The sequence below is a fragment of the Pseudoliparis swirei genome, chromosome 11, assembly GCF_029220125.1.
Source record: "Pseudoliparis swirei isolate HS2019 ecotype Mariana Trench chromosome 11, NWPU_hadal_v1, whole genome shotgun sequence".
NCBI classification, from domain to species: Eukaryota; Metazoa; Chordata; class Actinopteri; order Perciformes; family Liparidae; genus Pseudoliparis; species Pseudoliparis swirei.
In genome coordinates, this window is record NC_079398.1 from 7,977,516 (window position 1) to 8,120,861 (window position 143,346).

A 143,346-nucleotide genomic window follows, 5' to 3' on the forward strand; every position below is an offset into this window, starting at 1 on the left:
AATCATCAGAGTACTTCTGCAGATGGCATGACTCCGTGTTGTACTGGAAGTCACTGGTGTACAGGGTGAAGAGGAAGGAGACAGAACAGTTCCTGTGGGGCTCAACATCACTGACCACCGTTCCAGACAGCACACGCCCATTCTGACAAACTGTGGTCTGCCTGTGAGGTAGTCAGTGATCCAGGAGATGGTGGACGCCCACACCGCCACCGCAGCTTCTCACTCAGCAGCAGTGGCTGGATGGTGTTAAATGCACTGGAGAAGTCAAAGAAAGTGACTCTCACAGAGACACCGGTTCCATCCAGGTGCGACTGAGCTCGTTGCAGCAGGTAGATGATGGCGTCGTCCACTCCCACATGAGGCTGGTAAGCAAATTGCAGAGGGTCCAGCGACGATTTCACCTGCGGCCGGAGGTGGGCCAAGACCAGCCTCTCCAGCACCTTCATCACATGGGAGGTGAGGGCGACAGGTCGGTAGTCGTTGAGGCCAGATGGTGTTGACTTCTTGGGGACAGGGACCAGGCACGACGTCTTCCACAGCACCGGGACTTCCCCAGCCTCAGGCTGAGGTTGAAGAGGCGCTGCAGGACACCAGACAGCTGGGTGGCGCAGGTCTTTAGGACCCTGGGGCTGATGCCATCAGGACCTTCAGCTCTGCGCTGGTGTAGTTTCTCCAGCTGTCTTCTCACCTGGTCAGTCGTCACAGAGAGAGGGGAGGTGGAGGAGCCCATTGTTATTGAGGGCTCGGTGGATGTGCAGCTCAGCAGGGGGACAGAGGGGAGGAGGTGTTTGGGAGGTGTGATGTGGAGGAGACGGGAGGGCTGTGAACTCAACCTATCGAAAAGACAGTTCAGCTCGTTGGCCCTCTCCAGGAGCCCCTGGCTGTCTCCTCCCACCTTGAAGCCAGTTATCTGCTTCATGCCAGACCACACCTCCCTTGTGTTGTTCAGCTGGAGTTTGGCCTCCAGCTTCCTCCTGTAGGAGTCCTTGCCTCCTGAGCTTCACCTTTAGGTTGCGCTGGGCTCTCTCAGCTCATCCCTGTCTCCAGACCTGAAAGCAGCTTTCTTCATGTTAAGAAGCGCCTTCAGGTCCCTGGTGATCCAGGGCTTGTTGTTGGGGAAGCAGCGCACAGTCCGTGATGGGATGGTGGTGTGTTCACAGAACTTGATGTATTCCGTGATGCAGTCGGTCATACTGTTGATGTCCTCCCGGTGCGGTCCACACAACACATCCCAGTCCGTTGACTCGAAGCAGTCCTGTAGATCGTCGTTAGCCTCCAGAGACCACCTCCTCACAGTCCTGGTGGTCACCGCCAGCCACTTCACCAGAGGAACATACCTGGGTGTCAGCCGGACCAGGTCATGATCAGACCTGCCGAGGGGAAGGGCAGTGGCGCTGTATGCGTCCTTAGTATTAGCATACAGCAAGTCCAGAGTTTTATTGTTCCTTGTTGGGCAGTCTATGTATTGATGGAAGGTTGGCAGAGCTTTATCCAGTGTGGTGTGGTTAAAGTCACCAGTGATAGCCATGAATGCTCCAGGCTGATGATTCAGCAGAGCAGACACAGTGGAGTGGATGGTGTCCACAGCTTCCTCAGCGTCAGCTGATGGCGGCACGCACACGACAACCACAATGGCGGACGTGAACTCTCTCGGCAAATAGTACGGGCGCATCCCCACGGCCAACAGTTCAATGTTCGGGCTACAGAAGCGCTCCTTCACGCACACATGGTCCGGGTGGCACCACCGTTCATTCACATAAACAGCGATCCCGCCCCCCCTCTTCTTACCGCTCTGTGTAGCGTCTCTGTCAGCCCGAACAGTCCTGAAGCCGGGCAAAGACGCGCTGTGATCCGGATAGTCCGCGTGCAGCCACGTCTCAGTGAAGCACAAGAGACTGCTCTCACGGAAGATCCTCTCGGACATTACCAGCGCGCCGAGCTCATCCGTCTTATTCGCCAAAGACCTCACGTTCCCCGTTATGATCGACGGTACCGAGGGTTTGTATCTCCTCGTTTTAGCCCTCCGCTTGACACCCGATCTGCAACCGCGAGCCCTTCTCCGTAGCTCCAGCGGGATCACAGGTCTTTCTCCAGGCGGAAGCTTCGGCCTGCACAGCGCGATCAGCTGAGCACGCGAGTAGACGACGGTCCCCGTCATTGTTTTGCTGTAGCTCTCCGATACACACGACAAAGTGAACAAAAGCCACAGTAGAATTATCGAAAAAAGTAGTTATGGTCCAGTGTCCGACCGTAACTAAGACAAACGTGAAAGAAAAGAAAAAGAAAAAGAGAGGAAAAGTGCAAAAAAAGACAATAAAATAAAAGCAAAACGCCACTACTGAAACAAGCAGCCGTTGGCACAGCGCCATTTTAGTCATGTAAGCTGCACCGTATTCTCATACAACGGTTCCTACAATATCTTATGAGAAGTTACTAAAAGTGCAGCAACACGTGTCCATTTCCACTCCTGGTGTCACATGTGGAGTGAAGAGCGGCTGAATGAAAGATCCTTTTTTTCCGGTCTTTATTCGTCACTTACATGAAAACCATACAAAGTCATTTCAGGGGATATCTACAAATTATTATTATTTATTTTTTTAAGTCACGAATGCTGGATCAGTAAATTTGGACATTTTATTATTTTATTTTACATGCTCTGCATATTGACAATTAATAATGAAGTAAAAATCATCAAAACAAGTTTAAATAAGGAGGTACAATAGTGTGGTTTAACCTATAAAGTATAATATTACAGCTTTCACACTGGTGCTACTGGGAACAACCGCCAGATTCCTTGTTGGGGGGGAAGGCACGGAGCACAATCATGTTATTTGTCTGGCCTGAAAGGAATAAAGCACATGTTCAAAAGAAATGTCTCACTGCATATATACGGCCACCGCTGCTCCGCCTCTCTGACGTTGAAGGCCACAGCTCCATCCCGTTAGGTGTCCCCTAATCTGGGGAATGAATTCATAAAAGCAGCAGGATGGGGATCTTTCAGATATCCGCTTTTCTTCAGTCTGCTGGTCTGATGCGGAGGGAGCACTCAGCCTCACCCGCTCAATGACAGTTTTGCACTTTTTCTTGCCCCCCCCTCCTCTCGTTCGCAGCTGGGGACTCCGTCTAGGTTTTAGTGCAGCTCGCCTCTTTCAGAGGATGTGTTTTAAAACCTGTTTTAGTTTCGTTAAGCACATTATGGTCAATAATACATCTTCTCTCTGCAAAGGCCAGCAGGGATGGTGTGTGTGTGTGTCTCTGTGTGTGTGTGGGGGGGGGGGGGGTGTGCTAGTGACTATTTTTTTGCTCCATCCCAATGCGCGCAGACCGGCGTCGGAGCTCTGCAGCGAAACAATCGATCGGCGTATTGAGCACCCCTGCATTCAAGCATTAAATAGCCGAGAGGTTTTTTCAGCGTGAGGAATTCGATGTGTGGCGGGAGTGCGTGAGATAAGACCGAAATGCGTGAGTCTCACGCTCAATGCGTGAGACTTGAGAGCCCTGCAACTCCGTTCTTTTTTTATGACTAAATAATTGCTTTGAAGCCAGATTCAATTTTAAAAAATTACATTCAGAAAAGAATTCGTAACTAAAGTCAAGTAAGAGTAGAAAGCGTAAAGAAAAGCTAGACCCACTCTACCTACATCAGGGCCTGTGAAGCTAGACACACTCTACCTGCACCAGGGCCTGTGAAGCTAGACACACTCTACCTGCACCATCAGGGCCTGTGAAGCTAGACACACTCTACCTGCACCATCAGGGCCTGTGAAGCTAGACACACTCTACCTGCACCATCAGGGCCTGTGAAGCTAGACACACTCTACCTGCATCAGGACCTGTGAAGCTAGACACACTCTACCTGCATCAGGCCTGTGAAGCTAGACACACTCTACCTGCACCATGTGAACGGCTCTTCAGCATCGCAGGACTCGTCTTCAGCCCCAGAAGAATGACACGGAAATCTGTCCATTTTGAAAATCAACTTCTTTTGAAGATGAACAATACATTTTTCACTTTAAAGTGATGATTCTGGTTGTTACTTTTGGTTCTGCTTTTTTCTGTGTTAATTGTGTTTTTATATTTTAGTAATTTCATAGTATTCATATATTGCTAAGTTCATCCGAGCTCATACTTCTTGTTCATGGCGGCCACAGCACCCAAACAAATAAACTTTATAATTCTCAAAATTCTGACCCTTTGTTTTTTTTATTAACAGCATTTACTTTTACTTTCAATACTTAAGTACAAAAAAAATCAGATACTTTAATACTTTTACTCAAGTAGTATTCTCATAGGTGACTTTTACTTTTACTTGAGTAATTTTCCAGTCAAGTATCTTTACTTTTACTCAAGTATGACTCTTGGGTACTTTATACACCACTGGTTTGGACCCAAACGTAGCAGGCAGAGTTCTCAAAAAAACACAGTATTTATTATTAATAACTAGCAGGAACAGGGACAAGAACCGGACAGGAACAAAAACGAACAGACAACGAACAAGCAGAAAGACAGAAGCTAAATACACTGGGGAAACGAGACACAGGTGGAGACACAGGTGGAAACAATCAGGGCGTGGCTGGGAACAATCAGGACCGAAACAGACAAGCACAGGGAAGGAAGCGCAGGGAAACAAGAAACGAGACAGGGACTTCAAAACAAAACAGGAAACACTCCAAATCACAACACTGAGGGAAGTCTCTGGACTTCCAACTTTCCTGTAACTGCAGGCAGAATGGGAAAATCTATTTTGATGCAGAATTATCTTTATTCCTAAAGGTGATACTAATACTTGGAGAATTTTTTTGAAAAATAGTATAACAATTTGGTTAAGTTTAAAAAGTTTCAATCCATCTGTGGTAAGAGCTCCTGCAGTCTCAGTACTACACGTGGACTTGCTGTAACAGGTGTGTTGGAAACTCTGGTAAATGATGACTGTGCTGTAAACTTTCTGACAAGCTTAACTCCGGATGCACTGCAGCATTTGAATGAATCCGCCATGCTGGGTTCTCCAAGAGCTGAGTTTGCTTAGAATTATTACCATATATGAATTAAATTATGGTTCGACGAAGCAAGGTGGCAAATAATTGTTTCCTTAAATATCAGCAGTGACGAACGTCTGCGGGTTGAATATTTTGCATTCTTGTCTGCACAAAATTTGCATTCCTTGTTTTACTCATACTTTATTAATATCTTCATAATTGTGCATCAAACACACTGCTACCACAAACAGGACAAACTGTGTACTGAACATGTCACGAATAAATTCCTGGCAAAATTGTATCTGAAGGGATAAGAAACTGCAGGGTTAGGTATTCAAAGTTCAGAAATAAATGAGGAGGGACAAACCTAAATAATTCATTGCTGACTACCTTTTCATTAATCTCTAGAAAGTGCTTCACCTCTGCATGATTTAATAATAGCTCATTTCAAGAAGTAAAAGGAGGGAAGGGAGTCCATACTGCTGAGGCTCGGCGTAATACCAGTCAATTGAATTCAATTCAGTTTATTGTATATAAATATCAATATCACACGGCTGTAGCTCAGTTGGGTAAGGGGGTCGTCCTGCAACCCCAAGGTCGTCGGTTCGATCCAGCCAGGTCCGATGGACCCTCTGAGACGATAAGTCGCAAAGACTCCAGGGAGGAAGCTGAGTTAGTAATGTGTGATGGAGAGATGTAAATGTATCCATAAGTAGAGAGAGAAGAGGAGATAGGTGCTCAGTGTATCCTAAAACGTCCCCCAGCAGCCTATAAGCCTATAGCAGCATGATTGGACCAGGTGAACCTGTGTCAGCCCTAACTATAAGACTATAAAGAAGAGGAAAGTCTTCAGTCTACTCTCAAATGAGGTGACTGTGTCTGCCTCCCAGGCTGAAGGTGGAGCTTGATAACTGAAGGCTCTACTTTTTCAATGAGTACCCTTAACCCTGAGGTACTGGACATAGACAGTTAGGATACGATGAGCCACCAAAAGGCCCTGCTACCTCTAAAAGGCCCTGCTACTGTTGTATATTCTCGTCGTGACACAGCACTTAATAAGAATACTCAGTTTATTCTTAACAAGTACAAGTCAAAAACAGGCTCCTGCAGGAAGCCTGGAAACTTTCAGGAGCCGAATTGAGAAAGTCTGACCTTAATGTCTCCAGCTGTCCGTTATACACAACAGGCAGCAGGCACTCATTGATCCCGGCCATCGTGATCCAATTGAAGACAGGCAGAATCACGTCATATTCTAGAAATGATCTACTAGCCCCCCCCCCCCCTTAAATGCATTCAATATATATGAAACAAAATCCCCTTATGCATTTGTTTATGTCAATTAAAACATTGTTTAAACATCGATTCAGTTAAAACATAAATAGTCTGTAATCTCGATAAAGTAATATTTATATTTTGTATTGTATGTAAGAATAAGATGAATTTCATTTCCCACAAGTTCACAATACACACAGATTCTTTCATCTTCAATCCCTTCTCTGCATAATGCAGTTTATAATGACAACATACCACATTATAGCTGTGAACACATCAACATATTTTTCTAAATTATAATTGTTTTCAAATTATAATATAATTTTTTTTACAAACTAGAAACCCAGACATTGTATTTGATGTGAATGGCTAATGTTAATGCAGCTATTATGAAATTATAGTTCACAGTATTTTCTATGTCCTTAATGCTGCAGAAACCTCCCATAAGCGTTATTCCCGTTGCTATTCCCCCATTAGTCCCACCATGTAAATACATTAAAGTTGCTATTTTTATGGTGCTAGCAAGTGAGCGGTGCTTTTTATTCCACATCACTAGCTCTGAGTGTGGCATATTCATGTGGACACACTGAAGTCAGTTCAGACTACATGGTGTGAACTCACACGCAAAAGCAAGACCCGTGTTGTGATCGGTCACTTATACTCAAGCACTGGTACGGTAAATTATGTGGCACTGCTACTTAAATATAGTTTATTTTCATGTTACTTAATACCACTGTGCTATATTCCATCCTTCTTACTGTATCTGTTAGCTGAAGTTACGAGTGTTCAGATTAGGATTTTCATTAATAATTCACAATTAGCCATTTGGTCTTGTCGGACAATTACAAAAACGTGTTATGCGCTAACTTCTTTCTAACGGCACACCTGATTTTCCAACTTGTAGTCTTCAACCCGAAACAACGCTGCCTCACATGTGACATCACTTGACGCCTCAAGGGACATCACCGTCAGACATATAGCACAAGACTTTATTCAAATGCTTTCATACATGCAATGGAGTGCTGCAGGAATGAGTGGCTAAATGAGACTACACAAAACGTCATCACGCCTACTGGTTCGCTCTCACGACCTTGTTTCATAGAAGTGGTGCTCATTTGTGACGATTACCTCGCTGAACAAAACGTGTGAGTGTCATAAACGTTTGTTTTCCACAAAGCTTATTTTCTACAATAACCCAGAATCCAGTGGGAAAAATCCCATTGGCTCATTGAGGATCGAACCAGTGCGACGCTAACTATTAGGTTGGCTTCCAAAAATACATCATCCCTGCAGAACCCGGTTGTACTCCCCAAGACCTGTCAAGTCTGATGTGTAACATTACGTGTAGTTCCCTTTCAATCTAGCTTGAGCAGCTACAACAGTAAAATATGATATCATAAAGTCATCTGCGGTATAAGTGTGTTTACTTTAATACATGACGTACATTTAAATCCTTAAGATCTCTGAGCTACAGTAATAGTCACTGGCAGTATAACCTAAAAACGAAAACTAATCCTGAAAAGAATCCTGGTCATAAATATGATCAAACATTTTCATGACAATCTTAAGGATTTGAATTTAGAGGATTTAGATTTCAGTACTGTCACTTATGATTACACTTCAGTATTTTACATTGAGATGTTGGTACTTTTACTTTAGTAAATGTCCTGAGTTCTGCTTCCACCATTCATAGCATTACATTTGAAAACATTCTGATTAAATATGAGTGAAAAGAAAGTCACGATGCGCTTTCCTTTATTTACAGTGCATGTTCTTGCATGTTTAAATGGTTTCACGGGCCACGTGCAGCTGATCATGTAGTGAAGAGGACCCGAATCCATCCACAAGATGATGTACACTGCTGTCCAAGAGCAGCTCCACAGGTGTTCCTGGCTTATGAGACGTGTTGAAAACCAAGATATTGAAGGATCCCTGCGTGTGTTTTATTGCTGTCTGTTGCTGGCTCTGGTCCACAGAGCCCTCCTTCCTTGGTCATTATGTTCTCTCTTTGCGGACTGCTAGCTGATCTCCAGCAGATTGGTGTTGATATGGTAGCAGATGTAGGACAAGTACTCATGCTGACAGATTTCTGGGAGGTCACAGCTTGCCTGCTTGGCAGAGGGAGACGGAACAACACAGAAAACACAACTTGAACCAGCTAAAAAACAATCATTGTACTGCAGGAGTGTTCGTCTGTGCCCCATTCTGATCACGTTTTATAACCCAGGCACTTCTATGTTTCGCAACCCGAGGCCCGGGTTGCCTACCAGATCGGAAAAGCAGATGATTCAATTCAGTTCAGTTTATTTTGTATAGCCAATATCACAAATTACAAATCTGCCTCAGAGGGCTTTACAATCTGTACACATACAACACCCCTGACCTTTGACCTCTTGTTGGTCTTGTTGTTGTGCGTCTGCAGTATGAGCTTGCAGTTCAGTAGCCCGCACTTCCACTTTCCGTGGATGAATTTGCGTGTGAAAGGTGTCATTTCAAGTATGCTGGACAGCAGATGGTTGACTGTACTTTACGGAAAATATGAAGGAGCATGACCGTTTCAGAGAAACAGGTGTTTTAGTTCAACTGCTCTTCACCTTGCTGACTCACGACTGCAAAACCAGCTACAGCACCAATCACATGGTCAAGTTTGCAGACGACACAACATTGATAGGTCTCATCACCAAGGATGACAAGACCCTCTACAGGAGGGAGGTCAACCTTCTGACCACGTGGTGCGGAGTCAACAACCTCCTGCTCAACAACAGCAAGACCAAAGAGATCGTTGTTGACTTCCGGAAAGGCCACACCCATCACCCACCACTGACCATCAACGGTGCGGACATTGAGCAGGTCAGCAGCACCAAATTCCTGGGGGTGGAAATCAGTGAGGACCTCTCGTGGACAGCCAACACTACATCGCTGGCAAAGAAAGCACAGAGGCGCCTCTACTTCCTCCGGAAACTGAGGAAAGCAGGGCGCCCCCAACCCATCATGTGCACTTTCTACCGCGGCACCATCGAGAGCATCCTGACCAACTGCATCACTGTGTGGGTCGGAAGCTGCACAGACCACAGCAGGAAAGCCCTGCAGCGCATAGTGAAGGCAGCTGGAAGGATCATGGGTGCCTCACTCCCCCCCCTCCCATCCCTGCAGGACATATACAACACCCGCCTCACCCGCAAAGCGACCTCGATTGTGAGTGACCCCTGCCACCCTCACACGGTCTCTTCAGCCTCCTGCCCTCTGGGAGGAGGTACCGGAGCCTCCGGGCTCACACCGCCAGGCTGTCCAACAGCTTCATCCACCAGGCGGTCAGGAAGCTGAACTCTCTCCCCATCCTCCCACTCCGTCCTCTTTCAGACTCACATGTCTGAATGCTGCTAGCACAATTTATGTTGTCTATATGTTTACATGTTTCTTACTATTTTTGCACTTTATGTTGTCTATGCACTTTATGTTGTCTATATGTTCACAAGTTTTTTACTATTTTTGCACTCTATGTTGTCTATATGTTGCACAATTCACTTTATGTTGGACAGAAGAGAAACGCAATTTCGATCTTCTGTATGTTTGCACATATGGAAAATTGACAAATAAAACTGACTTTGACTTTTGACTTTGACTTTGACTTTCAGCCGAGTGCCTCCATAGTTGCTTTATCACGAAATTGCGGCCTCTTACATGTGTCTTGCTGGCGCTGGCTATTGGGTCCAGGTGGACGAACAGGGAAGCGAGCTCTTGCTTCAGCTTCTTGGAGCGCTTCTGGTCCGTGCGCAGCACTAGAGCCTGATAGCTCACCGGGATGCCATACCTAGCAGGAGACACCCTCATGAGTCGACTCGCAGGGGAACTGAATCGCATGGCATATTCGAGAGGAAACCACTTGCGCTGACCTGAGGATCGATTCCACAAACACCCTCAATGCTTTCAAGTGAATCCAGGCGACAAACACCCCGCTGAAATTCACCTTTAGCCAACGCACAAAGATTCCCTATGGAGGAGGCACTGGCTTTTATAATATACGACAAACGTGCACACAAATTTGAAAAACTCTGCGACGCATGATGTCGGACTCACGTATTGCTCCTTCTTGTGAACACTGCGCCGCCTCATCTCCTGCTCCTTCTGCGCCTCCAGCTCGAAGCTGTACTCGCTCACGGTGAACCTGTATGGATCATTGGCTACATTTTGGTAATTGACACCTACAACACAGCTTTGACTTGATGGGTGTATTTTTCCGGCAATCCGGGCCCCGCTTACTTGCTCTCCCGGGCTTTGGCTTTGAATTCACACACAGCTCTCTTGAACAGTGTGACGGAGAAAACGCCTCCCTCTCCGTCCTCGTACAGCTTCCTGAGGGCAAGGACGGATTAAGAAACCACAGGCCCCTGGACCTGGACGTGTCAAGGGCCCCCCCCCCCCCACCGGCAAAAAATGTTTAAAAAAAAAAAACTAATTTAAATTACAATTTTTTTTTAACATCGCTAACAAAACAGTCCGTATGGAACAACGATACCGGAGCTGAGCAGACAACATAACGCGAATTATATGACCATGACATGAATGACTTAAGCCTAGCATATACCGGCTATGGCGCATCGTGTCATATCATCATATCAATACAAGGTTAATAACAGCGACGTCACGCGCGGAGGCTCAGGCCCAGGGGCCCCCTGAGCTCATGGGCCCCCTGAGCTCACGGGCCCCTGGTGCCGGTAGGCTCGTTGGGTAATCCATCCCTCAGTAGGACTATTGGGGCCCTGTTACTGACATGAATGACTTAAGCCTAGCATATACCGGCATACGGCGCATCGTGTCATATCATCATATTCATATCAATACAATGTTAATAACAGCGACGTCACGCGCGGAGGCTCTGGCTTAGGGGCCCCCTGAGCTCATGGGCCCCCTGAGCTCATGGGCCCCTAAGCTCAGGGCCCCATGAGCTCATGGGCCCCTGGTGCCGGTAGGCTCGTTCGGTAATCCATCCCTCAGTAGGACTATTGGGGCCCTGTTACTGACATGAATGACTTAAGCCTAGCATATACCGGCATACGGCGCATCGTGTCATATCATCATATTCATATCAATACAATGTTAATAACAGCGACGTCACGCGCGGAGGCTCAGGCCCAGGGGCCCCCTGAGCTCATGGGCCCCTGGGCCTGGGCCCGGTAGGCCCGTTGGTTAATCCATCCCTGCCTGAGGGTCGCACAAAATAACGACTGAGGATTAGAGCGCCACGCGACAACATGCAGCAACAGGTCACCCAGGAGTAGAATAAAGTCAACCGTGGGATGTCTACTAGAGTTCTGCTCTGTGATGAAAGACTAGATATTATGCATTGTGAAGCTTAAATAGCATCCCAACAAGCTAATAGCTAGCTAACATACTTGGTCGGCTATTGACATTAGGCCTCGGCCTGCTGTTTATCATGAGGTCAACATTCTTGTTCGTCCAATAACTTGGTTTATGAGCACAAATTAAAACATTAAAAAACTAATGACATTCCCATCGGCTCCAGCTCTGCTTTAGTTCCAATTAGCAAAGTTAGCAGGCTAACACACTAAACTAAGCTAGCGAACATTAGCATCGTGGAATGTTGGCATTCTAACATTAGCGTAGCTGGTCTTATTCTTAAAGGGCCAATGTGTAGCAATTTGGGGGATCTAAAATGGCATATAGAACTATGTTTTCATTAATGTATGACCACCTAAGAATCGTTGTGTTTTCGCAAGCTTAGAATGAGCCCTTTATGTCTCGGTCCGCCATGTTTCCTCGCCATGTTTTTACATCTAGCTCAGAACGGACAAACCCAACAGTTTGAACTGAAGTTGTCTGATTATGGTCATTTAAAGTCTGTGTGAAAAGATGAAACTGGAAATGGAACAAACAACAAAAGGAGTGTGCCGCATAAGTCCATATATAATAGAACAACTGTTTGTTTTGTCATTACGGTCCTAAATTCTTTTTTCCAGAGGCCCTGACACAGACCAGTCTTTCCTCTAAAAACACATCCATTCATTTTCATCCGCTTAATCCAGGGTCGGGTGGCGGGGGCAGCAGACCCAGCAGGCTGACCCATGCTTCCCTCTCACCCGCAACACTTTGCAGCTCATTCCGGAGGATCCCGAGGCGTCCCCAGGCCAGCTGGGAGATATAATCCCTCCAGCGTGTCCTGGGTCTTCCCCGTGGTCTCCTCCCAGTTGGAAGTGCCTGGAAAACCTCTAACGGGAGGCGTCCAGGAGGCATCCATCTCCTGACTTAATCTGTTTCTAAAAGCTGGAGGGTTGCCTTCCCGGAATTTAGGTGTCTTTGTTCTTTTTCTTTTTTTACTTTCAAGAGTGACCATTCATAATTCATCCATGACAAATTGGAGGTTGACATCACTTTTTAGTTCTTGCTCTAATATCGAAGTCAGTCGACAACGCGCTCCATTCTTCTTGTCAGGTACTCAGGTTCTTGAACAATGTCATAAAGCATTGAAATATTTAAAAAGTTTGATTGAACACAAACTTTCCTCTGACCAAATAAGACACAAACCCATCTCTTTTCTTAAAAGTGATCCGAGCTGCACAGACTTTTACTTTTGTCCGGTAATGAAACACCTGTGCGTACTGAGCCTGACCTTTCGGCTGCTGAGAACAGGCACTACTGGGATCGAGTGAAATAGCTTTCGGATGCTGAGACAGGCACTCGGGGCTTTCTGGTGCACTGCTCCTGGAATCAAGTGGAATAGCTTGTCTCACTGCCAAGAGTGACCACAGGCCGCTCACCTGCTGGACCGTGGAACCACAAACTCCGACAAAGACTCATAGGTCCTCTCCCACTGCAGGTATCTCCCTCTGTGACCAAAGAAACACATTTATGAACACACACATACACACACACACACACACACACAGACACATTTGTGCTGTACCATCAAATGGCAGTAGAATAGCCTTTGGTGTGTCACCCACCTGCTCACCAGGACCAGTAGAGTGGTGAGGTACTCTGAGACCACCAGGTCTTTGCTCCTCACGATGTCATTCAGACTGCGGGTTTGAAAACTCCCACTGGAAACACACACATTTCATCAGTTCACCCTTGATACATTAAAGTTTTTTTAAATATATATTGTATTTACATCACTCACTGCAGTGTGTGCTCCAGACTCATTTTAACACTGTTGTAGGCTGCGGCTCGAGATTTTAACTCCGCCTCCATCTGGGACACCTCCTGACCCACGGGACATGGGAACACAAGGGGGACCACGGGGTTACCTCAAAACTGTAACAACTCCTGCTATGTTGAATACATTTAATATCATTTGATGAGTCTGTATATATGCAGCTTAAATGCAGATGCAAAGAGTTGATGATAAATAATTCGTATGAATACGTCACATTACGAAGGCTAAAGATGCTCTAAACTACAGGCCTTTACACGGATGAGCGAAGCCGATCGTTACGGAGCTTTTGCACCTTGAATGAAGGCATCGACCCAACGATTGTGTGGAAAGAAGATATTCAGGAGGCTTTGTGTTCCCAACCAAGACAACAAACTGCTTTACTACCTTTGACTTTGGCAAAGGCTGCGCATAAATCCACTTCTTCCTTAACCTTTCACAATAAAATCCTGAGATATATGCGCTGGAACTATTTCGAGTGGGAACTGGTTTAAGGAAACTCGATAAAAACAGCTCACATTAGCTTTAGGCTGCACAAGAATTCAGCTCAGACAGACTTCCAGATGCATTGCTGCCAGTCTGAATAGTTGTGATGCAACATATTGGCAACAGAGTATTTTTCCATTTTTGTGTTGTTTATTCATCCTGGCCCAGGATTTCCATTTCACTGTGACGTCCACCACTTTCTTTTGTGTCTCCCAACAGTGCGGGAATGCAATGATAAATTGGAGTACGCCTTTAAGATGGTTGTGATTGTGACTCTACTAAATCATAAGGATACACTCATGTCCTCCTCTGTGTTTCACATCCTCACTCCTAGCGAGTCAGGCTACCTTGTTGATGATGTCTGCCAGGCTGGACAGAGGCAGAGCTGTGGGATACTTGGCTTTGTCCCACTGAAACTTGGTTGAGTAGCTCATCAGGTCCACTGAGAAACACACAAAAGAAGTCACAACCTAACCAGAACCCCCCCAAAAAGAATGTGCAACTGTAATCACACAATACCACGCGGTGAAATAAGCAGGGCAAAACACAAAGGGGCAAAAGCACCGCAAGAAGGCACGCTTTATATCAGAGTCTGACGGCAGCACCGCACTCCAGCAGACAAGCAAAAGGGAATACCCCTGATTGACTGGAGGTAAGCTTTCAGGGGCGACGCGACGGCCGACCGACCCCTGCCGCTGTCTGATGGGGGGGAAAGTGATGACACTCGTTAGTCTGTTGAAGAGGTAAGGCAGAACGTATCAGCCTCTGGATGTCTGTCTGTATACACTCACAGACAAAGTAAGTAGCCATCTGGAACCGAAAATGGTTCTTCAGAGTGATGAGTGATAGAAGAACCATTTTTGGTTCCACAAAGAACCTTTCAAACTAGGGTTCTTTAACCATTTCCTTAAAGAGTTCTTCAAAGAACCTATAAAGTTATCTTAAAGAACCTTCAACAAATAGTTCTTTAAGGCACCATTTTTGGTTCCAAATAGAACCTTTCAAACCAGGGTTCTTTAAAGAACCATTTGTTGAAGGTTCTTTAAGATAACTTTATAGGTTCTTTGAAGAACTCTTTAAGGAAATGGTTCTTTAAGGCACCACTTCTGGTTCCACATCGAACCTTTCAAACCAGAGTTATTTAAAGAGCCGTTTCCTAAAGAGTTCTTCAAAGAATAGAAGGGTGCCCCAACGAACCTTCAAATTAGTTCTTCAGTAGGAGATGGTTCTTCACAGAACCACAAAAGCTTTTAAAGAACCATTATTGTTCTGTGTGCAGTAGCTCCTCACATGTAACCCGGTGCTCCTCTGCTCTTCCTTCATGAGCTTCCATGTGTTGCAATGAACACCCTCAGCACGTTGTGTGTGACTCACCTCCATTGGCTAAGGCGTTGTCCTGCCCCTCGTCAGCGGATTGCTCCATCACCTCCCTCATACACTGATGGGTTTTTTTTATCACGCTGACCGGGGCAAATGGGGGAAAGAAGAAAAAAATTGCATTATTACAGAGGTGCCTCGACTATCTTGTCAGTTATTTATTCAGATGCCAGTTAAATCATTTTTTGGTTCCTTTGATGGAAACCTACATGCTGACACTGAGGCCCACAATGAACTATTAATGTCCAGCCAAGGGTTTCTACTTATCCCAGGAATGACCTACAACCGAGGTCTACATTTCAGGACTAAATGTGTCTGGTTTGATCTGCCGAGTCTACATCTTCACGGCTCAAATAGGTTATGACTTCCCCACTTACAGGTGCACTAAGAAGGAATTTAAAATCAGGAGGGAAAGATAACCCCGACCATGAATTAATCATAATGCAGAGAAGCTCAGAGGTACGAGTCTGAATTAAGTATAAAGCTGCACATTAAGCTAAAATTATGCAATGACCACTGAGAAAAAAAGGGGTTTTGTGTCTCTCAATGAATTTATTTATTTAGAAATATATATATATATATATAAATATATATATATATGTTAAATATATACATTTATATATATATATATATATATATTTATTTATTTATTTATTTATATATATATATATATATTGTACCTTTCAGTCAGTGTGTCGAGCTTGGAGAGATCATCTGACACGCTGAACAGACTGTCCAGTATTCCCACCTGGGTTCACAGCGAAGACAGTATACAGTCAGTGTTACTGATGGATGATGTGTCATCATGGATTTGATATAGCGAACATACTGGCTGTAAAGAGTCAGCCTCCACATATCATATTCATTGTTTCTCGGGGCGATCTTATCGGAGCTGGTGCTGAATCTGAGCATTTTCGGAAAAAGAGGGTGAATGCAGGTATCATCAGACAGACAGTGTGCAGAAAAATAAACATGTTTTTTTTCCAACATGAAAGCTTGTAAACTGCTTCTCGTGGAAACCCATAAACACATGCGTGAACCTGCAAAGGCAGCATGATATGTCCCCTTTACGATTCCTGGCAGCCGAGGTGAACATTGATCACGCTGAGTGAAATGGGTAGGATGGAAATTTTGCCTCAAACTGTAAAGAGCAACCTGAGCCGTTATCCCTTCACCAGAGAAGGACACCAAACACCATCATCCTCCTCACACACACTGTACTGCACTGGGATGAACACAGGACTAACACACACACACACACACACACACACACATACCACTCCTGCTGCTCTCACAGCTCAAGGAGAGAGAGCTTTCCCCATCCAGTTTCGGTGTACATATTTGATCTGGAGACAGACGCGCATGCAGCCTCACCTTGAGATCTGGAATGGGAAACTTGAAGCAGGTGGCCAAGTTGGTTTTGGCGAGGATGCGCTTGAGTTTCTCCACACTGGTTAAACTGGTCTTGTCCAGAGGGACAGAGACCAACCATAGGTCTGTCATGGCTCCCAGTTTGGCACAATAGAGGCTGTGACACAAAGCAGACAAACATTCATCATCACAAGCATTTAATTTAGCATCGAGCTGACTGTTGTTGATGTTATCCTCCTTCTGTTTCCATTAGCACATTGCATTGAGCATCCTAGGATAATATTACCAGTTGTCCTTGGTCACGACGAGGCTACTTGAAGTACAATTAAAAAGAAACCACAAAATTTAAATAATAAAGCATTCAAAGTGACGATTCTTACCGTCAGGTCATTTTCACGGCCGTGCTGTGTCGGCCCCACTGTGTCGTGGTATTGGAGAGAGTCTGAGCAGCAGCTCCACCTGAGCCTTACTGAGGGTCAGCCCACTGCCGTCTAGGATCACAAGAAGCTGTTACATCACTCCAGGTGATCTGGGTACACGTTACCAGAAGTGGTTGTCCGTCACTTTGCAACTGGGCTATCACTCTTCATAACAAAATAATAATATGATGTTTTTTTAAATAAATAAAATATATACACTCCCGTTCAAAAGTTTGGGGTCACTAAGAAATGTCTTTATTTTTCAAAGAAAAGCACTGTTTTTTCAATAAAGATAACATTAATCAAAAATACACACTATACATTGTTAATGTGGTAAATGACTATTCTAGGTGGAAACGTCTGGTTTCTAATGAAATATCTCCATAGGTGTATATAGGCCCATTTCCATCAACTATCACTCCAGTGTTCTAATGGTACATTGTGTTTGCTAATCGCCTTAGAAGACTAATATCTGATTAGAAAACCCTTGTGCAATTATGTTAGCACAGCTGAAAACAGTTCTGGTGATATAAGCTCTACAACTTGCCTTCCTTTGAGCTTGAAGTTTGAAGAACAAAATTAATACTTCAAATATTAATCATTATTTCTAACCTTGTCAATGTCTTGACGATATTTTCTATTCAATTTTCAATTCATTTGATAAATAAAAGTGAGTTTTCATGGAAGACATGAAATTGTCTGGATGACCCCAAACTTTTGAACGGTAGTGTATATATATATATATTTAAACATGGAACTGTCATGCGTGAATGAAAAAAGCCATCATCAATGGAGATCTGATATTACGATTCACAATGGCAACAGCTAAATATAAGGCAGAGCCTCCATTTTTAATGATAAAAATAATGATGATTTAAAAAATTAATAAAGGCTATGTACTGTATGTGTGCACTTTTAATAAAATATAGAGCGGGGCAGGAAAAGTGATAATAAGTTTTCACGAATAAAGTTGTTTTCAGTGTCTCCATTAATGCAAATTTACATTCCCTCAATCGATGACTAAGACAGTCTTACCGTGTGTTAGGCTTTGGGCTACATTACATTTTCAATATATTTTTTCATCATAGGGGCTGACTGAAGATGATATATAGTTTAAGATTACAAATATGTATAGATCATATGGGTAACAGTTCCTAATCTCAATTGTGTTGAGGTGAATGATGTAAAGGCTGAAATACATTGGATTTTAAATTGGCCCGACAGCTACTTCAACAAATGTAGAAATGTAGTGAATTCAATCAATCTATTATAAATATATATTTATAAATATATGTATAGATATACTGTATATATTTCAGCACATACGTATGAGTTCCCCCCTCTTCTCAGTAAAAATTACAGAGGCCCTAAAAGGATAGACTGCATATGTGTATAAATAAATCTATTTACTAATACAAAATTTAATAAATAAAAATAAAAACAAAATGTACGAACATATTTATATTTTAATATATATACCTGTATATATATATCAGTGGTGGGCCGTCAGGGCCAGCAAGGCCTTCTCTGCTGGCCTAAACATCATCAGAATATTTATTTTTATTTTTATAAATGTTCCCACAAATATGTATTCAATTATTCCCCAGAATAAGAGTTATACCAGACATGGGCAAACTACGGCCCGCGGGCCACATCCGGCCCGTTAGGCTTTTTAATCCGGCCCGCCGAACTTGTCCAAATCGCGACTTTGTTTACTTCCGGTGTGCGTTGGCGCGGAAAGAACTCGTCACACGAAATCCTTCACTGTGATTTGTCAATCCGTTTGTCTGTCAACATTTTGCGAAAAAAACAACCAATGAACACTCAGTAAATCACAAAGGACCCGCCCACCACACAGGTGAGGGATTTTGGCGAGCAGTGCGGAGCCTCCGGAGGAGGAGAAGCTGCAGAGCCACAAGGAGGAACACGCAGCCAGAAGAGGTCCACTTGGACCGGGTAAGAGTCTTTACTAAACGTTACGTATCACGGTGTCCGTCCCGGTGTCCGTCACGTGCGCGCGGTGCTGACTAGTCTTGTATTTTACAGAGAGGATTCACCAGCGCCTACAGCTCCACCTGCAGCTCCACCTGCAGCTCCACCTGCCCGGCCAGCAGAGAGGTCTCGTGACACGATGACATGATGTTATTATCGTGAAGCCATATTGTAAATAGTCTGTCAATAGTTGAGTTCTGTTTTCTATTTCTCAACATGTATATAATGTATAATTATTTTTTTAAATGTACAATACATATTTATTTTAAAAAAAATGTAATGGGCATTTTTTATTTGCACACACCCCATGAAGCTTTATCTGCAATATGAAGTAATTTCTCAGTCCCATCTTTATCATTTTGGTGAATGTGTGACAGACCACATCATTTTTACTCAAAAAACGGTAATACAAAATTTGGTTTTCCTCATTTATTCAATTCAGTTTATTTGTAGAGCCCAATTTCACAAATTATAAATTTGTCTCTGAGTGCTTTACAATCTGTACATATTGACATCCCTGACCTTTGACCTTTGACCTCATCGGATCCGGAAAAACTCCCAAATAACCTTTCAGGGGGGAAAAGGGAAGAACCCTTCAGGAGAGAACAGAGGAGGATCCCTCTCCAGGATGGACAGGTGCAATTACATGTGTCTAGCATTGTATTCAGATATTTCACTGCTTTTGTGAACCTATGACCTTTGGTAAACCAATTTCAAACACCAAAACAGTTCGTCCACATGAGGAAAGGTGTGTTTTCAGAAGAGATATGAATAATTTTTAAAAATCGAACTTCAATTGTCAGCTTTAGGGTAATATTTTCTCGAGTAAAGCGCCATCAGTCTGTTTGTGACGGGTTCATACACATGCTGACCAGATGACGCCGCACATCGCCCTCAATTTAAAGACCCCTTTCTAGTTTCTGCTGCAGGCAGGATATTTAATTCAGTCTATCTCTCAGGACAATCCGTCCATTATTTTGCGGGGTTTAAAACAATTAGAAATTATTGAGCTTGAGTATTTCGTTGGGTAATAATTTGTTTTGAATGTTGAAAGTGATTCCATTGATCTCTTTCCAGTAAATGTTGATTACTTTAACTTTGCACCTTAAATTGGAATGTATAAAAAACAGACGCAATCTCCAGGTTTAATAAATTACATTGCGTGTCCAAATGCTCCTGGCCCGGCCCCTCTGTCACATTTTAGAACCGATTGTGGCCCGCGAGTCAAAAAGTTTTCCCACCCCTGAGTTATACTCTTCATTTCATAGCTTTCCTCTTGGTTGCACTGCTTCCAGCCCCAGGTTGAGATTTGGAGGGCTGGTCTTTATGTTAGATCTTTTATCCAATCATATTCAGCCATCGTGTGTTGCCAGGGGGCTAAAATCTGCCCTTAGGCCTTCAGAATCAACATTGCGGGCGCTGGTAGCTTAAAGTGAATGGGAATGAAAATGTTGTGTCAACCAATCAGCTTTAGAGTTGGCTCCTGTGCCGGTTCCGGGGCCAGCTAGCAGGCGTAGTGCGTGCACTTCTTTTGATTGGATTACCAATATTGAGAGGCGGGGCCTATGGGCAGGTATATGGAGAACCTCAGAACTAGGAAACTGAATTTGATAAACGAATTAATTTGCGTACTACTAAGCTATTTTTTCAACCCACAATGGCGGAAGGAGGAGAAGATATCGATTTGGTCGAGGATATAATTATAACGCCATTCTCAAGACGAACTTTAAGACCGACGCCGACGCTACAAAGCCCGTCACAGGCGGGGAAGGGGTTCGTTCGCCACTTTCAAAGTTCCAACTACGAGCGCTACCAACGGCTCACAGGCTCCGAGAAGCTCTGCACAGTGTGTGGGCGAGTGAACAGCGGAATATGCTACATGTTTCAGACATTGACCGGGTGCAAGAGGCTTTTAAAAGAGTTTGAGCGGTACTCCAACCACAAAAGACCCGACTGCAAAAGAATAGACCTGCAACCCATTTGTAAACAAACCCACCCGGTGAATCGAGCCCGTCCGAGCTAGAAGAGAATTTGGGACATTTCACACAACAACTCTGCCGGTGTTCTAATGACAGCGACCAGAACTCGGTTAGGAGCAGCGGACCAAACACACGTCTGTGTCGCCGTCTCCATTAGCGGCTCGTTGCAGGTAAACAAGCGCACGGCTCACACTAATTCGGCGTAATGATGAGTTGTAGTTTTGGCACTTTATGCCCTTAGTATAATTGTATGACGTCATATTTATTACGTCATTTATATTGCCGGTCCGTGAAAATAATTTCTGACACGGAATCGGTCCGTGGCTCAAAAAAGGTTGGGGACCGCTGGTTTATGGCATACTTTATGCTTTGGAATTAGCATTGTATGTTTAAATACTAAATGTTCTCACTTTTTCATGTATACACTGAGATTTCACAAATTGTTTGATCATGAAAACTTGGTTTAAAGTCATGGAAAAGTCATAGAAATCCATTGGTCGTATGACAAAATGATTTGACTTTTTTTTTTTATGTGTTAATTTGCGAAACATTATGTGCAATTCGTGGCACAATTCCAACTGAATCAGTTATTTGTCTCTCACCATTGATAATTTTTTTAATAGTTGTCCAACAGAATGGGAGGGTCTATTTGAATAGTGATGCAACACTTAGCTTGAGCAAAAAGTTTATTAACAGTCAGTTACTACAAATCTGAACTGAAAACAGTGATTCGAAGCAGGAAAGTGATTTTCACCAAAGTTGCATTTAGGTTGATTTTTGTAAAAAATGTTGGACTGTTTGTAGAGTGAGATGGCAGCTGGGAGGATCTGGATCCGTCTCTAACTGAAAGTGCTCGACCGGGAGGACCCTGTTCTCCACCACCATACACCTAATGGTTCCAGGATGGTTCCCAGTTATGAGGTGCCCTTGTCATTTCATAATTTCCTTTTTGATATGTGATATCTCGAATGTTTCATTGATCTCTTCAGGCCAACAGTACCTGACAATACTCTGAGCCGGACCTGTTTGTTGCAAAGTAAAAACACAAATGTACCTTTGTAGTTATTTTCAATAGGGTTCTTTATTTTGTTATCGTCGGTGCCTCTTCAGTGTTGGTAAGTTCTCTATGATCATTTTGAAATAAGCACCCGCAGTGTTATACAAATGATAATAATTAATTAAATTCCCCCCTTATGTTACAGGCATGTTTTGTTCCCTTGCACCTACATCTGTCTATAATGATGCATAAATTACTTTATGTTCTGGTACGCGATCAGTAAAGATAACAATTGTTTATGAGTATATTTGAATAAAATTGGGAACAATCATACTGCACGTTGCTGGCCGTTTCTCCATTTCATTTATATCAACAGTATAATAATGAACAGTAATAACAATAAGGCCTTTGAGTCAAATGGAAATCAAAAAGGGAGAATATTTATATATAAAGTGTTCTACATTGTCAGATATCAACGATCAGAAAAATGATACAATCTAAAGAGACATATTGAGAAGGTTTGTTGAACATGTATATAATTGTGCTACTCAGTAAATAAACAGGAACAATACTGTACATACAGGAATTTATGCGACAATGACATTTGAAAGCTTTTAGATGATTATTTCTCGTTCAGCCTGAAGCGTCAGCAGATGATGCAAACAGCGGATGACAGCTTCCTGTGTGAGGAGCTTCCAGATGGAAACAAACTACGTCCTCTGTGCTGGTGGGGACGGGACCCTCCTCGTCCTCCTGGCTGGCGGGTGGTGTCGGGGTGGGGGGGCAGCTAGGACCTTATTCACTGGGTCTTGGACTCTCTGGGGTGCTGAGAGGGGTTCAGAGGTCTGCTGGGGGTCTGGGCATCGGGATGGTTGACGCTTCCCCAAGAGTGAGACAAAAGCCCAGTGGAGTCCTGCCTGTGAGACACAAACACAAGAGATGAATACTTTTGAACTCAACGACACATTGTTGTGTTGAATCTGGCCTCCATTGATGGAATCGTACTACTTCTGTAGTCTTGGAGAGGGATTACTTACTCAGCCCACTGAAAGAAAGACCACCGCCGCTGTCCATCTGGTGCTGTGGTCCTCCATCCTCCTCATCTGGTCATCTGGTCCTCCATCCTCCTCATCTAGTCATCTGGTCCTTAACCTGGGTAAAAGAGACTTGGAGACTTTTCTTAACGTTAGTAGTTTTTATCACACATCTGTCTGCTTCAGCCAACTTCACCTAACTCTAAAAATAACCAGAGGGAGTCAAATGAACGCCGGGAACATATCTGATTTATTGCAGAGAATACAAACAGCTCATACTGCAGTCGCACAGAGACCCGACAGCCCGGCACCCCAAACTCTCGCAACACCCCACACAAAAGCCCCAGAGGAACCCAGGAGAAAGCCTTGTCCAAGTCCACAAAACACATGTAGACTGGTTGGGCAAACTCCCAGGACCCCTCCAGCAGTCTTGCGAGGGTAAAGAGCTGGTCCACTGTTTCACAACCGGGACGGTTTTGGTTTTTTGGGTCCCCCTGCTACCGCCTTGTCAGCTTAAGCGTATGATGGGAGACCCCGACTATGCACTGACCAACGCTTGTCACTTGCGATGCCCCTGACGTTAGATCTTCGACCCTGGTAAGAGTTCCTAAATTGAAAGGGAGTCGGGATTTATTAGTAAGGGCCACTATTGAGTATAAAAGAATTTTAAGAAGGAGAGGCTGTGGTCCCAGCTGAGTCCGGCCCCCGAGCCCGAGGTGGTTGAAGTTCGTGTTACGGTTTTTAAAGAATTAAAACCTATGTAGTTCGTTAGGAAGCGACTGAAGGTCTGTGGTAAAGTGGAATGGTGTGAGCAAGCAGGAAGCAGAGCTGTAAGGGGGGATGTGGATACACCAAGAACCCTTACTCACCTGGATAGGCGAGTCTGCAAACCTACCCGTCACTCCATTAGTTGGGAGCGTCGGGAGGTGGGAGGAGTTTTAATTTTAATTCTAAAGTAATTTAAGCGTTAATTTTATTTATTTTGATTCCTAGTTTTATTGGAGGTCTGTGTTATTATTAAGTTGTAATTATTATAATACTTGCAGGTTTTTTTGAAGGTAAGTTTTTAATTAAACCTAATGTGACATTGTATTAATTGTATTGGTGACATGGTTTTCAGGTAAGTTACTGGTAGTGGATCTCAAGTTCGAGCGTCGTTGCCTTCATAGTTAGAGGTCAAAGGTCAATTTGTGGACCCATTATTCATTCAAACATCATAGGTCTGTCAAGTTGTTCCAATTCTAAAGTCCCCATATAGCCAACCACGGTCCAGATGCCCGGATGGGACTTGCTCCACTTTACCGAATGCAGAATGCATTTCCCACCAGCATCAGGGAACAATGGCGGAGGAGGCAATACACAACTGGAAATGTAAACTTTGAAATGGTATTTTCTTGAGGTGAGATGTGAGTTGTTTAGGCATCACATCTGGTCGGGTTGTCAAGATGAAGCCTCCATAAAAATGGATCTGAGGTGATGATGTCGTCAGGTGAGCTGCTGTTCTAATTGCAGGATGACCGTACTGCATCCTCCCGTGCTGGGACTCCAAAGTACACATCTGGGGCGGAGCTTCTTCAGGATGATCCGCACCAAAACCTCTCCTACAGGATGAAACCTATTGCCAACCCCGGCACACGCGAGGGAAGGCTGCCAAAGTGGGAGGAGTCACATCTGAGCCCGGATGTAACTTGCTCCGCCCACTTTAACAGTGATGCATCCTAAATGACTTGTCCGTACTTGGGATAGACAAATATCCCAGAATGCTGCCTCCTTAAAATTGTGCTGGGACAATTTGGTGGCGTGATGTTAAAAATGCTTCACAGGGAAGAGCCCGAGTAAACTCAAGAGCAGCTGATGTGATGATGTCATCAAGTGAGCTGCTGTTCTAAAGGCAGAATGACCGCACTGCGTCCTCCTGACCATGGGACTCCAAAGTGCACAACGGGGACGGAGCTTCTTCAGGATTGACCGCACCAAAACCTGTGCTGCAGGATGAAACCTATTCCCAACCCCGCCAGACGCGAGGGAAGGCTGTCTGGGGCTTTATCAGTCCTGCCAGACATGAAGGTTTAAGATCCTGCAGCAAGCAGTCGGCCTCAATCCTCGTCGCTGTCCTCGTCCGTCCGCCAGTATCTTCGGAAGGTAGCAACGTCCCCGAAGTCCTCTTCTCTGGTCCTCTTGGTGGAGGGTCCCGCGCCGTCCTCTTCCCTGGTCCTCTTCACGGAGGAGCCGAGGCCGGAGGTGGAGGGGGCGGAGTCCTCTTCTGGCCGGGGGAAGAAGGGGGGCGGCGCACCAAGGAAGGGGATGGGAGGAAGGAAGGGCTGGTCGTCTTCTTCGTCCTCCCTCTCGGACATGGAGCCGTAGCCGGAGTCCTCGCTGTCCGAGATGGCCTCCTCTCCCTCGTCGTCATCAAATGGGACCTGGGGACGCCACCAACCGCGACCCCAACCACCGCGACCCCAACCACCCTCAGGCATGGCCTGACCCACAAATGCAATAACAGCCTCACCTCGATTACCTTCGTCGTCTGAGGCGATCCGGATGACGTCCAGCGCAGGCAGCGGCATGATGTCGTTCAGAGCAGCTAAGAGGGAAAGGTTCAAACCGTCAGGATTTTTCGTCACAGTAAATAAATATTTCTGTGTTACATTTAGCAATATATATTATTATTAGAAATAATAGAAAATAAAAAAACCACAGCGTATCCTAACAACGACAGACCACATAAGAGTGCTTAAGAGCCTTTTATACATTCAACAGTTATATCCAACATAGTGCAGCTCTGTTTAAACAGATGAGGGAATGAGAATCAAGTAATGCTGCTTCCATGTGACACTTCATGTTAAACTTTAATACATTTTGTAAATATTAAAAACATATGTTTCACAAAGATGGACATGTTGACTATATAATAAAGATGTATTATTTTTGGAAATCTTAATAATAATAATAATTATCGTTATTGATAATGTCAGCAGCATTTGCATATGCCCCAAACAACAAAGTGGGGTTCATAATGAATTAGTTAATTTAATCATTATTAATTCATAAAGTTTGGGGGCCTTTCACAGCTTTTGGTGGTCAATTAAGCGACAGTTGAGCTCTCGGCAAAGACATTTATTCAGGACGTCGGTGTTTGTGAATAAAAAGATGAATAAAACAATCTCCGGTTGTCTTAACTGTAACTGTTTTAATGTGTTGTACGGCAACCTCGAGTGCCTTGAAAGGCGCCTTATAAATACAATGTGTATTATTAATTATTATAATAAATGGTTCGCGATAAACGGCGTGAACGTATTTAATATACATTAAACCACGCGCGTCATGACGCACAGTGAAACATGGCGACACAGGAACCTCTTTGGTTTATAACTCATTATTCTCCCGTTCACGAGGTGCTGGAGGCAGCGCGCTCTGCGCTCCCATCAGTTAACGCTACTTAACAGATCCCTCTCTTGTCCCCCGAAAGCAAAGCACCGCAACAACGAGCACAGTGCATTTCAATGTTAAATGTCAAAGAAATCACTTTAATATGCTAAAGTAAAGGAGCAGATGTGTAGACAGTAAGTCCCGTTTCAACGGGAACAACAGAGCAACTCAGGGTCACGTGCATGCAGGTCACGTGACCGCGGAGGCCCCAGCGCTTCACATCGAACAAAATAAATGCACTTTGCACATTTTACTTGAAAATTCTATAAAAACGTTCGAGGCGCCATCTTTTTTCTGTAATTGCAAAGTTAAACTTCGACGTTTTGATGCCTTAAATCCACAATCATAGGGGTTTCGATGCCCTACACTAATTGTCAACACACTCCGCACATCTTCAGCAATTTTCAAGACAGTCTGCAACTCAAATATCTTTTTACAAGACGAATCATCGACTGAGGCTCACTTTTCACAAAACATCGTTTTCCCCTCATTGCCAGACAACATTTTAAACCTTAAAACTCAAACAGTTTCACTGATTTCTAAACTAAGAACACTTTTATGGATTTAAGGGGACACATTAATAATATAAATGCTAAATTAAATGTAAAATGGGTCTTACCGTCACAGTTATAGTCCAAATCAAAGCCCAGTCCGTTCAGCAGGGGCTCGTCCTCGGCTCTCGGTCGTCGGAGGGCCTCTTTCAGGGTCTCAGGGTCTCTCGTAGTCCGGATCTGGTGTGTTCGGTTCGCCAACAAGTTTTGTATCCAGCAAAAAGTCTCAAGAAGTGCAAAAGCCTCAGAGTATCCTTCACAGGTTTGGGTTCACAGGAGAGTCCACGGGGGTTCAGCTCATGTCAAAGTCCAAAGTGCAAAGGGAAGAATCAGAACGTCCGCGCCCTTTTTATAGCCTCGGTCCGGTTTCCATGGCATTGACGTTAGTGCACGTGCGTGCGATTGAGCAATACAGAGAGAGATATTAATGATTTCCCCCATATTTTTCATATATTATATATTTGATTCAAACGAGAAGTATTAATATTATTATTATTATTATATTATTATTTCTCAGTGATCTATTGCTGTTCAGTATACAGCTGTATGCGCTGTAAAGCCAAACTGGATGCTAATTATATTTGATCATATATTATTATCTCAGTATTTTTTTAAAGGGACCATGAGTTAAAATATAATTTAATTTGTTGCACATACTTCTTCTTGATGATTGGCAGATGTATGATAAATACAAGTGTATTGTCTTCCGACTAAACTACTTAATTTATTTGACAGATACACTTTTACCCTCTCAACTTCTTGAAACTTTTAGAGAGGTAAAATGATTAATGTCCTTTAAAAAAAAAAAGTCTGAAGTCCAATATTGTTCTTCTTTTTTAAAAATAAATTATAAATGTGTATCTGCCTTTTACAATAGCAGCACGGGATCGTGGGGGATCCCCAAAGCGACTCGGGATTCCTCAATAGGTAACGTCTCTATGAACGGGCCTGTGGGCAATATCGTGTTAACTCATTCAGAAAGTAAATACAAGTTGAGCTGCCTTTATTTGTTTGCATAGTAATTGTCTTAGATTGTATTCGTCATGTTTTCATTAAGTTACGTATTAGTGTGATATGTGTTTCTTAGCCAGGAATGAATGTGTTCAGTACAGCTAACCTAGCTAACACGAACGTGACTCCGTCTTTCTAGAACCGAGCATGCGCAGTTGCCCACAGGAGATGACGAACTATTCTATGTCCCTTGTGTATAAAGGTATGTTACAGTGTGTTATTAGTGAGTTAGTTGTTCATTATTACTCTGTTACTTCATTTTTGTTGTAAATATGAATAATTAATTAGTTAAGAGAGACAGTTTCTGTTCCTTCTCATTTATTTTATTCACATGTAAAACCACTATACGTTCACTTTTTCACTAGATCACTGTTTAGTATATCATTTTATTTTACTGTATTGAAATGGGTAATTCTTCCAGAGCGACTCGGGATTCCTGAATAGAACCGAGCATGCGCAGTTGCCCGCAGGAGATGACAAACTATTCTGTGTCCCTTGTGTTTAAATACAGAATAAACTGACGTTACTACAAGCCTGCCCAGCTCCATGAGATGCATTGACCAGGAGACATGGGGTTACACTTTGACACACTCAAAACAAAGTTCCTTTTTTAATGTAGGGCTGTAATGCAGCCACAGTTACTGACTGTACCACTTTGCCTGAAACCGTAACTTATTGTGCTGAAGTTGCTGTACTCGGATGAATTTTGGATCAGGCTGGTACGGTTCACCCCTCATGTCCAGGACACTGCTTCACTCACGTCATGACGTCACTGTCACTCAAACTGACTGTTCCCGAAAAAGAAAAGAAAACGTAGCCTTATCTGCACATAAATGTTTTAACGTACCGGTAATAATAATTCACTTGAAACAGGTAGACAATGTCTACACTGTCAGCCATGGTAATACACCTCAACACAGACCTCACCTGAAGCCCTGATGGTCCAGCTGCTGCTACTCAACCTGCACTACATCTGCACTGTTTTCTGAATGCTTTTCAAAATAATGCCTTAATGAATACATGTAGACCGTATATGAGTAGTATATGTATTTATTTTGAAAGCAATTTAGAATACTTACATAATAGGTTGTAAGATCCGGTAGATACACCTCCTGCTGCAGGGCTTATCTATTTTTATCAGCTCTCCTTCAAAGGGTAAGGACCCCCGTTTACATTGACACCTCTGAACACAACTATTACCTGATAACCAGTGCAGTGTTGCCTAATTTTTGGGGTCACTGAGTAGCAGTGTTTGAAACCCTTTACAAAACATGAGGAGGGCAGAGTCCTCTGCTCTGTTGCTAAGAGCCAATATTGAGTCTCTCCCTCTGGAGAGCAATAGGTGAGCTTACTGGCTCTGGGCAACACGGCAGTCTTTTATATGACAAGCAAGGACAGGCTTTATTGAGACAGGCTTGAGTCCTCGAGTGCAGAATGGATTCAATCTGTTCTGTATTTGGATCCTTAATTAACTGGGATGTCAAAAGTCTGCTGTTCTTCACTGTAGTTTTCATCCTCACTGCAGATTATATCAAGAACCGTCGGCCGGGAAGCTTCCCCCCGGGGCCCCGGGCCTTTCCTATCGTGGGCAACTTATTCACTCTGGATTACACCAGGACCCATGAGAGTATGACACAGGTAACAGATGTAAAGAAAATATAAAAGATCGAACAGGGACTGTTTGTGTTATCTGTCATGTTAAGCATCATGCTCTCCCTCCTCTCACAATTCCACTCACAGTTAGCAGAGAGATACGGAGATGTGTACAGCCTTCGAATGGGCCAGCTGTGGTTCGTGGTGTTGATCCGGTTTGAGGTTCTGAGGGAAGCTCTGGTGGATCAGGGAGACAGCCTGGCAGACCGACCAGACCTCCCACTGCTGCAGGAGATATCCCAGGGACTGGGTGAGCAGACCTCACACACACATGACAGTAATACACAAATAGAGGTTTATTGTTCCTGCTAAGAATTTAAATGTTGTCAAATCTTCATGATATTTGGGATCAACATCTCCACCAATGTGATTGTTGTAGAATCGATTAGAACATTTCTCTTTCACATAAAAGTTCACACTTTTTTGTTTTTGCAATCACAAATAAAAAGACCAACACTTAATGTGTAAAAAAATAACATTCATTCATTTTCCAGATTTCTATATAGTATCCTTTTTCCACTATCAGGTGGACAAAAGGTAACATGTTTAAGGTATGAGATATATGCACGATAAAAACAAGTAGGCTAAATTCATCCAATACAAATGTAGCTTAGTTGGGCTTCGGAACCAGAGATGAGCCGGTTCAAGTCCTGAGTACGAGTTGCTCGGGGCGCTGTGAAAAAATACATTTACCAGAGGGGACAAATAATTCACTTTTTATTATTGTTACTATTATTATTACTATTTAATATTTCTGGAAAAGAATATCCCTTATATATTTCCTCAATTTTAAATAACATTTTGTCCACGATCAGGTGTACTTTTCAGTAATGGAAATCTATGGAAGCAGAAGAGGCGTTTTGCAATTTCAACCCTCAAACATTTTGGGTTTGGCAAGAAGTCACTTGAACCCAACATCTTGGAGGAATTTTCATATTGTGCAAAAGAGTTTAAGAGCCATATGTATGTATATATATGTGTGTGTGTATATATATACGTATATGTATATATATACTTGTATGTATATATATAGATATACACATATATATATATATATGTGTATATATATGTGTGTGTATATATATACACACACATATATATAAATATATATGTATATATTTATATGTATGTATATATATATGAGTGTGTATATATATGTGTGTATATATATATGTATATACAGGACTGTCTCAGAAAATTAGAATATTGTGATGAAGTTCTTTATTTTCTGTAATGCAATTAAAAAAACAAAAATGTCATGCATTCTGGATTCATTACAAATCAACTGAAATATTGCAAGCCTTTTATTCTGATTTATTGCTGATTATGGCTTACAGCTTAAGAAAACTCAAATATCCTATCTCTAAATATTAGAATATCATGAAAAAGTATACTAGTAGGGTATTAAACAAATCACTTGAATTGTCTAATTAACTCGAAACACCTGCAAGGGTTTCCTGAGCCTTGACAAACACTCAGCTGTTATAAATCTTTTTTTACTTGGTCTGAGGAAATATTAAAATTTTATGAGATAGGATTTTAGAGTTTTCTTAAGCTGTAAGCCATAATCAGCAATATTAAAAGAATAAAAGGCTTGCAATATTTCAGTTGATTTGTAATGAATCCAGAATGCATGACATTTTTGTTTTTTTAATTGCATTACAGAAAATAAAGAACTTTATCACAATATTCTAATTTTCTGAGACAGTCCTGTATATATATGTGTGTATATATATGTATATGTGTATGTGTGTATATATGTATATATGTATATATATGTGTGTATATATTTATATATATGTGTGTATACATTTATATATATACATGTATATATATATGTGTATATATATATGTGTGTGTGTATATATATTAGATAGATCTATATATATATATATATATACAGGACTGTCTCAGAAAATTAGAATATTGTGATAAAGTTCTTTATTTTCTGTAATGCAATTAAAAAAACAAAAATGTCATGCATTCTGGATTCATTACAAATCAACTGAAATATTGCAAGCCTTTTATTCTTTTAATATTTAATATTTTTTAATTGCATTACAGAAAATAAAGAACTTTATCACAATATTCTAATTTTCTGAGACAGTCCTGTATAAAGAGTCTCGTGATGCTCGATAACGTGTGATTGTTTCATTCAGTCAAACTTTGGAGGATATCACTTATTAGTGAATGTAGAAAGCGTGAAACACTATTTTCAGAAAGTGACAATGAAAATATTAAACCACGTTTATGCCAAAAAAGTAGCCGGACACTGCAGGGAATCGAACCCCATCCCAGTAAACCAGGAGTACCATTACCAGTGCCTTTGTTCTTTTGGAGGCTTGTGGGTTATTTTAATTTCTAGTTAACTAGGATAAAACTAAAATAAATAAGTAAAATAAATAAATATATTAAATGAAATGAATAAATAAATAAAATAATTTTAAAAAAGTAAAGTAAATAAATGAATATAATAAATTAATTAAATAAGTAAAATAAATATAATAAATTAAATAAATGAATTAAATTAAATGAATAGGCGAAAGCCCGGCCACCAGATGCTCGCCGACGAGCTCCCCTCCTGGGTCTGGCTCCGGGAGGGTGCCCCGGTTTCCCTTGTCCGGGCGAGGTAGCTGAAGCTCGTGTGCTGCTATTCATCAGGGTTTTTGAACCGCTCTTAGTCTGGACTCTCACCCGAGACCTGTTTGCCTTGGGAGACCCCCGGACAACATAGCTCCCGGGATCACTGAGCCTCTCAAACTCCTCCACCACGTTAAGGTGGCGATTCACGGAGGAGATATAAATATAATCAATTAAATGAATTAATTAAATAAATAGATCTTCTCGGTTTTCTGTTGATAAAAGTTGAGTCTCCTGGTCGTTGGTGTTCTTCAAGGCAGATCTCAGTTTCTCATTCTCAACAGTGAGCCGATTACCGACACTTCAGGGTATCGAACCCCATCCCAGTAAACCAGGAGTACCATTACCAGTGCCATTTTTCTTTTGGAGGCCCCCCCCCCATCCCTCCTTCATGACTTTGTATCTGTATTTTTCCAAACGACTGAATGTTCTGTATACACCGTTCTGAATACCCTAACTTCTTGGAAGTGGTATTATTCTTCATTCCTGTGTTTGCAAAATCAATACAAAATCATAAAGTAAATAAAACAAAATAAAACAAAACAAAACAACAAAAAAAGAAATAAAAGTTTGAATCCTCTCAGAATCCTCGGCCTTGAGGTCGAGCGGCCTTGAGGTCGAGCGGCCTTTGTTTCACCGTCTCGTTCAGAGCTGTTATGTCTCCAGCTGGTCTTTGTTGTTGACCTGTCCGTGTGGAGCTCCGTTTGGAGGGAAGTCTTTTCTTTAGTCACAGACGATTATTTTCCAATCGCTCGAGATTCAAAGTGTTCTCAAACTTGATCTTGTTGTTAGCCACCATCTCGGTCGTAGCTCTGACCGAGACCTTTAGCCCCGCAAAGGGCTTTCTCCAGCGGCTCAGTTCTCCATGCGTGGGTCTTCTGAGCGTCTTCACTGGTTGTAACGTTCCTATGATGGATGATGCAGGGTTTCTACGCGAAAAGCTGCATTTCTCGGATTAAATGTTTTTCTTGATCAACGGAATGCTCCGTATTTATAAAACGAATCTTGGTGTTTTCCACCTTTTCCTGCGGATCGATCTTCAGGGTTTCATCAAACTTGATCTTGTTGTTATCCATAATCTCGGTCAGATCCCTGACCGAGCCTGTTGCCCCGCAAAGGGCTTGTTGAGTGGCTGAGTTGTCCACGTCCACGCATGGATCAATTCAGCCCACTCTTTGATGGTAACAACCTTCTGGTTGATTATGCAGGGGTTCTGCTCAAATGATTTGGGCAGCTGCATACCTCCAGTATGACTTTTCTTGATCAACGGAAGCCTCCGTATTTATCAATTCGATCTTGATGTTTCTCCCTCGATCTTCAGGGTTTTATAAATCTTGATCTCATCCATCGTCTCGGTCGTAGCTCTGACCGAGACCTTTAGCCCCGCAAAGGGCTTTCTCCAGTGGCTCAGTTCTCCGTGCGTGGGTCTTCTGAGCGTCTTCACTGGTGGTAACGTTCTCTTGATGGATGATGCAGGGTTTCTACGCGAAAGGCTGCATTTCTCCAATGACTGTTGTTTGTTGATACATGTCTTCTGGAGCTAACAAGTTGATCTTGTCTGAGTGCACTTTGTTTCTCTGTGCGCTTTGGTTCTCTGTGCACTTTGGTTCTCTGTGTGTTGTGCCGAAATACTCAATAATGCTCGAAGAAACTGAAATAGTTGTCTCCTATATATTGGCATCCGTGACAACACTGATTAAAGCCCCCCCCCCCCACACCCATCCCTCCTTCATGACTTTGTATCTGTATTTTTACAAACACCTGAATGTTCTGTATACACCGTTCTGTATACCCCAACTTCTTGGAAGTGGTATTATTCTTCATTCCTGTGTTTGCAAAAATCAATACAAAATCATAAAGTAAATTTAAAAAAACAAATTAAAAAAAACAAAAAGAAATACAAGTTTGAATCCTCTCAGAATCCTCGGCCTTGAGGTCGAGCGGCCTTGAGGTCGAGCGGCCTTTGTTTCACCGTCTCGTTCAGAGCTGTTATGTCTCCAGCTGGTCTTTGTTGTTGACCTGTCCGTGTGGAGCTCCGTTTGGAGGGAAGTCTTTTCTTTAGTCACAGACGATTATTTTCCAATCGCTCGAGATTCAAAGTGTTCTCAAACTTGATCTTGTTGTTAGCCACCATCTCGGTCGTAGCTCTGACCGAGACCTTTAGCCCCGCAAAGGGCTTTCTCCAGCGGCTCAGTTCTCCATGCGTGGGTCTTCTGAGCGTCTTCACTGGTTGTAACGTTCCTATGATGGATGATGCAGGGTTTCTACGCGAAAAGCTGCATTTCTCGGATTAAATGTTTTTCTTGATCAACGGAATGCTCCGTATTTATAAAACGAATCTTGGTGTTTTCCACCTTTTCCTGCGGATCGATCTTCAGGGTTTCATCAAATTTGATCTTGTTGTTATCCATAATCTCGGTCAGATCCCTGACCGAGCCTGTTGCCCCGCAAAGGACTTGTTGAGTGGCTGAGTTGTCCACGTCCACGCATGGATCAATTCAGCCCACTCTTTGATGGTAACAACCTTCTGGTTGATTATGCAGGGGTTCTGCTCAAATGATTTGGGCAGCTGCATACCTCCAGTATGACTTTTCTTGATCAACGGAAGCCTCCGTATTTATCAATTCGATCTTGATGTTTCTCCCTCGATCTTCAGGGTTTTATAAATCTTGATCTCATCCATCGTCTCGGTCGTAGCTCTGACCGAGACCTTTAGCCCCGCAAAGGGCTTTCTCCAGTGGCTCAGTTCTCCGTGCGTGGGTCTTCTGAGCGTCTTCACTGGTGGTAACGTTCTCTTGATGGATGATGCAGGGTTTCTACGCGAAAGGCTGCATTTCTCCAATGACTGTTGTTTGTTGATACATGTCTTCTGTAGCTAACAAGTTGATCTTGTCTGAGTGCACTTTGGTTCTCTGTGCGCTTTGGTTCTCTGTGCGCTTTGGTTCTCTATGTGTGTTGTGCCGAAATACTCAATAATGCTCGAAGAAACTGAAATAGTTGTCTCCTATATATTGGCATCCGTGACAACACTGATTAAAGCCCCCCCCCCCACCCATCCCTCCTTCATGACTTTGTATCTGTATTTTTCCAAACGCCTGAATGTTCTGTATACACCGTTCTGTATACCCCAACTTCTTGGAAGTGGTATTATTCTTCATTCCTGTGTTTGCAAAAATCAATACAAAATCATAAAGTAAATTAAAAAAATTAAAAAAAACAAAACAAAAAGAAATAAAAGTTTGAATCCTCTCAGCGCCTTAAGCTGCGTTTACTCCTGAGAGTTTTAGCGGCTTATCTCCATGGCTTTACCCGCGTATGACTTTAAACACCGTAAAGTCTTTTCTTTGACATCGGTACTAAATTCTCAACGATCCCATCTCACATTAACTCTGAATCCTCTCAGCGCCGTATGCTGCGTTTACTTGCCTGAGTTTACCCGCTTGAGCTTTTATGGCTTTTCGCGGTTTCACGTGACTCGCTTACACACCCACACAACCTGCCATCGGCAGGGCGACGCCTCCTGGCCTTCACGACACCGTTAGCTAGACACCTCGTACTTTTGAAGTGGAAACACGTTCTCCCGCCGACACATAACAGTTGGTTTCAAGAGATCCTAAATCATATAAAACTTTTAAAGATCCGATTTGGACCACCGTTTCCAGCGCCACTTTTTCATAACGCTGATCGGCTTTCCCAACTCTGCTTCTTCACCTGCAGCTGATTCTCCATCGTCTGCGCTGTCCTCCTCCTTCCCCACCCTGCAGTGGTGGTCTAGGAGGCTGGAAAGGATAAAGAGTTGTTTGTGGTGAGAAAGATTGAATTTTGGTTCTGTTAAATGATCTTCTGGCTGCAGAGATAGAGCCAGAGAAGGAGAGAAGACGTTGATAGGCCAGCATTCGTCTGCCGGAGACGCCTTCAGACGCCTTATTAACCAGGTGAGCCCCTTTGTTTTTAAGGGCAACCTAGCCAAGACATGCAGCAACATAGTTCTATTGTCGCTTGTGTCTTCTCTCTTTTGTCCATTATTGTGGCCTGTGTCTCTTGTGTCTCTTACTGTCTCTTATTGTCTCTTGTGTCTCTTGTTGTCTCTTGTGTCTCTTGTGGCTCCTGTTGTCTCTAGCCTTTTGTCTTTCGTTGATGTTTGTGGAATGGGTTCATCTTTTGGTACCATTTTTTCCCCCGCGGGCGGTTGGAGATCTCGGGCTGCTGGAGGATCTCTGTGGCCTGAAGAAGGGAGGTATCCTCCTGCTCCAACGGGAGCTTGTTGTTTTCCTCAGCCTCCTTCTCTCGTCTGATATCTTCAAACATGATGTTCTGTTCCTCGATGGTAGCGGTCTTCTGGTCCAGGTCCAGGCGTGCTCCCTCTAGCTCCAGTAGCTTCTGATTCATCGTCTGAGTCAGAGCTGCTATGGCCTCCAGCTGGTCGTTGTTGTTGGCCTCGGCTGTCTGGAGATCTTTTTGGAGGGAGTTCCTGCCGCTCTCCAGGTCCTGGGTTGCTACCTGTGTCTCAAGGATCAACACATGGTGTTCTTCAGTCATATCAGAGATGGTCCTTTCATAGATCTGGTTTTGGACCTCGGCTCTTTTCAGCTCTTCTTGGAGGGAGTCCTTCTCCTCCTCCAACACCAGATTGGTGCTTTCTGCGGCCTCTAAGTTGAGCGGATGTTGTTTCACCATCTCACTAAGAGCTGCTATGGTCTCCAGCAGCTCTTTGTTGTTGACCTGGGCCCCGTGGAGATCTTGGCGGAGGTTGTTCCTCTCCTTCTCCAGGTCCTGGGCCGCAGCCTGTACCTCACGGAGCTGAACAGAAGAATCCTCGGTCATATATGCGATGGTCCTTGCATATTTGACCTTGGCTTCTTTCAGCTCTGTTTTGAGGGCGATGTTCTCCTGCTCCAAAACCAGCTGGGTGTTGTCCGGTGCCTTTTGATCGAGAGGCACTCGGTTCACTGCCACATTGAGAGAAGCGTTGGTCTCCATCAGGTCTTTGATGGTAACCTGGGCAGTGTGGAGCTCACCTTGAAGGGAAGCAACTCTCTGCTTCCACTTCCACAGGTCTTTCTTGAGCTTCTCTGTTTTCTGCTGGTAGATTTTGAGAGTCTCCTGGTCCTTGGCTGCCTCTTGATTGAGCGGATGTTGTTGTACCTTCTCATTCAGAGCAGCTATGGACTCCAGCTGCTCTTTGATCTTGAGCTGGGCCGTGTGGAGCTCACTTTGGAGGGAAGTGTTCTGCTCCTCCAACGCCAGCTGGGCTTTGATCTGGTGTTGGGCCGTGTGGAGCTCACTTTGGAGGGAAGTGTTCTGCTCCTCCAACGCCAGCTGGGCTTTGAGCTGGTGTTGGGCTGTGTGGAGCTCCCTTTGGAGGGAAGTGTTCTGCTCCTCCAACGCCAGCTGGGCTTTGATCTGGTGTTGGGCTGTGTGGAGCTCACTTTGGAGGGAAGTGTTCTGCTCCTCCAATGCCAGCTGGGCTTTGATCTGGTGTTGGGCTGTGTGGAGCTCCCTTTGGAGGGAAGTGTTCTGCTCCTCCAACGCCAGCTGGGCTTTGATCTGGTGTTGGGCTGTGTGGAGCTCTCTTTCCAGGGAAGTCTTTTCTTGAGTCACAGCAGTAACTATCTGCTTCCAACTGCAAAGGGATTCAGCCAGTGAGTTGGCTTCATCCTGCTGCTCTTTGATCTTGAGCTGGGCCGTGTGGAGCTCACTTTGGAGGGAAGTCTTCTGCTTCTCCAACGCCAGCTGGTCTTTGATCTTGTGTTGGGCCGTGTGGAGCGCAGTTTGGAGGGAAGTCTTTTCTTGAGTCACAGCAGTAACTCTCTGCTTCCACCTGCAAAGGGATTCAGCCAGTGCGTTGGCTTCATCCTGCTGGTCTTTGATCTTGAGCTGGGCCGTGTGGAGCTCACTTTGGAGGGAAGTCTTCTGCTCCAACACCACCTGGGTGTTGTCCGGTGCCTTTACATCGAGAGCCATCCAGTTAACTGCCACATTGAGAGAAGCGTTGGTCGCCAGCAGGTCTTTGATCTTGAGCTGGGCTGTGTGGAGCTCAGTTTTGAGGAAGGTGTTCTTCTCCTCCAACACCACCTGGGTGTTGTCCGGTGCCTTTTGATCGAGAGGCACCCGGTTAACTGCCACATCGAGAGAAGCGTTGGTCGCCAGCAGGTCTTTGATGTTAACCTGGGCTGCGTGGAGATCTCTTCGGAGGGTGATCCTCTCATTCTCCAGGTCCTTTGTCGCATCCTGTACCTCCAGGATCCAATCAGTAGACTGCTGAGTCATATCAGCGATGATCTTGGCATATCTTCTGTGCTGGAGCTTGGCTTCTTTCAACTCAGTTTTGAGGAAGGTGTTCTCCTCCTCCAACACCACCTGGGTGTTGGCCGGTGCCTTTCGACCGAGAGGCACCCGGGTCAAAGCCGAATTGAAAGAAGCAATGGTCTCCAGCTGATCTTGGATGTTATCCTTGGCTGTGTGGAGCTCAGTTTTGAGGAAGGTGTTCTTCTCCTCCAACACCACCTGGGTGTTGTCCGTTGCCTTTAGACCGAGAGGCATCCGGTTCACTGTCTCCTTGAGAGAAGCAATGGTCTCCAGGTGTTCTTTGATGTTAACCTGGGCCGTGGAGATCTTGGCGGAGGTTGTTCCTCTCCTTCTCCAGGTCCTGGGCCGCAGCCTGTACCTCTGGAGCTGAACAGAAGAATCCTCGGTCATATATGCGATGGTCCTTGCATATTTACGGTGTTTGACCTTGGCTTCTTTCAGCTGTGTTTTGAGGGCAGTGTTCTCCTCCTCCAACACCACCTGGGTGTTGTCCGGTGCCTTTAGATCGAGAGGCATCGGGTTCACTGTCTCCTTGAGAGAAGCGTTGGTCTCCAGCAGGTCTTTGATGTTAACCTGGGCTGTGTGGAGCTCACTTTGAAGGGAAGTCTTTTCATCATTCACAGCCGTAACTCTCTGCTTCCACTTCCAAAGGTCTTTCTTCAGCTTTTCTGTTTTCTGATGATAAATGTTGAGAGTCTCCTGGTCGCTGGTGTTCTTCAGGGCTGGTGTTTTTCTCAATTTTTCATTTTCAACAGTTAGCCGTTTTATTTCTAACCGCTCGAGGTTCAGAATTTTATCAAACGTGATCTTGTTGTTCTCCATCAACTCGGTCAGAACGGTGACCGAGGCCTTTGCCCCGCAAAGGTCTTTCTCGAGTGTCTCAGATCTCCAGGCCTGGATCTTCTGAGCGTCCTCGCTGATGTTAACTTTCTGATCATGGATTATGCAGTTCTGCGCGAAGCCCTCCGGCAGCTGCATTTCTCCAATCAGGTGGTCTTCTTGATAAACCGAACCTGCCGTATTTATCAAGTTGATCCTGATGTTTTCAAACTTGTCCTTTTCCTCGATATTCAGGGTGTTATCCATCTTGATCCCGTTGTTATCCATCTCGGTCAGAGCCCTGACCGAGGCCTTTGCCCTGCAAAGGTCTTTCCTGAGTGGCTTTGTTCTCCAGGCCTGGATCACCTCAGCCAACTCTTCTTTGGTAACAACCGTCGATGTTTCCAACCTTTTCCTCCTGCCCGATCTTCAGGGTTTGATCCAACGTGGTCTTGTTCTTATCCATCAACTCGGTCAGAGCCCTGACCGAGGCCTTTGCCCCGCAAAGGTCTTTCTCGAGTGGCTCAGATCTCCAGGCCTGGATCTTCTGAGCGTCCTCGCTGATGTTAACCTTATCATCACGGATTATGCAGTTCTGCGCGAAAGCCTCCGGCAGCTGCATTTCTCCGGTGATCGTTGTTTGTTGATGCATGTCCTCCATAGCTATCAATCTGATCGTATTGTGCGGTTTGCTTCTCTCTTTGTGGTTTGCTTCTCTCTGTGTGCGGCTTACTTCTCTCTGGGTGCGCTGTGCTTCTCCTCTAACTCTCAAAGAAACTGAAACGGTTCTCTCCTACTTATACACTTCAGTGATGTCACAGATCAAAGGCAGCACAGGCAGAATGATGTCATCATGATGATGTCACTATATTATGTTGAGCATGAAAGGCAATGCTGATGGGTTCTATCTCCATGACAACAGATTCTATGCAAATTTTTTCCTTCTTCTTTAATGGCGGTTGGCAAACAACTGTTTGGTGCTTTAGCGCCACCAACTGGTATGTAATTGCATTATTTATTTTATTAAAAATATATATATTAAATTTTTCTTAAGTTTGACCAAATATGGCGAAACCACATAAATGAAAGTGAAAGTTTCAAAGGAGTGAAGAGGAAGTTTGTCCGTTTGACTTGCAATGAAACTGTTGCCGTGATGAACAATTATAATATATATATATATTAGGGATGCTCCGATCTGATCGGCGCCGATCCATATCGGCCGATATTCCCCATATCGGTTTCGATCGGCGTTCTCAAAACGGCCGATCAAACTTGGCCGATCAGATGACATAGAATCTGCGAGAACTATCAGAGACGTTTCAATGGCGGCGCATAGCAACGGAGAAAATGAGCCCGGAGAGGGCCGACAGAGAGCAGAGGGGATCATATCACTGACCGAGCGGCGTCCCTTTCCCGCCGAAATGCGGTCAGCTCAGCCGACACTCGGATCTCCGTGGTCAGCTCAGCCGACACTCGGATCTCCGTGGTCAACTCAGCCGACAAATAATTTCTGTGCCCCGATAGACTGATGTTCACAGGACATGCATTTGATCGGGAGCGCGCGAGGGTTTTGATAAAGTTAACGGAAGGATTCACGTGACACAACATCCGGTTTCCCAAAGTTAGCGGAAAGAAACACGTGAAAAAACATCCGTTTTTCAAAATAAGATGTCGACAAATCATACACTAAGAAATAAAAGTAAACAATTAACTGATTTAGTATCTTTATAGATCGTTTCTGAGATTTAAATTATGCTAAAATTAAATTTTTACTGTACCAAGGAAGAGTTTATAAAAAATAAAGGTCAGACTTTTGTATGTTAAAAAAAGCACATTTCTGATTATTTGAAGTCCTGTATATAGATTTCCACAAGAGTTCCAGGAAATGACTGATGCAGATGTGTTCCATACAAATCTGAGATCCCCGACACTGGCAATCAAACAATTTTAATGTACTAAATTTAAATGTGTATTTAATGTATTTTAATTCTAAATACTTAAAATACATAACCAATGTTGTTGAGAAGAATTCATTTCATAAATAATGCTACACATAAATAGAATGCTTCAATCGACACTGTCGATTCGACAGTGATCGGTGATCGGTATTATTGGATCGGCAGATACTGATTTCAGTGATCGGCACCAAAAAACCTGATCGGAGCATCTCTATTTTTAATGCTTTGTCATGCCGTATGATTCTTCGTGGGGAATCTGTTTTATACATCCGTATAAACTTACCTATTAGTCAATAAAAATGTAAATATATCTCAAATGTGATGCCACTGGAGGTCTCAATCCAGCATTCCTTGATATATTTGAGTGAAAAGAAGTAAAATCACACGTACACGCGTTGAGTTACCGTCCAATTGTATTTATTCCACAGAACAGACAATGGGAGGGAGGGAAGGGCGGGCGGAGGTCAGAGGTCGGCCCAATAACATACAGAACCTACTGTCTGAAACATGGCGTTGTTATTACACACAAGGTGCTTTTCATGCCACCAATGAAAGGAAAACATTATCTGACCAATTTTAAAAAATTTTAAAAAAAACAGCCAGCCATCTGTATTCTGGTGCTCAAAATTAATAACAGTTTAGCATTTAGGAGTTTATTGTAACTTACTTAATGGTTTAATAACACTTCATGTTTTGGAAGTTGTAAACAGTTACACATATATGACTATCGCCCATCCTATGAAACATGTAGAAATGCTTAAAAACAAAAAACATAAAAGTTGTAATCATATGTGAATAAATCATGACCATTATAAAGCATTTAATAACTGTTTATGTACATTTACAGGCAGGTTTAATATGGTTTATAAATGTATTTTGAAGGCATATATGATAACTATGTATTGATTATTTTTAGTGCTGTGAAAAATAACGCGTTAACTCAGTTAATTCAATTACAGGTTTAACTAGTTTTTTTTTTTAACGCATGCGCAGAATGAGCTTCCAATCCGTCTGTTGTTGGTCGTCGGGACGAAAAAAAAGTCACTTGCAAAATGAGCTTCCAATACACCACTTCAATCTGAACTCTGTCCGCTCTCATGCAGACGGTCTGTTCATCGGTAATGATCCTTCCGCAGGTTCACCTACGGAAACCTTGTTACGACTTTTACTTCCTGAAGATCAGGGGTCTCAACACGTCGATCGCGACCTGCCAGTCGATCGCGGCGTAGTGTCGGTAGATCGCATGACATTAAAAAGATTGGCCCGCCCCCTGACATGTTCTCTAGAGCAAATCTTTGTTCTTTTATTAAACTAAACGTCTGTTGTTGATCGTATCTCCACAGCAGCATGTCACTTCTGTCTCTTCGCGTTGCGTTAACACTTATCGATCTCCGTGTCGCGCGCCACAGAGCTCCGTGCGCGCGCATCAGGACCGAGCAAAAAAAAGTCACTTGTAAATCTGTCCACCTGTCCAGGCCGGTGAGGTTTCAGCTTTGCAGCGGTGTCCCCGCCGTCCCTTTCATCACGGCCCAGTTCATGAAGAAAACCCACACAGTCAGTTTGCCTCAGCAGCTGCTAGAGGAAGACTAGAGGCCTTTAGATTGTATCATGGTGGAGTTAATGGTTGACAAACAAGAGAAACATGTTCTGTTTAACCCTCCTGTTACCTTTACATTTACTACCATATTTTACCCCAGCAATTAAAACCTCCAGAAAATTATTAGAATTAATATTGCTTCCCAAGTTTAAGTGTGAGGTACTTTATGTTTGTTTGTTGACTACCTAAATAGCCCTTTAAATAAATAAAAAAGTTGATATTTCTTATATGTTTGACACAGTGAAAAACAGCCTGGGGTCAAATTGACCCCAAAGAACACCGACATTAAACATTGAATGGGGTCAAATTGACCCGAAAGGTAACAGGAGGGTTAAACATTCTGTTTAGGATGAAGATGTATTAATGTTCCATATGGAAGAAAACTGCTAAATAACTGCTGAGTTGCAGCACCATTGTATAGAAGAATGTATAAATGTATATATCCGTCTTTTGTCATAAATCTCTATGTTCTCACAAAATATACCGAGAATATCGGTAATATGTGATTAATCATGATTAATCCACAAAAACCTGTGATTAACCCGATTAAAAATTTTAATCGTTTCACAGCCCTAATTATTTTCCAATTATGGATGCTTTATACTGCAGGGAGTTTAAGTTGTATTAAATAAACAGTTTACTTATAATTTGTTACAACTACATTATAAATAATGTGTTTAATAAACAGTTATTAAGTGTTTATGATATAAATGCTGAGTAACAGGGTTCAAATTGAAATACATTAAGATTTGAGAACGTCAAATCTAAAACCGTAGATATCTAAAATATATCTGAATTATTGCCACCATATATTTTTATACTTTATTATACTGTATGTATGTCACAGACCTAAAGTTATATAATGTTTGTCTTATTTCAGCTGTGCTGGAAAATATGATGTGTGGATTTATAAATAGATATACATCTTTGTACAACTTATTAATAAGGCACGCATTATACATTAACTACAGGTTGTGAGTCATGGCTTTATTAATGGTTGGCAAATACCTTTTTGTTGGGGTTCATCCTCATCTTCTAATATTCAGGCATGAGAATCCCTCACCTTTCGGCGAAATTCGCCGTTTTGAAACCAAAATAGGTGACTTACGTGAATCGTGTAGAACCGAAGTGTTTTTGTTTTGGGGTAGGGGGGGGGGGTGTCAATTGGCCGGCCGGCGTTTATGAGATTGGAGTGGGACACGGAGAAAATGTGGAGTGGTGCTCTTCGCAATAAAACATCTTTGATGGGACGTGTCGCGTCTCGGCCAATCAGCGTCAAGATGTCTTCAGCGTTTGGTGGTTTAGGTTAGCTTGAATGTTAGTCCGCTACATCTGCTGCTGTCACGCTGCACGGTGGAGCGATACTAACAAAGTACCCGTACGTTAAGAGCGATGTGATTTAGCATATTTTTAGTATCGATACTTCATTAAAAGAGCGCGGGATCAGAGCGCACGCGCTGCTCCGTGTCAAGCTGTCTGCGCACACAAGTGGCGGAATTTTCGGCTTTAAAAATAAAAATAAAAAAAGATGCCAGAAGTGAAATGTTTAAGTTCAGTCTGTAAAGTTCTGTAACTCTACAGCTGCTCATCCTGATGAACTGTATCCTCTGGTCAGAGACTAACGGCCTCATAGTGTATAATCAATGCTATGATGGCTCCATGTAGTTTCATTAATATATTGTAGGCTAATACTAATTTTACTGCCATTTGTTAAGTGTTGAAAAAGTTGGTAAAAAGTGAACCATAGGCCTACAGATATTTTATTTATTACTATTATATATAAATATACCAGTGTCTTATTTATGGTATACTGTTTTTATGGTATTGTATCATGATATTTATGGCAGGTATGGAGAAGATCGTGACAACCAGCTAGAGGCAGAACAGACTCGAGGAACAGACTCAAGGAACAGACTCGTGGCTCAGCAGAGCACAAGACTTGAAGACTTGTTCACGCCAAAAAAAAAGGAAGTTGGTTCATGAATGACCATATTATACACAATATTACTATTATTATAGTATTATAGCGCCCGATCACTGACTTGGTGTCAGAATGGAGGACCTACAGATTATTATACAACGTCCGACATCGATGTTCGTGGAAGCCCCCCAGCGCGCCTATCCTTCTCACCTTTTTCACCCCTGACCCGTTTTCATGCCTGCATAAAGGTAAGAAGTACATTCACAGCTACACATACACAATGATACACAATGACAAATACACACATTACTGAAATCTTTTGTTTAATTGTGGAGGTAAGGCCTTCGATTCACACCTCATCCTCAACAACGCGATCTCCAACATCATCTGCTCCGTGGTTTTTGGGCATCGCTTTGAATAAGGTGATGAGAAGTTCAGGGAACTGATCTCGTGGTTTCGCAAATTAATTGAACTCGAAGCCTCCATCTGAGCACAGGTACGGCCATTTAAATCTTAACGCTGATTGATTGTAACATCGAATATTTCTCCGAAATACGGTTTCAATCTCTATTGTTCCGATCTGCTCTACTCTGCAGCTTTACAACGCCTTCCCTCTGCTGATGAGACGCTTGCCAGGGCCTCATCAGACAATCCATCACATCTGGGACAGTGTGAAGGACTTCGTAAGAGTAGAGGTCAAGAAGCACAAACAGAACTGGGATCCCTCCGACAATAGAGACTATATGGACTGCTACCTGAGTGAGATGGTAATCAGCACAAGACGCCATATCTGTTTGTTTTGTATCTACATCACAACGATCAGCTGTTAAAGAAAAGCCAAGGCCACTCCAACAACATAAACTCCTTTGAATCGAATAAAGCAAAGCTGTTACAATATTTTCAAAGGACAAGTTCCAGCATAAATTCAAAAAAATTTTTTTAATGAATAGGTCCACATTGTTTTGGGGGGGAAATTCCAGCACAGTAGACCTAGTCATCGGTGATTATAACCCCGACTGCGTTAGCTGTGACATGCAGTACATTATTATTATTTTTTAATACATTTCAATACATGTATTTGTATTTATTCTCAGAGTAAGGGGCAGGCTGACGAATCCTTTGATGAGGAAAACCTGGTTGTGTGTGTCTTGGATCTGTTCTTCGCTGGATCTGAGACCATATCCACCACCCTGCGCTGGGCCTTCCTCTACATGGTAAAGCACCCCGAGATCCAGGGTAAGAGCCCCGACCGGATCCGTGAATCCCTTCGTTATCATTCAATAATGTGCGAATGTGCGATATTTAAACACACTTGGCATCAGTGACAATTAGGTGCACAATGTGACTGCTCTGATTCCCAAGGTTACAATTAGTGCGCAACAATTTGAGAACTTCTCATTTATGACTAATTCTGTGCAACAAACCTCTTCCTGTAAAACAAACCATTCTGTTCATTAATGTGGAAGTTCTGCGTCTGTCACCCCCGTTTCGCAGCAAAGGTCCAGGCGGAGATAGACGAAGTGATTGGAACGTCCAGACAGCCGTCCATGGAAGATCGCGCCGACCTGCCCAACACGGAGGCAGTCATACACGAGATCCAGAGGATGGCCAACATCGGTCCTCTCAGCCTGCCTCATGCTACCACCCGGGAAATCCATCTGGGAGGCTCCACGATCCCTAAGGTCAGTTGTCATCATGCAATGTATATGTATTCTACACAACCGTGTTGCATCTTTCTGAGTTGTCTTTACAACTCCCATCGCCAGGGAGTGACAGTAATCCCCAATCTGAACTCGGTACTGTTCGACAAGAATGAGTGGGAGACGCCCGACACCTTTAACCCCGGACACTTCCTGAACCAGGAGGGCAAGTTCGTGAAGCGAGCTGCGTTCCTCCCGTTCTCTGCTGGTGAGGAGCAACATGTTGTCTTCTTGATGTCTTCACTTGTATATAGTGGAGTTTGTCCCAGCATGCATTGGGACCCTACGGTGATCCTCACATAGTGGGGGGGGGGGGTCAGCCCTCTCACGATCAAGCAGAGGCCAGAGGCCAGGGATCATAACCACTTCCTTCTTGTGGTACATGTCGGTCTCTGACCGTTTCATTTCTCATGGAAGGAACCGGACATGTTCAAGCCAGGCTGATAAATGTTGTTGGGGGGTTTGAAGAGATGGTAATCTTTTTTTTCTCACGTAAAGTAATTTTGAGTCATGTTAGAATGAGGAACGGGAAGTGTGTATCAACTCTTCACGGTTACCAGAACAGCTAATGTAAAAAATAAAATAAAAAGCCTTATGAGAATGACTGCTACTGTTGCCTGATAGTAGTTTCATCCCTGGGCCCTAAACAGAGTCTCCAGTTTGTTTCAGTTTGGTTTTCCTGTCTCAGGTAAGCGGGTGTGTCTCGGGGAGAATCTGGCCAGGATGGAGCTCTTCCTCTTCTTCACCTCTTTAATGCAGCACTTCATCATCTCCATGCCTGCTGGGGCGAAGCCTGTGATGGACTATTGCTTTGGCATCACTCTGGCACCACTTCCATATGAAGTCTGCCTCACCTCCCGCTAAGAGTAGCTCTCAAATAAAAACAAAACTGATATTTGGCTTTAAAATAAATCGGTTTTAAGGCTAGATTAGTATAGCCTGGCTCAATTGTTTAATATTGTTGTAAATCACTTTTTATTTACAAATGTGACAGACATTTTTTTTCTTTTTCTGTTTCTGTCTGTCTGAAATGTGTGATATAAGTAAACAAAATAAGATGTGAACTGGACCAAGAGGATATGAATTATGAATAATGTAGAAACCCAGATGCATTTAAGGCAACTGCAGTCTAATGTAAACCAAATGTATAAAACACACACACACACACACACACACACACACACAAAATAAACTGGATATCTTAAATTGTTAGTTTCGGAGGTACAAGTATTTCACAAGCGACAAAGTCCGTTCCAGGAAACAGCCAATCACAGCGCAGCCCTGAACCCGGCCGGTCACCGCGGAGCGGCGCACACAGCTGCAGTCTCGCGATGGATCGACTGAGCGCGGTGTCCTCCGCGTGGCTGTGGCTGGACGGCCGCAGCCTGCTCCTCTTCGCTCTGGTCCTGCTGCTGACCGCAGAGTATCTGAGGGCCCGCCGGCCCCGCAGCTTCCCCCCGGGGCCCCGGGCTTTTCCTCTCGTGGGCAACATGTTCTCCCTGGACCCCGGCAAAGTCCATGGAGACATGACGGAGGTAGGACTGAGGGTGCCCATGTGACGTCAGATGGAGGGAAATGCATTACTTTATAAACTAAAACAATAATATAAACTAAAACAATAATGTTCTTGAAAATAGTTTGACACTCAACATGATCATAATATATTAAACTAAATAGGAGCCTTTTAAAACGTTAAAATGATCTCCACTGTGACCAACTATAAGAGTAAAATAATATTGACTAATGCACCAGTAATAATTCTGTAATATATTTCTGCGTCATGAATACTTCTTTAGACACCTTGTGTATATCTTTTCCAATAAAACCTTTACATAAGTAAGATTGCAGGATAAAGCAGGACTTTTACTTGTAAAATACTTTTTATATCACTGTATTACTGTTTTTAAGAATCTAAAAATGTGGGCATTAATCTCAAGAAACAGTCAGAATAAAATAAGTGGGTTGGATACAATTTAATGAGTATTAACCTGTAAAAATGGGTTAATACTATAATAACTATAACGTGTATGAAATATAATTATTTCTTGGAAAAAAACACACTAATATTTACCCTGATACTCGCTTAGTAGCGTTTTTCACAATAAACGAGTTTTCTCTAAAACTAAAACTAGAAATTAAGCAACAGATGTGTTTTATTATGAAATTGTTTGTGTCATTTCCCGCAGCCACATTTATAAAGCTTTATACCACCATCATCTGTTGAGAAGTAGTACTACACCATCACAATTAATTAACAAAACCCCACTGTACTTTAATGGTTTATGGCAGGGGTCCCCAACCCCCGGGCCGCGGCCCGGTACCGGTCCACGGCTTGGTTGGAACCGGGCCGCGGAAAAAAAGTGAATAAAAAAAGTTGTATTTTTTTTTTTATCAGTCGGAAAAATATATTATTTTGAAAAAGGACCGGATACACCCGTGTGTGTCGTGTTCGCTTGAACAATACCACAGTGTGTACGTCTGAGCCGCGTTCAGGAGTCTTAAAGTTCGGGTTTATCGCTGCAAGCGAGTCTCACGCGCCGAACCCTCTGCTGGCGGCACATTTCAGTGACAAAGAATCTTAAAACATATTCAACCTGCTCAATGAATTCTGTCACTTCAGGGAAATGACAACTGTTTTCAAGTTGGCCGATAAAGTCGCTGCTGTTGGACTGCTGGGAATGCCTATTATTTGCAAGTGATCGATTTGGTGTTTGGAGCCACACTGGCTTTGCAAACTTGAGTTGTCTAACCAAGGCAGCAACGAGACACCAAAGTACGGCTCGGCACTTACAAGCATCGGTGCTTTTGAAAACTTTTGTGGACACCCGAGCGGATCTACAGATCAACGAACAAGCGCGCAGGGCAGCGGAGCTGCACAATGAAAAGGTGAAGAACAAGAGGGACATATTGAAAAGACTCATTCATTGTGTCATGTGTTTGGGTAAACAGGAACTTTCATCTTCATCATCACGGTGAAACTGCTTTGGGTGCGACAATGCGCTGTTTAGTGAACACACTGTAAAAAAAAGTTGGACTTAAAGCTCAAAGTTTGTGGACCAGAAATGGATAGAAGAAGAATATTAATATAACTCTGTTGCACTCGAGTATGTTCTTGCCTATTAGTTGAACTGTACTGTATTGTACTCTTCCCCTGCAATTCTCTGAATAAAAATGTCAATTTCAATGTGACGTAACGCCTGGTTATACTGCGTCTCTGTCTAACTGTATAGTGTCTAGAGCCATGGCATCATAATGATAGTAATAAGAGGTGGATTTATTCTGGTGGGACTGTGTAGGACCTCACTGAAGGCCCAGGCCCCAGGCCCACGGCACGCCGCTGATATATATTTATATATATATATATGTTCGTACATTTTATTTTTATTTATTTATATACAAATAAAAATAAAATTTAATTTTGTATTAGAAAATATATTTATTCATACACATATACAATATATCCTATTAGGGCCTCTGTAATTTTAACTGAGAAGAGGAGGGGGGAACTCATGTTCAGGCACTGTGATTTCGACACGGACCCATTTCAGCAAACTCGCCTCCACTTCCTGTTTTTGCTCCGAGGCAACAACGTGGATACGGTGCTGCTGACCCGGCGTGCAGTCTCTGTGTTGCGCGTGACCAGCGCCTCGCTCACTCCCCGCCATGCAGATTTCCAACGTCAACGACGTGAAGATCTACAACTTGAGCCACGGGAAGTCTCTTCCGGAGGTAAGAGGAGCGGCTCATGGTCTCAGAAAGTTAACGTTACTGCTTGCCTTGAGGCGAGCTAGCTCGCTAACGCAGCTAGCCGTGACCCCGGTGGTCCTGACGTTTCGTATTGAAACGTGACCGTCTGTCCAACAACGTGCCGCACACATGCATGAACACCGCGAGCTACACAGTAGGAAGTCCCTGGGGTCTCCTCCGTTCAGCCTTCACTGTGCACCACAGATACAGAGGTGTTACCATAGCTACAGAGGTGTTAATTGACCCCGACTCACATATTCCCAGCGGAGGTCAGAGATGAAAGTACCTCTGTATCTAAACGGTGCTTTACACCCCGTCACCTCTTCTCTCTCACCCCGCAGTGGCTCTCAGATCGGAAGAAGAGACAGTTACAAAAGAAAGATGTCGGTGAGTTGACTGCTCCAATTTCAGCACCTCAGACTGAGGCGATCTTCTTGAAATGAACGTCGTTAATCAGACATTTCTTCTTCTTCTCCCTCCCAGACATCCAGCGCAGGATCGAGCTCATCCAGGACTTCGAGATGCCCACGGTGTGCACCTCCATCAAAGTGTCCCGGGACGGGCAGTTCATCCTGGCAACCGGTGAGAGACGAAGCGCTGCAGCAAAATGTGCCGTTTGTGTGTCGGTTGTAAAACAGGCCACCTTGAACACGCCCTTCATTTCTCAGGCACCTACAAGCCCAGGATCCGCTGCTACGACACCTACCAGCTGTCCCTGAAGTTTGAGCGCTGTCTGGACTCGGAAGGTAAGTCGGTTGGTGTACCTGCTTGTCGGGTCCATCTTGGAACTGAACAGTCTTTTCTCTCTCTCTCTCAAAGTCGTGGCTTTCGACATCCTGTCTGACGACTACTCGAAGGTGAGGCGCTGAGACTTTTCAGATCGAGTTGGAATTGTTTTGTTTGTATGTTCACTTGGGTTCTTTAGATTTCTGAAAAGCACAACCTGGTTATGCTTTTAATGCACTTAATTTACTTTAAAAGTCCCCGTGTCTTTGACTCCTTGGTGTCTTTCAGCTTCGCTTCCACCACACTCGTTTCAAATCTCACCGTGTTGGTTTTCTTGTCGCCGTGTCCGCTCAGTTGGTGTTTCTGCACTCCAACCGCTACGTGGAGTTCCACTCGCAGCACGGACAATACTACAAGACGCGAATTCCCAAGTTCGGCCGGGACTTCTCTTACCACTACCCGTCCTGCGACCTCTATTTTGTGGGCGCGAGGTGAGCGTGTGTGACTGCGTCGAGGTGACCTCGTCGTTCTGCCGTGTTTTCAGGTTCGCTCGTCGGGAGACCGCGTTAATGATTTTCTTTGTGTCGTCAATGTTCAGTTCCGAGGTGTTCAGACTGAATCTGGAACAAGGGCGCTTCCTCAACTCTCTTCAGACGGATGCTGTGTAAGTATTACTATGTGTCGGCTGTTTACGTGCAGCGATGACCCATTGATGGCGGACTCGAGGTTCAGCCAGGTGAACATATTAATGCTGTTGCACCACTTTGAGTCTGTCGCCATTAACTGGTGAGCTCGCCGCTGCCCCCAGTGGATGCTCATGGTGCGTGTCTTCTCTTGACTCCTCAGGGAAAACAATGTGTGTGACATCAACCCCGTCCATCACTTGTTTGCCACAGGAACCTCTGAGGTAAGTGCCACGGCAGGCTGTGTGTGAAATGAGGCGGCAGCAGACAGTGTGTGTGACCGTGTGTGTGACCGTGTGTGTGACGGTGTGTTTGACCGTTCATTGCTAAGTGCTTTCTAGAATATACTACAGCATTTAGAATGATGACCGTTCACTCCCGTCGTCCAAAGTCTGATGATTGAAGTAGCATATATGTATGCATATATATACATGTATATATGTACGAGTATATGCATATACTGTATATATGTAAATGTCTGTATGTATGTGTCTATGTATATATATATATATATTAGGGCTGTGAAACGATTACAATTTTACTTTTTTTCGTCCCGATGTGCGCGCACACGCCGGCATCGGAGCTCTGCGGCGCGAGACGGAGAGCCGAGAAATGTTAACGCGACACGTAGAGACAGAATGACATGCTGCTGGTTAGAGACGATCAACAACAGACGTATTGGAAGCTCATTCTGCGCATGCGTTAAATGCGTTTTAAAAAATAACTAATTAATCCTGTAATTTAATCATAACGTGTTATTTTTCACAGCACTAATATATACATATATATATATATATATATAAACCTCTCATTTGCATCAGTAGCTGCCAACACAAGAAATTCATGCATAAACAAATGTATTAGTCTTAAAAAATAATCCCAGCTAGTCTAGGAACTGTCTAAAGCCGTGACGGCCCCCTTTGTCTGACATGTGTTTGCGTTGGACCACCAGGGCCGAGTCGAATGCTGGGACCCTCGAGTCCGGAACCGAGTGGGCGTGCTGGACTGCGCCCTAAGCAGCCTCTCCGAGGGAGCAGAGTACGTGGCCACATGGCACCTTTTCTTCTGTACACAGACAATAACACTGCAGGCTGCTCGATGGAGGCACGCTTCATACCCCGTCTGACCCCGCCTCGAGCGGCATCTACCGCTGTGTCACAGCTCTCCCTTTGTGTCTCACTTGCGTTGTTTTTCTCGTCGACAGAGTGCAAAGCTTGCCTTCGATTAGTGCTCTGAAGTTCAACGGCTCCCTCGCCATGGCGGTCGGCACCAGCACCGGACAGGTGAGCCCCGAACACATCCCCAAGCAGCAGCTGGGGTCCACGGCTTCTGGACCAGTTTCATAGATTCCTCCTCTGCTTCCCGAGTCGGCTCACAAAGGGTTGGCTGATGTCACTCTGCCACACTTTGTATTCAAAAGTAGCGCAATTCAGTTTTCTTCTTTTTGGTTTCATGGTTTAATGTCAAGGCTCCACCGAAGCTCCCTAAGGCAGGAAATTAATTAACTTGCACTCGGTGTATGTGGCTGTATTTATATATTCATATTGATTTCTCCCATGGCGAGGGAGCCGCTGAACTTCAGGCGCACCCCTTCATCAACATGCAACACATTTAGATTTAGTTTTTCCTTCATCCCCAAAAAAATAGATGATTTTCTAATTTATTTTTAACATGTATACATGAAATCTGGCCTCTGCTTTTAACCCAGTTGCTCCCCGGGTGACCTTGCGGTTGCAGGACGACCACTTTACCCATGAGCCACAGCCACAATTTACAGAAACACCAATGAAAACAGTGAAACGGTCACAAAGGGAAGTCGTGCGCTTTTGACTGCAGACACAAAATAACAATACTGTGGAGTCGAGTCCTTTTTAAAGGTACTTTGATTTGATCAAACTGTGACAGCGTTCTCAAAATCCCCCCCCCCCCCCCCCCCCCGCCTGCAAAATGAAATGGTTTTCATCCTCTGCGTCTGTGTGTCCAAGGTGCTGCTCTATGACCTGCGCTCCAGCCGGCCGATGCTGGTCAAGGATCACTTCTACAGCCTGCCGATCAAGTCGATCAACTTCCACGATCCCCTGGACCTGGTGGTGTCCGCCGACTCCAAGATCATTAAGCTCTGGAACAAAGACACCGTAAGATTCAGTGAACGGCCTTCGCAGGACTCGACCCGTGCCGCACTCCCTCTCACTCCATTTACATCCCTTATTTCTTTCTGTCTGTTGGCCACAGGGCAAGGCCTTCTCCTCCATAGAGCCTCAGACCAACATCAACGACGTCTGCATCTACCCGAACTCAGGTGAGACTTCCCACACAGCATCCTGACGTAGGAGAGAGTTCATTGGTCCAAGTGTCAGACGAAGCAGAAGAAAAAAAGGAGATCCATAGGAAAGTAACTTTAAAAAATATAAAAGGATGAGCAATGACATCTGGTGGTGGGATAGAACCGTCTGTGGCCTCTGGGTGGCGCCACTTTACAGCAACGTTTGACTTTGCTGTGTCTCTGCATGCCGTGGATATTGATTGTGAACTTTCACATAGAAGTTGTCTGTTGAATCAGTTTGTACATCAGTTAGTGACCTGGGTTACCTCGACTTATGTCTGGGATTTATTTGAAGTGAAAGTATTATTCAACAATATCAAAAACATCCTTTTACAAACTCTCGAACACCTCTGGGGCCATGCAAGCCACGTCTCTTTTATGCAACTGTTTAACCACGAGTTGTACAAGAGATCAATAACCTCACGTTTCAGATCAGTCACGGATCAGATCGGCACAGAGAAAAAGGGAATGAATATAACTTCTGGAGATCTCGTATCTAATGTTCCATCATTGATGATTAAAGCAGCCGCTCTTCAAGGATCCGGTCTATTTAAACAATCAAGATTAAATAAAGATTGTATTTTTATTGAGTAAAACAAATCTTGTCATTAGTTTTAATGATGGATTATTATTATAGCTTAGTGTAAATGTGTCATAATTAATATCTATTTATGTTGAAGACATCTTCAAACAACTGGATTCATTTAATTTTCTCACCAACACGACATTTTGACAAGATTACATGTGAACACATCATGAGGTTATAATTTACCGTATATTCATTTTCTCTGAGCAGAGCCTGAACGCATCGTGTAAACGGCCTCTCCTGAGCCCGTAAACACAACTGTCGAACACAGATTGGTTGTTCACAATGTTACATTATCAGAGGAGGAAAAGCCTGAATACTGACATCCAGATAGCAATGTCAGTAAAACACTTTGGACGAGTAGCACGCCTGCACACGCGTGAGATGTCAACGTGGAAGTGTTTTAATGAATATGATTTTACGGGTATTTAGCGGTAGGATAGGCAAATTCAAACCTTTATCAGTCCTTTCCTTTGTTTCAACTATCAGTTTCTTCTTTAAAATGCAACGGGGGCCTTCACATATTCATATACTAGAGCTAAATCCAGTGTCTACCCCAGAGATGAGGACCTTTTTGTTATATCTGCCCTGCTCCCGTCCTCACACTGCGTCTCCTCGTCAGGTATGCTCTTCACGGCCAACGAGGATCCCAAGATGAACACCTTCTACATCCCGGTGAGTGCAGAGCCCTTTACACTTTACTTTGGCAGACGTTCACATCCTGTCCCACTGGGCCTTTAACGGGTTTGGATGTCACGGGGGACTTGTTTGTACAATCCACAGGACACGTGTAGCAGAACATGTGTAGCAGAAAGCAAGCAATAGCTTGTGTACGTGGGCTGTTAGATTTCCCTTCCGTCGATGTGGTTCTCACGAAGCCCCAAAACCACGCGGGAGAACGGTTGAGGTGTAATCGACCGCCCCGTGTCACGCTGGGGCGACCGATCGCACAACCAGCAATCCAGAGGTGAACAGCCCAGCTGCCAGGCAGCGGAAGACGGGAATCGGCGTCCAGCCAGTAAAAAAAGTATTCACAAAAGCGTGCCCAACCAGACGGTAAACAAAGAAACAGCTGGTTGAAGACTGTTTAGACACACTGAACGCTCCCATGAGCAATCCCGTGATTACCAGCCAGAAGTTGGCAACATCAGCCGTGGTAATCGCCTGAATGTTCATGGCGTTATTTATCGAGTGTGTGAAGTGACACCGCCGCATAAACCCGCGCAGTCACAGGACCGCCTGACAGCAGGCTGTTGTTGGTCTAGTGCGCGTGTGTGTGTGTGTGTGTGTGTACAGTCAACCCGACTCGGTGCTTTGTGTAAATTAGTACATTCCAAACGTGACGAACGACGATTGGATGAACTTCTGTCCTGCGTCAGGTCGATTACACGCTCGGGTGGTGGAATACGTGCCGAAAGGCCAGATTCCTTTTGATTGAGACTGTGTGTCTCTCTCTCTCTCTCTCTCTCTCGCTCTCTCCTCCCGACCCCCAATGAAAAGCACACGATTGAAAAGATGCATTGGTGAAAGTGCCGCCCTGGTTGGCTCAGAGCATCAGCGCCGGTGTTGTCTTGATGGGAAAGCAACAAGTTCCCCCAGATGTGTATGTGAAAATGCAGGGCTCTCAAGTGTCACGCATTGAGCGTGAGACTCACGCAGTTCGGTCTTAACTCACGCACTCCCGCCACACATCGTATTTCTCAGACTGAAAAAAACTCTCGGCTATTTAATGCTTGAATGCAGGGGTGCTCAATACGCCGATCGATAGGTCGATCGCGGTCGCTGCAGAGCTCCGACGCCGGTCTGCGCGCATCGGGACGGAGCAAAAAAATAGTCACTAGCACCCCCCCTGTCAACAACTCTTCTCGGCTCGATGCGCGCACAGGTGAGCATCGGGTGCTGATGGAAATGTCACGCTTGCCTGTCTTCAAAACTTGAGAGCCCTGAAAATGTGGTCGTCCAATAAAATACTGTGGATATTAGGGCTGTGTAGAATAGATCCAGGCTTCATTCATAACGGTCGGTCATATTTGAATTCTGAATCGAGATTCTCTTCTCATGATGAAAAAGTAGGAGGGAAAAAAGGGTTTTTTATTGCTTGTCTATTGACTGTGTTGGAACCCAGTAGCTCTCGAGCAGCAATCTAACGGCATCATTAATGACTTTCATATAACCACAATCACACAATCTATTTTGGTGCAAGCACTATTTTAGTAATTTAAGACGAACCCATTTAAACCGATGAATCACTTTCTAAAGTTAGGATTTTGTTCACGGATGGTTTATTTTTCCGGGGCGATGAAGCTTAGATTGTCACTAAAAAAAAGCCTTTCGGGGACAGCGGCCTTGTTCTAGTTGTTGTGTGTGGAACTGATAATCAGTATCTATCAACACCGAAATAGAAGCAAATGGAGAAAATCAAGTTGTGTGTGACCATTTTATTCGATTTTCTGAGAGGCAGCCTGAGTGCAGAGACGGGGTCACATGACCCTCCTGTCTTCAGGAGACTTTGTGTGATGTGGTCTCGGGAAGCAAACGTCTGGGGGCGGGGGGACTTTTTATTTTCGGCAAGACTGCTGCCGTTAGCCCACACAGCTCCCGATATTATCATCTCTCCGCTCGTCAATAACGAAACTAAGGAAGGGCCAGGGCTGCGTTGACTTTGGCCTCGGGGTTGGGCTCATTGGCCACGTGGATTGACTTACTCTGTCAGAGGCCACGGCGTGAGTGGCCCCCGTTAGAAACTCGACAAACGAGATAAAACGGCAGCAGATAAAACCCGTGGTGGATAAGAGGCGTCATTCAGGAGACGGACGCCTTTTTTTACGTCTATCTCGGTACAACAGATGCATGTCGAGCCTGATCCAGTGGGAATGCAGCAGCTTTGTGAGAACCACATTAAGGGAAGGGAAAACAAACAGCCCACACACACTCACACACCATCGCTGGCTTTCTCCTACACATGTCCTCCGATGACCCCTTAACAGGGACTGGGCTGTACGGGATGAGGGACAAAAGACCCCCGGGCCTCGAGTTCAGCGGTTCTTACTGCCCCCAAAAGTGTTTCCTTGGAGAGGCTTAAAGGGGGGACACTTTCCTGGCCGTCGCATGCAGGTTAGCTGTCGGGGAGAAGGCCCTCAATCCAACTCAGTGGACCCATAAAACAACTGCCGTGACTCGGATGACCGCTGGCTTCAACCTGACGGTTTTGCACAGAACGACAGTTGTGGACCGTGTCCCCGGGTCACTCCTCACAGATATCTCTTTACAGCCGGCACGGAGGGGACGAATGATGACCGCTCAACAGTTTCCTTGGTTGGCCGCTGAAAGTGTGGTAGCTGTTTATCAAATTCCACAAAAGCCCCTTTTGTCCATGTCCGGGAATCATCGCGTACCCCTTTAATGTCTTCACTCGAGGCGCTCCGTCGCCGCCGGACACGCTCTGAATATTAAGTGTGGAGCAAATAATGCTGCACAACTTCCAGGCGCCATTGGAGGAAAAAAAAAAGTCCAGCCCATCTTTCTTCTATCGGCAAAAAACCATCTGTAGCCTTCATCAGCAGAAAGCTGAAAACATCAAATAAGGTTACATCTTGTTTCTCGTGATAATAAACATACCAGAGCTACAAGAGGTTGTGGTGACACTCGTCTTTTCAATGCGACTTTAGTCAGCCAATGCCAGCAGGCACTCACTGTCAAGTCTGGCCCCAGATCAAGTGAAGCTTCGTTAGCTGTCAACAAGACTATTAATAGTGCCGGCGGCAAAAAATACCCAAGAATTTATGGTGTTTAAGAATTATCCACCGCTTCAAATCGGGTGTCACGAAAGACGCATTGAAAAGACGAGTGTTGCCGCGGCCAGAGCCAGTCGAGTGCTGCTCCGTCACGTCGGGCTTCACACTGACGTCCCAGGAATGCACAAATACTGCCGGGGCCAAAACACCGAGGAAGGATCGCTCGGAGCGCCTCGTGACATGTTGGTGACGATCTAACGAACCTTTTGCCGTTCGTAACCAGTTCCTGAGAAGCGGTGGCACTGGGCCAGTGAGGGGTTACACGTCAGCACGATGCCACGGCTCTCTGGAAGAGCTCAGTTACTTCTAACTGGACTGAAACATGAGCGCAAACACTGCGTCTATTTTAGGTTTCAGCAAATAGACGACAGGTTTCGTACTTACTCAACAGTCTAAATCTGACCCAGGGATGTGTGTGTTTGTGTGTTGTAGGCCCTGGGCCCGGCACCTCGGTGGTGTTCCTTCCTTGACAACTTGACGGAGGAGCTGGAGGAGAGCCCCGAGAGCACCGTGTACGACGACTACAAGTTTGTGACCCGGAAGGACCTGGAAAATCTGGGTAAGACCCCCGCTGCCTTAATTCCCTCCTTGGGGGGGGGGGGCCCCCACGTGGAAACTAATCTCAAAAGTGAACCAAGCCACCCCCGCTTGGTTTGAAAGCACTGAGGGTCAAAGAGATCCATGTATAAAGAGTTTAACCCAGCCCTGAAGGAAACCCCAAACTATGAATCACTCTGAGCCACTTTGCCCCCTGAGAGGTTTTCACTGGCGGTTAGGCCACCTAACTGGAGCCCGAGAGATTGATTGAGAGGTTTTAGGTAAGAAAAGTTGTGTGTGTGTGTAGGGGTCGAGGGGTCGGGGAGCGTAGACCGGAGAGGTTGAATGAACATTGGAATGCAGGCTCAGCAGAAAAGAGATCAAGTGACGAGGAGCAGCGAGGCGGTTGGCTGCGGTGGAATCAAAGGCGAGGAGGGGACTGGCGGTGTTGACTTACAGAAGCTGTGTAACGTGGCCCCGTTATGTAACACTGGAGGCAGCGTGGGCCCGGCGCGCCAGGGGTCCTGGGAAAGAGCGCCTGCTCAGAGTTCACTGCGCTCTCTTATCTCCAGCCATCCCGCTGGTTTCAGGCTTTGACGCCATAAATACCTCCCGGAACAATCCAATCCTGCAGCCCCCGGCTCCCAGTCACACCTGGCCGTGAGGTTCTCAAGGTCGCACGGTTTCTTAAATTTTTGTATTTATTGCCATTTCGCAACAGCGTTGTCGTCCCCGTTTTTGTTACACAGCGCACACAAAAAGCCCAGCCCAAGGACGGCAGCTGCCACTTGTGTATCTGTTGGCAGGCGGCGGCCGTGGGGGGTTTAGTCTCGTACTGTTGGAGCTCGGGTGCCTTCTCTTCTTCTGTTAAAGTTATCGTGGCACGGACACATTTCCCTAAATCAATATGTCCATTTATGAGCTGTCCTCACCAGTATGGGGGGGCGGGGGGGGGGGGGGGTGATGGCCATTCGATGTCCCAGGAACATGACGCTGTTCACTTGCTCCACCCGAGCTGCATTGTTGGGGACCAGGGGTGTGCCGCCTCACCTTCTTTTCTTTTTCTCTTTTTTCAACAATCGTCTCCCTTTGTTTATTGACTTGAAGCAGTGGGTTGTTCTCTGAGCATTTGAATCTCAGGCTGACACTGTCGTACATTTAATTTCTTCAAATTAGTTCTTGGATAAATCCTGACGACTACGAGTCTACAGCTGTGCTCGCGGTTCTGTGTACTTTAGCAAACCTGTGTTTTGAGCTCAATGATCACATTTGCATTCAGGCTCACTCGAGATTATTTCTTTTAACGTGCCAATTATGTTCTTGTTTAATTCTCTTCTTTTTTTTGTCACTTCAAAATCCAAAGATACTGAATTTAACATTTGAAAAAAGCAGGAAACCGCAAACTCTGAACCACAATTGCCAACCTCAGGGAGGCCCTGGAGGAAAAAGCAAAGGGGAACACACAATTCAGTTAGGAGTCATCATCTGGGAACCATGAAGGACTCACCCGAGTTTTTATATATATATATAATATTTCACCAATCGAGTACAAACTCTGATCTGCTGTCCGTGAAGGCCAGACAGTCCCGTGGGACTCATCCTCTGGGCTCCGTCAACATCAGTGACCAACCGCACGGTTCTGGACATATCAGGGGACTTCCAGAGCCGTAGCGTTCATCCTCTGGGGATCATGAAGGTCATTGCAATCCATTCAATAGTTGTTTACAGACGTCACTCTGGACCAAAATGGTGACGTGGTGCCTCTGCTCGCGATTCTTTTGATATTATTATAATTATTAATATATTTAGCAAAGTCCAGGTTGTGATTTCTGCGTGTTTTGCTCATCCGTGTCAGGTCTGGCTCACCTGGTGGGATCATCTCTCCTGAGAGCCTACATGCACGGCTATTTCATGGACATCCGGCTTTATCACAAGGTAAAATAAATACATATCACCTTTCTGTAAGCACTGTCAAATAATTTGCTGAGTGGTCCTGATTACGATATAACGGACACGAGCTGTTGTGAAAGTGTCTCGAGGAGGGTTTCATTCAGACTTGACAGTCGTTTTTTCGTGTTTGGTTCGCCCTCAGGTCAAAACCATGGCCAATCCTTTCGCATACGACGAGTATCGCAAGGATAAGATCCGCCAGAAGATCGAGGAGTCCAGGACCCAGAGGGTGCCGATCAAGGTGAGCGGAAAACACATCGTTGTTCCTCTCACGTCCCGAAACTGTTTCCCCACATCTTCAGCTTGCACCTATTGAGCTCAGTAGCTCCCCGATACTGTCTGTGAACACGTTGCTGCTCATAGTCCCATGTGATCAGCTTATCCATCGTGTCTTCTCGGCCGAGACAGAAGCTGCCCAAGGTGAACAAGGAGCTGGCCCTCAAGCTGATGGAGCAGGGTGACGAGGAGGCGGAGATGGCTTCTCGGAAAAAGAAGGGCAAGGTGGGAATAACGCACGGATCGACGAATCTCTTCTCAAGGCCAGAGGTGGCTGCTAGCGAGAGAAGAACACCCACCCTAATCACCCTCCCCCCTCTCTCCCCCAACCTTCCCCACGAGCAGGTGCTCCCCAGCGTCCTGGGAGACGACCGCTTCAAGGTGATGTTCGAAAACCCCGACTACCAGGTGGACGAGCAGAGCGAGGAGTTCCGCCTCCTCAACCCCATCGTCTCCAGGGTGGGACAGAAGAGGCAGAAGAAGCTGCGTCTCATGGCCCAGCAGGTCGCCGCGTCCCAGAAGGTAACGTGCACACGGGTGGCAGAGCTCCGCCTCCAGGCAGAGCCCCGCCTCCAGGCAGAGCACGGGAACCAACGGACACCTCTTAGCTGCGCACCGTTGGCTTGCCGCGCTGACCTCATGATTGCCGTGCAAGTCATCTCTTTTACTGCAAAATGTCGGCGGTTAAACGAAAGTGAAACGGAGGACGTTGCGTGTCAGCCGAGGAGTAATCACAGACGTGATGTCATTTACTTTATAGCTCTACGTTTATTTGGTTCACGGGAAATTCAGTGTGCTTCACATAAACACAGACGGGTAGGAGCATTCCATACACAAGATTTAATAGATAATAACATTTTACAAATCATGAAATAGTAATGAAACAGATTCATATAATTGAAGGATAAACATTATCACAAGTAATTAAACCGAATAAGGACGGAGTAAGAACATAGTAGCTCAATCATAGGCGCACAAAGGGAGAAGTTTCACCTTAAAGACGGCTGCATTGGTCTCCCAGCTAAGACGTTGTGTCTGCTCTCCTCCGATGCACAAGCTCCAGTTTGACACCCTGTTTCCTGCAGCCTGACACACTCACCGCTTCCTCATTTTTTAAATCATGAAAGTAGTGTCTCAGAATGCAGTAGAGTGGGTCAAAACGCAACAATTTAATAGAAAATGTCTCTAAAATTTAATTAACATAAGTGTGTTCCAGAAAGGGGTGATGTAACTCAAATAAATGAATACTGGCGCTAAGTGTGGTGTTGGCTTGCAGGACTCGCGCTGTGTCCTCTCGACTCTGCTGAGCAAGGCGCTTCATGGCGCGTACACGACTTAACTTTGGCTTTGTGGCGTCTCCATCCAGGCGGACGACGACGAGGAAGAAGAGCCCGAGGGCCGAGCGAGCTCCGAGGAGGAGAGCTCGGACGACGACAAGAGCTGGGTGGAGGAGGTGAGGGAGCAGCGGAGGCAGATCTGGGAGGAGGGCCGGGACCGCCACCGGCAGAAGAGGAAGGACGACCGCAACACCGACCTGCTGGAGACGGAACCGAGCGGAGGAGGAGAGGAAAACATGGCCGACGGCACGAGGACAAGACGGCCTCAGTATTACCAGATCAAAGCCGGGGAGGAGTTCAGAAGCTTTAACGACATGGCCCGCAAGCAGAGACTCCAGAAGTATGTATCGGATAGAACCGTGGATTAGAGTTACAAACGTAACTCAATAAATAACTAGGAATTATTAAAACAGACAAGTAACTTGTGTGTGTGTGTGTGTGTCCAGGGCTTCTTTGGAGGACCGGCTGAAGTTGGAGGAGCACTCGGGAACCAGCAACGTGGTCGACACGGCAGTCGGCAGCAAGCAGCTGAGCTTCACCCTCAGGAAGGTGAGCACCTTCCTCTCACTCTGTTGTTTGAAGCAGTGAAGTACAAATGACTGGTGAGGAGGTTTAACTTCAGAGATGTTAAAAATAAATAAAGGCTACTTAAAGCCCCACATATATCAGGTTTTTTTTGTCAACAGGGATTTGGACAGTTGTTATATTTTATTAACAGACACACACAAAAAAACTTCAGAAGATCTCCTCAAAGACAACTGACTCCATTCACAAAAAGCCTCTAACCACAGAAACAAACTCTGCTTTGAGTGTTTAAAGAGAGACTGGATTAGTAATAGTAGAGAATCACCTTTTACTGACATGGTGACCTCGAACATGGCGCACCAGATATTAAACAACCATAATGTTATACTTGTCTACTCACCATGGGAAAGGAGTCTCTCACCTAGTTGTCATGGAAACCCACACATCTGCACTAATGTAGGTGTAAATAACCAAAAGCAGCTTTTACACACTGTATACAACAATACTCAATATCTACAATCTGATCAGACTGAAGGCCAATATAACTCCAATATCGTACTCGGAATTATTTAAACATGATCGACTGACTAACCGATTCATAATCTCCATCCAGAACAACAACTTCATACAAATAAAGGAGTTATTTCTGACAAACATACACAGACTGAATGTGCGAGTGTACTTCTTAGGTGGTGGAGATGCACAGTGGGACAATATTTACGAAACCTTTTGTTATTCCGTCCTCATTTGCAGTCGGAGCAGCAAAGGAAGCAGCAGCAGGCGGAAAGGGAACACCACGAGGAGAGGAGGAAGCTGAGGCGCTCGGCCGAACACCTGAGCAGCGAACGCGGGAGAGGACGTGGCGGGAGAGGCGGCGGTGGTGGTTTCGGCGGGAGAGGACGCGGCGGCGGTGGTTTTGGCGGGAGAGGACGCGGCGGCGGTGATTTTGGCAGGAGAGGACGCGGCGACGGCGGTGGCAGAGGACGCGGCGGGAGGGGAGGAGGAGGAGGAGAAGGGAGAGGCCGCTACTAAGATGGGCGGCCTAGTCGAGGACGACACAGTCCTGGGCTCACGGCGAGGCCTTCTGGACCTCGACTTTGAAGCGTCCTGGTTTCTCCGCTCCAGAGACGGACTGGAGATGCTGCACTCGGGGCAGAGACTGATGAACACTCGCTGCTCCTGGGTGGTCTGGGTTTCGCTGCTCTCTGCACATTCAGAGCTCAAGCCTGTGTGCCTATGACGTTTATGCCATTATCCAAAAGTACCGTGATGATTTCTTTTCTTTTTTAATAAGTGGAGACGGCCTCAGGCGGAGTCGGAGTGAAGAGCTGAAAGGACTTGACTTAACCTGCCTCGTCTCGGGCGTCTGGAGTGTGAGCCTACGATTTCAGTTAATGGGAGGGGAGAAAAATGTGTGCTTGTGCAACTAAAAAAGAGTTGGTATTTTCAACGCTCTGTTATTACTGACGATCGTTGACACCACCCAGTACAATTTATTATATTTTTAACAAAACCTTGCTTGTCTCCTTTGTTTTTAATGCCAGAATGTCTCGATGAAACTAGAGCAGCAGCAGCTCACTCCATGTGTCAGAGAAGAAGAGAAAAATGTGAATGAGGAACTTTATTTTTTTTCTATCTTTTTTTCCATCTGTCTTTTTCTTCCCGCCAACAACTGCGGTTCTTGGAAAACGAGGGACTGCCTGAGTGTCCTTCCCATCCCCCAGAGTGCTGATGGTGTGAACCCTGTCTGCTCCACCATTGGTCCATTTCCAAAAAGGGGGGGGGGGGGGGAGTGTCTCAGCCCAACACTGGGCCCCAGGCTCATTTAAACTCATTTGACGTCGCCAAGCTTTTTGCACCACGACCCATCCGTCTGTATTTAGTGACCGCGTGAACAACGCCTAATTGAGGAGAAATCCATTCATTAGCATGTTGGACGACAAATTCTGCAAGAATCCTGAACATGGTCCCAACGCTGTAACCTTTAGAGCAGGGCTGTCAAACTCATCTCCACCGTGGGCCACAGCAGCGTCATGGCCGCCCTCAAAAGGCCGGTCATAACTGAAACACTATAAACTAGAACGGGCACTCGGTAGAGCGCATACCTTCGCATATCACAAGATTGGGCATTGAATTATGAACATTTTGGCATTAGTTGCATACCAATTGGATAAAAATTGACTGCTATTGTAAAAAGAAGATTTTGACCTTTCCATGACCTTGACCTTTGGCCCGATTGATCCCAAAATCGAATCAAATGGTCCCCGGATAATAACCAATCATCCCACCAAATTTCATGCGATTCTGTTTAAAACTTTTTTTGTTATGCGAATAACATGCATACAAATAAATAAATACACAGCGATCAAAACATAACCTTCCGCATTTGCAATGCGAAGGTAACTACTCCCGAACGTTTGATTGTTTATTTGAGTGTAGAAATATTGTACACAAGAACATTTCTCTAATATTATAACATAACTCCATTTAATTTGAAACTATAACAGAAAAAGCACAGGATATTTTTCTTAAATTTCTTTAAGAAAAGGTGACGTGGCCGAATGTCTTTCAAGCCGTCAGGGGCCACATAAAATGGTCGGGTCGGCACCTGGTGGTTTGACACCTGTGCTTTAGTGGAACGCTCCACGGTTTGGACAATGCACTCATTTCACTGTCTTGTTGAGTTCCTCAAGAGGATTGATACCACTCATGTCGGTACGTTACATAGGAAGCCAAAGCTGGCAGCCGCTAAGCTAAGCTAAGCTCCAAGCTAAGCTTAGCTTAGCTTAAAGACTGGAAATGGGGAAAGAGCTAGTCTGGTTCTGCTCAAGAACAACACCACTCGCATACCAGCATCTCTTTAAAGTTCACTGACTCGATCTAAACTGAACAAAACTTTTCTTTCTTTTTTAACCCTTGTGTTGCCTTCGGGTCATTTTGACCCGAATCAATATTACACCCTCCCCCCGCCTTAGGATTAATTTGACCCCATTCAATGTTTAATGTCGGTGTTCTTTCAGTAGTCAACAAACAAACATAAAGTGCCTCACACTTAAACTTGGAAAACAATATTAATTCTAATAATTTTCTGGAGGTTTTAATTGCTGGCGTCAAATTGAACCCAAAGGGTAAAATATGTTAGTAAATATAAAGGTAACAGGAGGGTGAAACATTGAATCGGGTCAAAATGACCCAAAGGCGGGGGGAGGGTGTAATATTGATTCGAGCATGTCGTCCGCTTCACTCTTGCTAACACTTAGACCCAAACCCGTCTCTCCCGGAGTCAACGAGCAATGAACGGCTAGAAGCTCTTCAGACGTGTTCCAGTCTTCGTGCTAAGCTAAAATAGTGCAGTCCAGCTCCATATTTCCCGTACAGATGTAAGATTGGTACCGCCAGATGCTAACTCCCAGCCACAAAAAAACAGTAGGCGGTTTCCTCAAAAAATGGCAAAAACTATTCCTTTAAATTTGGACATGACCTTTTTATTGTCGTGTCACTTGATATACAGCTAACTAGATCAGGATATGGCTGTTTTCATACAAAAAAACATGTAATTGGTGCAAATCCTTTGGAGGATGAACAGTAAGCTTATTATCCAGGTATTGGTGGAGAGATTACCATCAGTTTGATGGTCGATGGCAGAGGCCAGGCGACTAAGCCCCCGGCCTAGCGCCCTGCTTATGGTTTTGATACTGTCCCACTAGAATGAAATAAAAACCATTTAGTTCCTTAATCCGGCTTCCTTTCCTTCTCTTTCACAATGCTGTGGCCTCACCATGGCGACTGGCAACCAGTTCACAGGAAGTGGGTCAACCGAAGCTGACACAACGATTAACAGACCTGCCCATGTGAGAAAGTGTAACTTGATATATTTGACCACGTGTGTGCCAAACCATGACGTAACCGTTGCGTATGCCCCGGTGGTTTGAGACTTCTGTCTCGTGGAATTCATCAAGCCACGTTTTCTTTCACTTGCCTGCAAATCAGAGATTGATTGCACCGGAGACATCGGGCGCATTTGCAACTCACGGTGGGTTTCAGGTTTCAAGAAGCAAACAGCAGGGAGCCTTTAGTTTAATGTGCCTGAATCACACCATGTCTCGTGGTTCCGTCATGATGGTAAATGTTCCCTGTTTTTCTCAGAAAGGAGGTTTTTTGAGGCCGTGTCCCCGTTGGATGATCCACAGAGGACACTGTCAACACGTTTTATTGGTTTATATAATTGGGAGGGCTGCTGTGATGTCACTTCAGAGTAACCAGCACACTGGGGAAATAAGTCCATAAAGTAAAACTAATTAAAACCTCCCCTTTGTCGTTTTCTTCTTTTTATCGTACAAGTTTAATTGTACAAAAATGTCTGAAAACAGTCAACTCAAGCGGCCAGTTGAGGAACTGCAGGTTCTGTTTGGCACGTCCACGTTGCAGCTTGGTGAACATAAGCTGCTAAACTTTAGCATGGTTTAAGTCTACTTTAATTTATAGTTTAATATATTGATTCTTATGTTCTTTTACTCTTATGTTGTGAATTTCCAAGCTTGCTTTTGGTGTTCACAGATGCACATTGTCCGTCAGGCCACGGTAATATGAGTAATTTCAGTTAATGGTCGAACCAGGACGCCTTCTCCTTGGTGTGTGCCAAAGGATCAAAGGAGGAGTGAAATATGCTGACGCGGCCTGCTCAGCGAGCGTCAAGGAGGCACAAAAGACGGCCCAGTGAAAAGAGGATCCGGGGCCATCCAGCTCTGGGAAACTCCTCCTTGAAAGAAGAACCGATGAGTCAGCAGAGAGCCAGAGTAAACAGCTCTCCTCTCATCACTCCAGGAACAGAGCGGGCAAGTGGGGCGGCCGCATGGTCAAAAATGTCATTATACCAACTCTGGCTGAGCAATATACCAATATTCTGTCAATGTTGTAATATCTAGATGTTGGATATATCGTAATATGGTAATACATGTTTTCCAGGCTGTAACGGCTGCAATTGATGGAGTTTTCTGAGTCCACCAAACTGTTCTAGCTTTTGACAATGAGTCAAATTTTTTTGAAGGCTTTTGTGAACATTTTTGTGAAAGACGCAATTTTCAACCCTACAATATTGCGACAGCGTCAATATTATTTGGAGGTATTTGGTCAAAAATTGCGCGATATTAGATTATTCTCCATATTGCCCAGCCCTTATAACAACCTTTTGATATGATATAGACTGTAAATAGGATTAATGTAGGGATTCGATCGATAGATATGCATGTGAGATGATATTAGAATTTGTTTTGTTTCAACCAGGAGCAGAATTTACGAGCTATTCCTGTTGATCTGTTTTCTCCTGAAAAACTGACGTTCTTTGGAACAACTTTGTCTCTACGATTGCAACTCCTGAACCTAAAACCAGCGAAACAGTTCTCGCACATTATCTTTTCTTCTTCTTTCGCCTGTCTGACAGAGCGGGCGTATACAGAACGACACAGAATCAAAACCTGAAAACAAAAAGAAGAGTGAGACGCGACACAACACACAGTGGAAGCTGCACCATATCTCAACGTTATCACCGTGACATGTTTTCTTGAACTCTCAGAGTGTGCAGACCTCCGCCAAGGTCGTCTCCGTAAGCAGATAACAACAACGCACGTGTCCCTGTGATTCGTATACACTCCACAATGTGAGGGCTTCTTCCTCGGCCCAGGCGTCATCATTCCTCCAGGTTCCGTGAGCATCGGGCCGGTCGTTTCTCTGTAAACCGAACAAACTAACAGACCCACAATCCAACATATTGAACCGAAAACATGACCTCGTAGGTGGAGGTGATAAGCAGCTAATATGCTCGTCTACATATGGCGATACAACACCATATGTAATCATTTCTCACTCACAAAAAAAAATTCCCCATTAAAATGCAACGTTATGCAACAAGGAGTCACAAATTCAATTCACATTCAAGTGGAACATGTGATATCCCTCCAGTTTGACAAACTAACAATAAAATAAAACTGGAATATACACTGAGATTATAAAGTCGTGAATTTGCGAGAAAAAACTCGTCACACATTTTTTTAAACCCCCAAAAATGGGGAAACAAGGTGGTAGTGAGCTCAACATATATGAATTCTATTAGTATTTCAGGATCTGAAACCTTGTATTGCCATTTGGTTGTTTTGGTGCGCTAAACAAATAATAGTATGTTAAAACAGGTATATTATTAAAATTGCATGTGTATATTAATAGAGAACATATGTGCAAGGGTGTGTAACAGGGATACATTGTCCACAAGTGGCGGTGGGGGTCCCGGACTTTATTGATGAACCCAACTGAACCCAACTGCAGATGGACCGCAGCCTCCTTTACATTATTACATTTAGCTAACGCTTTTATCCAAAGCGACTTACAATCCTGTTACATTCATACACCGTAGACGCAGAAATTCAAGGTTAAGTGTCTTGCTCAAGGACACATCGACGAGGGCGGGGATTGAACCTCCAACCCCCTGATTGAAAGACGGACCTGCTACACACTGACCCATAGTCATGAGTGGGTCCTGCTGGAGGGACTCCAACAGTGGGTGTATCCAGGGTGAGAGCGCACACATCTCCTCTGTCTTTAGAAGGTTGAGCTCCAGGATGTTTTGTCTGCACCAGGTCACCAGATGGTCCTCCGTAAAGCTTGACGGTCTAGCGACTGGAGCTGTTGGCGTACAGAAATAGAATATATGTCCACTTGTATTGATCCCTGTGGGGATTCTTCTCTGCATTTGACCCATGCTTAGTCATGAAGGAGCAGTGGGCTGCAGTGAAGCGCCCCGGGGAGCACATGGGGTTTCAGTGACTTGCTCAAGGACACTAATGGAGAGAGCGGGAATTGACCTGGGTACCTTGAGGTTACGGGACGACCCTCTCCCCACTGAGCTGCAGCCCACCCTCAACGGGGAGAAGAGCAGAGGGGAGATAATGCCGCCTTTGGGGGAACCGATGCTGATGGTCCGTTTCCCCAACTCCGCATTCTGCTTCCTGTCAGACAGGAAGTCTGTGATCCACTTGGAGATGGAGTCAGGCACGTCCAGCTGGGAGAGGTCTTCTGAGATGATGGTGTTAAGGCAGAGCTGAAGTCTACAAACGGGATCCTGGGATGGGTTCCTGAAGGCATAGACCCCTGTTGAGCTCGGGGGAGGGGGGACCTGGTGGTCTGGAGCTGGTGGATGGGGTCACGGGGGTTGGGTCCTGGACTAGAACTCCTTGAGCTGGTTAGCCAGTCGTTCATGGAGTTGGGGGCGTTAGGCTCGTAGTTAGTGATCTGTCTGAGGCCTCTGTCGACAGAAGCAGAGTCCCTCGCTGAGAGCTGGTTTTCCAGTTTTTCAGAGGACATTTAGCGTCACTCACCACCTCGCATATCTGTATTTTGACTCTTTAAACATAAATGCCTGTTCCCTTTGCAGCCATAGCAATCTGAGTTTAGCTGTGATCCAAGGCCTGTCGTCATTGGAACACAGCTGTCTTCACAGCCTCTCTGTACTCTTCCAGACTGTTGGTAGCAGTCCTGAAAAAACCCGCCTGTACAGTCTAAACACCTGAAGGTCCTGCCTGTCGCTGGTCCATGGCTTTGATTTCCTGAGAACATTGACAGAGCTTCAAGGTGGTGTTGTGGCTAGCAATTCCCGGTCTGGGCGTTCCTTCTGTGTGGAGTTTGCATGTTCTCCCCGTGGCAGCGTGGGCTCCCTCCAGGTTCTCCAGCTTCCTCCCCCAATTGATCTCTGAATTGCCCGTTTGGGTGTGAATGTGAGCATGAATGGTTGTCTGTCTCTGCATGAGCCCTGAGTTGGACTGGAAACCTGTCCAGGGTGTACCCTGCCTTCGCCCAATGTCGGCTGGGATCGGCTCCAGCGCCCCACGACGCTAAAAGAAGGATAAGCGGTTTGGATAATGGAACAAATAAATAAAGAATTCTCTTAAATTTGCTACTTTAATCTTGTAAATTCCCTCCTTCCCTAGATCCAACTGTTTGGCCCTAACACAGCGTTGTGCAAAGCACAGACTGATAAATCCTCAGCATTGCAGGTATTGGATAATTCATCATATTGGACTTATGACACATTTGCTAAATTCAGTTCATCCGGAACGGGGCATTTCTTTTTGTACCAAAATTCAATCGACGACCCGTTCAATAGTTGTTGAAACACTTCACACAAAAAACGAAAATGTCAATTTCACGGTGGCGCTGGAGGAAAAAGCCACAGGGTAACCTAAACCGGAGTCTGTACAAACGTTTGTGGGTCGATCCTTCCGGTAGATGATGTGTCTTGTTTTCCATGAGGCCCGTTGCGTCTCCATGGTGCAGCGCTCCCCTGAGTCTGCCTCCGTGTACCGGAGTGTTCCCAAGGCCGCGACTGTTGGTTGTTTCCTCCGGGTCTCGATGTGTACTATGCGGACACACAGCCCAAGGCTCGGATCATTCCGGAATGTCTCCAGCTGTCTCACGCCATGCCGGTGCTTTCCTCAAGGACACAAAATGGGGACCGGGAAACATTTGGATTTTGTATCTCCTCGTGGCAAACCGACATTCTTCAAGCTTTCTGGAAGTTCTCCGCTGTGTCTGCGTGGTGACAGGATGTTCTTCCCCGTGGAACTGGAATGGCCCGCGTTGTCTGATGGTGTGTGACGTCCCTTTGATGAATCTTGAATACATTTTAAGAGTTTACTAATTGATCAGGTGCTTTAATCAACACCACACTTGAACAGTTTACATTTTAAGCAGTTGGAGTTGTTTAAGCAGTTAGAGTCGCCTTTGTTTGGGCTGCGAAAAGGTGGGCGGGCCTAGAGTTTAGTGGATATCGAGCTAAAGAGGACTGTTTGCTAAACACACACACACATAAACATATTAGTGTTTCCCCTACCATTATAACAGGGTGGCGCCCCGCCACCCTGAAATCTCCGCCTGCCACCCTGTAATTTTCTCTATTGATCGTCTACCTACTATTGAAGGCAAAAACCCTGGGTACCAACCAGGCACGTGCACAGATAGAGACCTAGTGGTGCTCAAGCACCAGCCCTTTTGCCCTGGATGAGAAAAGTGCCTTTTTTGCTGGAGCCCACTTTTTTCATTCATCAGTATTTAAGAATAAAAGTTTCTCTCTGTCATCAACTCCCCCCAAATGTGTTTTGATATCCGACGGGGCATTTATTTGAGTTCTCGTGAGAATTTCGCCCCGACATGCTCCGCGACGCTCACGACCCCAAAATAATTCCTTGAAAAACAATAGGTTCCTCTACGACGAAGTTGTCACAAGGACCCTAATAAAAGTTCCACAATTTCTCTGTGTGTGTGTTTCTTGCTGCCCAGAGAGTGAAGACATGCATGTACAAAATATATTATAAAGAAGAGACATCAGCCCTGTGAATGAACCGACTGGAGGAGCCCAGTCAGCCAGCAGAGACCCACAAGACCAAACCTTCAATTAACTTTTCTTTTTTTTAAAGCTATTGCGGTAACATGCCAGACACAACAGCACGACTTTAAGTACGAGCTATGAAAGTAGGGGGGAAAAAGTGATCCGTACCGTCACCGGAAAGAAAGAGTGAAGAATGTTCCTATACCTCGTCTACTTCCAGTGGTTGGCACCTCATCACAACTCTTTGGTGTGTGCAATCCTTAAAATCTCGTAAGCTTATGTATTACACAACCTTAATTCAGACATCAAACCCCCCAAAAAACTTCCAGATGAGGGAATGCTGACTCCAGGATTCATTCCTGCAGCACTCTATTATATTACTTTCATAACTTGAAAGGCCTGAAAGGATTTTTGTCTGTCGAACATGAGGTAAGACGGTGCCGTAGGGTTTGAATTATTTGATAACATTCAGGAATGTTTGCTTGGTTCTTGCAATTGCCAACAATGCACTTCCTTCCATTCTGTGGACTGCTGGTCTTGGATCAGCAGCTGTGTGGCGCTATATACAGTTTTAACTCTCTACAACTCGGTGGAGTCGATGGCGTCATTGCAGCTTTAAGTCCATGAGACTATCTGTGTGTTACACTGACCGTAGTCAGACGAGTAGAGGAACACTGCGTTGAACAACGGGCCTGGAGCCACAAAGGGAAACACTAAGACTTCCGGGGTCATAAGCAGCTTTGTGGACCAGCAGAAAATGCTCAGGTATGTATATATACATATATAAATATGTGTGTCGACACAGCTGATTTAGGAGCCTATACAAGCATCTTTACCTGTGAGACCTCAGACTTCTGGACCACTTGGATCCTGGCTGAGTCCATTCTTCAATAGGTTTCTCTACAAGATTACAATCGTATCTGCGGCATTAGTTCTACAAGATTGTTAGTCTACTATCTTTTCTTTATCTGAATTGGTTGAGCCGGAACCTTGCTTCACTCAAGTGACTGAATGCAAATTAAAGTAGCTTGAGTTAGTGTGTCTGTTCTGTATTAGAATTGTACTGGGGACTAAGGTCTACTTTAATTTCTACCATTGTAATAGACCTTTGTCCTTAATCAGTTTTGGCAAGGACAGGAGACTCTTGTTAAACTTCAACTTTACTGATTAATGGTAAGACCTGCTTTTGTCCTGAGTCTAGTAGTTTCTATTGGCGGCCATTCCACTGATGAGCTGGGGGCGTGGTTGACACATTTGATTCATGAGCCAATATAAGCTAGAATCAGAGAGCCGCACTTCAGCGTGCAACTCTACCTGTGACTTCTGGACCACTTGGATCCTGGCTGAGTAGTAGTAGTAGCTTTATTGTCAATTTCTTCACATGTTAAGACATACAAAGGAATCGATAGGACGTTTCCCACTCTCCCACGGTGAAACATATAAAAGTGCACAGGCACAACAGATAAGACAAGACATTTCCTAATACTAAGTAAAACATAAAGATTCACGTACAGTTGTTATAAATACTATATATATAAATACTATATATATATAAATACGTAATACAATTTTAAACAAGTGAATACAAGTGATTAAAGTGCAGAGTTTTGAGTGATTTTTTAGGGGGGCGGGGGGATTTTCAGCTTCCTGTCAGACTGGAGGATATGGCTGGAGGGAGTGAGGGGAGAGAATTTAGCTTCCTGACAGCTTGGTGTATGAAGCCATAACTGAGTCTGGTGGTGCGGCAACGGAGGCTCCTATACCTTCCAGAGGGTAGGAGGCTGAACACACTGTGTGCAGGGTGGCTGGTGTCATTCACAATCGAGGTAGCTTTCCGGGTGAGGCGGGTGGTGTAAATGTCTTGCAAGGAAGGGAGTGGGGCACCAATGATCTTACCAGCTGTGTTCACTATGCGTTGCAGTGCTTTCTTGCTGTGTTCAGTTCAGCTACTGCCCCACACAGTGATGCAGCTGGACAGGATGCTTTCAATGGTGCTCCGGTAGAATGTGTTCAGGATGGTATGGGAGCTTTCGCTCTCTTGAGCTTGCGGAGGAAGTAGAGGCGCCGCTGGGCTTTCTTCGTCAGTGATGCAGAGTTGGTTGCCCAGGAGAGGTCCTCACTGATGTGCACCCCCAGGAATTTGGTGCTGCTCACTCGCTCCACAGCAGCACCATCGATGGTCAGTGGTGGGTGCACAGTGTGGCTTTTCCTGAAGTCAACCACAATCTCCTTTGTTTTGATGACATTCAGCAAGAGGTTGTTGTCTCTGCACCACGTGGTCAAAAGGTTGACCTCCTTCCTGTAGTGGGTCTCATCGTTCTTGGTGATGAGACCCACCAGAGTTGTGTCGTCCGCAAACTTCACCATGTGATTGCTGCTGTAGGTTGTTGTGCAGTCGTGAGTCAGCAGGGTGAAGAGCAGGGGACTGAGCACACAGCCTTGTGGGGCCCCTGTGCTGAGTGTGATGCTGCTCGAGGTGTTGTTGCCGACTCGTACCGCTTGTGGCCTCTCACTGAGGAAGTCCAGAATCCAATTGCAAAGGGAGGTGTTGAGCCCCAGCTGGTCCAGTTTACAAATGAGTTGTTGTGGGATTATGGTGTTAAAAGCTGAACTAAAGTCTATGAAAAGCATTCTCACATGTGAGTCTGCTTTTTCCAGGTGGGTGAGGGCTGGGTGGAGAGCAGAGCAGATTGCGTCCTCTGTGGAACATTTGGCCCGGTATGCGAACTGAAAGGGGTCCAGGGTGGGGGGGAGGATGGACTTGATGTGAGACATGACTAGCCATTCAAAGCACTTCATAATGATGGGGGTCAGTGCCACAGGCCGATAGTCATTGAAGCAGGATGGAGCCGGTTTCTTTGGCACAGGTATGATGATGGAGGTCTTGAAGTGTGATGGAACAGCAGCTTGACTCAGAGAAGTGTTGAAGATATCCGTGAAGATATCCTTAAGCTCCTCTGCCTCTTCACACTTTCGGCAGACAGGCACAGAGCCTGGTCGTGGGGGGGGGGGGAGTTTTCTGTGGGTTTGTGTTATTTGTTGCTTCAAACCGTGCAAAGAAGCTGTTTAGGTCGTTGAGCAGAGAGATGTTGTCATCGCAGGTCTGTGATGCAGGCTTGTAATCCGTTATGGTCTGGATGCCCTGCCACAGGCTGCGCGTGTCTCTGCTGTCCTTGAAGTGGCTGGTTATCTTTTTTGTGTAGTCCTGTTTTGCTTTTCTGATGCCACGGGACAGGCTGGCTCTAGCTGTTCTCAGGCCAATTCTATCCCCGGCTCTGAAGGCTTTGTCTCTGGCCCTCAGCAGCCGATGGACAGCTCCTGTCAGCCATGGCTTCTTGTTAGCCCGAGTGATGATGGTCTTTGTGTGGGTCACATCATCTGTGCATTTGCGGATGTAGGAGAAAACAGTGTCTGTAAGCTCCTCATTGTCTATGTGGTTGTTGTGTGTAGCTGCTTGCTTGAACATGCCCCAGTCTGTTGTCACAAGACAGTCCTGAAGAGCAAACCTTGATCCATCCGGCCACACTGAAATCTCTTTCCGAACCGGTTTTTCCACTTTCACTCTGGGCCTATATGCTGGCATTAGCATAACAGTGAGGTTGTCGGAAAGTACGATGTGAGGGAGGGGGGAAGCCTTGTATGCTCCTTTATGTGAGGTATAGACCAAGTCCAAGATGTTTTTCTCCCTTGTTGGAAAATTGACATGCTGATGAAGTTTTGGTAGGACAGTCTTAAGATCAGCATGATTAAAATCTCCAGCGACGATAGTAAATCCATCTGGGTGTGCTGTCTGTTGTTCACTGATGGCCTGATATAGTTCACAAAGTGCCGCATTCCTGTCACCGCTGCTGGAGTACATTCCTTAAAGAGGTTTCTGTGCAATAACATACTTGTATCTGCTGTATTATGTCTACTAGATTGTTAGTCTGTACTAGCTAGGGCTAGAGTGTCTGTTCTGTATTCCAATTTTACTGGGGGGGACTGAGCTCAACTTTAATGTTTACCTTTTGAGGAAAATAGACCGTTGTCCTTAATCAGTTTTGGCAGGAACAGGAGACTCCCCATTAATCCGGCAACCACCTCGACTATATTTTCACCAGAAACTGCTGTACATCTAACCTCACTGTAACTCCACTTCATGTCTCTGACCACTTCTTCATCTCTTACTCTCTCTCACTTTCTAGAACTGACAACCCTTCCACATAGACAGACTGTGTACCTTTCTGACCCAACATTCGCGCCCTCTCTCCCTCCTATGTGGCCTCCTCTGTTTTATCAGCCCTCCCTTCAACTGACTCTTACTCATGCATCCTAACTCTGCCACTGACACTCTCCTCTCTGCCTTCCTCTCTTGATTCTCTCTGTCCTCTTATGACATAAAAGGTCCGCAAGTCTCTCCTCTTCCATTTCTTTCCAAAACTATCTTTAAACAAGTCTCCTCCATTCTCCACCATAACAACCTTCTTGACCCTCACCAGTCTGGATTCAAGGCCGGCCACTCAAAAGAGACGGCCCCTCTTGCTGTCTCCTCTGTCCTTATCCTTCACACTGCTTGAGCAACCTTTCTCTCCTCTGTCCTTATCCTTCACACTGCCAGCCTCTCTCTCGTCTGTCGTTATCCTTCACACTGCTAGCCTCTCTCTCCTCTGTCCGTATCCTTAACACTACCAGAGCAGCCTCTCTTTCCTCTATCCTTATCCTTAACACTGCCAGAGCAGCCTCTCTCTCTCCTCGGTCCTAACACTGCCAGAGCAGCCTCCCTCTTTCCCTTCTGTCCTAACACTGCCAGAGCAGCCCCTCTCTCCTCTCTCCTTATCCTTTGAGACCTTTCTGCTGCATTTGACACAGTCTGAACCACCAGATCCTTATTTTCTCCCTTCAGGACCTGGGTAATTCAGACTCTGCTCTTTCCCTTTTCTCATCCTACCTCAACGACCTCACTTACCGGGTAACTTGGAGAGGATCTGTATCTACTGAGGTCCCTCAAGGCTCGTTCCTGGGTCCCCTCCCCTTTCGTCTGTACAATAATTCTCTCGGCTCTGTCATTCGCTCGCATGGCTTTTCCTACCCAACTGATCCTCTTGTTTACCCAATCTGAAACACAGGTAGTAGCACGAATCTCTACCTGACTGACATCTCTCGGTAGATGTCAGCACACCACCTGAAAATTAACTAAATTCACCCACACTACGCGCTCTACCCTGGTTACCAGTGGCTGCTCGCATCCGCTTCAAAACATACTGTGCTGCGAACAGATCGGGTCCAGTCTACATCCAAGACATGGTCCAACCTTACATCCCCCAGGCCATTCACTCCACTCAGCTTCTGTCAATCGGCTTGTAGCTCCGTCTCTGCGAGCTAAACACTCAACAAAGTCACAACTCTCCTCCTCAATGGTAAAATGAGCGCCCCACTGACATCAGGACAGCAGAAAGTCTCTACAACTTCTGCCGCAAACTAAAACCACATCTTTACCGACTAGACATTTCAGAAAGAAAGTAGCACTTAGATAACACTTACTTCATAGCACTTTGTAGTTTGGCTTTCTTGGAAGAATTGTTTTTTTCTTGTTCTGAATTTCTACTCATGGTGGAATGGATGGACTTGAACTAATGCACTTATTTTAAGTCGCTTTGTATAAATGCGCCAGCTAAATGTTATGTCTCTATATCTATATATAGATATTGAGGTCGGGCCTTCGTGGATTTTGCGTATTAACCTTTCATGAACTCTAGAAGCTATGCACCAAGAAGAGAGGAACACAAAGCCAGATGCAGCGGTACACGTGACCAGTGGCCTGTAACACTGCACTGTATCTTGTGGGTGGCCAATAACAATCCTCATCCTTGTCCTTTTGCAAGGCCTTGGAGATGTGGTGGTGGGGAGTGAGGCCACAATGGTGCACAGTAGCGATAACACAAAGACCACACAGAGCTCGAGATGCAGACATTACAAGGGGAGGAGAGGAAGAGGGGTAGAATTAAAAAACGGTTCAACAACAGGGGATGTGACTGCAGTCCAGAGAAACACTCTAACTCGGGTTAGATTTGTTTTGGGATCTTGTGATTTCCGATCAAGCCTGATAAACATCCGTTGAAAATGAATTAGCCAAAGTGCGGGGCCCACTTCATAGAACGTGTTGGCCTGCTAGATTCAAGCTCCGATCCGGGCCAGGGGACTCCAAGGGGGTAAAGCTGCAATGTGTGACACTGATGGCAGATGATGTCATTGCACGACAGTCCCGCTTAACCTCCCTTGAACTTTCTGACCAGTGCAGAGAAAAGGGCTGCACTTTTTACTTCTTTTTTTTACAATTAAACTGCTTGGAAAAAATGACTTCATTCACCCGCCCTGCAGAATGTTTGAATGAAAAGCCCGCTGTGAGAAGAATTGATTTCCATCTTGATTGTGGCCTCAAGACCTGGAAAAGATATTAAGCTGTGCCCGCAGATATGCGGTCCTCGGTCTGGACGCTGGTGCCCTGGAACCCATTTCCACATGCTGTTGGGGTCACACTAACCACATTCTTATTTTTCCTCCATTTGGTAATGTCTGCCTGCGAACCAAATGTCTCTGAGGGCGACCTATGGACCGATTAGACTGTGCAGTAAGGGGGGGGCGGGGGGGGGGGGTCTGGGGGACAGGAATTTGAGGGCTCTGGGTGGAAAAGCATCTTTCTGCTTCAGAATAGAAGCACCATGAGAAACTTTTTTCTTTTTCTTTTAAAAAAACCCTGTTTATCATTCTCAGTAACTTAAAGAGGAATATATTTCTTTAATCACAGCAAACATTTGTTTTACATTTGATAGATATAATTGAAATAGTTTTTTTAAGCATTAATTGAAAAATGGAGAAAAAAAACATGTGCAATGTATAATTGCTTTTGCTCAACATGATTTACAAAAAACAATAGTAATTGTACATCTACATGTATAGACCGAGGCTTTACAGTGCTGTTGAGCCTGCATTGACACCTTTACCATCTCTGAGTGAACTCGTGATCTCTTCTAATCCCATCAGAGCCAGAAATATGGTGGTGGGGGGGTGTAGAAACTACTGATGACCCATGTCATCATCACGAAGCCAGGTAGACTGAAGCATAAAAAGGTGTGTAGCAGTAGGCTATGGCAAAACAGTCAAAGATTCAGGCTTTTTCTGCATTTACTTAATTTTTTTTGGCTTCCACAAAAGAGGGAAACGTTCAAATGAGCATCAAAGTAGGCTTTTCAAAGACCGAAATCTACAATTATATTTATTTATTTTATTGAGGTATGTAAATCCGACAAATTAGTAATTTACAGGAAGTGTTTTTATTAATAATAATAATAATAATAATCATTTATTTTATATAGCGCTTCTCAAGGCACCCGAAGTCGCTTTACAGAGTCCAGTAGTCATACACACACACACACACACAGTCATCCCGGTGGTGGTAAGCTACATCAGTAGCCACAGCTGCCCTGGGGCAGACTGACGGAAGCGTGGCTGCCAATCAGCGCCTACGGCCCCTCCGACCACCACCAACATTCATTCACATCCATATTTCCCCGCATGTGAAGTATATTGGGGCATGACGGCGTTATGAGGGCTAACTAGTTCATTTCTGGGTAATGGTTACCACGATGTCTTTACCGCAGTGGCAGCGAGGCTCCTTGAACAGAGATAAAAAAATTAAAAAGGTCGGCCTGAACGGTTATCTACAGGGGCCATGTGTGTGAGTCTGTCCCCGCCGCCATGTGGGACGGGGCAACGAGCCCAAACCGGTTCATACGTGGATGGGAGGCCGGTTTCAGCTGGCTGCGTTGCCGCAGCAACGAGTTCTCTATAAATACCGCCGGGCTCCTTTTACCAGCTTGCACACTAGTTTCAGTCTCGACGAAGCTGCACCGCTACAGCGTTACTTTTTTTAATCCCAGCATTCTGGTCTAATGGACACACTCTTTGTAAATGCTTTTTAAGGTAAGTTCATTATTTTCGACGTCGTGCTAACGTTACTAACTATTATTAAAATTGTGTTTGTTGCTAAAAATGCGTTACGACGTTAGAACACGATAATAAGCGTTAGCTGGCTGAATCGATTATGGCGGCTTAAGGACAATGAAATGCGGTTCGGCTTTGTTGCTTTTTCACCACGTTTTCAATCTTATTCTAAATTTCTGTCGCTCCTGAGTGATACCGGTACTTAACATTACGACGTGGCCGGTGTAAGAGAGGGCTGGTTAGCGAACGTTATCAAGCGATAATTCACGTATTTGTAATACCTCGCTTATCAACCGGCGGACCGCTATAATCTTTTAAGTCGACTTCACAAAGCCGCGGACTTGGGCGCGTTTGCGTTACGCGGAACAAGTTATTTTATCTTAAAATGTACAGCGGTAACGCCAAACCACTTTACACGTAACTTCAGACGCTAAATCGCCTCATGGCATGAAGAGCTCCAAACGAAACCGGCTTGATGACGTCGACCTCATATGTTGGTCTCCGATTGATCGATTTTTGTGCCACTCTTCATGGCGAGGGCGGGTCTTCTTTGCAATTGGATTACATCTGCGCTGGGCGGGGTTGAAGCTGTAAACCTCCGTCAGTGACTCCTCTGTGCGGATGGTATCTTCTTAGTACTGTTAGTCATGACTCATGACATGGTTGTAAAATGGAGTGTCCACGTTTCAGTGCATTCCGGAGGTCTGGTAATTGTTCAGCTAATTATAATACTTTTAATTTAATAATCTGTAACGTTTCTGTTTCATTGATGGAGACAAAAGTTTAGACATTTATAGTGAGGCTGACGATATGATCCAGAGTGTTCCTTCAGAATACGAATTTAAAACACTGTGAAATGCTCTTGTTTACAGAATTATCAGTCTAGGAAGACGCACACTGCCTACTCAACAGGCCCGGGCCTTGAGTCATATTTGAAGGGATTTAACTTCACTGGTGAGCCGCCTTGGCTTCTCTGCACCTGAGTAAACTACAACACTAAATTCCATCTCTTTCCTACCTAAGTAAGTGTCTCCCCCCTTGTTTCAACTTGATTGTAACACTGCTGAGCTATATAAATGGTTAATTCAGTCAAAAGTACTATGTTTTAAGAATCACTCCCACTTGTCTCAGATGTTCCCATCAGTTTAGATTTAAAAATGGTAATCAGGCACACTAAAGACGCTCTGTTCTTGATACCGAAAGGTAATCTCCATTGTTTCCTCTGCCCTCTCAGTTTACTGGTGACTAATCAAGAGAACCTCTTGTGACGATGCACACTGCCACTCCCACCGAGTTTGACTTCTCTTTCTTGGAAGAGGGCTTCTCCGCCCGGGATATTGTTGAGCAGAAGATCAACGAGTCATCCATGACGGTGAGTGTCCAGGGGCGACATTGTTTCGTGGATACACAGAATAAACCCTGCTGGGTCGGGTGATGGAAGTCGACAAGAATGCGCCTGAAATCCTACACCTGTGTTCAGGTTCCTGTGTGCATTGACTGAATTGTTTGTCCTTAACTTAACCCTTGAGATCATGGTGGTGTGAATAACTGTCTTTTAAAATATATTACACCGATGGTGTTTAGTGTCTGCAGTGTATCACTTAGTTCTATTCTGGAGAATGTTTTTGTTAAATCCTGTCTACCTCTACTCTCCCCACCTCTCCACACACACAGGATGACAGGGACGCATTCTACGTCTGTGACCTGGGAGATGTGCTGAAGAAACACCTGCGCTGGGTGAGGGCGCTGCCTCGCGTCACTCCTTACTATGCTGTCAAATGCAACAGCAGCCGGGCCGTGGTCATGACGCTCGCGTCTCTGGGAGCCGGCTTTGACTGTGCCAGCAAGGTGTGTGTTGGGAACTACCCGTAGCATGATGAGGCGTTTGGAAACAATGCCTCACAAAAGGCGTCTTGGCGATTAGTTGAAATTGCACTGGCAGCTCGTGTTTTCATATTTACTGATTGTCTGCATTGTCCGTCTGCCCCCTCTAGACGGAGATTCATATGGTTCAGTCTCTGGGAGTGGATGCAGACAGAATCATCTATGCCAACCCCTGCAAGCAAGTTTCTCAGATCAAGTATGCGTCTGCCCATGGGGTCCGGATGATGACCTTTGATAGCGAGGTGGAACTCATGAAAGTGGCCCGCTATCATGAAAATGCCAAGTGAGACTTTGTTACCATAATATGATGGTTAGAGTTTATCGTCTATCTGCCTTCTTTTTTTTCCTTCCCACTAACTTTGTCTTGCTCTGTGCTCAGACTCGTGCTGCGTATTGCCACAGATGACTCAAAGGCAGTGTGTCGCCTCAGTGTGAAGTTTGGGGCCCAACTCAAAGCTTGCCGTGGTCTTCTGGAGCGTGCCAAGGAGCTGGGGCTGGATGTGATCGGCGTCAGCTTCCACGTCGGCAGCGGCTGCACCGATCCAGGGACCTACAGCCAGGCTATCGCCGATGCCCACTGTGTGTTCGATATGGGGGTGAGTTGTGACAGAAATGCATCTGAGGTTTTTATTTCATGTGAGTTTTCAAACAGCAAAATGAACTGAGATTGTCGTGACCTCCAGGATGAGCTGGGCTTCCACATGGACCTGTTGGACATTGGAGGAGGTTTTCCCGGTTCTGAAGAAACTGAACTCAAATTCGAAGAGGTATTGTGTTTATTGTCTTTTTTTGTGCTCTCAAATTTTTTTTTGAAAGCGAGACAAATAAGCTGCAACATCAGTATTACCAGCTAATGGTTATTCCTTTTTATAAAAGGCTGATATTTACCTGCAGACCCCTTAAAATTATTTTGTTTTTTTCTTCTAGATCACAGCCATAATCAACCCGGCCATGGACAAGTACTTCCCCGCTGACACCGGTATCAAGGTGATCGCTGAGCCTGGCCGCTTTTATGTGGCCTCGGCCTACACACTGGTTGTCAACATCATTGCCAAGAAGGTCATTGTGGACGACGAATCTGACGGTAAGAGTCTTGATTTAGAAAAAACAAGTTTATTCTGAAAGCCCGTTTAGTAACATTTCTTAGTAGTAAAACATACATTTTATGCCTCATTCAGAGGAAGACGAGGGGACCAATGAAAAGACCCTGATGTACTATGTCAACGATGGAGTGTATGGGTCCTTCAACTGTATACTCTATGACCACGCTCACTGTTTGCCAACACTACATAAGGTAAGAACACTAATGGGTTGAAGAAGTGAGTCAGTGGGAGGTGAAACAAAGTGTGACTTTTGTGCTTCTCCCCTCTTTCGGTCAATTAGAAGCCAAAGCCGGATGAGGTCATGTACCCTTGCAGTATCTGGGGCCCGACTTGCGACGGCCTCGACCGCATCGTTGAGCAGTGTTACCTGCCCGACCTGCAGGTGGGTGACTGGCTGGTCTTTGACAACATGGGTGCTTACACTGTGGCCGCCGCCTCCACCTTCAACGGCTTCCAGAGACCTGACATGCACTACGTCATGTCCCGCTCTGCCTGGTGAGTAGCTGTCACAAAAGATGGAAGTGGTCGCTTTGTAATGGATCACTATGGGATGGGGGGGGGGGGGGGGTAATCATGAGGAAAGTTGTTTCCGATCTTCATCCTTTCTTCAGCCCATCTAACTTGTATCTGCGTTGTTTTCTCCAGGCAAACTGTGCAACAGATCTGTTCCCAGGGCCTTGCGGCTCCTGCGGAGGAGGGCAGCCTGTTTGAAGTGCCAGCCGGCTGCGGTCGGGAGAGCAGCTTGGAGGTGCCCACTAAGCCCTGCCAGGCCCATGTGATTTAAACACCTACTGTACATCACAGCAGTGTTCTTCAGAGTTTGCACCCTTTTGTTATTGATTATTGAGAAGAATTTTATCCTTTTAATTTCACCCCAGATGTATGTTGACATTTCAAGGCCAGTTACTTGACAGGAGAATGAGGGAACCGCTGCTGCACAACTTTCTGTGTTCTGTATGGAAGTGGGGAGTGACTCAATGAAATGAGGCTGAATCACACCCCGAGCGTCTCTGTGTTCCAGACAGTGTTAGTGACAGTGCCCCCCCCCCCGCCCCCCTTGCACCAATTTGAGAGAAACAGATACTCAGAACTGGACGACAGTAGTTAATGAAGAAACTATTTTTCCAAACTGAAACACTGCAGGTGTTTTTGCGAAATAAATTGCAACTCTACTTCACTGGATGTTTCCCGTCACCGATCTGTCAACACATGAAACTGTACCTAAAGTTAAGAGGTGATGGGGAACTCAAGCTGTTGTTTTAATACCATGAAAAAATAGCTATAAATTGAATACTATTACAATTAAGCCCTGTTAACATCTGGAGTCACATCCCGAGGTGGTTGGAGGGGCGATTTGAATCCTCAAACATGGCTGCTATGTTTATTTATCTTTTCCATGGTCTCCACTTCTGTACAGAACCGTCAGGTGTTAATCCTCAAGACTTCAATATTTCAAGAAACACTTAAGTAAAGTTCAATTTGACAACGGTACTTGCTTTTCTGCAAGTACCTTCATCAAAGCCCCATATAGTGTGTGTCTGTGCTGATAGAGCAGCACCATTTCAATGAATCAGACGGCGCTAAAGATAAACACAAACTACATTTCGGCTCTGATTGCCACCGTGGTTCTAGACACCACGATACAGGTTCCACCAAAAAACCTTCAGGATTAATGCTTAAAACGCAGGGACTCAAGAAGCAGACTGTACCTCTCTTCTCCACCTTAATATTATTATTTTATTTTATTTTGTAATGTGTAGAAGGCAAGCAGTCTGCTCATGCTATGATTTTAAGAAGTGGTGTGAAAACCATACATTTGAAATGGATATGAAAGAGACGGGATTGCAAATTCATATCGCTTTCCTATGGAAACCTTTTTGAAGTTTTGTATTTTTTTAAGAAATAAAGCATCGGGTGCAGAGCGGAAGTTTGAGCGTCTTGTGTTTTGTGCAGTGGACAAATTCAGGATGCTCAAGAGCTCCATCTCGTGTTCACAGCTGGACATGCGGATGGGTCCGGCTGAGTCAACTTCAGGGACTCTCACCCGGTTCACCACCCCAGGGCTCCAGACTGCGACCAAATGGTCGCATTTTGCGCCTAAAATTAGACACAGTGCGAGTAAATTTTTCATCAACTCGCGCATGCGCGACCAGTAAATTAGCAGATTTTTTTGTTTTTGTTATTAAATATTTTTGTTGCTGACAAACTTGTTCTACACTTCAGCCCACTATAGTTAGCGGTAATGCCTGAATGACTGGTTTGCTAACCGACATTAACTCCAGAAGAAGAAGAAAGGAGACGAAAACCGAAGAAGAAGGCTGGCCTGTGTGTGGGGGGGGGGGTACTAATGTGTGAAAAGAGGCGCACCGCAACGGAGACAATGCGACCGGCGTTGGCCGCAGAGTGAGAGGTCCACGAGGGGATCCTCACCACCGAGCGGCGTCCCCGTCCCCCGAGTTGAATCTCTGGGTCAACTCAGCCGACTCTCACATGTCTGCCACTCGAGCCTGATGCTCACGGTAAACACATTCGATTGGGAGCGCGCGAGGGTTTTGAGAAAGTTAGCGGAAGGATTTAAGTGACAACATCCGGTTTTGCAAAGTTAGCGTAAAGAACCACGTGAAACAACATCCGTTTTTGAAAATAAGATGTCGACAAATCATACACGAACATATAAAAGTAAACAATGAACTGATTTTGTATCTTTAGAGATCGTTTCTGAGATTTAGCTTAACATATGCTAACATTAGAACATTTTTACTGGACCAAGGAAGAGTTTATAAAAATTAGTCAGACTTGTGTATGTTAAGAAAAGTCCTGTATATAGATTTCCCCAAGAGTTCCAGGAAATGAATGATGCAGATGTGTTCCATACATATCTGAAATCCCCTACAATAGCAATCAAACAATTGTAATGTATCAATTAGGACATTTTTCAAAGTAAAAGTCCTAAATGTTTAAAGAAATCTGTAATTTCTTTAATGTTTGAGTTGCTTTATATATGTATTTCCTCATAGTCCTCATAGCAATAATGCTACACAAAAAATAGAATGCTTCAATCGACACCGTGATCGGTATTATCGGTGATCGGCAGATACTGATTTCAGTGATCGGCACCAAAAACCTGATCGGTGCATCTCTAGAAACCAACAAATGTTTTGATTGGCCACATCGAAGTGCAACATGCACATGCTCAAGGTATGTTTTTTCTTAAAATATGTTTAAACTCAATACAGTAACTTCTGAAGAGTTCTCTGTTGTGAATGTTTTGCAGTTCATGACAAAAAGGCATAAGATTGTATATTGTCAAATTATGTATCAGTAATACAGTAGAAATGATGGGAAAACTTTGCAAGTCGATTTATACTGTGCGCAGGGTTTTTCCTGCATAGAGAAAATTTGGGCGAGCCGAGAAGAGTTGTTAACGGGGGGAGGGGGTGCTAGTGAGGAGTGTGCTTACCCGTGTGCGCGGATGTGTGCGCGCATCATGGCAGAGCGGCCAGCTGCTGATCACTCACTCAATATCTCGACTGCATGAATAGATGGTGCGCGCGCAGCGCGCCAAAAATTTTGACCCAGGAAAACCCTGTGTGCGCCCCTAAATTTTCTGCTTGCGCCCCTAACATTTTAAGTTAGGGGCCACTGTGCTCCTAGTTAAAAAAGTTAGTCTGGAGCCCTGCACCCTGACCTTTTCTAGAGTACACACACAATACAGCAAAAGGATTGTTTCACATGACTTAATCTCAAAAAGATCAAATTAACTTGAAGCATATATAGTTTTATTTGTACTCTAACACTTTGATAAAAGGAGGTGGTTACCCATGCAGTGAACACTCTGGAAAGAAAGGAGGTGCAGGAAAATATAAACGTATTTATTCACAGTGCACAGCCTTGACAAAACACAGTTTCAAAGCAGAAATTACATATACAAATTGTCTTCTATCTAAAAGATATGAAAACAAATGTAAAAAGTACACACAAAGTCACTATGTATTATACACAATTTGAATAATCTATATTGAAGGTAGAAAGTAAACGTAAACCAAATTTCAAACACATTTCTCCAGCTTTTCATCTTCAGCTCTGGACTCAAGTAACTTTCTATTCAAAACATCTCATGATTTCGCAGGATTCCTTCACGGCGGTGCGCTGGTCACCACCGCCGCGCCGCTCTGCTCGTAATGCTTCCGGATGTACTCGGCGATGGCGTTCTTATCGTTGAGCTCCTTCCTGAACACCATGATGTAACACTTCGGGGCCAAGTGGCAGCCCAGGATGCTGTAGCTGGAGATGAGGATGGCCGTGCTCTCGGTGGCGCGCTTGTACCTCCCGATCAGACTGATGTAAATGGGGATGAGGAAAACCCAAACGATCAGAAACAGCACCATGCTGACGGCGATCAAACTCGCATTCTTATACAAATCCGGCAGCTTTCGGCCTTTGAACGCAAACACGAAGCAGACCAAGGCCAAGAAAGAGTTGTAGGTCAACATGGCGATGAAGAACGCGTTGGAGCCTTTCTCGCACTGCTTCAGGATGCTCTTCTTGAAGATCACTTGATGGGCCTGGGGCGGGTTCAGGACCAGCCACGACATGCACAGGCCCACCTGGATCCCGGTGACGATCGTCACGAGAACCGCCGGCTGGTGGAGCCTCTTCGCCCAGGCCCGCCTGCCCACTTCAAAGCTGAAGCCCAGGGAGATCTGGAGCAGGTTGGCCAGGATGCAGGCGATGCAGAGCGAGAAGGCGATGCCGTAGAGAGGCAGGCCCACCATGCAGGTGGCGCCGGTGGGTCTCCCCGCGAAGCTGAACGTGAGGCTGAAGCAGAGCAGCAGGGAGAGAAGCTCCAAGATGCACAAGTGGCCTCCGACGGCCTTCACGACGGGAGTGCCCCAGTAGACGGTGAACGCGGCGGCAAACGCCACGGTGACCGCGATACCCAACACCGCCAGGGCACTCAGGACGCCGACGAAGGGGTCCGACCGCTGCAGGAAGTCGACGGTTTTGTTGATGCAAGAGGTCCGGCGCTCGGACGAATACTGCTCCGCGCTGCACCGTTTGCACTCCTAGCCTGTGAGAAGGGGAAGGGAGGAAATTTTTTTGAATGTGTCTTTGCATATTCATCAGGAAGAAAACATTATTCCGTTTGAAAAAGTGTGATGTCATTTTATTTAAAGCAGCAAAGAAGGGATGCGCTATTCAAAAGGGAGCGTTGACCACCTGAGGCTGATGGTCAAGGATGGAGAGCTTTGGATAAGGCCTGAGGGCCAAGAGGTCTGAGGGATGAGTCGTCTGTCTTTTTGTTTTACAAATACTTTTGAGTTTTAGTTGGACTATCGACTTTAAGGAGTAGAGGCCACGCTGTCAGGTTATGTTTTGTTCATTGTCATCCATTCTAAATTATTGTTCCCTGTAACATATAATATATATGGAACATATAGTAAAGGGAACAATAATAAGATTTTTTACATAATTTAGTTTAGATTTTTTAAAAATATATATGTACACTCCCGTTCAAAAGTTTGGGATCACTTAGAAATGACTTTTTCAAAGAAAAGCACTGTTTTTCAATAAAGATAACATTAAATTAATCAGAAATACACTCTCTACATTGTTAATGTGGTAAATGACTATTCTAGGTGGAAACGTCTGGTTTCTAATGAAATCTCTCCATAGGTGTATAGAGGCCCATTTCCATCAACTATCACTCCAGTGTTCTAATGGTACATTGTGTTTGCTAATCGCCTTAGAAGACTAATGTCTGATTAGAAAACCCTTGTGCAATTATGTTAGCACAGCTGAAAACAGTTATGCTGGTGATATAAACTATAGAACTGGCCTTCCTTTGAGCTTGAAGTTTGTAGAACAAAATTAATACTTCAAATATTAATCATTATTTCTAACCTTGTCAATGTTTTGACTATATTTTATATTCATTTGATAAATAAAAGTGTGATTTTTCGTGGAAGACACAAAATTGTCTGGGTGATCCCAAACTTTTGAACTGTAGTGTATATATACAGTATATATGCATATATATATATATATATATGTATATAAATAAAATCTGCAAAAAAGATTGTTCTATGAACATATTTGATATATAAGGAGAGAGTTCAGGCTTCAAATCATGCATTGTGTAATGTTTGATGCGGACAAATAAATAAACTGCATCTTATATCTGCAACTATACATTTAAATTGTGCACCACTATATATTTTCACCAAACAGGTTTTTAAATTGTTAAGAATATAATTAATGACAATATTTAATACAGTATTCTTGAAATGTAGAAATGAGAAACTAATGTTATTTGTTATATAACATATATAAACTGTATATAGCTCAAATTATTGTTATATTTCTTTGCATATGCTAGTGATCCAATCCATTCGAAAATGTGATATTCAATTCAGTTTATTTGTATAGCCCAATTTCACAAATTACAAATGTGTCTCGGAGTGCTTTACAATCTGTACACATAGACATCCCTGCCCCAAAACCTCACATCGGATCAGGAAAAACTCCCAAATAACCCTTCAGGGGGAAAAAAAGGGAAGAAACCTTCAGGAGAGCAACAGAGGAGGATCCCTCTCCAGGATGGACAGATGCAATAGATGTTATGTGACCAGAAGGACAGATTTAGAGTTAAAATACATTCAATGGATCCCCTTATCGGTTTTTTATGATTTTTAGATTTCATATGGGGATAGAATACTTACCTTTTTTAGGGGAAAACTCTCCATCTGCACATTGAATACAATAATGGCAGCAACATTTTTCAAGGATTTTCAACTCATGCCCATGTTCACATGTTTTAGAACAATTGAAATCCGTTACCTTTGAAAAGACAAAACAGAATTAGTGCAACATGAGGTCCTGATATAATCCTTCCAGACATAAATACACAACGACATTCTGTCCTCACCGTCACATTGCACATTCTTTCAACAAGATCATCTGGCACTTGGATTATTTCATCCAGATTGTACACTCCAATGGTTTCCATTTGTGGGTAATGTTTGTATTTTTTCCAGTTCCAATACAAAATATCATATTCTATTCTTGGGTCTCCATTGGAGTCAAAGAATATTTGAGTATTATTAAAAGTGTGGTTTACTTTTTTGATTTCCGTAAAAAGCTGTGGAGACAAACATGGAGGGAAACGTTCATGTTATTGCCTCTATCACAAGCACAATTACAAATCATAAAACAAGAAATATTTCATCGAGGGGTCGTCAGAAAATCGTGTAATATGTGTCAGAGTAATTCAGCAAGAGTCAGTGTTCTCCTTTTCTTGGAGAGTTTTAGATGAGAAGATCGATACGATAAGGCTGTAGGCCATCATCTGGTTGGCTTAGTTTAGCATGGCTAGGATACCTCACTAAATATGGCCGCCAGCTGTGCATATTTGCGAAAGAAAATATGAATACATCATGCAAATATAACCCAATCTCCTTTAATAATCCGCACTACATTCTCCAAACAACGTGGAAGGTGCCGTGACAGCGCCCCCTTCCAACCCCCCGGCGGAGCTTCTAAAGGTGCGTTCACACCAAAAGCGAAACTATTTTTCGCGTCGCCCAAAACGCGTGAGTTTACTCGCTCGACCGTTCACCGTGTTCAGGCCATAAGCGTCGAGACGCTCCGCGAGGGGCGGGGCTTAACTCTGTGGCTTGTCTCCGTGAAGACCGTTATCATCTCCTTCATCCACCAGAATAACTAACCACTAGTTCTGCTTTATATTAGTTGTGGACGTCCCGCACACTACCGCCCTCGTGTTTGGGTTCATGACATCACCCGTAGGCTCACTCAGCTCGGTCACTTTCACCGATGAAGTTACTGTTACGTCTGAAAGACTTCCGCTTCCAGCGCTACGAGAGCGGAACTCGAGAGCTGATTTGCCCGAGTTGCGAGATGACCGCCTCAAAGTTGAAATATTTCAACTCGGGGCGAAAATTGAGCCGCTGAAAACGCGCCGCTGTAAACGCGTCGCCCACATCGCGTCGCCCCAAACGCGCCGCCCGGAGAAATATTGCGTCTATCGCAGCCACACGCGTCTGTACGTTGACTTTTTATGGGATTTGGTCGCGCGAAAAAATAGTTTCGCTTTTGGTGTGAACGCACCTTTAATAGCTCAGCTTTGTTCTCGCTACAGATAGCGGGCTAACAATCTTCTCATCAAACTCTGCGAGAGAGCAAAGAAGTATATTTCCTAAACGTTCAAACAAATTGGCAAAGCAAGACGACTTCACTGTACCTCCAGGGCTGTAAAGTCGGTGCTACGTTTACAGTGATGGGCGTCACACTTTAGCAAGCTCCTCAGACCCAGAGCAATGACTTCAACGGCTAAGTAGATGTTGTATGACATATCCTGGTCGATGTGATTGGTCAAGCAGCTTGCGTGGTTGTATGTCGTCGAGCAGTCACGTTCTCTGTTCTCCTGGAGGCAACTGAACTCATCCGAAAGATCTGGACAATCAGCCAGGTAGTGCTGGAGAATGCTGTTGGAGGGGCCATTGAATATTGAGAGGACGTAGTCTTTAAAGCCAGGCACCTCGTTCCTCTTGGAGACGAACCCGAACACCTCCCCGACCCCCTCGATGCCCGGCAGCGTGGATATCGTCTGGGAGGTTGACCACGTGTTCGTTGCAATCCACGTTCTGTTGAGTCCGTGTTGGATTGCCGCTTCCAGGATGACCGCAACGTTAGATTCCCAGGTGAACAGGATGACGGCTTCAGCGGAGGACTCGTTGATTCTGTGTATCAGCTCGGTCACGTCTACGTGTGTGGAATTGTTCAAGTAAAAATTACCCGGCAGGATTTCAATGAATTCAACGCAGATGCCCTCTGCTTTGAAAAGGTCCTCGAGGTTGTCACTGCCGTACCTCCCGTACTCGTCATCACTTCCGACGACGATCACTGTCTTCCAGTTAAACTTCACAACCAGGTCAACGATGGCCTTCGTCTGATGTTTGTCACTGGGTGTCGTTCGCAGAAAAGTGGGGAACTTCAACTTCCTGCTGAGCACCTGGCTAGTCGCAGCATAGCCAATCTGTAACACAAGTAAGTGCAAGGAGGCATTTTAATAGAAAGACAAAAGCATTATAATTATTATCACTATTGCATTACGTCAGCGTCGGAACTTCACGAGGGCAAAGGGCAAAACTGCCCCTAAGAAATATAATTGTGCCCCTGATATCACAAGGAGAGGGGCAGAAAATGCCCCCATAACTTTGATATTTTAATAGCATTTTGTTTTTGTTCTTTATTGTGTCTGTCCTATCCAGTGACGTGCGGTGAGGTTCATGGTTGGTGAGGCACTGACTCCTTTAGTGTCAGATTTACAAATATATAAACCCAAAAGGGTAGCTTATTCAATTGGCTACTGGTTATTTCATGTCTCATGAGCATTCTCCACACAACACACACGCGCACACACGCACACGGTACATATTACAGATACGTAAAACGTACTTACTTCGCGGCAAAAAAAATTATAAATATATATTTTTTTAATGCAAAGTAGCGTGAATATATGCGCATAAACTTGACTCACAAGTATTATAGTCTTGTTTTGGAGTAATTTGATTCGTTTGTTTTTCTGTCTGTGTGCTTGCTGTTTGTCCTGGCGATTCGAGAATCGCCGTCCCACCCACCCCGATGTGAATCTCAGAGCCCCCCCTCCCCAGGAGGGTGAACCCGCGTGAGATTCACAGAGTAAATTCCTGCCGGAAATAACTTCTATATATAAACTCTGTTTCGGCGCTCTGTGACGTCACAGCACAGAACCGGAAACGCTAGAACGCTAGCGCGCTATTAGCATCCGCTAGCTAAACGGCGCTAGCCTGAATTAAGAAAAAGTTTGAAGCAAACCTTTTAGCTCCGGCGTTGGTCTACCTGTGTTAATCATTATTTTATTTTTTACTTTTTTTACTCATGATGATTACTCATGCCTCCCCTGACCGCACGTCCCTGGTCCTATCCGTACTTCCTGTACTAGGTAGGTACACCATAAAAATCAATAATTACCATTTTTTATTTAAAAAATAAGTCATCATTGTTAATAGTTGTTTCGTAATAACAATAAATAACCACAAAGAAATAAGAATAAAATTGAAAACAATTGTCTGATTTGTTTTTTGTTTAAAAAAAACACTTGACTCTGTATACTACTGCCTAATAGTCTTATTATTACCATTTTTATGACTATTGCTCCTATACTGTAAACCTAAATAAGTATATTTATTCATTTTCAACATTGGTTAAATGTTATTTAACAAGTTTCAAAAAAAGTGCACCGTATCTATTTTTAAATTCCCCTGGATTTGAGTCAGTGGGGGCAAAAATTGCCCCCTAAATCTTTTTTTAAATTTCCTACCCTGCATTACGTGTTACGGAATCTTTAGATTTAAAAAGGAATTCCTTCATAATCTCATCATTGACCTCCCACATCTTTTGCATTTCTAACTGTAGTTTAATGTGACATCAGCGAAGACAGAGAAGACACACCTGGGTCACGGAGGACAGCGCCAGAACTCGAGCAACAGCGATTGACACTTCAGAAGAAGATTCACCAATCACCGCCTTGGTTTTGGGTTCGGGTAGAACAGTTTGAAACTGTTCGGGTACCAAACAGCTCCGAGTGTCTGATTGGTTCCTCAGCAGCTGGAGCGTGGCTCTGATGGCTAAGCTGACATCTCCACACGTGTCGTAGATGTCGTATCCTATGGAGACGTTGGGTAGAACCCTCGGCACACGCTGGTTTATTTCTCGGATGGCGTGTATCATCACTTGAGTGCGAAGGAACATCTGGACATCGAAGCTTCAGTAATGTACAGAGGAAGGTTTAGTTGTGTGTCTTAGCATTAATTCAATTCAATTCAGTTTATTTTGTGTAGGCCATTATCATAAATAAAAAATTTGACTCGGAGGGCTTTACAATCTGTACACATACGACATCCCTGACCTTTGACCTCATATCATATCACTTTCACAGGGAAAAAAAGATAAGAACCCTTCAGGAGAGCAACAGAGGAGGACCCCTCTCCAGGAGGACAGATGAATAGATGTCATGTGACCAGAAGGAATCATTACAGAGTAACTAACAACACATTCAATGAGTATGAAAGAGTGTATGAATAATTGGTAGTCGGCATGGACCACGATCCAGACCCTTAATATAGTCGTAGTGTAAAACGAGAGCGTACTTACCCAGAGCAGCTGAGCGGTCCGGGCTCTCTGGTGCGGTTGGTTTGTTCGTGAACAGGGAAAAGTCCTCCGATCATGACGTCCCCAGGAGAGTATGCACGTAGGAAAATACTCTCACACGGGCAAAGAACCGCCACGGTGCTCACAAAGAACCGTAACAGCAAGAGCATTGTGGCTACACAGGGCGGGAAAACACATGCACGCATGTGTTCCTCTCTCTAGAGTGTGGACTGGACAGCAGCGCCCGTGTAACTGCTCCGTGTGGGAAGTCGGACCGGATCATTTGCATTGTCAGATGGGATCTGTCACGAGATGCACGACACCCGTCTTCACGCACGGCCCGCACGCTGCAGCACAGTGGTTTGAGTTGCTCACAGGGGAGGATTCATTGGGTTGTGTACATCAATTGTGTGTACGATGTGTTATCTTGATGAGAGTATATAGACAAGCCGGGTGTCTGTGTGCTGCGTTTGGCTCATTTGAATAAAAGGTGAAATGTGCAAATAGATATTAACCTGGAGGCTGAAAAATAAAAAATAAAAAATGCAATGTGTTGCAAAGGTGAGGGTGAGCCGCATGAGGAAGGATTTCAAATATTTTTTGAAATAGCAATAACATTAAAAAAAGTTATATCACATTTAGTGGGTATACTACAGTGGTGTTAGTGACATGTTTTTTGGTTAAATACATTTTAAAAAGTATTTTGAAATGATTCGTGTGGCCGTCTGCCTTGCCTGAGACCAATAATGTGACAATAGCATGAGATGTGTCTAAAATGTGCAAAGTCAAAGTTTGAATATGCTTTTTGACATGAGTCGGGAGTGATACACACGTATTTATATTCACCCATATTTTGTTATTTTTCTGCCCGTTTATGCTGACGTCAGCTTGAGTCTGTTGGAAAAGTACAGTGTTTCCAACATTGACTGCATTTTGAATCAGGGAATGGCTCCTCTTATTTAGGGTCAGTGACCTTTGAACCCCCTTGTGAGAGACATGACCAGAAAGCTCTCAAATGTCTTAGAATACTTCGAATAATGCAGCTATATGGATAACGCTACGCCCCCACAGATGGTTCGGAGGTTTAACCACAACAAGATTTAACAGAGTATACCCCCCACCCTTTGCAGGCGTCATCCCCTTGTCCGCTGAGGCCCAAGCCTTGGTCGGTCTCCAAGGAAGAGCGTTCAGTGGTGAGATCAGGATGACGTAAGTTACATTTGATAAGATACATTTGCTATTTGGGTTTGGTGAGTTTGGTCCGGATGAGCCGTCTGCACGCTCACAAAGGGCCACATCCAGGTTCCATCTACAAAGAGCAACATGTCCACAACAACCCAAAGACACAATAACGGTGGCGCAGTATGCAGAAGAGTCCACAAGAGGGAAACGTGCTACATGTAGACCATGCCCTCTTTGTAATTTGTTCCATAGCAAGAGTCAAATGGAGATGATACAGCAATGCTGCTGGTGTACATTTGGAGTTACTTTGCCTTCTAATTCAAATTAAATTGCACGGCTCCAACTGTTAACACTAACAGTGATATCGTCTCAGGATTAACGATTTATCCCGTGAAAGACAAAGTACTTAGTACTCGTGACAGAAAGTCATAACCGTGTGTACTGATTCAGTAAGGCCTGAGTTGCATTTTAATGTTATATATATGCCATTCATTTTATTTTTGTTTTTAACAATGTATGTGTATACAGTGTATACATATATATATAAATAAATTAAATATATTTATATATATATAAATATAAATACATTAAATATATATATAAACAATATATATATAAACAATCTATACATTTAAATAAAAATGTTTTTAAAAACTACAATATATACATAAATGAAAATATATATATTTTTTCTTTTCTAAAAAAATCTTTTAATACAAAATAATACTAATGTAATTTGTTTTTTTAACATCTTATTTTTATCATTATTTAAAAAATATATATTTATATATTTATTCTAGTGCAACATGATGGCGAAGTGCAGCTACTGCTGCTGCTCTGAACCCCCCCTCACGTGTCCACTCCTTCCTCCCCGGGCTCTATTCCCCACGCCTTGTGGGCAAGTGGACGAGACCATATAAATAGGCCCCCGTCGGCTGTGGAAGTGGACCTCCAGACCTCCAGACCTCCAGACCTCCAGTGCTTCCAGACCAGGTCGGACGGACGGACCTGAGCTGTGCGCGCGCGGGCAACATGACCTCACTCACGTGGGCACTGCTCTGTCTCACTGGCATCATCCTGGCACCGGGAACCCTGCACGCGGCCTCCCCGCAGGTTGGGTCCCGCAACCGGCAGATCCACTCGATCAGTCCGTCCAGCCCGCGGGGTTCCCCGCAAGTCTCCCCGCGCGCCCGTCAGCGCGTTGAGGAGGAGATCAGATCTATGGAGCAAAGACCAAGTGCTGGTATCTTTCGAGACGTGCACGCGGCGCGCGGCCCCGAGGCCCGACCGGGGGCCAACAGGTACCTGGCCAAGCAGGAGAGACGGAGGGCTGGCGACGCAGGTCGGTTGGTGCTGCATATGTTGTTGTGTGTCCTGTATGAGTTACACGTGACATAACTTTATCATTTGTTTCCCCTGCGGTTGTCCAGGTTTGGCACACAACGTTTAAATGTGACTACAACTGTTATTATTACTGTCTTCTAAATGATTGTTTTGCTAATGTAATTGATAGTTATATGACAGACTCATAATCTCAGGTATTTGTATGATTCTCTGTAGCCCTGGTGTATTCCCCTCATTGTATTACCAATGAAAAACACAGAAAGTGCTATTCCAAAATAAATATGTATTTTTTCTTCTTCTATTAATCTTCTCATATTTATATAATAAGAATAATTTTGGTGACTGAGGGTGTTTTACTAACTAGCTATAGTGAAATACATTATCTATGTGTTTCAACTTTAAGAGGCTCAACATAAAATTATATTTAATAGTAAATAATATCTAATAAATAATAATGAATGAAATTTATTTATTTATTTTAACCCCAAAAATGAATAGCATGTGTTGTTTTCGACAATAGCGAATTCCAAAAGCCTTTACTAAAAGTAATAACATATGGGCAACAATAAAACTGATTTTCTTCATTAACTATAAATAAAACTGCCCCAAAAAAACTAGAGTCCACACTTTTTTCCCTTCTGTGATATTCATGTTGACAAACTGTTATTAAGCCAATAATTATGATCCATGGCCATCATTAAACCAACTGCTGCCCCTAATGCTTTCCCCTCTTCCTTTCCCCATCTCCACCTCCCTTTGCAAAGCTGGTGGCACTAATTCTGGGGTTTATCGCTACCAGTCCTCCCATCACCAGCTGACTAATAAAAGCCGGCCGCTCTCACAGCTGCAGAATAAAGTGGCCCTCGGAGCTGACGCAGGTACTTCCCTTTGCCACCACTAACATGCCTTCATTTGACTCCCAAGAGACAGAAGGGGAGTTGTGGACAGTGATGAGAACATGCTCAACAGTGTCACATCCCGTGTCCCAAAATAAAAACAAATTGTGATTAAGAGGATGCTTGTTATAGTGAAGTTGAAAAGGAAATCTTGTGTGTTCAGCACGTGTGTAGGAATTCACGTGGAGTTTAAGTGTACCCACTGTGTCTTCAATCCAAATGAAATGGAATGTACACTTTAAATCCGACGAACATTTTTATTTTTTTATTTTTATTTTTTTACAGCAATAAGATCCAACTGCAGAAACCGCCGCATAGACCTGGTCTTCATCATAGACAGCTCCCGCAGTGTGCGCCCTGCGGAGTTCGAAAAGGCCAAAGAGTTCCTCCAAGACATGGTGGAGAGCCTGGAGATCAGCTCGGACGCCACGCGGGTCGGCCTCGTCAACTACGCCAGCACGGTGCACATCGAGTTCCTCCTCAAGACCTATTTTGCCAAGTCCGCCCTGAAGCAGGCGCTGGCCCGCGTCGAGCCCCTCGCCTCGGGCACCATGACGGGCATGGCCATCAAGACCGCCATGGAGAAAGCTTTCACGGCGGAGGCCGGCGCCCGAGCCAGCTCTATGAACATCGCCAAAGTGGCCATTATAGTGACGGACGGGAGGCCCCAGGACAAGGTGGAGGACGTGTCAGCGGCGGCCCGGGCATCTGGGATCGAGATCTACGCGGTGGGTGTGGGCAGGGCCGACATGATGTCCCTCCGCCTCATGGCCAGCCGCCCGCACGATGACCACGTCTTCTATGTGGAGACCTATGGTGTCATTGAGAAGCTCACTTCCAAATTTAGGGAGACCTTGTGTGGTAAGGACGACGATAACGGCAGTGCGGATATTCCATTAGATGGCGGAGTCGGTGATAATGGACTAGCCCTAGCTGGCAGAAAAGACGGTAAAGGAATAAATAATGAAACTGACGATAAAGGAAATAACGGAATGTCAGATCCGTCCTTTGAGACTCCCAACCTGTGATCGTACAGGCAACCGCCATTCTAAAGTCTCTGGTCCTCTTTTTAGTCTTGAGAACAAGGGCGAGGTAACTGGAGTGATTTACTGACACTTGTTGGATTTCCCCCAAAAAGGTGTTGACTGACTGTTGATGGTGACAAACAGTGCAGTCAATGCATTCCACCGTAAACATAGCCAGTACGTCATGTAGTAACCTCCTTAAAGAAGAGGACACATCATCTGATCACTCAAATTCTGCAACCCTGAACACTTTAAAATGGTGTCATGCTGCCTGTACTGTTCACATGGAGCGCGCTGCTCTCTGCTAAGCTTCGCCGGGCCGCTATCTGGCCTCATGCAGCCGTGACAGAACATTAATGGCCATTTATTCTGCACGGCAACAACTAAATGAGCTTGCGCTGGCACTCAACTTGACCGTAATATATTTGAGCGGAAACTTTACGATTTTGAGAAACTGCAAAGAAAATGTCCGTTCAATAACACGTTAAATATGCTTCTTAAAATAAATAGACAGTAGACTACACTTATACACATATTCACACAGAGTTAAAGGAGAAGATCGATACCACCCTCGAAGCTGGAGCCAGCACCGGTTAACGTAGCTAAGTATCACTACTGGAAACAGGAGGAGAACAGCTAGTGTCACTTCGTCAGAGGTTTTCTAGGTTTTTTTATTTGTTTAATTTGTACAAAATATAAGTTGTGGTTTCACATGTGAAACTATTTCTTGGCTGGTTGAAATGCAACCTCGTGATTACATTTCATAGTAACCAAGCGGTCATAGAGTCAAGAATGTTTATACATTTGTAAAAAACATATAATGAAGTTAATGAAATGTAATATATATACAGTATATATAAATTGAATGCAGTACTTTATGCATGTGGGTTGCAGAACACACAAACGGCTCTTTGATCTGATAGATGTGGGTGATAAGAGCGAGGACAGTTTCCAAATAAAGGTGTCATTCTCATTTAGTTGCGAAATCGCGAAAGGACACAGTGAGACATTCAATTTCTCGGCTAGCCCGACAATAAGTTTAGGGTTTTCTTGCAATAAGTTTAGTGTTCCCTTCCCATTATTGATTCTGCAGAGAAGACACATTCCTGTAGACCAACGTTAGTGTCACAGCGGTTCCCTCGACAAAAAGCCAATGGAATTCTTCCATAAACTTTTTTCATTATTGCAGATTTGCTCAGTGACAAAATGACACTTGGATGTTGTGTTCATTAAGAAACTCTTCACAAATGATATTTTTGAAGCGTAAATTCGATCAAAGGCAGCTTTGACTTACAGACTGAAAAACGTGGCTGAATTGCCTCGTGTATAGACACGCCATGACAATAGCAACGGCTGCAACTGTAGCACTAGCAATAACCATAACCATACCCACTGCCTCAACCCACTGGCCAGCATGCAGCTACAGCTGTGGTTGTCAGTTGTCACACAAAGTAACTGTCCGAAGAGAAAAATTTCCCCTTTTTAATTGATCTTTTAAACCTTTGGTACCTCCCACACAAGCCAGGTAACTGCTAACCGTACCCATGCTATTAACGTAGGTTTAACCAGCCCTCTGGCACCAATGGGCGTAGGAATGACACGACAACTTATTAATGCGTAATTTCGCAAACAAGCAAGAACGCCTTTCTGGCCTTTTCCGGGGCATGTGTACGCCACGTGGTCTTTACCGAGTGCAATTTAAGCGCATCCAAGTAAATATGCTACACTCTCAATAAGTGACGTCGTATACATTTTCAAAGAGAGGCTGCTTGTGGTTAGCAGGTGGTAAAGTAGAAGAACACCAGTCAGGAAGCGGGGCTCCAGAATGTGTTTTGTTTGAGTGACTCTCGAGTCACGTGTTTTCCATTTGTCTTTGACTTGGTTTCTGTTCTTATTTTAAGCCCAACCATTATATTTTTCATAAACCTAACTCAAGGTTTTTGGTTACCGAAGAGTAACCACGCACGGTTCACGTTAACGACGTGTCGTAAAATGGCACGTGAAAAGTCTAATGATGACACAAGGAATTTATGTGCTATTTATACGCCTTCCCATGAGATCGGGGTTGACTTAACGACACTTAGCTTCACTATGACTGACTTCTAGTCACATACATGTTGTGTTTTCGACGTCACTACCAAGCGACATGCAACGATTACGACAGAGTGTTGCCTCAGTAGATATGGTGTTTGCATGGAATACTCTTTTGGACATATAAGATGCATGGTTATTCAGATTTCCTTTATTCAGAAGTCAATGTAACATTTGAAAACGGCATGTGACTATGTCTCTTCGTTCCTTAACAGATAACAAGGATTTATACAACTAAATCTATTCATGTCAACATCGCTATAGATGAAGCACCAAGATCAAGCAAACTAATTTGAATGGGGCTTTGTAGAATTACACATTTGCTTACTACAACCTACTAACATAATTATAACACAACATGATTGATGTCACGAGGCGTAAGCCAATCAGACATTGGAGTGTTTCCTTTCAGGTTTGGATGCATGTGCTCAGGGACACAGTTGCCACCACATCTGTGTCAACAACGACTACTCATACGACTGCAAGTGTCGCGGCGGCTATATCTTGAACCCGGACAAGAAAACATGCTCACGTAAGTATCTTCATCCTTCATCCTTTCTTTCTCATTGTGTTTTCACTATCTTAAAATAACTAAAAAGGTTGCACATAGCAAAGTCATATTTTCATGGAATCTAGCTTTAGCATTGATTTGGGATTGGATTTGAAAAAAGCCTTATAACAATCGACATTTCTAACTTTTATGTAATGCAAGAACTTTGACAGAACCTTTGAATTCCAAGTTCATGGGCGTTGAAGCTCCTTTTGGACTTCAGTTAGATGGGCACTTTGTGTTGTGAACACACTGCATATCCATCCGTTGTTACCAATGTTGTGGGTTGCCACAAATAATTTAGGGCAGACACTATTCAGCTATTCAGTGAGCGGGACAGTTATGAAAGCCTGGGCGGATGAGAAGCACACATTTTAGAAGTAAATAATGGCCACTTAGAGACGACAAGTGGATCTTCTCTCCAAGTCACAAGCTTGACTGAATATTACTGTTCAGTAGGTCAGCTGCTCCGCCTGCCCTGGGGCTTTAAAACCTGGAAGTAGGTTTGCTGACAACCTGCAGTTATGCATTTTAGAGCCAAACAAAGCATCTGAAACACTTCCTTTGCGGTTTATTCCAATGAACCTGCATGGCTTGTTGAAGTTTTCTGACCTAAACAGACCAGGAAAAGCTGACTGGGTTGTACTTTATTACAATGGTGTGGGTACTGCAGCAGTTCCGCCCCTGGGGCCTTGGCCTGCTGGTTAAAGTCCCGATCTGGACCAAGTAGGTGAGCGGACTGATACCTGGACAGGTGCCAGTTCACTTCCTGGGTGCTGCTGGTGTGTTCTTGAGCAAGGAGCCTGACCCCCAATCTGTTTCCCTGGCGCTGTATAGTAGCTGCCCACTGCTCATAATACTGGGATAAGTGAAGGGAAGAGGCTTGTTTAATAATTATATAATAATAAATAATATGCTCCCTTTCAGCAGTATGTAGTACAGCCACATATTCTGAGTGGTTTAAAGGTTGTTTGAAATGGAACTGACTCGCCGTCTTGTCGGTTAGTTTGTTAAATGCGGAAGTGTCTCTCTTCAGGTTCAGATACATGTGCCCAAGGACACGACTGCCAACATATCTGTGTCAACACCGATGACTCCTACGTCTGCAAATGTCGTGAGGGATATGTGTTGAATGACGACCAGAAAACGTGCTCACGTAAGAACCTGAATATGTTTTTTATAGATGTTTGTTTGCTGGGTCTTTTACACGACTGAAGGTTTCTAAGTATCATCCATATACTGTGCATAGCTAAAGCTGGTGAGGTGTTTTGTATAGTTGGTTCCACTTGGCTTGACTGAACAGGAGACGTTTTAATTAATAGGAACTGCTCTATTATTACTTCCACAATAAGGGCTTCCTGGGTTCGAGTTAGGGCTTTTTTAAAGGTAAGCTTAGTTGGTTAGATGTGGGAGTGGCTCTTTTCAGGTTCAGATACATGTGCCCAAGGACACGACTGCCAACATATCTGTGTCAACACCGATGACTCCTACGTCTGCAGATGTCGTGAGGGATATATTTTGAATGCCGACGAGAAAACATGCTCACGTAAGAATCTTGATTTATTTTTTGAGAGATTTGTTTGCTGTTTTTTTTACACAACTGAAGGTTTCTATGTATCATCTATTCACTGCGTATAGCAAGAGCTGGTGAGGTGTTTTGTACAGTTGGTTCCACTTGGCTTGACTGAACAGGAGATGTTTTGGTTAATAGGAACTGTCCTATTATTAGTTCCACAATAAGGGCTTCCAGTCAGATGTTGCAGTTTTTTCTTTTCAGGTTTGGATTCATGTTCCCGGGGACATGACTGCCAGCATTTTTGTGTCAGCACTGATGATTCGTACATCTGCAAATGTCGAAGGGCATATGTGTTGAATGCAGACCAGAAAACGTGCTCACATGATAAGCTGGACTTTCCAGGTAGACTTTATGTTTATATTTTGTCACAGATCTCGAACAAATCTACGTATGCTTCTTGATTAAACTAAATCTGAACAATACATTGACTTGTCAAAACAGCAACGTTGGGGTTTTCCCAATATGTTGGTATTGTTGAGGTGTTCTAGAAGCCACAATAGCATCCATAAAAGATACTGCACTTCAAGACACTTATACATTGGCCTATGTTTCAGTTTAGGTGCTTGCTCTTTGTATTTGGGTTATTCTTAGTGGGAAGTGTGTGCTTCGACCATCTTGAATTTGCACAGGGTCAGGAACAGATCTGCTCTTGTGACTATTGTTATGCGGTTGACTAGTGCACCGCCACAAATGGTTGTTGTGCTCAGCAAAAATAAGTTAACATGCAGAAAATATTTCTTTTCAGATTTGCAAACATGTGTCCAGAGACATGACTGCCAGCATATTTGTGTGGAAAGCGGCGATTCTTACCTCTGTGTGTGTCACGAGGGATATGTGTTGAATGCAAACCAGAAAACGTGCTCACGTAAGAACAACTTACAGACAGATGTTTGTGTCCATCTTTGGTGCAGTGTTTCAGGTTTCCCAAAAAGTGAATTACTGATTTTGCTTAAGTAAATGTAGAAGTCCCCGGAACAGAATCCCGACACTTTTGTTTGGCAAAACAGCTTAAAACCCTCATCTTGACAACTAGAGCTGCCAAGGCTCTGCATTTTGACATGTTCCGAGTGTGAAGCTGTATCTGTTGAATTGATTTTAAAAAGCATAGAAGTAGGAAACTGATGGATTGATTGAAGGTAGACTTAGTTGGTCAGATGTGGAAGCGTCTCTTTTCAGGTTCAGATACATGTGCCCAGGGACATGACTGCCAACATACTTGTGTCAGCACCACTGACTCCTACGTCTGCAGATGTCGTGAGGGATATGTGTTGAATGACGACCAGAAAACGTGCTCACGTAAGAATCTGAATATTTTCCATAGATTTGCTGTCTGTTTGTTTTGCGACAGTTTCGATGTGTTTTGCACGACTGTATTGCCTTAAGCATTTGCTTGTACTTTAGGCATAAATATTAACTGTAACCATAATAGTTGCCAAACAAAGGCTCTACAATAGGTTCCACAATAAGGGCTTCATATGTGGCAGTTTTTTCTTCTTCAGGTTTGGATTCATGTTCCCGGGGACATGACTGCCAGCATATTTGTGTCAGCACTGATGATTCGTACATCTGCAAATGTCGAAGGGGATATGTGTTGAATGCAGACCAGAAAACGTGCTCACGTAAGAACTTGGACTTCTCATGTCGACTTTATGTCTGTTTCTTGCCACAGGTTTCCCACAATTCTACTTATGTTCCTTGATTAAGCAGCAAGTGCGACTAATGCACTTTTGTTTAGATTTTTCCAAATGCGCGGTATAATAATTGTCTTGAAAAAGTATAAGAACCTAGGATGATGGACAGGGAAGTTGGAAGAAAGGAGCTCTATGTTGAATTCAGAGCAAATCTATGATAAAGGAATTGACTCCACATGGCTCTCAAAATAGTAATGACGCGAACAGTGCAAACAAAGGCACCAAGGCTGACAGAGGTCACGGTGTTCACCTGAGGAGGAACCGGCGAGTGGGCAGGCGCTACCGCAACACCGCCGGGGGTCCGGATGTAATCCCTGTACCAGAGCGGTGTGGAGTGGCGGCCATTAGCTAGCTCGTGGGCTCACATTAAGATGTTCTGAAGACACACGCAGTTCAACCGATTTTCCTTCTCTGCTATGCAGTCATTACTCACCTATATCGTTACATCCCAAAAAAGGTCTTTGCCGCTATATTAATGTTCTAAATGTTGTCAAGTGAACCTTTAAAGTCTCCGTCGTGATGGGCTTGACTATTGTGTTACATGTGTGGAGTGTCTGTTTTCAGGGCCAACGACATGTGCCCAGGGACATGACTGCCAGCATATTTGTGTAAACACAGAGGATTCGTACATCTGCAAGTGTCCTTTGGGATATGTGTTGAATGCTGACCAGAAAACATGCTCACGTAAGCACCTTTATCCTTGTAGTTGGAGTGTGATTTTCTGTAAGCGTAAAATGGGTGGTAAATAGACCAGAACAAATGCCTTATGAGATTTGATTTGCATTCCTCAGAGCAGTGTCTCTGGTTTACAACAATCGTTACTTTAGTGCTTGATTAAGTACGGAGAGCCCCAGGTCTTGCTGATGGACAGGCATATTGCAATGTGGGCGTGTGGGTTTCTCTGAACAGACTTTAATTCGGAGGTTTTTGAGGTACTTTCTTCGCTGTGGCTAACGTTACAATTTGACCTTCGTCAGTTGTTGAGCACGGCCTGGATCATTTGGGAGACTGATACAGAAATAAGAACATTCAACCTCGTAGTAAAAGGAAACGTGGCCATACTGAGGCTCCAACAGTCCAGCATCTCTACTTGACTGATGTCACGATATGTCCGTGTTCTTAAGTTGTGTGGACATCTCTCTTTTCAGGCTCTGATCCATGTGCCCATGGACATGATTGCCAGCACATTTGTGAGAACAATGTTGACTCGTACATCTGCAGGTGTCAAGTGGGATATAAGTTAAATGCCGACAAAAATACCTGCTCACGTAAGAACTTGGACCTTATATTATGCATGTTTTAGAGTATCAGGCCATTGTTCCGAAAGCCCGACTGTACCAGGGACAGCCCGCTATCCCAGAAACAAACACCCGACGGCCCATTGCTCTGACAATACAAACTTTCCCTGCAACAAGCACATGGCTAATTATTATGATATTATTATATATATATCATAGAATGATATTATTCTGCATAATAATTAGCCATGTGCTTCTATAGGGAGAGTATGTATCTTTATAGCAATTGGCCTTGGGAACAATAGCTACTTCTTTATGGTGGGCTTTTGGTCAAATGGGACATTTTTCGGACTATTGGTGTTTCGGAATATGGGCCTTCGAAAGAATGGGCCGTCCCTTGTCTTACTGCGGTGTGACTGTTTAACAGAATTTAAAAATGATTAGCTGTGGAAGTGTCTCTTCTCAGGTTTGGACACATGTGACCAGGGACATGACTGCCAGCACATTTGTGTCACAAATGGCGATTCATACCGTTGCAAGTGTCGTGAGGGATATGCGTTGAACGCAGACCAGAAAACATGCTCACGTAAGAACCTGTATTTTACCTGTACATTTTATATGCATGTCAGGGTGCATTGTCCTGGGGTCTCCCTTGAAGTCTGTTATCCATTAATTCACAAATGCTCCAAAAGTTTGAATTGGACAGCAACAGTTCTTAAAGCTTCACATCTGGCTATGTGCCTCTTGATGGCTATCATTCAATTAATCAGCTACAAGTCAGTTACAAGTGTAAGTGTCCCTTTTCAGGTTCAGATACATGTGCACAGGGACATGACTGCCAACATATTTGTGTCAGCACCAATGAGTCCTACATCTGCAAATGTCGTGAGGGAAATGTGTTGAATGCAGACCAGAAAACGTGCTCAAGTAAGAACCTGGACCTTTTGTCTTGATATGCATGTCCTTGTGCACTACTTGTGGTTGACTACAGTTTTAATTGTTATCATTGTTTATACTTGAATACATGAAGAAGAAGGCATATGGCATTTAGCCATGTCCTTTATAATTTCTTCTAAATCAATTCTGGCCAACCACAAGCTTCACCATGGAGGTTTGCTGTGGATGTCAGCTGTGGAAGCGTCTCTTTTCAGGTTCAGATGTGTGTAACCAGGGACATGACTGCCAACATATTTGTGTGAACAATGGAGATTCTTACTCATGCATGTGTCGGGAGGAATATGTGTTGAACGCTGACCAGAAAACGTGCTCACGTAAGAACCTGAATTGTAATTGTATACTTGACATGCATGTTCTTTTTAAACACTGTTGACCCGTCTTTAGGTCCACAACAGGCCAAAGATTCATTCAGCGATAGTGTTGGACTACGTTAGATGTGGAAGTCTCTCGTTTCAGGTTTGGATACATGTGCCCAGGGACATGACTGCCAGCACATTTGTGTCAAAAATGGTGATTCTCACGTTTGCTCATGTCATGAGGGATATGTGTTGAATGCAGACAAGAAAACATGCTCACGTAAGAACTGGAATTTGACCGATACGTTTGATGTACATGCTATGTCTCCATTATTTTAGGCGCATGAGGGAATAAATTCAGGACACGACTGTGAACATTTGTAAATCTGCAAATGTTGTGAGGGATATGTGGGTGATCCAGCATCTCAGATATCCCACAAAGCACCACATTTGGAGCTTCATAGGAGCTGGTGAAGCAATTTGGGCACACCTGATTAAGTTCTCTTGAATATTGTTCAGGTCTGCGTGACTGAGCAGGAGAAATGGAGAGCATGAATGTTAAAATGTATTGGTCACATGGCTAAGGCATCGGCTTCTTCTATGAAGATCTGTGACCAAAGGCTCTGCAAACGGCTTGGGGATTGTTTTCATGTCATAGGTCTCGGAGCTGAGATGTGAGCTTTTCCTTTCAGGTCCAGGTTCAGATGCTTGTGCCCAGGGACATGACTGCCAACACATGTGCATCAACAATGGGAACTCCTACATCTGCAGGTGTCGAGCTGGATATGTGTTAAACATGGATCAAAAGACCTGCTCACGTACGAAGCTTCTTCCTTTCAACTAGACATTGGTGCAGCACTTAAAGATGGTTTGAAGAGTTCTTGTATTGTGCTAGTATTACATATCAAGGTGGTGATAACCAATTTCTCCTTGGCCTTGAAATACTTCGACCACGTCAGTGAGATGTGGGAATGTCTCTTTCCAGGTTCCAATGCATGTGGTCAGGGACATGACTGTCAGCAGATGTGTATCAACAACGGGGACTCCTACAACTGCAAGTGTCAAGATGGATATGTGTTGAATGCAGACCAGAAAACATGCTCACGTAAGGATGGAGGATTTATTTTCTTCTTTCTTTTCTCCAACATACATAATGCTGTCTGTGTATTGAGACTTTTCAAAAGATTCTCAAAATGTGTAATCAGTTCTAGCCACAGGTTCAATGTGTTGCCCAACCCTCTCATATTATTGCATTGTGAGCTGTGTAGTACAACTAGTGGTGTGCTTGGCCTGACTGGCACTAACTTACCGAAAGGCGTGGACATGGGTTGGAGACCTCAAAGGAACTGTGTGCAACCAAGTTTTGACAGCAAACCAGGACCTCCTTGAATGCTCTTTCCCTATAAAAGTCTTTATCGAAGACGGGCTGGACCCTGTGCTTGACTTGACGAGAGACATTCTCAAGCCATCATCCTTAACTATGCAAGATTTAAGGTGAGAGTAAGATGTTTTCCAATTGCTATCTGTTATAATAATTACATAAATATATTTCACCCAGACGTCGCTCTCTTAGGTCTATGGGCTTGACACATTTCCCCATGCAAAGTAGTACTGGAATTTACTTTGACATCCACTGTAATACTGGCAACATGGAAAGTGCAGAAGCCTAGAGTAAACAAAGGTGATACTATAGATGAAATATGTGATGTGGATATTCTGGCTCGTTTTAATATACAGTTAGGTTGAGGCGACAACACTACTTTGTTAGGGTTAGGAAAAATAAATCTGCAAACTGCATAAAATATGTACGGAAACAACAGTTTCATTACCTTTACTTTAAATACTTAAACAAGACTTTTGGTTTTACATGGGACACAGGCACCGGTCTACTGGGTGATAGTCCTGTGTTCACACCACCACAAGCAGTTTGTATGGCCCCCAACAGAGAGCCAGGCGAATTCCTCAATGTGCTCAGATCTTAGAAGTTATGAACTGGCCGGTGACTTTCTGCCAATATGCAAAAGTGGCCCTGTAAAATAGAATGAAGTTTATGGATTGCCGATTCTATGACCGCAGGTCTGTAACCACCTGTCAACCAATCTACACAAATTGTGAACGCAGACTGTCCTGTTAAATAGAATCATATAAAATATCGTACTTACAATATATACTACTCACCCATGTGAATTTCAATGCACTGCTGTGGGTCGGAAAATTGGTCAAGCCTATGACGCTGAGAGGGCCTTCAAATTACAATGCATACACTTTGATCCTATAATAGTTATTACATCTTTTTATGTCTACCTTTTTGCATTCTTTAGCTTTGGAGAAGTCTGCTGTTGATTGCAACCAAAGCCCACTGCCCAGCAACGAGCAATACTTCCACTGATCCCAGCGTTAACGGCACAGTTTGTAGGAGTGTGCTGTGCTGCTGGTTTAAGGAATGAGGAGCTATATTGGAAATTGTGGTGGGAGCACACCCAAAACTTTGGTCCAAAAGAAATTGGTTGTCATCGATTTGCCTGTCGTCTGTTGTGTTTTCCAGTAATTTAGCTTGTATACATGAGTATATTGCTCAAACGGTTCACGCGTCCTCTTTAACGCTATCCTGTGATTAACTAATTTAAGTGATTAAAACTTTCCTAACCTCACTCACGAAAGTGGAAAAATCATGATTATAACTGATCTCTACGATATTGCTCAATGAAGATCCACTATGCTTGTTTTTCCATTTAAAACAACACCTCTGATTTCGTCATCTCCAACATGTTCTCGTACTGAACACCGACGTCGGGGGAATATCAGATGTGCTGTGGAGCCAAATGGAAGTTTACAAAAGAGGCCACGCCCAAACATGGTGAAGCACCACTCGCATGTCTTGACCATCTCCATGTTTTTTTCTCTTTCCTCATTCGCTTAGAGGAAATGAGGAGTGAAATAACTGAAGACGCCTGCATGTGTGAAGCCCAGATTGTGTTCCAGAAAAAAGTGCATTCGGCCATTCAGGAGCTGAGTAGAAAACATATCCTTTCTGAGAGTTACACTTTGAATGGTCTGCGGTTGGAATTTGTTTAAAAAAAAGGGGATTACGTAAGAGAAATATCTGTTCTGCACCTCAAAAAAAATAGAGATATAGGGCTGCTGCTACAATGGTCTTCTCTCATTACTACATCTACTTAGCATAAGTTGAATCTGAATCCATAGTTTGAGTCTGTTGATTTGTAGCGGTGCATCTTTAGAAAATGCTCGGATGTGATGATGAACAGCTTCAAGACAAATATTGGTTTCCTTGACAGTCTGTTCACTTGAAGCTCTTTCAGACCAAGTGAATCTTATTGAGGACCAAGTGCACAATTAAGGACATCGATGAAGACGTGCCAGGACGAGGATCTTCTGACCAGTGGAAGTCATCTGAGAAACTCAAATTGTTTGCATGGTGTGGATTTCTCATGCAGTGTACTGATACCATTACTATTGTATATCATAAACAAGCATTTTTCATCCACAATGCCATATGTTATTACTTCTTTTGGTAAAATCAGGTATAACTGGTGTAAATGTTTACATGCACCTGTATATTTGTAAGAAAACTCAATTTCTTTCTGGCAGTGTAAGCCACCAAGTATGGAATCAAAATATGAAAAAGAAATGATAGAATAGAGAAGGGCAAACCTCATGGTAGACAGGTTAAAAGTATACTTTTAACTATTTCAATGTTTTTTTGTGTGAAAACTTGTACCAGATCCTTGTTGTGTATTCACAGATGCACGAGCATTTCTTGGTCAGTGTTCCTCCATCCATAACCACAACAACTAATCTCCTCTACAACAAGAGCATTGTTGTTGCCTCGATCCAATTATCCTGTGGCATTGTTACATCACAGTGCATTACTATAATCCTGTTCTTTGATACCTGAAATATTGTGCAAAATGAATCGTTTTGTTTTCTTTGTAGCAAACTGGTTCAATTGTTTGAGTGGGAAAACAATTTAGGGAGTTAATGGACGGCGTCAACACTTTGCACACTTGGCAAGTGTTGTACCAACGTGTCTGGTCGCAGCCCTAGCAGTAAAATAAAAATATTTCTCTTTTTTAATTGGTGAGATTTTAAGAGGGTTTTTTGCGCAACATTTCACCGCACATCATTTTCTCCATACCATGCACATATGTACTGTATTTCTTTGTCATATCAAAAGAACACACGTAAAACCAATTGAGAGAAGGGTATTTGTGGTGCAGGGATCTCTGTGTAAACTGATAGTGTTGTTCATATTATTGTACTTTTGTAATAGAACACAACTATTCTGTATATTTTCTTTTGAGTGCATATGGAAAATAAACATTCTCAAAGAATAAATCCTTGTCCTGTATTGAATAGATTCGAGTCTTGTATGGTCTTATAGCTAAAATCAATAAAATCATGTTGACTTTTCACAAATGATGCCTCCTTGAGAGTGACAATACTTTCACGAGACATACTTTTAAAAATATATAATTGAACATTGTTTGTTATAATAATAATAACTAGAAAATGCATTTCCTTCTGAAAATGCGTTGGAATGCTAACATTTTAAAGCTTGAAGCTGAAAAATAAAAACAAAATTGCTGAAAATGTTTGAAAATAGCTGAAATATGAAATGAAGAACTGAAAATGTCTGAAAATAGCTGAAATATGAAATGAACAACTGAAAATGTCTCGAAATTTCTGAAATATGAAATGAATAACTGAAAATTTCTGAAAATAGCTGAAATATTATATGAATAAGTGAAAATGTCTGGAAATAGCTGAAATATGAAATGAATAAGTGAAAATATCTGGAAATATGAAATGAATAAGTGAAAATGTCTGGAAATAGCTGAAATATGAAATGAATAACTGAAAATGTCTGGAAATAGCTGAAATATGAAATGAATAAGTGAAAATATCTGGAAATAGCTGAAATATGAAATGAATAACTGAAAATGTCTGGAAATAGCTGAAATATGAAATGAATAACTGAAAATGTCTGAATTTAGCTGAAATAAAAAACATTTTAAAGCTGAACATAGCTTAAAATAGCTGCCAACAGATAATAGGCTGAACATAGCTTAAACATCTGAACATATCAAAATGTGAAACTTCCTGCTGAAAATGTTGAAGCACAAACATATTGGGTGGAAATGTATAACTGGAAAAGATAAGCAAAACTTTATCTTCTAAATATTCAAAGATATGAATCACAAACCAAGAAATAAGAGAGAGGGGGGAAAGTCAGACATGAGAACCAGAGAGAAAAATAACGAAATAATTTGAGAGACAGGAGAAAAATAAATGAAAAAAGAGAGGGAGAACCCAGAGTGAAAGATAGATGAGATCTAAACACTGAGTGGATTTTCTACAAAGCATTTGTTAAACCCTGTCAAAAAAAACATGATCAAATCACCAACATGGTAGAATCAATAGAGAGGAAAGATTGAGCCGAACGCGCCGATATGTTTGTTATTTTTGTGGGTTAAATGAGACCTGAGAAACTCTCATGATGGTTCTCTTCTAATATCTCTCCACATAAGACACACGCGCGCGCACGCGGCCACACACACGCACGCACAAACATTAGTCTGTGTGTGGGGGGTTCAAAATGTATGATAAACAAGAGCATGTGTGAGTCTGCCACTGATTAGCCTAACGTGAAACACCTGTGTGACAGAGATAGACAGCTCTGAATCTGATGAAGCAACCTGTCAGAACATTTGGATTTGACAGATAACTATAACTCTGATCCTAAAGACGTCTAGATTAGGAGATGCTCAAGGCTTGTGTGAACGTTTACATGTCCTTAAATATTTTTTAGGTTAAGAAATGAGAGTTTAATCGCAGTTCAGAAAATGTTCCTGCTTGCTTCAAAAAAGTTGAAAGGTGCTCAGAATTACAATGGAGATGACTGAGGAGAAAGGTGGACTTCCTCCCTCGTTAAGGCTTCTCTAGAAAAATTGGGGAAACTGTTGGATTCCATAGTCACATGTCTACGACAAGCACAAGATTCCCTACTACTTTATCAAAAAATTATGCCTAAAGAGTAATAATTGTGGCCGTAGTGACGATATACAAATCTTTTTTTCGCACGATTCTGAAGCAGCACTGCACTCTAACGACGACGTCACAGCTCTAAGGTCCCACACACACACCCATTGTAAAGTCCAGGAGGAGCGGAAAAACACATAAAACTAAAATGGTTACAATTAAATAACTATACGACATATGAAAAGAAGCTGAATTATAAAGTTATAGCTCACACTTTTGTCAACATTTTAAAGGTGTAATTGTGTATTTAGCTGAATGTATGCTGATATTGTAAGCTTTTAAAGTTGAACAAGTTGAAGCGGATTTGAAGATTTCCCCCATTGGATCCCATTCATTATTTATTCCATAAAGAAATTAATAATTTGAAAGTTTGAAAAGATAAAAAATATTTGAAAATATACAGTAATAGCTGAAGGATATCTGAACATTAAAAAAATTAAATAGCTGAATTTTCTGAAAATATGAAGATACTGTAAGCTTTTTAAAGTTGAATATTTTCTCCATAGGAACTGATGAATTCAAAATAACATAAAAGTATTTCAATATACAAAAATGTGAAACATTTGAAATATGAAAAGTAATTCCCATCTAATCCTGAAGAAGCTGAATTTTTTAATATTTGAATTGTTTAAATAGCTGAATATATGAAGGAGAAGAAGAGGGACAAAAAAGGTACGGAAGAAATAGAATAATAATAAAAAAGAGAAGTTTAATAAAGATTACAAGAACAATAGTTGGACTGCTGAAGCATTCCAACTAATAATAATAATAATACATTAAATTTTTATAGCGCTTTTCAAAGTACTCAAAGATGCTTTACATCACAATTTAAAACATCCTAGAAGCTATACAATAAAAATAACTAAAGTTACAATAACAACAATAGATACAAGCAAATAAGAACGTAGAGCACACAATCACAAATTAAAAGCAGTTCTGAACAGGTGGGTTTTGAATTGGGATTTGAAGAAAGAAAGGTCGGTGCAGTTTCGGATGTTATGTATTACATCGCTGGTTTATTCAGCTTGTCATGTATTCATCCAACTGGACCCACTGTGCCGGCTGCAGTTTTACAATATGCCAAACAAAGTGCAAGGAAGCCCTGCAAAAGAAGGTCCGCCACCAGAAAGCGAACATGAAAAACTACAACTACCAGAAAGACCCGACTTCCGGTTTACGGTTACCACGGGAGACCGAGGGAAGCCACAACCTCTGAGTGCTGGAGTCCTCCAACACGGGCCACGAGACGACGCATTTTAGCTGTCTTTCTCTCATACATTTGCTGAAGTTTGTAACTATAGACGTATCTTTTTTTAAATTGAGGAGGCTAAATGCAACGCTCGGTTGTGTGAACGTTAACTGCGTTAGCAAAGCTGACGTCACATCGAGCAGAGGGCTGAGGGACGTGCATAGCTAGCTAGCTAGCTAGGTTAAAGAGTTAGCTCTAGCTGTCTTGTTTACTAGTTAAAGTTGGTGTCCTTCTACGTTAACTAGTAGCTATAACTAGGTAGTTAGCAGCTCGTTTGGGGATTGTTAGCACTACCGCCATGTTTATCTACCTCAGCAAGAAGGTGAGTCTCCGCTGCTGCCCCCTAACGTTAACGCAACGATTCAGACATAACGCGCTGGATAACAACGCGGCTTCGACTTCCCTTGTTTTATAGATCGCTATCCCCAACAATATCCATCTGAAATGTGTCTCCTGGAACAAAGACCAAGGCTTCATTGCCTGCGGAGGAGACGACGGTCTCCTCAAGGTGCTCAAGCTCGAAACTCAGACAGGTGAGTTCAGGATGGAGCTCACAGTCCTCCCACTTCTGACCTGAGACGGAAATATGAACGAAATAGGAAGTCTACATAAGACTAACCGCAATACACAATGCAACGTTGCTTTATATGAGAAGTGCTCTACAGCATAAACTAACTGTGAGGTGTGTGATGGATACAACAAAAACAATTTTAACTTACAGTATAGTCACTCATTTCATTGGATGACATCCATTTCTCGACTTGATTAAATCATTATAATAACAATATTAGATGAGTACAAGATAAAGTGACTGTGTAAAATGTGTGATACCAAAAAAGTCCACTGTTAATTGGCTGGTTGTGTCCTTGGTCATATTTAAATATATATAAAATAAATAATTACATATGTATTTATTGCAGTTATTTTGCTTTAGGATATAATGAAAGTGGTCAGGTAAAAAAAATACAAATATTAATATATATACACACAGTATATATATATATTTATTTTGGCTGTTGATGAATAATGTTCAATGCAATGTATCTTTATGTCGATGTTAGTTTACTGGTCACAGTCAAAGCCCTGATGTCATACCCCTATGATTGAGATTTGAGTGCTTTTAAAACTGCAGCTCTTTCGTAAGAAACAGTCTGAAACGTTCCTACGCCTTTTTGGCTCTGTTCTGGTGCCGCAGTGTCCAAGTAGAAATGGTAGAAATGGTACCACCTTGCCACTCCGTCTGTTGGACAGACCCACTGGTATTATGTTATTATGTTGCTTAACAAACAGAGAAACCCCACCAACAATGAATGGACTGACACAATGACAACTCTGTGCTGGTTCTTCTGCTCCGATGCTGAAGACAAGTGCTGGTCTTGCAAACAGTTTCTTAACAATTCCCTCACTGAGAATTGCTTGGACGTTGTTGGGGTCCTGAACCCAATCTTTTTTTGTGTTGATTTCTCAACAGATGATGTTAAAATTAAAGGTCTTGCTGCGCCCAGTAATCTGTCAATGAACCAGACTCTCGACGGACACAGTGGTACGTTCTATCCAGCTGTTGACACGTCATTACACACGAGGTCAGTACGATGTCAGCCACATGAAAAGTATCTTACGCTTCATGACTACGAAACTTGCAGGCGCAGTACAAGTGGTCACGTGGAACGAACAGTATGAAAAGCTGACAACCAGTGACCAGAACGGACTCATCATTGTATGGATGCTCTACAAAGGTTTTTACCGCCTTCAAATCCAAAATCCAAATAGTCTTGTAATAAATTTGTCTTTTACAGTTGTCTGTTTCTTTGAAGGTGCATGGTACGAGGAGATGATCAACAACCGGAACAAGTCGGTGGTGAGGAGCATGAGTTGGAACACCGACGGTCAGAAGATCTGCATTGTGTATGAAGACGGAGCGGTCATCGTTGGATCTGTAGATGGTAAAACACACACACACACACACACACATACGTACACACTGCTAAGAATCGGATAAAATGTCAATCTATCACAATATTTTTCCAACAGGATTTAGCATAAAGGGTCTCTTTATTCAGATACTGAGTATGAACATGCACACTAGGATTAACGCCTTCTTCTTTTTTAGGAAATCGGATTTGGGGGAAGGAGCTAAAGGGAAATCAGCTGGCTCATGTGGCGTGGTCGCCAGACAGCAAGATCCTCCTCTTTGGCATGGCCAACGGGGAAGTACACATCTATGACAATCAGGGAAACTTAATCGTGAGTGCACAAGTAAAATAGACATGTAATTGTAGTATGTACCCATATGCAACGAGAAGATTTAGGAAGAATTTATTATACATTAACAGAGAGCTTATTGTTGACAGTTCATTAACCTGCTTAAGGCTTGAAATAGTACCTATATTCTATTATCTTGTTCATGTGCATTTTTGTAAAGCCCCCAAGAACATGGCTACCTACAGGTGGAGATTATTATTATTACTACAATGATTGCTTTAATCGACTAGATTTGCCATCAACACTGATATGATATGATGTGATATGATATTCCTTTATTTGTCCCACAGTGGGGACATTTAAAAAAATCACAGCAGCGGTGCACATCAGAGCATCAATGAAAATAAATATAAAACACAAAACTAAAAAACAAAATACTAAATATACAGGGGGAAAATAAAGTAAAGTGCTGAGTAAAGTGCAGAGTTTGCCAGGATCTCCAGCGATCTCCTGCAGTGTGTTGTGCAGCCTGACAGCAACAGGAAGGAAGGACCTGTGGTTCCTCTCCCTCAGACACCGGGGAGGAATCAGCCGGTGGCTGAAGGAGCTGTGCAGAGCTGAGAGAGTGTCATGCATGAGGTGGGAGGTGTGGTTCATCAGGGACGAGAGCTTTGCCATCATCCTCCCGTCCCCCACCACCTCCACAGTATCCAGAGGACACCCAGCACGCTGCTGGCCTTCTTTAGCAGCTTGTTCAGCCTCTTCCTGTCAGCCGCTGCCATGCTGCTGCTCCAGAAGACCACTCCATCAAAGATGGCTGATGCCACCACAGAGTCCAAGAAGGTCTTCAGCAGTGCTCCCTGCACTCCAAAGGACCTCAGACTCCTCAGCAGAAAGAGTCTGCTCTGTCCCTTTTTATAAAGTGCATGTGCGTGGTCAGCCCAGTCCAGTTTGTTGTTCAGGTGAACACCCAGGTACTTATAAGCTTTTACAATCTCAATGTCCAGTCCCTGGATGCTCACTGGTACCGGAGGAGAGCACCACCAGCTCCTTGGTCTTACTGGAGTTGATGTGGAGGCGGTTCCGCTGGCACCATTCCAAAAAGTCCTGGTTCAGTTCTCTGTATTCCCTGTCATCGTCGGCAGAGATGAGGCCGACGATTGCAGAGTCTTCAGAGAACCTTTGCAGGTACACGTTGTCAGAGTTGTGCCTGAAGGTGTAGATGGTGAAGAGGAATGGAGCCAGAACGGTTCCTTGTGGAGCCCCCGTCCTGCAAGAGACCCGGTCTGACTCGCATCCCTGTATCCTCACATACTGTGGACGGTTGGTGAGGTAGTCCAGGATCCATGCAGTGAGGTGGTGGTCCACCCCGGACTGCTCCAGCTTGTCCCTCAGAAGCAAAGGCTGGATGGTGTTGAAGGCACCGGAGAAGTCGAAGAACATGACTCTCAGTGTTTCCAGCCTTTTCCAGGTGAGAGAGGCATCGCTGCAGCAGGAAGATGACGGCGTCACCCACCCCGATGCCAGGTTGGTAGGCGAACTGAAGTGGGTCCAGGGATGAACTCACCAGGGGGCGAAGCTGGACAAGGACCAACCTCTCCAGGGTCTTCATCAGGAGTGATGTTAATGCCACCGGCCTGAAGCTGTTGGGCCGCGGGGTCTTTGGTACTGGTACCACACAGGAGGTCTTCCATAGCTGTGGTACTTTTCCCAGCCTCAAGCTCAAGTTGAAGACGTGCTCCACGATCCCGCACAGCTGGTCTGTGCAGGATTTGAGGAGCCTTGAGCTGATGCCGTCTGGACCCGTGGCCTTCCTCACTTTGATCCTCCTCAGTTCCTTCCTCACCTGAATAAGGGACACTCTGGGGGGTGGAGTGCTGTGAGGTGTTGGAGTGGGGGTGGGTTGCTGGTCGTAGAGTGAGCATGAGAGATATGGAGGGAGGGGGGGGGTGGGTGGAGGAGGGGGAGTAATCCACAAGGGGTGCAGATAAGGAGGATGACAAATGATATCACATTTGTCAATTACTGAGCCTCCAAAGAGTCGTGTATTGTTATGTTTTCGTCACTACCTCCCCGAGTCGGGTGTAGGTAATTTGCGCGCCTGCTGTCTTCCTTGGATGTCGTATAAAATAAAGAATAAATAACAATAGGCATTAAATTAAATGGAAAAACCAACAAAGACAAAAACTACCTAAATGTATCTCATAATCGGGTGAGGAAACAAAATCAGAGAGTTCAAAAAATAAAGTATTATCCAAGTAGTTTAACACTTTGCTGATTTGAACCAGGGAAAATTGGAGTTTAGTTTCCTATAGCTCGGTGTTTAAAAAAAGAAAAGACTTGGCAAGTATACACTTGATGACGAAGTTAACAACATGCACATTTTTACAGTGACAACATAAATGTAAACTGTGCATCGTGAAAACTGCTTAATTAATTAGCCAATTAATAATGTGAAGAACTAGAACGGGCACTCGGTAGAGCGCATACCTTTGCCGATCCCAACATCTAATCAAATGGTCCCCGGATAATAACCAATCATCCCACCCAATTTCATGCGATTAAGTTTAATACTTTTTGAGTTATGCGAATAACACACAAACACACACACAAACAAATAAATACACAGCGATCAAAACATGCGAAGGTAATAATACATAATAATAATTTGACGTTGCGTTTCAGATAAAAATGGCCATCAGCTGTCTCGCCAATGCGACCGGAGCCATCAGTATAGCAGGTATCCACTGGTATGCAGGAACCGGGGGTTACGTTGAACCAGACTGCCCGTGTCTTGCCATCTGTTTTGACAACGGGAGATGCCAGGTCATGCGCTACGAGAGCGATGAAAGTAAGGGGGGTGGGGGGGGGCTGCACTGTATTCTCCATCTTACACTCCAATGACATGTGTACCGATGGTGATGAGCTATGCTGCTGCCCTTTCTCTTCAGACCCGGTGTGCATCGACACTCTGATGAGCGTGGTCAGCATCCAGTGGAATCATTGCGGCAGCGTTCTGGCGGTAGCGGGTTCCCTCAGAGCCTCACATCTGGAGAAAGAGATCAATGTCGTGCAGTTCTACACGCCATTTGGAGAGGTGAGGGGGAAGATTTTGTTCCCCGACATGGAGTTTGGTGCAACAACAAAAAAGACGAGGCAATAAGCAGCACACAACCATGCAGTGTTCCTATCAGTATCCTATGTGGGGACCGTAAAGATTGACATGGATTGGACTGTTGAGTACATTGCCTAATGTGCTTTGTTTAACTTTTTTGATGTCATTTAATGGGCCAACTGAACCCTCCCCCATGCATGTTGGAGAACGATGGTGGCCGACGCAAAAATGCAAATGACCCTATGTAGAGCCAGTGTTTGATTAGTCCGTTCTGGGCTACTGTAGAAACGTGTGTGTGTGTGTGTGTGTGTGTGTGTGTGTGTGTGTGTGTGTGTGTGTGTTAGTGTGTTTGTGTGTGTGTGTGTGTGTGTGTGTGTGTGTGTGTGTGTGTGTGTGTGTGTGTGGCAACATGGAAGACGGCCCACTCCGTACATAGATATAAACGGCTCATTCTGATTCTTAGTTTAGAGTTATTTGACATGAAAGAAAACATGCTCATTCATGTTATATTGTGTTTCTGCCAGTGGATAAATGCTACACACTGGCCCTTTAAGCATGAAGTAACTTACAAGTTGCTCTGTTACGCTTATCTACATCGTTGAGGGGTTGAAAAGGCAAGTATGTTGGGAAATGTACTCTGAAAGCCAGAAATCTCACTTATTCATTGATATTGATTGACAATCATCCCTTGCATGCCCCTAAGAACCCCAATGGGGATATGAAATGTCCACGAGATGGGACCAATTGGCGATTTTGCACTTGTTTACACAGCATCTGAGAACTCTCAAAGTGCCTGGGAAGCAGATGACAGGAGTTGGCTGGGAGGGAGGAGGGCTGCGCATTGGTCTGGCCGTGGACTCCTACATCTACTTTGCCAACATAAGACCAGACTACAAGGTAAATGGCTGTAAATTCAAGTTTTAGGGGAGGGGATGTTCTCAAAGACTCTCGTAGAAAGAGAAACTTAAAAATATGAATGCTTCATCTGGCATGAGTGTGATTAAAGCTCTGGTCGGTTGCTATTGATAGTTTCACATCATGCTTCCTAATGTTCAAAAAGCAGTGATACCTACATAACTTCACTGATTTTCAGTGTAAAAACAGTACATATGACCATTTGTGGGGGAATGATGACTGCCCCTCACTCCCAAGTAATTCTAAAGTTGACTAAAGAGTTCATTAGCCCCACACCTGAGGGGATCTCACCTGCTCCATTCTGCCTCCTCACAGTGGGGCTACTGCTGCAGCACTGTGGTGTATGCCTACACGAAGCCAGAGCGCCAAGAGTACTGCGTGGTATTCTGGGACACTAAAAACAACGAGAAGTTTGTCAAATATGTCAAGAGCTTGATGTCCATCACCACCTCAGGGGACTTCTGCATCCTAGCCAGCAAAGCAGATGACACGCAGCCTCAGGTACCAACTCTAGTATCACTTGTATGATCTACTAGTGAGAGCAAAGCAAGAGGACTCGTGTTGTTCGATAAAACATTGCAGGTTGACTTGATTCAGATATATTTCACACATTTTACACACAATGGGGAAGATACAGAGCTGCAATAGTAAGGATTACAAATGTTTATCTGCTGTCTTGCCTCCTGTTCTTTGTTTGTATTATTCATTACTACACAGGAGGATGCCGAGTTAGAGTCTGGGAGTCATGCAAGGGTAATGTATACTTTAAAACCACAGCCTCAAAATGAGGACTATTTGTTTTGCCAAAGAATCATCAATTTTAAAATAATGTTGTACCACTGTGTTTTTTTTAGTACGTCCTGATCCTGTGCAACTCCCTCGGGACTCCACTGGACTCAAAATACATTGACATCGGTGAGTTCACAGTAAAGAAATTCAATTTCATTTTGAAAGTGATTATCTTTGACACAAACAAGCCATGGCGCCTGCAAGCTTGCGTACAGTGGCCACACAGAGGAGGAGCCCAACAGTGGGCTGATCAAAGTCCTAATTTACCACGAGGTCTGAGGATTTCTCCAAGCCAACGCCAGACATCACACCCCGTGTATCGAGAAACGGTGGATGGCACCCTGCCAACCGCTGCCCACAGTCCCATCTTTCATTGGCCCACAGCATCCTATAGCAAACAGATTGACTGTTTGCCCCAAGCGTCTTCATATCTCACACATATTCCAACATTCTATCTCTGCCTGACGTGCTCGAATGTTCCTCTGAGCTTGAGTCTGTGGCCAAGACGGCTCAAAGTCTGCCGATACGGTGGGGTCAGTGGGACTGAATGGGTTTCAGATTGACGACCTTTGTGAACGATAAGCGAGAGAGTTCCTGTGTGTGAAGGTGTCTCCTCTTTGTGGCCTCATGATGGCTTTTCCTTGTTCAAAGTTACAGAAAAAACTGTTTCTTTCAGTGTCGTTTGGTAAATCTCATTGCAAGAGAACGGATTGTGTGTGATGCAACTTTGCACCACCCAAATAAAAATGTCAAAGGAGCAAAACGAAAATGTAAAGATCCTCTTAGTTGGTGCAATCGTTAACCCTTGTGTTGCCTTAGGGTCATTTTGACCCGAATCAATATTACACCCTCCCCCCGCCTTTGGGTCATTTTGACCCGATTCAATGTTTCACCCTCCTGTTACCTTTATATTTACTAACATATTTTACCCTTTGGGTTCAATTTGACGCCAGCAATTAAAACCTCCAGAAAATTATTAGAATTAATATTGTTTTCCAAGTTTAAGTGTGAGGCACTTTATGTTTGTTTGTTGACTACCGAAAGAACACCGACATTAAACATTGAATGGGGTCAAATTAATCCTAAAGCGGGGGGAGGGTGTAATATTGATTCGGGTCAAAATGACCCTAAGGCAACACAAGGGTTAAGCATTTGAATATGTGATGCCAAAAGCTGGGCACATGCAAGATTCACCACCAAAAAAAAGAAGTGGATTCAATGGATTTACACATTTGATACACACTCCCTCCCTAACTACGTCTGTCACTCGTCTACTTGTCAGATCCGCTGTTTGTCACCATGACCAAGACGCACGTGATCGCCGCCTCCAAGCAGGCCTTCTACTTGTGGCAGTACAGAGTGGCAAAGAAACTAACCGCCCTGGAGATCAACCAAGTGACCAGAACTAAGAAGGAGGGAAGAGAGAGGTGAGGCTTTTTTTTTTCAGACATCGCCCGAATCATTCACCGAGCTGAGCTGCAGCTGAACGAAATGGAACGGCCATGTCAGAACTTGCAGTACACATCAAGCACATCATGGAAAGTTACGGAGGAGGCCAGCTTAACCACAAAGCTCTATTCTGTGCATCGGTGGATGAAACCGTGGGTTTACTGGCTCCCTGTTTCAGTGCACGGTGTTTGTGTTTACTGACAGCGCTATGAAAAGGATCCATTCAGCAGAATCAAAGGCCGCCGAGGTTCCAGACAGACTGGGCATGACCTAATGTCCGGCCAGGGCTACCCTAGCACCTGGGCAACAGTTCCCCTCCGTGGAAAGAGCAACTGTTTGTCCGACTCGCTGACGCCTTCTCATGTGTCGTCACTTCCTGCCTCTCTAGGGTCTATCACATTGACAGCAATCCATCTGCGGCCAGCGACAGCAGTCCAGATTTTGCAAAAGCTTTCACAGTAAGAGACCTTTTCAACTCTCGGGACGCACTGGTTTTTGTAACATCCGGGTTGAAGCACAAAAGCAGGAATTAACTCTACAATTCAATTCAATTCAGTTTATTTGTATAGCCCAATTTCACAAATTACAAATTTGTCTCGGAGTGCTTTACAATCTGTACACATAGACATCCCTGCCCCAAAACCTCACATCGGATCAGGAAAAACTCCCAAATAACCCTTCAGGGGGGAAAAGGGAAGAACCCTTCAGGAGAGCAACAGAGGAGGATCCCTCTCCAGGATGGACAGAACAATAGATGTAATGTGTACAGATTTAGAGTTTAAATACATTCAATGAATATGACAGAGTGTATGAATCGGCACAGGCACTTCCGAGCCATTTACAGTATACTGTGAAACTAGTACATATGTTTACATTTTATTCAATTTAGCTATTGGTAGTGAATAAACTACTCATTACACAGTTTCATTGTTCGCTCACAAATGAATAATTTGAATGAGATTAAAGTTCTGTGTTGCTCCAGATAAATTGTATAACTCATCATGGTTTGAATGCAAGTTTCTGTTTCCGTTTCAGGCGACTCGAGATCCCATTTGTTGTATTACAGCAACAGATAAAACTCTGATGGTGGTATGTATAGCTCCGGTTTTAATTCTAAAGTGTTGGATCATGCAGTGAAAGTAATACATTGAGTATTTCTGTCTGTGTGCTTCCAGGGCCGCGAGTCTGGTACCGTCCATAGATACAGCCTCCCAAATGTTGTTCTCCTCCACAAATACATGTTGAACAACAGAGCCTTCTATCTGTCCTTGAATTGCAACTCCAGGTAAGCACTGATTGAAACTTGTTCCTGTCGAAGAAATTCTCTCTCTCTCTCTCTCTCTCTCTCTCTCTCTATGTATATATATATATATATAATGTATAAAAAATAATAATATATATAACCAATAATTACATATATCCACACACACACATATATATATATATATATAATATTTTTGTAGACATTTATATATATAATTATGTATATATTTATAATTTTTTGTTTTGTTCTTTTAGCCGTCTGGCCACAATCGACATTGCGGGCGTGCTGACCTTGTTGGACCTGGACGTCCGCGTCTCCGGAGACGACGGCTCAGGAAACCCGGCGTCTGCAGGAGATCCGTCCAAGTTTGAGCGCAAGGATGTTTGGGACATGAAGTGGGCGCACGACAATCCTGATCTGTTTGCCATGATGGAGAAGACGAGGATGTACGTCTTCAGGAACCTCGACCCAGAGGTCAGCGTGCAGATGTTTGTGTGATGTGTCAGCCTCTGTAACAGGTTCTAGGCGGTCACCTGTAGGTTCCACTCCCCCACACACCTCCACAGCTGATCCTAACCCCACAGCCGCGCTGTCTTATTGTTACTTGATAAACATCGGGCAACTGTTGCCCTCATGGATTGTATGTTGTTCTCTTTGAAACAGGAACCCATCCAAACTTCTGGCTACATTTGCAACTTTGAAGACCTGGAAATCAAATCTGTTCTGCTCGATGAAATCATGAAGGTAAAAAATGAAACTGAAACCTAACCGGTTACTCTCTTATCAAGATACTTTTAAACTCTTTTAACTCTTAAAGAAATACTCCCTGCACGACATGACAACTTAGTTTTCTTCCACACCTCCATGGTGAACAAAGAATGGAAGCGAGAGTTCGCCGAACGGCGCAGTTTGTATTCTTTTGTTGTAATTAAACACGGTAGTGGGATCTCGCCCCACAGGATCCAGAGAGGCCGAACAAAGACAACCTCATCAACTTTGAAATCCGCTCCCTGAGAGACAGCCGAGCGTTGATTGAGAAAGTGGGAATTAAAGATGCCTCGCAGTTCATTAAAGACAATCCTCACCCGAGACTCTGGTAAATGCAACATTTCCATCTTTACTTGTGTTTTTTAACCGTTAGGTCATATGACAAAATGTATGTGAATTTGGTGAAACAGTTTTAATGTCATCAATCTGGCACAGAAGAAACTAAAAACATGAAGAACTGATTTTTAAAAAGTTGGACGGGAGGCTTTGACTCACATGATTAATGAGCTTTGATAATCTGACGTCTCCCACATAAAAAGCCAATTCTAAAAAAATCAATTCCTAAATTCAAGAGACAGTTGAGCTCTGTTGCCGGGTCGAATCGGCACAAATGACTAGCTGCTGTCCCCGGGGCGTTGACTCTATGCCGGTTTGGAGGTCTGCTGCTGAGCATGAGAGATTTACGCGACATCTCTCGAAGCGCTGCAGCCGATGTGTGTTCTCTGGCTAGCGTGTCAGCATCCCTCAAAATCTGGCAACCGCAAAAAAGTTTCTATGAGTCATTTCCTGTCTGTGACTTGAGGACCACCTTTGTACCCATTTGTTTGATTACAGTGAGAGATTTGGAAAAAATGAATCGTCACTGCTCGACTTTAAAGAGCCTCGAGGCTAAATGACTCGTATTAGAATGGGCCAAATGATTCATGCCATGCAGCCCTACTGGTGATAGTAGCCCCCCCCCCCCCCCCCCCCTCTCTCTCCTACCAGGCGTCTTCTGGCTGAGGCGGCTCTCCAGAAACTGGATCTGAAGGAGGCCGAACAGGCCTTCGTCTGTTGCAAAGACTACCAGGGCATCGAGTTCGTCAAGCGGCTGGGCAATCTGCAGAGCGAGCCCATGAAGCAGGCGGAGGTGGCAACTTACTTCAGCAGGTTTGAGGAAGCTGAGCGGATGTACCTGGATATAGACCGCAGGTATGTGTGGCCATTTGACGGTGTTTGATTCTGTTTTTACACTTTCACCGTCTTCGTTCCACGATTCGATCGGTTCTCTCGGCCTGATGGGATTAGTTTCTTGTAGGGACCTGGCCATCAGCCTGAGAATCAAGCTGGGAGACTGGTTCAGGGTGCTCCAGCTGCTCAAAACCGGCTCCGGGGACTGTGACGATGCTCTGCTGGAGCAGGCGTACAACGCTATCGGAGACTACTTTGCTGACAGGCAGAAGTGGTATGGAAAATGTATATCGTACAGGAAGATTGTACACACCTGTTTGACGTGTATTTGTAATATGCTTGACACAGTCTACGTCTTGGGGAAGAAAAGTCCATAATACTAAGCTCTCAGCTTGTTATAAATGACAATATTAACAGGGGTGCACATAACTGGTACGCAGGGACGCATGGGCGAAAATAATCAACAATGCGTAATGCCACTTGTGTTACTTCGCGCCTTTGCGTACTGACCGATCTGATATTGATCGTCTCTACACAGCAGCATGTCATTCTGTCGCTACGTGTCGCGTTAACTCTTCTCCGCTCTCCGTCTCGCGCGTCGCAGAGCTCCGATGCCGGCGCGAGCCGAGAAGAGTTGTTGACGCGCACACAGGTGAGCACTCTCACTAGCACTCCCCACCCCCCCGTAGGTGGATGTCACAAAAGCTGACACTACAGTTGGAGTGAGTACCAAACACCATCTCCCGGTACTCACTGTAAAAGTGATGTGCACCCCTGAATATTAAGATTCCATAGTCGAAGGGATCGTTTGGGGTTTTTAAAGGAGGGGTGTATGAGGTACTTCTCCACAGTGTATGACAGTCGATGGTGTTTGGAGCAACAGACAGGAGCACCAGCACGGCAGCAACGCTTTGTACTGCTGTGGATGTACGATGTTGACTCTAGACCCCTAAAACAAAGCTCCATCTAAAAAACTAACAACAACAACGAAGAAGTATACGCTATACCAGGGGACGGGAACCTATGGCTCTTCCGGTGACGGCATATGGCTCCCAGACAATTGTGGCCCCTGTAATTTTCTCTATCGCGCCAGATTACAGCAGAAGTAATTTAAGGTCATTTTTCTTAAAGACGTCTTTGTTCTTTTATTAAACTAAACAGCCGTGTGTTATTGATCGTCTACACAACAGCATTTCATTTATGTCTCTACGTGTCGCGTTAACACTTCTCGGCTCGCCGTCTCTTCATATCTTCCTCTCTGTTACCCCCTCTCCCCCAAATTAAGGCCACAAGGCCCCAAAAAAATAATCGAACCCTGTGTACAGATTATTTTCTACACTCCACCGTGCTGTCCGACGGCCCTTTCCCACGGGGAACCGAAGCCGTATCCATCTACGCTCTCTTCAAAGCCAACAATGTGAGGCTTCAGCAGTCTGAGGTAGTCAAATCGAGGAAGAAGAACTTGGAGTACAAAAACTATAACGTGATAATACACCCGTCTGACTTCGCTAACCGCAAATGCTGAAGCCTCATGTTAGCTTCAGGTCGACTTTAGGATGTATTCTTGCACAGATGGAGGACTCTGGGATGGGACCTCCTCACAGATCTTACTCTAGGAATTAGCAACCAATACCTCGACCAATAACTTTCAGTGTGTTTGAAACACACTGAAAGAGTTAAAGATCAACGTAAACGTTGCTCCGTTGTAGTTTTTCCATATGTGTCCTCTCTGTGTCAAAGGGTGAATGCAGTGCAGTACTACCTTCAGGGTTGTAACCAGGAGAGGCTGGCGGAATGCTACTCCATGTTGGAGGACTACCAGGGCCTTGAGCAGATGACCGCTCTGCTGCCGGAGAATCATCCACTTCTACCGGTGAGCCCAATGTTCCCGATTCATGTTTCTCTTTTGGGCTTTGTGTGGAAGCTTCCGGCATCGACGAGTCGGAATCCTTCAAACTAAGCAAACTCTATCGTCTGTTGGTTTCAGGATATCGGGCAAATGTTTGCCACGGTGGGCATGTGCGAACAAGCCGTGGAGGCCTACCTGAAGTGCAACCAGCCCAAAGCGGCCGTTGACACCTGCGTCCATCTGAACCAGGTGAGAGACGGACAGAGAACCTGTGGCGCCTGCTGTCCGCCCCCTCCCTCCTCATGAGTGATATTTAACCATCCAGTGTGAACGCTGCCCTCCGACTCGGCTCTTCCAATGTCAATTTGACCTTTTTGGCTTAACCGAAATAAACTTTCTTTATATACATAATTAATGCTGCTTTAGTTGAAAGAATGTTTAATTTGCGCTGTAATTATATATAATTATTTATATATATATATATATATTATATCAATGAGTCATTTCCATTTACCGGGTGCCAGATTTAGTCAGTTTGTTATTTTTTTAGCATTGACTTTTATGATTATTAATTTAGTTTTATATGACCTCAGGCAAAAGTAACGATTTGGTAATTGTGAATGAACGTTTGTCTTTTTTTATTGTTGCTCACAGTGGAACAAAGCGGTGGAACTCGCCCGGACCCACAACATGAAGGAGATCAAATCTCTTCTCTCCAAATATGCGTCGCATCTTCTGGAGAAGAACAGAACCCTGGAGGCGGTGGAGCTGTACCGGAAGGCCCACTATTTCCTCGATGCAGCCAAACTCATGTTCAAGGTCAGCCGGTGTTTTTTTTTAATGCTCGTTGACTTTGAGAAGATTTTTTAAAAGTGTTTCCTGAGACTTCCATGTTCAGATGGAGAGATCTGAATCTCTCAGGGCCAACCGGTTAATATTTTAAGGGTTCATAATTTGATTAACAATGAATCTCACCTTGCATCTTCCCATGGCGGGAACAACTCTTCATTTCATTGCAAAAAGAATACGAGGCAATTTGGTAACTGAGTGAAGGATGATTCTATAATATACATATTCTGTTCTGAGCTGCTGGAGTAGCGTGTTTGTGCGACTCAAGTGTTTTCTGTTCCAGATAGCGGATGAGGAGGCGGAGAAAGGGACCCGACCGCTGCGGGTGAAGAAGCTCTATGTGCTGGCAGCACGACTGGTTGAGAATTACCACGAGCAGATGAAAACGTCCCAGCAGAGCAAAGCCAAAGGGAAGAAGTCTGAGGTACTATATCACTACTTATACTTGATTTCAGATATATACAGTACTCTACCGTTCAAAGTTTTGGGGTCACTTAGAAATGTAATTTTTTTCAAAGAAAAACATTTTATTTTAATGAAGATAACATTAAATTAATCCTAAATACACTCTAATCATAGTTAATGTGGTAGATGACTATTCTCTGGTTTTTAATAACATCTCTACATAGGTGTATAGAGGCCCATCTCCAGTGTTCTAATGGTACATTGTGTTATCGCCTTAGAAGACTAACAGAGGGTTAGAAAACCCTTTAAACTCTTTTTATGTTAGTGCAGCTGAAAACAGTTATACTGGTGAGAGAAGCTATAAAACTGGTCTTCCTTTGAGCGACAAGTTTGAAGAACAAAATTAATATTTCTAATAAAAATCATTATTTCTAACCCTTATCAATGTCTTGACTATATTTTCTATTCATATTGCAATTCATTTAATAAATAAATGTGTGAGTTTTCATGGAAAACACGAAATTGTCTGGGTGACCGACCCCAAACTTTTGAACGGTAGTGTGTGTGTGTATATATATATACTATCTATTTCTCTTGGACAAAAGCTTTAAAAACTAGAACGGGCACTCGGTAGAGCGCATACCTTCGCATATCACAAGATTGGGCATTGAATTTTGAACATTTTGGCATTAGTTGCATGCCAATTGGATATACATTGACCGCGCTATGGTACAAATAAGATGTTGACCTTTTCGTGACCTTGACCTTTGACCCGATCGATCCCAAAATCTAATCAGATGGTCCCCGGATAATAACCAATCATCCCACCAAATGTCATGCGACTCAAGAAGATTTTGAACTTTTTCATGACCTTGACCCTGACCTTTGACCCGATCGAATCCCAAAATCGAATCAAATAGTCCCCGGATAATAACCAATCATCCAACCAAATTTCATGCGATTCGGTTTAATACTTTTTTACTAATGCGAATAACACGCATACAAATACACGGCGATCAAAACATTACCTTCCGCATTTTCAATGCGAAGGTAATAAACCTGTGCTGTAATTAGGCGACGTCGGCGCTCGCCGGGCTGCTTGAGGAAGACGCCACCTCGTCAGACGACCGCATCGTGGACCACGCGTGGCGAGGAGCGGAGGCGTACCACTTCTTCCTGCTCGCCCAGAGGCAGCTGTACGAAGGCTACATGGAGAACGCCATGCGCACGGGTACCAAATCACACAGGACACCGGATGACGTTATTGTGACGTAATATCTTCCACACTGACTCAAAGACAGGAGGAGAGTTTGGGGACTATTATTTAGTTCATGTCTTTTTAGACTGTTACTGTGACAAAGATACATTTGAGTATTGCCCATTGTTGTAGTAGACATTATTCTGATATGTGTAGCATTATCGAATTACATTAGATACCTTGATTGAATAAGTTGACGAGTTTATTTCTAGTTCTACAACTTCGTGAAAGTAGAGAAAGAAGCTGGACACACCTGAGAATGAGAGAGTAAAAACATAAGAATCAAAGTCATTGATAAATACAAGCAGACCGCGCAGAGGCCTAACCCTTCACTGTTTCTCCGGTATTAAAGCCCTGCACCTGCGTGAGTATGAGGACATCATCCCGGCGGTGGAGATCTACTCTCTGCTCGCCGTCTGCGCTGCAGCCAACAGGGCCTTCGGCACGTGCTCGCAGGCCTTCATCAAGCTGGAGTCCCTGGAGAGCCTGGACCCGGACCAGCGGCAGCCCTACGAGGACTTGGCCCTGGAGATCTTCACCAAGCACACGCCGAAGGACAACCACGCGATGGAGCTGGACAGATCAGAGGGGTGAGGGCACCAAACACTGACTGGGGGGGGGGGGGGGGGGGGGGGCAGCTTCCTAAAATGTATGGCTGCAAAATGACATCAACATGTTATTTAGAGGTCATAATGCTGCCAGTTCTTGGGAGGAACAACAGTAATTGGCTCGTGGCTCCGACCGTGAGCTAAAACAGCCAAATGACGGTTGAATGTGTTTCTGGAGGGAGGCCGGCCCACCAGGCAGGAGGCATCAGACACAGCCAGGTCCAAATGGACCCGATGAGACGTGAAGTCACAAGGACTCCGGGAAGGAAGCAGATTAGTAATATGTGATGGAGAGATGTAAATTCATCCATAGTAGAGAGAGAAGAGGAGAGAGGTGCACCAGCGGCCTATAGACTTCACGTCTCATAGGGTCCATTGGACCTGACTGGGTCTGATGCCATGGCCCTGCTGATGCCCCGCCCACTCCTCTCTACCTCCATCTGCCTGATGGATCATGGAGGTCTGGATCCATGCCGACTACCAACTATTCATACACTCTGTCATACTCATTGAATGTGTTGTAACTCTGTAATCATTCCTTCTGGTCACATGACATCTATTCTTCTGTCCATCCTGGAGAGGGGTCCTCCTCTGTTGCTCTCCTGAAGGTTTTTTTCTATTTTCTTGGGAGTTTTTCCTGATCCGATGTGAGGTCAAGGGTCAGGGATGTCGTATGTGTATAGACTGTAAAGCCCTTTGAGGCAAATTTGTGATATTGGGCAAAATAAAATAAACTTAATTGAAATAATAAAGCCAACCTGTTTAGACTCCGTCGGAAGTACCGAGTGCAGAAGATGAAATGCGACGGTGCGAAACTTTAAGTCTTTTGGCGGAATGCATGGATCAAGATTATTTGTGTCGGCTGTGGTGGGAAAGCTTTGAACACACACGAAGAAAAGAGTCAACACAGTTTCTGTTGGGTGGGAAAAGGCACCAAATGGTGGTTTCTGTTTACTGGTAAACTCGAGCTGAGTTGTGCAGAAATCTATTTTTCTTTAGTATCCTCGAAATAGATATTTAGTTGATTTGCATACACAACACTTTGGGTACATTTTCATTTGGGGGGATTAAGTAGATTACAGAACCACTTCCTGCCTGTAGGAGAAGCAGAATTGTTTTTTTTATCTGTCACTCTTTAAAAGTGAATGTGATGGAGACATGTGGCCAGTAAAATGTAAGTAAGACCCAGAAAACAGGCCGGTCTCCTTTTAACCCTTTCACTGAGGTGCTCTCTCGCTTTATTAATTCTGTTTGTCACTCTTTTTTTTTTCAGGGCGGAGGGGAAGTTGCCCACCTGCATCGTGACGGGCCAGCCGATCCAGGAGTACCAGTTCTGGATGTGCAGTGTGTGTAAACACTGCGCTCTGGGGCAGGAGATCTGCAAATACAACTGCTGCCCACTGTGTCACACTCCTGTGGCATGATGCTTCAAAGAGAACTTTATTTTCACTTTCACGTTTCAAAAGCGTACTTTAACCTGCATATATTATATCTTATCTACTTTAGCTTGAGTCTGTGGAGCACATGAACCACCCTCGAGCTGCACTTCAACCCGAACTGAAACGTTCCACAATCTGTCGTGTCCACGGTCACAATTTAGATATTATGTCTTGTATAATCTAGTGAAATGTTTTTTTTCTCTAACCTTTTTTAAATGTTGTACAATACTTGAATGAACATAACTGCTTTGTGTACTATTTTTATATGAAAGTGAACCGTGAATAAATGTTATCACGTTAATGCAACAATTCAAACCGTATTTTGCTGACCTTTTTATTGTCATGGTGCATTCTCGATCACTGAGCGTGACCTGACCGTACGGAAGGCTTTCATACCGTTGTGATTAAACTAATCGACCAACCGGATGACCTCGACCCAAACATCAACCTTTCACGGGGAGAATAAAGGGAAGAAACCTTCAGGAGAGCAACAGAGGAGGATCCCTCTCCAGGATGGACAGAAGCAAGAGATGTCATGAGTACAGAATTAGAGTGAAAACACATTCAATGAGTCTGACAGAGTGTAGAAGTGAAACTAATTCCTGACGTCTGCTCTGCCCTCTAAAGGCGGCGCCTCAGTGGCCCGTGGCACCTGCTTCTGATCCAGTCTTCTCCTGCCATCTGCTGTCAGTAAAGGAGTAACATCATGAGTCATGAGCAGCCATCGGATCAACGGTTTCTTTCTCTTGGTCTCGTCTGACTCGTATTCTGTTTAGCATATTTTAACCATTGTGCCCCAATAGGGACATTTATGGCTTTTGATATTTCAATGTTAGATGGACTACTTGTAGAGATCTTTTAGAGTCTTGTTCTGACCACTCGAAGCGCTTCAACACTATGTCATCATACACCCACTGGTGGGAAGAGCTATGGGGCCACTTGCCCATCAGGGGTAACTAACATTCAGGCATAGCCATGGAAGCAATTTTGGGGTTAAGTGGGTTAACTTAACCAAGAACACATCGACAACTGTCGAACATCTAATTGAAGGACGGCCCCGCTCTTCCATTAAGCCACAGTTGGCCCATTGACATATAATTTGGCAAGGATGTGAGGTATTGGAAGTTCAACCTCTGCTCCAAAAAGAATCATTATAAACTGTGTTGCCAGAATGTCCCAAATGAAACCCATTAAAACCCATTAAAACACAATTTTTCGATTTCACGGCAAGTCATAAATTTCAATTGTTATTTATTTTATTTATTATATCAGGTTTTCACTCTACAGCCCTTTCAAATTGTATTTTTCATTAAGGTGGGCCAGTGTTGCCCTATATTGGGCGAGTACATGCTAGTTTCCTGCATGAAAACAAATATAAATGCATTAAAACACATTGTTGTTGCTATCCCGTGACATGTGGAGAACATTGGTTTTCTTCCAGAACATAATTACAGAATTAGCAGTGGTGCTATGTTAGTGTCATTCAAAGAGAATGAATATTTGGTCATTATGATCATGGATATCATGATTTAAAAAATGTAACTCGTAAAAGTGGAAAATAATAACATACCATTTATTTTCACTTTTTAAAGTTTGTGTACTTTAGTTATGATGCAGGAGGAGACCATATTATAATAGTGTTGTTGTGTCACTCGAGTATCTTAACAGCTCACACATGAAGGCAGCTGGTACGTTCACGTGTAAAGTTGTGTAGAAGCAGCCCGTCGCTGGCGCACCGGGGGGTGGATGTCCGGCTCGGGAGCGCGCTCCGCCCCGCGCCGGGCTCAGGGACACCGCACTCTGGTCCACGGTGCGCTGCGGGCGGAACTCCACGGGACGTCTGCACCGCCGGAGCAACGACTCGCGCACAGGTGAGCTGCCGCTATAAACCCCTCCGCTTTATAAGTGCATGTAGGAAATGCTTCACGATGACATATGAATCCCTCGACGCCTCCGTTGACCTTGTTTGTCTAAAGTATTATTGTGCGCAATATTTTCGGATTTATTGGTGTAACAATTTTCAAATGTCCTTCTGAAAGTCTTTTTTAATTTCACTTTTAGTATTTACATTATTTACATTATTTCCATCTCTCGGTTATCAAAAAATAAAATAAAAATGTTGACAGTCTAAAACGCTGCCAACTTTTCTTGCAGCAGAAACATCTGACCTTGTTTTGCCTTTTCACTGACATTTAATGCAGCATAAAGTGAGACAACAGGCATCGAGGACAGTCGATATTTTGGGCATATATGTAAAATGTTGACTACGTTTGATGTCATAGAAACACTGAAGCTGCACCAAGATTACAGCTTGATCGCCCATTTGTGATGTGAGCCATCGGCAGCCGATTCAGTTTAATGAGCCGCATGTTCTCATGTTAAGGCGTGTTTCTATAAAATGTTTATATGTTCACTTTTTTTTTTTTTAAAGAGTTGAATTATGTTGTTCATTGCTTTCAAATTAATTGTGCAGAGCACTGCCATGATGTGTGACACGTGACAAACAAAAATGTGACCACATATAGTGAAATGGAATTGTTTAATTTCTGTAAATAGAAACTGATGCTGCTTCTACTCCATGACACGGTGCCACGGACACTCGGCTGCAACTCGATGCTTGGCGGCTCGGCCTGAGGCCCATCGCGGGGCTCCGATGACAAACAAGAAAGTGCGAGCTCTTCTGACTCCGGTGTCTTTTGTCCGCAGCCAACGGAGCGTCTTGAGGGTTCCAGGAAAAGCCGAACGCCATCAATCAAGATGTTCAGACGGGTCCTGCAGCCGCGCCGCCCCGCCGACTGCTTTATCAACGTCAACGTCGGCGGTTTCAAACGCCGCATGGCGTGCGACGCCTTGAAGCGGTTCCCTCAGACGCGCCTGGGTCGCCTCCTGCGTTGCAGCTCCCGCGAGGCGGTCCTAGAGCTCTGCGATGACTTCAGTCCCTCGGAAGCGGAGTACTATTTCGACCGCAGTCCGCGGTTCTTCCTCTACGTTCTCAACTTTTACCTCACGGGCAAAATCCACCTGGCGGACGGGCTCTGCGTGGTCTCCTTTTCTCAAGAGATCGAGTACTGGGGCATCGCGGAACGCCACCTGGACTTCTGCTGCAGCGACAAGTTCCACGAGCTGATGAAGCTCACGGAGAACCAGCGCACGGATCAGGGGAGCGGTGAGCTGCAGCCTCACAGCTCCGACTCGTCGACGGAGGATCTGTCCGCTTCGAGGGACGACGTGGACCTGTTCGAAGGCTCCTGGTGTGCCGCTCTCCGCAGGAACATCTGGATTCGACTTGAGGATCCAGGCTCCTCCACTTCCGCCAAAGTGATGGCTGTCGCCTCCCTCAGCGTGGTCATCGTCTCGATCGTCGCCATGTGCGTCCACAGCATGCCCGACTACCATCAAGTGGACCTCCAAGAGAAGGAGATCGAAAACCCAGCGCTGACGTTTTTCGAGATCGTCTGTGTTCTGTTCTTCTCCGCCGAGTTCCTTCTCCGTCTGGCCGTTGCGCCTTCAGCCAGGAAGTTCTTGTGCGGGCCCCTCAACATAATCGACTTCCTGTCGATCATGCCCTTCTACCTCACTTCGGCCTGCGACGCAATGGACGAAGGGGAGAACTCGAACCTGGAGAACGTCGGCAAGGTGGTGCAGATCTTGAGGTTGATGCGAGTGTTCCGCATCCTGAAGCTGGCTCGCCATTCGGCCGGCCTCCGCTCTCTCGGCGCCACACTGCGCCACAGCTCCAGCGAGGTGGGGCAGCTGGTGCTTTTCCTGTCCGTGGGCATTTCCATGTTTTCCGCTCTCATTTACTTCGCCGAGAAAGAATCTCAGGAGTCGGAGTTGCAGACGATGCCGATTGGCTGGTGGTGGGCCACCATTAGCATGACGACGGTGGGCTACGGGGACACCTACCCCACTACGCTGGCTGGGAAGCTGATAGGAACCCTGTGCATCCTCTGTGGGCTGCTGATGGTGGCCCTGCCCGTTACGAACATCTTCAATAAATTCTCCACATTCTATGAGAGGCAAAGACATATAGATCTCAGACGAAGCAAGTGAACCGTCTCCAGCGGGTACAGGGCTATTCCAAAGAGTTCCAGTGTGCAGTGGCGAAAACGTTAAACCCCGAAAAATCCTTCATCCCCCACAACTCTTGAGAAGTTGTAAAAGAAGCCGTGAACATGACACGAGAGCAAAGGGATTATCTGCACACTGGGCTGGAGAAACCTGGCTAAAATAAATGGGGACTTGGCGTTCTAATATATGTTGTTATGTTCCTTGGCGCAAAGGAAAGGTTTGTCATTTTCTGGAATTTTGCGTCATCACTTTCGCCTGAAGAGAAGACGACGACCTTCGGTTCTGAAAGTGAAGCCAATGCCTTGAACTTTTATTCTTGAGGAAATGACTCTCTTGTTTCACAGTAAGCATCTCGAGTTACAAGTCTTCTTCAATACAGCATGATGTTGATGTTGTCCTTTCACAGTCGAACAGACCATAAAGCAGAGTTTAGGGCGGGGCTACAACGTGATTGACAGGCCGATACCACAGCATTGTCCAGTCAGTGAGTTGTCAGTGTTTTCATCTTTAAACTTTCACCCTGTCACAGTGTGTCTACACTTCATGAACGCTAATTGTAACATTTTGTTTTAACTAAAAACTCCTGTTGTAGCTCTGCCCTCCTCCTGGTTCCTTAAAACCAAGATGGCGACATCCAAAATGACGAAACTGAGGCTTCAAAGCAGCAGTTCACGAACCCGTGGTTGACGTCTTTGGGGACAATAACGTTCACTTCTGATAGGCTGTCCGGATCAAGACCCGTAACGCTGTCACGTCTGTACAGTAAACATGTAACAACACCACCTTAGTTCAAGCTTTACAAAGACTAGTAGTGCACTAGTTAGTAGTAGTTCACATGAGTGGCATTGGTTCAGAAGGTGGATGTTGTTACCAGGACAATCAAAAATGTTCCAAAATGTCAAACTGCTCCTTTAACTTCACAGACAGTATGGACACGTTCACCTGAGCCCAACGCCGTGTTTTCAAGCTGTCAAACGCATTAATAAAGTTATGAAGTGAGAAGTATTCTGTGGTCATTCATCCTAGTTGCGCAATCCAATGAGTGGCTCCTTTCTGTTTGCTGGCTCATCAGTGTAATTAGTTGTTAATCGATGTTAAAGTCAATACAAAAATCCTCAAAAGGCGCTGATTTCACAATTCATCCCATAATGAGTATTGAATCTTTAATTGGAATAATTAGCCGGACCATAAAGTTACGTGTTTGGGTTTGTCTTGTCGTCAATAACAGGGTCTGTGTTGCTTCTAAGAAATACAGACGGTCTGTTATCAGATTATATTTCATCTCTGTTCATGTTGAATCTATATGGAAGCAAACCTTCAATCGTCCTGAAGCATTTGACGCATAACTCCCTCATCAGCAGTACCTACGCATATGGGTCGTACCCGAGTTATCTCTGTATTATCTCCTCCACGGATCACAACAGGCCGATCAATAAGAACAGACACAATTTGAGAGTTGCCCTCCAAAAAGGAGGCAGACGGAAACTCAATCCAACGGATTTAAATATAAATCACGGCCTCTGCGATAGTCGGATTACTCCGGCTGGCAGCTGATGACTTCAATGTTTGGGGTATTTTGCAGCCAGAGAATTGCTAAGTAGCTCGTGGCTGCGGCCCCAAAATAAACCACAGCGTCAGCACTCGGGGTTACGGTCACCTGTTCATGCCTCCTGCGTCCTTCATTTATGCTCAAGGTCACACAGTATCGCCCTCCAACGCAGTGATTTACTTTAGTCTTTATACATGAATGTGAGCGTCAGCAATATCTGTGGCGTTCCCCGTGCTGAAGGACAGTGTGTGTGTGGTCGGGTACTGCGCTGACCCCCCCGGGGACGAGAGGAAAGAACGTGGTGACTCGCACCAAGAAAAACTGAGTTTTCCACATTTATTTAAGGCAACAAGTGGGAGTAATTGAAATACAAATTAATATTTTAAAAAGGTCGAATGATCTCTAAACACATCGGCTGGATTTCTGGGGTTCTGGTGCTGTCACAGATATCTGGGCCAAAGACTTTCTGTGTGCTTCTCATTGTTTACGGTCTGATCAGCAACCGGAGACACCAGACTGCAGTCAGGGTTGTTTTTAGAAATATGAAACATGTTCCGTAGCATTACTGTGCAGTTCTCTCTCTTTTCCCTGTGGGAAGACAGGAAGCTGATTCCAGGTGTCTGATTGTCCTTCTGAACCACCAAAGACATGTTGACATGTCAATAAAAGTAAATGCACTTTATTTAAAGATTTAACTTTATTGGATGTGTTGCTATGGTGATTATTCCAAACTTGCTTCGTGGAACCGAAAAGCCTGACTTGTGTAATCTCATCCTGAAAATTATCCAGCTAACTACGTTAGCCAGGTACGAGAAATATCTGTGCATCATTTACTTTGAGCTAAACTCATTGTCTGTAAACATTGCTGTCGTTGTTGAGAGACGTTACTTGGCAGAGTGAGAAAACCAGCACAGCAGCCTCCCCAAGGTCCTAGTGCCCGGGGATTGTCGTCGTTAAGTTTGATGAGAGGCTATTAGATTATCATTTGAAGGGGGAGAAAACATACAAACCTGAACGCACGCACATACGTAGCATTGTTTAATTATAAATAACTTGTCCATGTGATAAACAATAGTTTAATTTAATGACACCAAAAGTTTATTTTTTATAGCCAATCATGCTAATTATTTGGGGGGCCTAACGACACCCCTGTATATATATATTTACACACACACATATATATACATATACATATACACATATATACATATATATATATAGTAACACGTTTCAAACTATATGCCTTCTGAACCAATGTTATTGAGTAATTATGGTAATAATACAAAGACAGAACAGCCATTCAAAGATGTTCATTTAAAACATGAAAACAAAATCTAATGCAGACAATATACAAATTCAATTCAATTGTTTATTTGTACAGCCAAATTTCACAAATTACTAATTTGTCTCAGAGTGCTTTACAATCTGTACACATAGACATCCCTGTCCCAAAACCTCACATCGGATCAGGAAAACCTCCCAAATAACCCTTCAGGGGGAACTTCAGCGTCATCAAGAGCTCTGTACTTAATTCCATCCGTCAAATATATAGTCCAGTAACCGTTCTGAGGACTCAGTGTCATTAAATCCTTCCTGTTGATCGACTCTCTGTTCACTCCTAAAAACCATCCAGTCTTTTCTTTCACTTGAACCTCAAAGTAAAATATGCCAGAAGAGAAACTCTGCTTTCCTAAAACAAACACACAACTCGTAAATCTCTTTGGGTTGTCTGAGAGAATCTTCCACACATCACCACGTTTCACTTGTTTCCCGTCATCAGAGAGGAAGAGGAGAGGATGAGCGGTTTCAGGATCAAAAGTCACATCCACTGCAAACTTCTGGACCCTCTTCATCTTAACTTCAACCAGCATCTTCATCTTTCTACTGAGTCTCCTCCAGCTGAGACAGCTCTCCTCACGGTGCCCTCATATGGTGCTGGAGGAACACTGACCTGAGACCAGTCCTTGGTGGGTGGGGGATGGTGGATGTCTCGGGACTGGACACTATGGAGGAGGTGGAGGATGTCTTCAGAGAGGGAGAGCTTCTCCACCTCAGTGTGTCTCTGATCAGAGTAGAAAGTGATTTATCGAGTTTGATTTCCATTCTTGGATTTTTAGCTATTTATGTTTAATTACTACATATAAAAAAGTGAAAGATGTCAGTAAATAAATGTTCTAGTAATCACATTACTCCAGTGGCGTGCCGTGGGCCTTCAGTGAGGTCCTACACAGTCCCACCAGAATAAATCCACCTCTTATTACTATCATTATGATGCCATGGCTCTAGACACTATACAGTTAGACAGAGACGCAGTATAACCAGGCGTTACGTCACCTTGAAATTGACATTTTTATTCAGAGAATTGCAGGGGAAGAGTACAATACAGTACAGTTCAACTAATAGGCAAGAACATAATAGAATGCAACAGAGTTATATTAATATTCTTCTTCTATCCATTTCTGGTCCACAAACCTTGAGCTTTAAGTCCAACTTTTGTTTAGTGTGTTCACTAAACATTGCATTGTCACCCAAAGCAGTTTCACCGTGATGATGAAGATGAAAGTTCCTGTTTACCCAAACACATGACACAATTAATGAGTCTTTTCAATATTTCCCTATTTTTCTTCACCTTTTCATTGTGCAGCTCCGCTGCCCTGCGCGCTTGTTCGTTGATCTGTAGATCCGCTCGGGTGTCCCCAGAAGTTTTCAAAGCACCGATGCTTGTAAGTGCCGAGCCGTACTTTGGTGTCTCGTTGCTGCCTTGGTTAGACAACTCAAGTTTGCAAAGCCAGTGTGGCTCCAAACACCAAATCGATCACTTGCAAATAATAGGCATTCCCAGCAGTCCAACAGCAGCGACTTTATCGGCCAATTTGAAAACAGTTGTCATTTCCCTGAAGTGACAGAATTCATTGAGCAGGTTGAATATGTTTTAAGATTCTTTGTCACTGAAATGTACCGCCAGCAGAGGGTTCGGCGCGTGAGACTCGCCTGCAGCGATAAACCGAACTTTAAGACTCCTGAACGCGGTTCAGACGTACACACTGTGGTATTGTTCAAGCGAACACGACACACACGGGTGTATCCGGTCCTTTTTCAAAATAATATATTTTTCCGACTGATTAAAAAACCGCGGCCCGGTTCCAACCAAGCCGTGGACCGGTACCGGGCCGCGGCCCGGGGGTTGGGGACCCCTGCCATAAACCATTAAAGTACAGTGGGGTTTTGTTAATTAATTGTGATGGTGTAGTACTACTTCTCAACAGATGATGGTGGTATGAAGCTTTATAAATGTGGCTGCGGGAAATGACAAACAATTTCATAATAAAACACGTCTGTTGCTTAATTTCTAGTTTTAGTTTGAGAGAAAACTCGTTTATTGTGAAAAACGCTACTAAGCGAGTATCAGAGTAAATATTAGTGTTTTTTTCCCCAAGAAATAATTATATATCATTTACGTTATAGTTATTATAGTATTAACCCATTTTTACAGGTTAATACTCATTAAATTGTATCCAACCCACTTATTTTATTCTGACTGTTTCTTGAGATTAATGCCCACATTTTTAGATTCTTAAAAACAGTAATACAAAAAGTATTTTACAAGTAAAAGTCCTGCTTTATCCTGCGATCTTACTTATGTAAAGGTTTTATTGGAAAAGATATACACAAGGTGTCTAAAGAAGTATTCATGACGCAGAAATATATTACAGAATTATTACTGGTGCATTATTAGTCAATATCATTTTACTCTTATAGTTGGTCACGGTGGAGATCATTTTAACGTTTTAAAAGGCTCCTATTTAGTTTAATATATTATGATCATGTTGAGTGTCAAACTATTTTCAAGAGCATTATTGTTTTAGTTTATATTATTGTTTTAGTTTATAAAGTAATGCATTTATACATTTGGTTTACATTAGACTGCAGTTGCCTTAAATGCATCTGGGTTTCTACATTATTCATAATTCATATCCTCTTGGTCCAGTTCACATCTTATTTTGTTTACTTACTCACACATTTCAGACAGACAGAAACAGAAGAAAAAAAATGTCTGTCACATTTGTAAATAAAAAGTGATTTACAACAATATTAAACAATTGAGCCAGGCTATACTAATCTAGCCTTAAAACCGATTTATTTTAAAGCCAAATATCAGTTTTGTTTTTATTTGAGAGCTGCTCTTAGCGGGAGGTGAGGCAGACTTCATATGGAAGTGGTGCCAGAGTGATGCCAAAGCAATAGTCCATCACAGGCTTCGCCCCAGCAGGCATGGAGATGATGAAGTGCTGCATTAAAGAGGTGAAGAAGAGGAAGAGCTCCATCCTGGCCAGATTCTCGCCGAGACACACCCGCTTACCTGAGATAGGAAAACCAAACGGAAACAAACTGGAGACTCTGTTTAGGGCCCAGGGATGAAACTACTATCAGGCAACAGTAGCAGTCATTCTCATAAGGCTTTTTATTTTATTTTTTACATTAGCTGTTCTGGTAACCGCGAAGAGTTGATACACACTTCCCGTTCCTCATTCTAACATGACTCAAAATTACTTTACGTGAGAAAAAAAAGATTACCATCTCTTCAAACCCCCCAACAACATTTATCAGCCTGGCTTGAACATGTCCGGTTCCTTCCATGAGAAATGAAACGGTCAGAGACCGACATGTACCACAAGAAGGAAGTGGTTATGATCCCTGGCCTCTGGCCTCTGCTTGATCGTGAGAGGGCTGACCCCCCCCCCCCACTATGTGAGGATCACCGTAGGGTCCCAATGCATGCTGGGACAAACTCCA

General features: G+C 44.1%; 8 protein-coding genes, 2 long non-coding RNA genes and 1 pseudogene across 10 annotated transcripts; 9 read left to right on the forward strand and 2 right to left on the reverse strand.

The window, feature by feature from the left end:
• Positions 1-7,871: 7,871 nt before the first annotated feature.
• Positions 7,872-16,785, reverse strand: atp6v1c2 (ATPase H+ transporting V1 subunit C2). The gene is given in 12 exon segments (XM_056426837.1): positions 7,872-8,356; positions 9,930-10,059; positions 10,142-10,239; positions 10,326-10,413; positions 10,509-10,601; positions 13,025-13,093; positions 13,211-13,306; positions 13,378-13,469; positions 14,253-14,347; positions 15,280-15,365; positions 15,963-16,030; positions 16,657-16,785. Coding segments are annotated over 12 exon segments (1,134 nt in total). The 3' UTR covers positions 7,872-8,266.
• A 3,871-nt stretch (positions 16,786-20,656) lies between these two features.
• LOC130201405 (uncharacterized) lies at positions 20,657-22,378 on the forward strand. Its single transcript, XR_008833176.1, has 2 exons — positions 20,657-21,213; positions 21,848-22,378. It is a non-coding gene; the product is annotated as an uncharacterized LOC130201405 (long non-coding RNA).
• Positions 22,379-29,458: 7,080 nt separating this feature from the next.
• LOC130201404 (cytochrome P450 2J2-like) lies at positions 29,459-47,554 on the forward strand (annotated as a pseudogene).
• Positions 47,555-47,923: 369 nt separating this feature from the next.
• Positions 47,924-50,308, forward strand: LOC130201503 (cytochrome P450 2J4-like). Its single transcript, XM_056426545.1, has 2 exons — positions 47,924-48,197; positions 50,245-50,308. The coding sequence occupies exons 1-2, from the start codon at positions 47,994-47,996 to the stop codon at positions 50,269-50,271; spliced, it is 231 nt and encodes a 76-aa protein (XP_056282520.1). The 5' UTR covers positions 47,924-47,993; the 3' UTR covers positions 50,272-50,308.
• Positions 50,238-67,454, forward strand: nol10 (nucleolar protein 10). The gene is made up of 21 exons (XM_056426544.1): positions 50,238-50,391; positions 50,751-50,796; positions 50,893-50,991; positions 51,078-51,155; positions 51,229-51,266; positions 51,490-51,626; positions 51,734-51,799; positions 51,982-52,042; positions 52,771-52,856; positions 53,023-53,101; positions 53,804-53,953; positions 54,051-54,117; positions 55,350-55,402; positions 58,954-59,080; positions 60,914-60,993; positions 61,151-61,249; positions 61,417-61,509; positions 61,630-61,806; positions 62,651-62,961; positions 63,068-63,170; positions 63,900-67,454. Exons 1-21 carry the CDS (start codon positions 50,326-50,328, stop codon positions 64,176-64,178), a joined length of 2,295 nt encoding a protein of 764 aa, XP_056282519.1. The 5' UTR covers positions 50,238-50,325; the 3' UTR covers positions 64,179-67,454.
• A 12,916-nt stretch (positions 67,455-80,370) lies between these two features.
• Positions 80,371-85,413, forward strand: odc1 (ornithine decarboxylase 1). Its single transcript, XM_056427138.1, has 11 exons — positions 80,371-80,478; positions 81,372-81,521; positions 81,734-81,871; positions 82,174-82,347; positions 82,494-82,666; positions 82,763-82,979; positions 83,067-83,150; positions 83,311-83,467; positions 83,562-83,677; positions 83,767-83,981; positions 84,132-85,413. Exons 3-11 carry the CDS (start codon positions 81,770-81,772, stop codon positions 84,268-84,270), a joined length of 1,377 nt encoding a protein of 458 aa, XP_056283113.1. The 5' UTR covers positions 80,371-80,478; positions 81,372-81,521; positions 81,734-81,769; the 3' UTR covers positions 84,271-85,413.
• A 3,079-nt stretch (positions 85,414-88,492) lies between these two features.
• On the reverse strand, positions 88,493-94,809 carry LOC130201570 (G-protein coupled receptor family C group 6 member A-like). The gene is made up of 6 exons (XM_056426639.1): positions 94,701-94,809; positions 93,999-94,311; positions 91,747-92,541; positions 90,415-90,627; positions 90,209-90,326; positions 88,493-88,557 (listed from the first exon to the last, which is right to left on the reverse strand). Exons 1-6 carry the CDS (start codon positions 94,772-94,774, stop codon positions 88,553-88,555), a joined length of 1,518 nt encoding a protein of 505 aa, XP_056282614.1. The 5' UTR covers positions 94,775-94,809; the 3' UTR covers positions 88,493-88,552.
• A 2,102-nt stretch (positions 94,810-96,911) lies between these two features.
• Positions 96,912-111,887, forward strand: LOC130201649 (matrilin-3-like). Its single transcript, XM_056426733.1, has 9 exons — positions 96,912-97,221; positions 97,988-98,113; positions 98,405-98,980; positions 101,648-101,767; positions 102,822-102,941; positions 108,236-108,361; positions 108,529-108,648; positions 110,464-110,580; positions 110,864-111,887. The coding sequence occupies exons 1-9, from the start codon at positions 96,912-96,914 to the stop codon at positions 110,899-110,901; spliced, it is 1,653 nt and encodes a 550-aa protein (XP_056282708.1). The 3' UTR covers positions 110,902-111,887.
• LOC130201651 (uncharacterized) lies at positions 104,932-106,809 on the forward strand. The gene is made up of 4 exons (XR_008833225.1): positions 104,932-104,980; positions 105,617-105,736; positions 106,201-106,320; positions 106,757-106,809. It is a non-coding gene; the product is annotated as an uncharacterized LOC130201651 (long non-coding RNA).
• A 2,917-nt stretch (positions 111,888-114,804) lies between the features above and the next one.
• Positions 114,805-133,252, forward strand: wdr35 (WD repeat domain 35). The gene is made up of 28 exons (XM_056426629.1): positions 114,805-115,174; positions 115,268-115,385; positions 116,324-116,395; positions 116,496-116,588; positions 116,667-116,795; positions 116,963-117,096; positions 119,740-119,905; positions 120,006-120,151; positions 120,941-121,066; positions 121,400-121,585; positions 121,802-121,837; positions 121,939-121,999; positions 123,156-123,300; positions 123,711-123,780; positions 124,358-124,411; positions 124,498-124,607; positions 124,841-125,060; positions 125,250-125,330; positions 125,546-125,682; positions 126,342-126,545; positions 126,652-126,798; positions 128,265-128,397; positions 128,512-128,622; positions 129,028-129,192; positions 129,506-129,646; positions 130,702-130,858; positions 131,238-131,475; positions 132,767-133,252. Exons 1-28 carry the CDS (start codon positions 115,151-115,153, stop codon positions 132,915-132,917), a joined length of 3,555 nt encoding a protein of 1,184 aa, XP_056282604.1. The 5' UTR covers positions 114,805-115,150; the 3' UTR covers positions 132,918-133,252.
• A 2,437-nt stretch (positions 133,253-135,689) lies between these two features.
• LOC130201634 (potassium voltage-gated channel subfamily S member 3-like) lies at positions 135,690-136,985 on the forward strand. Its single transcript, XM_056426717.1, has one exon. The coding sequence runs from the start codon at positions 135,690-135,692 to the stop codon at positions 136,983-136,985; it is 1,296 nt and encodes a 431-aa protein (XP_056282692.1).
• Positions 136,986-143,346: the final 6,361 nt, after the last annotated feature.

Coding starts and splice junctions, on each gene's coding strand:
- LOC130201570 (XM_056426639.1), bottom strand. CDS start 94,774: ATGATCGGAGGACTTTTCCCTGTTCACGAACAAACCAACCGCACCAGA. Junction 92,542..93,998: donor CGCTGTCCTCCGTGACCCAG/GTGTGTCTTCTC, acceptor CTTGTGTTACAG/ATTGGCTATGCTGCGACTAG. Junction 90,327..90,414: donor AAAGAATGTGCAATGTGACG/GTGAGGACAGAA, acceptor GTCTTTTCAAAG/GTAACGGATTTCAATTGTTC.
- wdr35 (XM_056426629.1), top strand. CDS start 115,151: ATGTTTATCTACCTCAGCAAGAAG. Junction 115,386..116,323: donor CAAGCTCGAAACTCAGACAG/GTGAGTTCAGGA, acceptor ATTTCTCAACAG/ATGATGTTAAAATTAAAGGT. Junction 122,000..123,155: donor CTCAAAATACATTGACATCG/GTGAGTTCACAG, acceptor TCTACTTGTCAG/ATCCGCTGTTTGTCACCATG.
- LOC130201503 (XM_056426545.1), top strand. CDS start 47,994: ATGGATCGACTGAGCGCGGTGTCCTCCGCGTGGCTGTGGCTGGACGGC. Junction 48,198..50,244: donor TCCATGGAGACATGACGGAG/GTAGGACTGAGG, acceptor TTTTGCTCCGAG/GCAACAACGTGGATACGGTG.
- LOC130201634 (XM_056426717.1), top strand. CDS start 135,690: ATGTTCAGACGGGTCCTGCAGCCGCGCCGCCCCGCCGACTGCTTTATC.
- LOC130201649 (XM_056426733.1), top strand. CDS start 96,912: ATGACCTCACTCACGTGGGCACTGCTCTGTCTCACTGGCATCATCCTG. Junction 98,114..98,404: donor TGACGCAGGTACTTCCCTTT/GCCACCACTAAC, acceptor ATTTTTTTACAG/CAATAAGATCCAACTGCAGA. Junction 108,362..108,528: donor GGATCAAAAGACCTGCTCAC/GTACGAAGCTTC, acceptor GTCTCTTTCCAG/GTTCCAATGCATGTGGTCAG.
- odc1 (XM_056427138.1), top strand. CDS start 81,770: ATGCACACTGCCACTCCCACCGAGTTTGACTTCTCTTTCTTGGAAGAG. Junction 82,348..82,493: donor GCTTTGACTGTGCCAGCAAG/GTGTGTGTTGGG, acceptor TGCCCCCTCTAG/ACGGAGATTCATATGGTTCA. Junction 82,980..83,066: donor ACTGTGTGTTCGATATGGGG/GTGAGTTGTGAC, acceptor CGTGACCTCCAG/GATGAGCTGGGCTTCCACAT.
- nol10 (XM_056426544.1), top strand. CDS start 50,326: ATGCAGATTTCCAACGTCAACGACGTGAAGATCTACAACTTGAGCCAC. Junction 61,807..62,650: donor AGGTCGCCGCGTCCCAGAAG/GTAACGTGCACA, acceptor GTCTCCATCCAG/GCGGACGACGACGAGGAAGA. Junction 62,962..63,067: donor CGCAAGCAGAGACTCCAGAA/GTATGTATCGGA, acceptor GTGTGTGTCCAG/GGCTTCTTTGGAGGACCGGC.